General features: G+C 31.3%; 16 protein-coding genes and 1 long non-coding RNA gene across 35 annotated transcripts in view; 8 read left to right on the top strand and 9 right to left on the bottom strand.

Moving 5' to 3' along the window:
• Positions 1–2,404, top strand: part of LOC112719831 (pentatricopeptide repeat-containing protein At4g20770) — a 5,663-nt gene extending 3,259 nt beyond the window's left edge. For 3 of the 9 annotated variants that reach the window (XR_011867157.1, XR_003161911.3, XR_011867156.1), the window contains exons 2-3: positions 1–412; positions 1,528–2,404. The exon at positions 1–412 is cut by the window's left edge and continues 2,435 nt beyond it. The gene's annotated coding sequence lies outside the window, so the exon portion shown is untranslated. The other 6 variants (XM_025770543.3, XM_025770542.3, XM_025770541.3 and 3 more) reach the window with 4 other exon arrangements.
• Positions 2,405–2,924: 520 nt separating this feature from the next.
• On the bottom strand, positions 2,925–6,375 carry LOC112719832 (WAT1-related protein At3g02690, chloroplastic). 5 transcript variants are annotated; one of them, XM_072206279.1, is made up of 9 exons: positions 5,834–6,343; positions 5,407–5,669; positions 5,221–5,268; positions 4,986–5,108; positions 4,865–4,889; positions 4,647–4,821; positions 4,042–4,274; positions 3,796–3,856; positions 2,925–3,430 (listed from the first exon to the last, which is right to left on the bottom strand). In XM_072206279.1, the coding sequence occupies exons 1-9, from the start codon at positions 6,207–6,209 to the stop codon at positions 3,328–3,330; spliced, it is 1,407 nt and encodes a 468-aa protein (XP_072062380.1). In that variant the 5' UTR covers positions 6,210–6,343; the 3' UTR covers positions 2,925–3,327. The 5 variants fall into 5 exon arrangements, with proteins under 5 accessions (XP_072062380.1, XP_072062379.1, XP_025626330.1 ...); XM_072206278.1 differs by having other exon boundaries at positions 5,407–5,672; positions 5,834–6,342; XM_025770545.2 differs by lacking the exon at positions 4,865–4,889 and having other exon boundaries at positions 4,042–4,213; positions 4,647–4,796; positions 5,407–5,672; positions 5,834–6,375.
• A 3,348-nt stretch (positions 6,376–9,723) lies between these two features.
• Positions 9,724–10,931, top strand: LOC112719830 (NDR1/HIN1-like protein 6). Its single transcript, XM_025770540.3, has one exon. The coding sequence runs from the start codon at positions 9,888–9,890 to the stop codon at positions 10,650–10,652; it is 765 nt and encodes a 254-aa protein (XP_025626325.1). The 5' UTR covers positions 9,724–9,887; the 3' UTR covers positions 10,653–10,931.
• Positions 10,932–18,507: 7,576 nt separating this feature from the next.
• Positions 18,508–19,149, bottom strand: LOC112723727 (kunitz type trypsin inhibitor 104). The gene has a single exon (XM_025775176.3). The coding sequence runs from the start codon at positions 19,147–19,149 to the stop codon at positions 18,508–18,510; it is 642 nt and encodes a 213-aa protein (XP_025630961.1).
• Positions 19,150–22,211: 3,062 nt separating this feature from the next.
• LOC112719828 (kunitz type trypsin inhibitor 104) lies at positions 22,212–23,335 on the bottom strand. The gene has a single exon (XM_025770539.3). It carries the CDS (start codon positions 23,260–23,262, stop codon positions 22,615–22,617), a length of 648 nt encoding a protein of 215 aa, XP_025626324.1. The 5' UTR covers positions 23,263–23,335; the 3' UTR covers positions 22,212–22,614.
• A 3,109-nt stretch (positions 23,336–26,444) lies between these two features.
• Positions 26,445–28,954, top strand: LOC112719827 (protein ROOT PRIMORDIUM DEFECTIVE 1). Of its 2 annotated transcripts, XR_003161910.3 has the most exons (3): positions 26,445–28,186; positions 28,457–28,765; positions 28,850–28,954. XR_003161910.3 is itself a non-coding variant. In XM_025770538.3 (2 exons), exon 1 carries the CDS (start codon positions 26,951–26,953, stop codon positions 28,175–28,177), a length of 1,227 nt encoding a protein of 408 aa, XP_025626323.1. In that variant the 5' UTR covers positions 26,445–26,950; the 3' UTR covers positions 28,178–28,186; positions 28,457–28,825. The 2 variants fall into 2 exon arrangements, 1 of the variants encoding a protein (XP_025626323.1); XM_025770538.3 differs by lacking the exon at positions 28,850–28,954 and having other exon boundaries at positions 28,457–28,825.
• A 714-nt stretch (positions 28,955–29,668) lies between these two features.
• Positions 29,669–30,678, bottom strand: LOC112719826 (uncharacterized). The gene is made up of 2 exons (XR_011867155.1): positions 30,458–30,678; positions 29,669–30,252 (listed from the first exon to the last, which is right to left on the bottom strand). It is a non-coding gene; the product is annotated as an uncharacterized lncRNA (long non-coding RNA).
• A 20,060-nt stretch (positions 30,679–50,738) lies between these two features.
• Positions 50,739–56,213, bottom strand: LOC112719825 (probable metal-nicotianamine transporter YSL7). Its single transcript, XM_025770536.3, has 6 exons — positions 55,794–56,213; positions 53,306–53,469; positions 53,009–53,106; positions 52,788–52,922; positions 52,224–52,413; positions 50,739–51,973 (listed from the first exon to the last, which is right to left on the bottom strand). Exons 1-6 carry the CDS (start codon positions 56,182–56,184, stop codon positions 50,873–50,875), a joined length of 2,079 nt encoding a protein of 692 aa, XP_025626321.1. The 5' UTR covers positions 56,185–56,213; the 3' UTR covers positions 50,739–50,872.
• A 2,246-nt stretch (positions 56,214–58,459) lies between these two features.
• LOC112723946 (FLUCTUATING-LIGHT-ACCLIMATION protein 1, chloroplastic-like) lies at positions 58,460–73,711 on the bottom strand. Its single transcript, XM_025775288.3, has 7 exons — positions 73,361–73,711; positions 72,208–72,295; positions 61,524–61,579; positions 61,251–61,421; positions 60,385–60,456; positions 58,994–59,107; positions 58,460–58,755 (listed from the first exon to the last, which is right to left on the bottom strand). Exons 1-7 carry the CDS (start codon positions 73,709–73,711, stop codon positions 58,633–58,635), a joined length of 975 nt encoding a protein of 324 aa, XP_025631073.2. The 3' UTR covers positions 58,460–58,632.
• Positions 73,712–75,032: 1,321 nt separating this feature from the next.
• On the top strand, positions 75,033–77,300 carry LOC112719824 (uncharacterized). Of its 2 annotated transcripts, XR_003161908.3 has the most exons (3): positions 75,110–75,269; positions 75,540–75,594; positions 76,981–77,175. XR_003161908.3 is itself a non-coding variant. In XM_025770535.2 (2 exons), the coding sequence occupies exons 1-2, from the start codon at positions 75,129–75,131 to the stop codon at positions 77,047–77,049; spliced, it is 210 nt and encodes a 69-aa protein (XP_025626320.1). In that variant the 5' UTR covers positions 75,033–75,128; the 3' UTR covers positions 77,050–77,300. The 2 variants fall into 2 exon arrangements, 1 of the variants encoding a protein (XP_025626320.1); XM_025770535.2 differs by lacking the exon at positions 75,540–75,594 and having other exon boundaries at positions 75,033–75,269; positions 76,981–77,300.
• A 190-nt stretch (positions 77,301–77,490) lies between these two features.
• LOC112719823 (protein LEAD-SENSITIVE 1) lies at positions 77,491–78,894 on the bottom strand. The gene is made up of 2 exons (XM_025770534.2): positions 78,663–78,894; positions 77,491–78,434 (listed from the first exon to the last, which is right to left on the bottom strand). The coding sequence occupies exons 1-2, from the start codon at positions 78,754–78,756 to the stop codon at positions 77,767–77,769; spliced, it is 762 nt and encodes a 253-aa protein (XP_025626319.1). The 5' UTR covers positions 78,757–78,894; the 3' UTR covers positions 77,491–77,766.
• A 1,421-nt stretch (positions 78,895–80,315) lies between these two features.
• On the top strand, positions 80,316–81,247 carry LOC112719821 (uncharacterized). The gene has a single exon (XM_025770533.3). It carries the CDS (start codon positions 80,444–80,446, stop codon positions 81,026–81,028), a length of 585 nt encoding a protein of 194 aa, XP_025626318.1. The 5' UTR covers positions 80,316–80,443; the 3' UTR covers positions 81,029–81,247.
• A 2,216-nt stretch (positions 81,248–83,463) lies between these two features.
• On the top strand, positions 83,464–85,124 carry LOC112719820 (psbQ-like protein 3, chloroplastic). Its single transcript, XM_025770532.3, has 2 exons — positions 83,464–84,239; positions 84,853–85,124. The coding sequence occupies exons 1-2, from the start codon at positions 83,775–83,777 to the stop codon at positions 84,946–84,948; spliced, it is 561 nt and encodes a 186-aa protein (XP_025626317.1). The 5' UTR covers positions 83,464–83,774; the 3' UTR covers positions 84,949–85,124.
• Positions 85,125–90,021: 4,897 nt separating this feature from the next.
• On the top strand, positions 90,022–98,884 carry LOC112719815 (cysteine-rich receptor-like protein kinase 2). 2 transcript variants are annotated; one of them, XM_025770526.3, is made up of 8 exons: positions 90,022–90,521; positions 93,770–94,179; positions 94,872–95,006; positions 95,172–95,299; positions 95,403–95,616; positions 96,740–96,971; positions 97,399–97,549; positions 98,416–98,884. In XM_025770526.3, the coding sequence occupies exons 1-8, from the start codon at positions 90,130–90,132 to the stop codon at positions 98,746–98,748; spliced, it is 1,995 nt and encodes a 664-aa protein (XP_025626311.1). In that variant the 5' UTR covers positions 90,022–90,129; the 3' UTR covers positions 98,749–98,884. The 2 variants fall into 2 exon arrangements, with proteins under 2 accessions (XP_025626311.1, XP_025626312.1); XM_025770527.3 differs by having other exon boundaries at positions 90,026–90,521; positions 94,875–95,006.
• A 452-nt stretch (positions 98,885–99,336) lies between these two features.
• Positions 99,337–107,243, bottom strand: LOC112719818 (cold-responsive protein kinase 1). Of its 2 annotated transcripts, none has more exons than XM_025770529.2 (8): positions 106,676–107,243; positions 105,409–105,812; positions 104,209–104,331; positions 103,976–104,103; positions 103,186–103,399; positions 100,966–101,197; positions 100,151–100,304; positions 99,337–99,852 (listed from the first exon to the last, which is right to left on the bottom strand). In XM_025770529.2, exons 1-8 carry the CDS (start codon positions 107,056–107,058, stop codon positions 99,529–99,531), a joined length of 1,962 nt encoding a protein of 653 aa, XP_025626314.1. In that variant the 5' UTR covers positions 107,059–107,243; the 3' UTR covers positions 99,337–99,528. The 2 variants fall into 2 exon arrangements, with proteins under 2 accessions (XP_025626314.1, XP_025626315.1); XM_025770530.2 differs by having other exon boundaries at positions 105,409–105,741; positions 106,676–107,165.
• A 6,018-nt stretch (positions 107,244–113,261) lies between these two features.
• Positions 113,262–121,889, bottom strand: LOC112719817 (cysteine-rich receptor-like protein kinase 43). Of its 3 annotated transcripts, none has more exons than XM_072206274.1 (8): positions 121,375–121,889; positions 117,716–118,122; positions 116,035–116,163; positions 115,663–115,790; positions 114,780–114,993; positions 114,427–114,607; positions 113,974–114,130; positions 113,262–113,728 (listed from the first exon to the last, which is right to left on the bottom strand). In XM_072206274.1, exons 1-8 carry the CDS (start codon positions 121,773–121,775, stop codon positions 113,414–113,416), a joined length of 1,932 nt encoding a protein of 643 aa, XP_072062375.1. In that variant the 5' UTR covers positions 121,776–121,889; the 3' UTR covers positions 113,262–113,413. The 3 variants fall into 3 exon arrangements, with proteins under 3 accessions (XP_072062375.1, XP_072062376.1, XP_025626313.1); XM_072206275.1 differs by having other exon boundaries at positions 114,427–114,658; positions 117,812–118,122; XM_025770528.3 differs by having other exon boundaries at positions 114,427–114,658; positions 121,375–121,888.
• Positions 121,890–137,033: 15,144 nt separating this feature from the next.
• The window catches only part of LOC112723943 (cold-responsive protein kinase 1-like), an 11,694-nt gene continuing 4,973 nt past the window's right edge, over positions 137,034–143,754 (top strand). Inside the window, exons 1-3 of the mRNA XM_025775287.2 lie at positions 137,034–137,185; positions 138,542–138,930; positions 140,466–140,593. Coding sequence (XP_025631072.1) covers positions 137,034–137,185; positions 138,542–138,930; positions 140,466–140,593 — 669 coding nt within the window. The remainder of the gene's footprint in view (positions 137,186–138,541; positions 138,931–140,465; positions 140,594–143,754) is intronic.

The raw sequence follows: 143,754 nt of genomic DNA, 5'->3' as shown, positions 1-143,754 counted from the left end.
TCACTGTGATAGTGGATGAAAAATCAATGCCATCTTTACATTAGAAATCCTATTCATACATGTAAAGCTCACTCATTTTGTTGGCCTTGAAGTAGGAGGTGCCAGCACCTCACTTCATAATTGGGTGGTTCATCACTCCATGAGTTCTTCGCACTGCAAATTCTTCAGAGGGTGAAATTGGGTGCGGGCATGTGGTTTGTGGTGCAGTTCTTTCCCAATTTGGTGGCTTCTTTTTCAATTGATGCGTACAAACGGTGGGAGTGGAAGCAGTAAGCTTGCTTTGCAAGCTGCTTCTTGTCCTATTAATAGCAAAGTTCACTTATGGGGTTGGTAACCATAGTGAACCGAAACATGATAGAGACATTGATGGCAGCAAAGCGGCGTCTTTTCCATGGCGGAATGGGATTCAAAGGTATTCATGGCCGCCTTCTTCCATAATTGCTCCAACCACCTCCGCTTTGCTCCCCAATCTTAACAGTAGTGATTATATATACCGTTTACTAATTTGATGTGTCTATTTATAAAATATCGTCACGTAAATAATAACTTTTGGAGCGAAATTTCACCTGTTTTGATAGGATTCGTGGTAAATAGAGAGCAGTTGATGAAGGTTATATATAAACTCAAAAGATAATAAATGCTTTACTATCAAAAACTATATCATTTCCATGCTCATGTGGTTGCAACGGTACACGCACCATTGTAGATAACGAAATACATTGACAATTTCGTTTCATTTTGCACTATCTAATGACAAAAAGACATACATGTTCACCATTTACTATCGTAGAGGACCTAATTGATACTTTTTTTCCTTTAAGGACTAATTAGTCCGAGGTCGAAATCCTTATGGATCTAATTGTCACTTTACTCTATGAATAATATGTCGACAATGACTTGCTTTGGTTGTTTATTTGTATTTGAGATAGTTGTGTCATTTTATTTTAGTTTTTCGACAGAGATTTATGAACTTAGCTTTTAGTTTTTTATCCAAATTTAAGAGCTTAGTTTGTGCTCTCTGCTTTTCCTGTGAACATTATAACATCAGGAGTATCTTCCCATTTGGACTTTCCCTCATCTAGTTATAATTGGCATTATGGTTTGTGTTATTATGACCTGAAGTGTATGAATATAAAATTGATTGAATACAAAGCAAATTCCGAACACCCCTTTATGGGCCCTATATTTTGATGTGCATATCTATGTTTGTACTTTCCAACCTTTTGTGATCCAATCTCCCAAATAAGTTTTGTTATGCTATTATTATTTACTCTGTGATGTATACCCCATGATTTAAAGGAATGCATTTTTAAAAAACCAAGTGCAATGGATGTGGAACATAAGGGGAAAGCTAGACTGGTTGGAAAGCTATGATCATATATATGCTCATAAAGTGGGGTAATTTTTTTCCTATGAAGCAGGAGCAGACAGCATCCCCATGACTTGGTTTGGCCATGAGAATTTCAGACCATGGAATTGGGGTGACCGCTTCCTTCTCTTGGTAATTTTTTTTGGGCATAAATGCAGATTCGGGTGTGCTTCTGAAGGCTTGTTCTGCAGCAACTTGAGTCAGTCATAAGTTGTTTGAATCTCTGAAGTTGTGGTGGCTTCTTTTTCAATGGATGATTGGATTTGGTGGAAATTTAGGAGTTGGAAGCAGTGGAATTGATTGCTTGATTCAACCCTTCTTTTTTGCTGTTGAGACTAAGTGGAAATTCTAATTTTCCATTTTGATAATTATTGTGTTTTCAGTTCTTGATTATTGAATTTAACTACGAAAGTAGATACAAGAGTTTAATTTTTTGTTTATGTTTTCTGTTTTGCAGCAACTTCAGAAGATGAAACATACAAATTTTCATGTGTATGATGAGGTAAAAGGAACGGATTCATGGGATTTAAAGATCTGGGAAAAAGGGAACTAGTGACAACAATATTACTATGATATATGTATTTAAGTAGCTGGTTATCCGGTCACAATGTCATAGCTTGATTTTCATAGTTATCATAGTAATATTGTTGTCATAGTAATATTTTAAGATTGTTCTATAATTATTGTTTTCCCAGATAACACTTTAGACAACAAGCAAATAAATCTGGTCAGGGTGTTGTGTTTTTGCTAATTATGAATTATGAATTGGGTAAGGTATTTGTGGCTTTAGGACTTTTTGGTTTGGAATCAATGCAAGAGGGTACAACAAATGTTGTCTCAGCTTGGGAGTAAGGTGGGTGCACTACTATTTGCGTGTTGGGAGTATTTACCTTAAATTTTGTTTTCTTTCCAGTGATTCAGATTTTAGTCCCTTGAGGCTCCTAGTGTTTAGAGTTCAAGAAAGGTTTTATCCATTACTAAGTAACTTTTTGTAAACTCATGTATTTTTTTCTCTATAATATTTATTTCCTCAAACCACCTTATTCTATTGTTGCATGCTTTATAATCTATATCTATATATATGAAAAGAAAGAATACCATCATTCATGTTCACACAATTAATAGATTTGTTCAATGTACATACAAAAGTAGCATATGAAGTTTAAAAACGGCTGATATTGGATCCGATCTGATCAGATGATTTTAGTGCAGATCGGATTGAAATTTTGGTCATATCTGATCCGGATCCAATTCGCGTTCACCTCTAAACACAAAATCTAAATTCAATAGCATACTTAAATTGATATTTGGAATACAAAATCTAAATTTCAGCATTATTATTCCAAAGATCAATTTGTAGTCAACGTGTTTGTTTGTCAGTTTTTTTTTTATTGTTTCTCCAAAGGATTCAACAGAAGACATCATATTTGGAACATCACAACTTTAGCACTTCCCTGTTCCTAAATGGTTGATAAATACTAGTGTCGATAACCCACTACCAATATTATCCTTTCATGTGATTAACAAAACACAAACTTGTCACAACTCACAAGCAAGCCAAAATCTACGTTCTACACATTCTTCTTCAGCCATAATGTAACATACAAAGCCATCTTGTACAAGAAAGCAAATATTCATGGAAAAAGAAAAAAATTATTCCAGTATAGGGCCTGAATTCAACGCAGGTAGCTACCATGTTTTAGGCTTAGCTATATCAAGAGGCTCAAGCAGTTTGACCTGTACCGAGAACTAACCAAAATTGTATTTACAGGAGAAGAAAGCATGATGATCATGTGCTGGAGAACGTATCAATCATATTCGTGTTATATCCAAAATTCAAACCAGCTGCTAGTACCACTCCCCCTTTTGAGTTGATGACACAAATCTAGCCTCACGAGTAGTTTTTGTCCATTGTATTAGCAACTTGAAAGGAACAGTATGAAACTGACTACTTTAATTTATTCTGAAGTGTTTCTGAAGTTAACCATGTATATCGCAGCTATAGTAACGATGGCCCCGACTAGCTGTACAGGCGTGAAGGTCTCCCCGAGATACAGAAACCTGAAATACCAAAGCAAAATGTTTGAATCATAAAAGGTAAAACCCAGATACATTGACATGAATCTGAAAGTTCAAAAGAATAAGTGTGAATCCCTAGAGAAAATGTGAGTGGCACAATGTACAACAAAATGATAGGGCCAGGTCACACTTAGGAAGATTATGAACGATGCATCAAGGTGGTGGTTCTCTTCCAAAAATGTGTGCTTTTAGTTGTGAACTTGTAATAGGTACTTTCTTCTCTTTAATATTCTACTGTTAAAGAATAGCTATATCACCAGTCACTTGTTATTTATTTCTGATTTCATTCTCCCTACTACGTAACATAAAAAACCTGAAAATTCTGTTCCACAGTAAGGCAGCCTTACCCAAAAATTGAAGCAAACATTGGGGTCAAAAACGTAAGTGAACTGAGCTTGGTCAAGCTACCTGCAGCATATCACAAGTTGCAAAATCATTACACTGCATCTTTGAAAAACAAAAAGAATCTCATAGCTAAACAGGAGCCAATGAACTATTCTAACTTCATATTTATCGTGGAAGCTTGAAGGAATAATAAAATACTCATCTGCATAGAAAGAAAAGAGGAATATCATGACATCAGATATACAAACCTTTAGTTGCACTATAAAAGAACACACCATAGCTCACAGCACTTCCAAAAATGGATGTGTAGAGTAGTGCCAATATATCAGTTGAACTGTACTCTTGAAGACTCTGACTGAGAGCAGGATCATTGTTAAGAATGGAGAATGCCACTAGAGGGAGGCCACCAATAACCATATGCTGCAACAAATATGGCAGGGTAAACATTTGAGCTATGCTTCCACCTAAACAATGCTGCCATCTGCTAAATAGCTTCTTCCTATCACTTGCCCAATCCTCTTTTCTTAGACAGATATAGTTTTCTTTTAGATAAAATAATCAATAAGATACAAGCCTAAGATCTATATGATACATTTTCACTGGTTATAGAGAGTTTAGAGACAATTATCTTTATGATATATGATGATCCATAACACAAACTCCAACACATCCAAGGTCATATAGTTAGCAAAAATTGCCATCTTGTATTACCAAAAAAGTATTGCATTTTGTCTGATCATTCCTAGATTGAAAGAACAATACTAACCAAGCAATTTAGTTTCATAGTATCCAAATGTGGTAACCAACATGAAATCAACAAGCATTAGATTCTATAAATAGATTTGGAGCCTACCCATCCAGTTGCCATGACAGGATCAGAATACTTGGAGACCCATCGAACCATAACTGTGCCAACTGCCATACTCTGGGCTGCAAGAAGCATCCACCACTCCCCACTTCCCCATAGTGAGAAATTGCTTTCATCAAATGACAGCACCGGTAACTGCAACAAACACGGTGATCCTTCACTACCAAACAAACATATAGAAGGTAACTCATAGGTAGTTGTACCTTTTGGGCTGGTAACTGTTGCACCCTTCATATATTTATAAAACGGGTAATTTCAGGTTGTGTTTAATGAGTAGGATAAGTAATTTAGTGCCTTTGGTATAAATGCAGACTCGAAGTTTACCTCGAGTAATACAAGTCCAACTACACCAAGGACTAGACCAGCAGCACCAACAATCCCAATGGATTCACCAAATAACAAAGCTGCAAGCACAGCTACTGTCAAAGGTTGTGAATCAATTATAACCTGCATTAGAAAGCACCGATACTTATTTAACGTAATGTGATTAGTTGAAGTGCAGTTACACTAATAATAACAATAACAGTAGTCATAAATAAGAGATTAACTGCAAACATACGCTGCCCAAACCAGCCGAAGTCCTCTGCAACCCTTCTGCAAGAAAACCCTGTTTACATTAACATCACACCAATCAATTAGCATTGCTTTCAATTCCCCTTCATTCTAAACAAACAAACTAACGAAGTAACAAATATACTGCCATGGAAAATTTCATAACTTTTGAGAGCATAAGATATGAACAGACCTGAAAGCAAGCTGCATCAACTAATGCAAAGAGAGAGATTGAGAGCCAGGCATTGAGTCCCGAAGGGAATGGTCTTCCCCTTGAAGCAGCGAACCCGATGAGGAGGAACCCGGCAGGTATTAGCCGGAACGCCGACACAAAGAACGGGCCTGTCCTTGGAATCACCTCCTTCATAGCCACCATTGCAGTTCCCCAGAAGAAGAACGGTGATACCAGCACTGTCAATTCCCAAAGCCCTTCCGCAAGGCACTTCAATGATTCACCTTCTTCAATCCACACACAAGATAACTTTAGTTAAACAGATTTCTTTTGTTGCTGACAGTTATTAGTTAGTAGTGTGGTCCGTTACTGACAGTTACAGACTTAATGTTAGTTATTAGTTAGTTAGGGAAATTGTTACTAGTTCATTTTGGTTACAGACTGATACCTTGTTCCTTATTGTTCTCCGAAGATAACGATACGGTGCCGTTTTGTCCCTGTTCTTCATTGGCGAAGGGTGCAACGCACTCGACGTCTTGGCCGGTGCCGACGCAATCTACGGCGGAAGAAGGAGGGGGATCTTGGAAGTCAAGCTGTTGTTGTTCGGTGCCGGTGGGAGTGCAGGAGACGGTGAATGGTTTGTGTCTAAGTGAAGTGGTGCGCGGAACCCTAAATCGAATGGAACATGCAGCGGTAGAAGATGGAGAAGGAAGGAATGGGAAAGTGTTGATGCGAAATTGAGAAGTGTGAGAGTTGTGAATAGAGAAGTAGCGGCCGGCGGTGGCGGTGGCGGTGGCGGAGGGAGACGTGCAGCAGCGCGCCATGAGTGTTGTGTCGGAAAATATGTAGCGGGAAAAATGTGTGGTGGTTATAACCGCTAACTGCACCTGAAACACTTCATGGATGTATGATCTTTTTACAAAGCATGGGTCCCTAGCATCACACGTACTTCTTTATTCTTCTCCATAAACCTTTCTTATAATTGAACGCAAACTAATAAGAATTTTAGATTAACAAATATTAAGAGTTCAAATTATATATTTTTTTGTATATAATAGTTTATTGGCCATATTTTTAAATAATGTTTAAAGTTGTATCTCTGCGACAAATTAATTCAATACTAAATATGTATCTAATTATATAATATTATGTTAATAAAATAATTATTTTTTATATTAATATTATATATATAAATTAATTATTAAATCAATTATTTATATAAAGTATATAAAAATACAAAATATATAATTAAAATAAATTAAATAATATATTTATTTATATATAAATACATTATCATTAATTTGATAACTATTTTTATAATATTTTTTGCTTTCATATGGATATTGTTAATAATTATTTAAAAAAATAAATATAATTAAATGATTATATAAAATAGTTTACAATATTAATGTATTAAAATTAATCTAAAATATAATTAATTAATGTCAAAAATAATAATAATGTATTGAATTTTTTTTTTATAATTCTGATCAATATATTTTTTTTTAACCTCAACATGTTTACATTGAATTATCATCAAAGACAAAAGTAATCATATATCTAATATTAAGTCTTATGATCTAATAGAGATAAAGAAAAGAGAAATAATTTTGAAAGAAGAACAATACGAAAAAAATTTAAGAATTAAAATTTTAGCAATAAGTTTTAACTATAAAAAAGTTTAAAGATTATTTTAAATATTTAATTAAAATATTATGAATAAAAAATATTATTTTTTTAGTTTTTTACTGTATCTTTTAATTCGACAGGTTAATAACTAATCTGTCGCATATTTGAGCTCTATTTAAAGGTTTATCATTAGTCTTTGAACTCTATTTAAGAGTTTAACGATGACTAATGAATTAGATAAAAGAAAAAAAAAAGTCTAAAGAAAAAAAAAAACCCAGAAGTAGTCCAATAAGTTTGGTGCTGAGCCTAATCCATTTGGAGGGAAATAAAGGGCTTTCCCTAAGTTGAGTCCAAGTTAAATTTTGTATGATTCTTACATGTGTTAGCTATACATAACACTCAAGACCAAAAACAAAAAGTGTATTTCTTCAATTTTTGAAAGAAAAAAAAAATATTCCAAACCCATAAAAATAATAATAAAAAAAAGAAAGTGGATTATACTCTTAGAAGTTGGTAAGCTATAAAACAAAGAATAATTCAGAATTCTTTTTCTATTTACAGCTCTCTCTTTTTTTTTTCTTACAAATTTAAATGGTTCTATATCTTTTTAGTAATATCTGAAATCAATTTTCAATACATTTTTGGTTTAATATTTTCGTTTTTGACAAATTTTAATTATCAAATTTGTCTTTAATTTTTTATTTTGTTAGACGAATAAATTTTATTTCGAATTATGCTAAAATATTTAGATAAATTAGTTTCATTATTATTTAAGAAAGATATAAACATTTTAAAAACTATTAAATTCTTATATCAATCGTTTCACGTAGACAAATATTCATATGTAAGAATAATTTGTTTACAAAATAAAACTTTCTAAAACTAATTTACTAATAAAAATTATTAGAGAATGAAATGTAGAAAAAGAATTTCTTAGGTAGCGTTTGATGGAAAGACTGAGATTAAGAGACAGAGACTAAGAGACAGAAATTGAAATAAATGTCAATATTCTGTTTGGTGCAAAGTGAGAGACAGAAATTGAAACAAGAATGAAATTCTAATTTAATTTGCACAAGGGGTAAAATTGAAATTTATTAATTGAAATGAAGGTATTTTAGGTATAAAATGTTATTAAAGTTTCAGCCTCCATCTCTAAAAATTTTAGTCTTCTGTGTCCCTACTTTTTGGAGGTACTGAAATACTGAAATTTTAGAGACAGAGACAGAAATTTTAACACCAGTCTCTGAACCAACAAACATGATACTGAATTTCTGTCTTCAAGTCTCTGTCTCAGTACCTCAAAACAAACGCTACCTTAGAGATGATTTGGGTATATATTACTCATATTTTTCTATCTAGAGACATCAAACACTATTTAAAATTTAACTAACATAGTGGTTACTTACTATTCAAAATTTAACTAATACACGCATAACATAGTCTTTAATTTGGAGCAAACGCGTTGTACTATATGGTGTGATGCTGAAAAATTAACTAATATCAATGGAACATTCTAAAATATCGTTGTCTATTTACAAGATATTTATTATTTTATAAGGGTGACTTTACTCGTAAGCAATGCCATGATGATTGATATCTATATGGAGGAAATAATGAAATATAGATATTAACTAATTACAGTAGTTTAGTATAGTTGAAATACGAATTATTATTTATATTAGAAACAAAATAGAGCATGACACTTTGAAAGTTAGAAACGACGGTGCTTATTTTCTAGGCTCTAGCTGAATTTTTATGATTAGTTACTATTTTTGATAAGTGATATAGTAAAAAAAAAAAAAAAAAAAAAAAACAATATGACGCACAAATTATGACTATTTCATGTAACGGACAAGTAATAAAAGTAACATTAAAAAAAAAAAAGCATAATAAAAAACTAGAGGAAAAAAAAATAAATGGTGTGAATAAGTAAACGGTGACGTCGCTATTATATTCAGCTATCACACTTATATTATGTCAAAAATGTTGACTATTGTAATAACAATTGATGGAAATAATGAAAATGAGTATAAACACAACTAAAGCTTAAAAAGATTCCCACAAAAAACTTTATTATAAACACACAAAATTCAGAAACACTCAAGATCAGAGCTTTCGTGCTGCGTCAATAGAAGGCTCCTATAGTCCTATTTTCATGAATGAGAAAGCAAGAAAAGTTAGCAAGACGGCAAAAATAATATACTTATTAACATTAGTATAATAAATAAAATAAAAGAAAGCGAAAACGTTGAATATATGGCACATGTGATTGATGACCCTAATCATAATAACCAAATCATAATTTTATAATTTTTGTTGGAGTTTAATTTTAATACAGTGTAAAATATTTTATACAATCGCTATAATTATTTTATTTCTGTTTTTTATGACTATTCACGTTATGTGACATTACGTAATTAAATATATATATAAAATTATTTTACACGGATACTGCATCAATTTTTTTCTTTTTTGTGAAAACTCAGGTGCAGTTGACTTCACGTGAAGTTGATAGTTGAAAGCCGTTAGATGAAAATTTAGTCAAATCAGTCAAATCATCTAACGGCTCTGAACTATCAATTTCACGTGAAGTCGACCTGAGTTTACAAATTTAAAACCGAGTAGTGACGATTATGATGCAACTTTTGTGTTTTTATTAACCATTCAAGTCAAATATTGGAAGCTTCTTCAACCACTCTTACATACTATAACTTGGTCCTATATGCCTTCATTATCATTCATCAACCACTCTTTAATTCTTTCTATAAATCTCCCTTCATCTCTTCCTATATATTGATACATAGGAAGAGAAAAAAAAATAACATTGAAAGTTGTATTATTCGTCGTAAAAATCAGTCACTAAAATCAGTTACATGGCGGATAATCAAAGAATTCACCCGGATATTGAGGCTTCACCTAGACCGTCGGCGCCGTTAGTCCCCGGAAACATTGCGAAATCCGAGAACGGCGATCCGAATAATAGCCCTCTACCACCACCACTTCCTCAAAGAACCTTGCCAGTGATGCATTCAAAGCCACCAAGGAGAAGAAGAAGCTGTTGCTGTAGATTCTTATGTTGCACATTCACAACACTCCTGATTCTCATCATTGCCATAGCAATCACTGCTGGAATCTTGTTCCTAGCATTCAGGCCAAAGATTCCAAAGTACTCAGTTGACAAACTCAGAATCACAGAGTTCAATTTCTCTAGTGGCACTAACATTCTCTCTGTCACTTCCAATGTTAGAATCACTGCTAGAAATCCAAACAAGAAAATTGGGATCTATTATGAAGGTGGGAGCCACATAAGTGCATGGTATAGTGGTTCTCAACTTTGTGAAGGGTCTATGATAAAATTCTATCAAGGTCATAAGAATACTACTGTTCTTGATTTGCCACTCAGAGGCCAAATTCAAGATGCAAGTGGATTAGTTAGCAAGATTCAGCAGCAGATTCAAGATACCAATAATATCCCTCTAGATATTAAGGTCAAACAGCCAGTTAGGGTTAAATTTGGAAAATTGAAGCTTTTTAAGGTCAATTTCAGGGTTAGGTGCAAGCTTGTGGTGGATAGCCTTAGTGCTAACAATGATATTAAGATTTCAAGCAGCAGCTGTAAGTTCAGGTTTAGACTATGAATTTGGTGCAAAAGATTTGAAGTCTTTGGATTTGAGTTTTTTTATTATTAGTAGAATATGCTATAGTTATATATGTTACTATTTAAATTTGTTTATTTTTTTTATGGTATATGGTTTAGGATTTTTCATAAAGGATGGAGGATTAGATGTAGGTTTTATTTTTCTCCATCAGTCCTGGTACTTCTGATTCTGTATTTTTCAGCCACTTCTTACTCGCATGTATTTTTTGTATAGTATATAGTACTATATAATAAACATATGGATTTTCTTTTATTTCTATATATTCATTGTTGAATGCCAAATATGGGTGAGAGGCTTTTCTAAGAAGAATAGGATTGTAATGGAGATCTAAAAATATAATTGTCCGAACCACAATTTTAATATCAAATAAAATGTTAGGGACAATTTTAAATAAAAAATAAAGTTAGGGAAGATTTTGATTTTCATCCTAAATTTTAGAGATTAAAAAGTACTTATTCCCATGTTATAAGATACTTAAAATAAGAGGATGAAAATTTTTTATACAAAATTACTAATAAAAATACCTAAAAAATCAATTCACATTAAAAAACATTAGAAGTAGTTGATAATATAGATATATAAAGTTTTTATTTTTAAAATAGAAATTAATAAAGATACAACGATGTTACGTGTACCTACAAAAACGAGTTACTTGCATAAAATATATATTAAAGTAAAAATATATATTAAAAATGAAACAATACAAGTATTCACACAAATATATAATGGTTAATTTTTTTTATGTATATATAATATTTTTAGTAAAGATAATATTTGATATTATATAAATAATTATGAGTCTTAAAATTTTTATAAATTTACAATGTATATTTTATGCGATTAAATTTTTATTATTTCATAAAATATTTTTTGACTTGTAAATTATGTATTTAAAATTATTTTAAAATATTTATTAATTGTTATTATAATTTATTTGAGTCTGCTCTTATCCTAATTTTTTATAATGGTAAAGATGTAAATAGTGCAATTTGTAAATAAAAAATTAAATCGGTACAATTTATAAATTTTAAGGATCACTTTGAGAGATAATTTGTTATTGTTATTAATAGTGATATTAATTATTGTTCACCAAATCTATGTATTTGGTTTTAAATATACTCAGTGGATTTCCATTGTTTAATTTGTTTTCTACTTGATTTGGTTGTTGCTTATTTTTCACATTTTCTTCCAATTAGTTTTAACGTGGTATTTTTTAATATTAAGGAGAACATTGTTTATATTTTGTTTATATCAAAGAGTCCTTTGTCAAGCCCATTAAGCCTCACCCAATCTTTATACAGTTGTAGTTCCATCACATTACAAACTACCCTTCACACCTAAAACAGCTTCGACTCAGCTGCTCCTTTACAAGAAAAATAGTGCCATGTGTCATTTATCCATTAAAGAAACGAGAATCTCTTTATCTCTGGACCAAAATAACCTCTATGCACTTTCCAATGAGTTATGGCTCAAATGACATAGTCTCTCCATACTCAATTAAGAGGTTGCGAGTTCGAGTCTCCTATCTTTGTTAAAAAAAAAAATCTAACAAAAAGAAAGAAATCATATGGACATTAAAATTACAATTGAAATGCAACAAATGCCTCAAGAAATGCAAACAATATAATGAGAGAAAGAGGAATGCTAGGGGGCAGCAATTTTAGTGTTTTGTAACTATCAATTGGCTATCAATAGTGTTTTTAATGGTATGAGATTACATCTAATGATGGGAGATCACTCACTTTTATTTTGATGGTTAAGTGTTGGCCAAAAAACACAAAAGTTGCTGGCCCCTAGACTTTTCCATGAGAGAAAATCTATGAATCTGAATTTACTTGGTAAGTAAACATGCTTTCGATCAACTGACATAACTTGGCCAGAAAACATAAATATTTCTAAACATGCTTTGGGATCTGTTTCCCTGGTTCTTTAAAGCAAATCTTGTATTTTAGAAAACGCTTCCTCAACACCAACAGTTACTGATGTTTCACCAGCTTGTAGTGAAGGCTGCACAATGTGGTCTGAATGGTCACTGTGCTCATCATCAGCAGCATTGGATTCTAGGCATTCTTCCACCATAGTAGCTTCAGGTAGTTCATTACTGTGGTGTCGTGAAGCGATCTCAATGTTCACTACCGGAGACACCTCCTTTTCAATATATTCTGGCAGCTTGTCCATAAAGGTTCCCAGAACCCAGAGGAGATAACAGAAACTTATTCCCACAATACCCAAAAATAACTTTATCTCCATCAATTCTATTATCAGAGCTCCGGCAAAGAAATATACTATTATTGTCCCAAAAATAGAACAGGGAATCTGCCTTGAAAAGCTAAGCGACATCACGTGGAAGGCACCGCAGGAAATTATGTCATATGCATTCGATCTCATCCTCACCTTTGCATCACTATCGAAGAAGGAGTAGACACCAGGCAAGATCAAGGCCAACACCAAGAAAGTTGCCATATTTGCTCCCAACCTCAAGATCCTTAAGAAACTCCCTCCCTTAGCAAGGAAAGCAAGGAGAAAAATCATCAAACTGAATAAGGTGTAGATAATGATCTTGAAGGAGTTCCACTCTTGGAAAAGATACTTGGAAGTTGAGCCAAGAGCATAGCACAACAGTCCAACCACACTTGAAACAAGACCTATTAATCTCCACACCTCTATCTTAGTTGGTTGGATTACAAAAAAATACTTGATTGGTTTGGTTATATGATGATCTTCCGGCTTCACAATGGTGTAGTCAGCAACAATAATGAGGACATAACTGAATCCTAAACCAACAAGACCTAACAACACATTTATCTTCATCAATTGAGATATTAAAATCGCGGCGAAGAAATACAGGAATTCGATGAATCCGGAGGTAAAGGACATCGTGGCAAAGGCCACATAAGAGACCAAGCTGTATGCATCTGGTTTTCCTTTGGTAGCTTTGTCGAAAAAGAAGGAGTAGACTGTGGTGGAGGCAAAAACCAAGAATCCCACATGTGCTCTCACTGCCATGAACTTCTTCCGGATTATAATGAGATGCAGTTCCTTGGCATACAACACAAATAGTAAAACCGTCAAACCAACCACCGTGTAAACAACGATCTTCGGCGAGTTCCACTCCCCAAACAGGTCTTTGAAGGAGGAACTTAGGGCGAAACAGAGGAATCCAACCACAGTTGACGCAACACTCAGCGTAGTTCTCCACACTTGCTTCATCAATTGCTGCACCCAAACCAATAACAACCTCATTCTTCTGTGATTCGATAGCTCAATCAAAGAGGGAATCAAAATCCAATACAAGATCCTGTAATTCGTAATGATCGTATACTTTGACTGGTCTTCATGAATTCCGAGATGAGTTACACTAAAATTCGCCACTAGAAATTTAGAATAATACATGTTAAAATATAAAAATATATATTAAAAATAAAAAAAATCTAAGGGGCAATAACTTTTGTGTTTTCTGTCTACCATTTAACCATTAAAATAAAAGTGAGTGATTTCTTATGATTAGATATAATTTCACACCATTAAATGGCAACAAAACACCAAAATTACTGGCCCTAACATTCCTCTTAAAAATGAGTCAAATTACAACGTATATTTTAGTATGATTATATTACAGTGACTACACTAATTATATAAATGGTGTTAAAATTAAAATTATATTTTTTATATTTTAATAATATTTTTTAAGTTATACTTTTTAAAAAATCATAATAATTATAGTCACCGTCATATTAAAATAACTCATATATTTATACATAAATATATAATAATTAATTTTAAAATATAAATAATATTTTTATCTTTTGATAGTTAACATTAAGTCAATTTTAGAAGGTAGAATTTATAATTTAAAATATAAAATTAAAAATTTATAATTTAAAATAAGTAAAAGAATAAATGACCATTTGTACCCATAAGAGATGAAAAACGCTGACATTTGTACCCATGAAAGTTCGAAACTAATCTTGTACCCATGATAGATGTTGTCCGTGTGATAAAAGTGCCATGACTTGGATCTGAGCTTGGTTCGTAAGTTTCCGAACCTACGTGACACTCCCAACCTCTCCCCCCCCCCAAATCTGAGCCAACCATTCACCATCATCAACTTCATCTTCTTCACCATCACCATCACCTCAGCACCGCCACAGCCACCTCCCTTCACCACAACCTCCGGCGACAACCCACACCACTGCGCCCTTATCTTCTTCTTCCCCTCTTCTCACCTCCGCTGAGCCCAGAAACCACAGCGCCAGTAGGGGTGGCAATGGGTAGGGTAGGGTAGGGTTTGGAGCCAACCCTAACCCTATCCGCGAGTTGAGATTTTTATATAAACTCAACCCTATCCTACCTGCGGGTTGAGAATATCTCAACCCTAACCCTACCCGCTCTTAACCCGCGGGTACCCGACCCTACCCGCAGGTTACAAAAAAAAAGAAACAACATTATTATATAATTTGATGATAATTTAAAATAGAATTGACTTTTATGTAAAAAAAGTTTATTAAATTATCAATTAATGATCTTCTTTTTAATGACTAAGGATTTTTTGCATTTAATGAGAGGTCTTTGGTTCAACATCTACTTAAAACATATTTTTATATAAGTATATAACATATGCATATATAGAGTGCGGGTTGGTCGGGTAGGGTTGAGGCTCAACCTGCACCCTACCCGACCTGCACGAGAACCCTACCCACACCCTACCCTACCCGCTGCGGATCGGGTTGGCAACCCTACCCGACCGGGTGGGGTCGGGTTGGGTACCCACGGGTAGGGTACATGTTGCCACCCCTAAGCGCCAGCTCCTCCTCTCCACCAAAGCCCAGAGCGGCAGCGGCCATCTTCTCCATTCCTGGGTCTCCTCTCGTCTGCCACCAAACAGCCGCGACACCCAACCTTCTCCGCAGCGTCCTTACGGCGTTCCAACCCGTCACCACTCCCCTGTCCGAACCCTAGCTCCGCCAACCATCATCGTCGGCCTCTACGAGCCACCGCAACCCTCTTTCCTTTTCTCCCCTTTGCGTGTTCTCTGTCTTCCTCAGCCACACCAACGAACCGGCCACCTTCTCCTCCCTCTCTCTCACTGGCCGAACCGCCGCGCTGTCGACGAGCCACAGCGACACCGACGATGAGCCCCTTTCTCCCTTTCTTCTTTCTTCTCTGTCATCCCGTCTCACCATCGCGAATCAGCCTAGCACCGTCGCGATTCCAGCCCCGTTTTCCGTTCTCCCATGGAATGACCAGAACAGGGTGCAGCCCCTGTGTCTTCCATCCCCTCCGTTTTTTCCTGTGTCATGGCTGCGTTCACTCTCCGCTGCTGCAATTGAAGCAGTGCCACTACCAGGCCGCCGCTTTTGCCCCGGCCAATTCAGCCATCATCTTCCCTTTACCTGTTCATTCTCTGCTTCCCATGTTCCCATTTTCATTTGTTGAATTCTGTTTCTTTCATTGTATTGCTTTTAGTTCATTTTGCTTAATTTGGTTAGTTAGAAATGCATGTTAGTGGATTTAGGTTTGTTTTGATTCATGCTGGTGTTTGAAAATTTTGTTGTTTTGATTCATGCTGCTGTTTGAAAATTTTGGCTTGTCTGATGCTGCTGGGAGCTTTGGGGGAGGTAGGGTTCGGACAGGGGAGTGGTGACGGGTTGGAATGCCGTAAGGACGCTGCGGAGAAGGTTGGATGTCGCGGTTGTTTGGTTGAGAGGAGGAGCTGGCGCTGTGGTTTCTGGGCTCAGCGGAGGTGAGAAGAGAGGAAGAAGAAGAGAAAGGGGCGCGTCGGTGTGGGTTGTCGCCGGAGGTTGTGGTGAAGGGAGGTGGCTGTGGCGGTGCTGAGGTGATGGTGATGGAGGTTATGGAGGTTATGGTGATGGTGATGGTGAAGAAGATGAAGATGATGATGGTGAATGGTTGGCTCAGATTTTTTGGGGGGGGGGGGTTGGGAGTGCCACGTAAGTTCGGAAACCCACGAACCAAGCTTAGATCCAAGCCAGAGCACTTTTGTCACACGGACAGCATCTATCATGGGTACAAGATTAGTTTCGAGCTTTCATGAGTACAAATGTCAGCGTTTTCATCTCTCATGGGTACAAATTGTCATTTATTCATAAGTAAAATATAATATTGAAAAAATAAATTAAGATTGGCCGAAAAAAGTTGGTGGTGTTATAATATGCAACATAGCTATTTGGAAAAATCAAACAACCGCGTTTTCTTTTCGGGTGTTGCAAAGAAATTACTGCCTATAATGGAGGAGTTGAGTGAGTATGTTCTCGGACACTTCCGTTACTGTAAGGCACACTTTCATATGTTTCTTCAATCTTCACCCACTGTTATTATATTCGTAGTTTTTAATATTCTATGCATGAAATCCACTTGCCAAAGAATACTAGTCTTTGGTTGAGTGGTCAAATAAGAATATGAATCAAGAGGCTGAGTTTTCAGTCATTTACATAGTTTGGTGTTTTTTTTGGGACCATCATCGTACATTACGTAATAGTTTTCAGTATAAATTTAGGTAATTGTTCAATCACTAGTGCAAAGTTTTGTGATATCTTTTTTGGATTCTCTATTATTCGCCAAACCTCTTTGCAAGCCTCTCATGCATCCTTTTCACTAGTAACAATGATCTAGATCATGGTAACCATGGATTAAAATGTGACTCTTACTTATATTTTTAAGGAATAGCTAAACTTAGTTATCACAAAGTTCCTAATTTAATTATTTATTTATGATTTGTTTCTTAGCATTATTTAGCTTCAATTTTCTGTTGATATTAGAAGATCCTTTTTCTTAAAATAATTACTATGATCAGTGGCGGATTTAGAAATTTTATAAGAGGGGAGCCAAATTAAATATAAAATAAATTAAAATATAATCTAACAAAAAATCAACAACATATAATTTATAGTATATAGGTCAAAATTAATAATTATATTATATAGTAATTAATATTCAATTACATACTTTAGTATTTTGGTATTTTTAAATTTGTTCTACAATATTTTATATAACTAAAATTATCAATTTATCATCTGAAATAATTTTTGAAGTATTCTCTTTTTCAACATATACAATAATCATATAATCTACTAAAAATTCGTCTTCTATCTTATTTTAAAGTCTTATTTTAATAAATTTTATTGTTTAAAAAATCTATTTAATTGTTACTGTTGTCATAGAAAGAGTCAAAATAAGAATTTTTTTTTATAGTTGTTGCTTTTTTACATTAATCCAAACTTTTTTTTTCAATAATTTTTTAATTATTTATATATTTATACGTTTTTATTATTTTTTAAATCTATTTGTTAATTGTTACTAATATATTATAATACACATTATAATTTATACATATTAAGTTACTAATATGTAATTTTTTTAGTGTGTAATATATTAAAATATATTTAATCTATAATATAATATAATAATAAACTAATAGTACTAATTTTTTTTAAAAAAAATTGGAGAACTATGGCCACCTTAAACCTCTTAAATCCACCACTCTGTGTAATTTATTTTTTCAGACTTTTGCCTTGTTATTGATAAAAAAAATTACTTTGAATCTTTTTTGGTTATTATTTCATCGATAATGCTGAAAAACAAAAAAAAAACAACCAAAATTTATTATATTTAACATTTATTAATTATTATTAGAATTAATAAATATTAAATAATACAAGTTAGGACTATTTTTTATTAATTTTTTATTATTGAATATTTCTGTTATTTCATAACCTCTTAATGAGTGAAGATGATGAGATTCATAACCTCTCATTATTATTTCACATTTCTTTGCTGAAATTACAAATCAATCAAATCAAAAGCACATAAACACCTAGCTAGATAAATCATTAACCTTCTCAAAGATCAGAGGAAGAGTGCTATTAGCACCCAAAGCCAAGAACCTATTTCCATTCTCATCAATCCAAGAACCAACATATGAACAATTCAACCTACAATTAGGACACACTTCTAATGGACACCATACAAAATAGTAAATACCCAAATTACCCTTTTCAATTCTGAAGAAACCCTTTAATAATCCTTGATCATCATCACCATCACATGCCACAATCAACCTCTTCACACTCTCTTGATCCCCAACCTTCCATTCCGTTGACTGAACACATAAAGTCAACGCCTTGAAATCTCTGTTTTCTCTAACCATACTCTCCCCTTCAATGAAAGGTTTAAACTTTATAGAAAATCTTGAGGCCCCGACAACATTTTGTTGGCCAATACACAAAGGGCATGAACCATTATTACAAAATCTATCAATCAATGTGACATAGCCACCAACATCATCTGTGATTGCAGGCTTAACATAGTACTCAACACCACTTTGAATTTTGTTACCTTGTGTGTCAAGAACTGCAGAATTTGCATCACTACTACTTGATGATGGTTCAATCGATGAGAGAATAGTTATAAGTAGCCCTATGTAGATTGCAAGGCTTACAAATAACTTTATCAACATAATAGATCAAAATCAAATAGACCTGAACTTATTATGTTTAGCAAAAGTATATCTATAGATATCAATGTTTAAAGCTATAATATGCAATATCGATTTGTATTGTGAGAGAGATAGAGAGACAAGTGTTACTTAAACCACACAATATATAACTGAAAGGTATGATATTTGTTCTGTTTGAGAGTGATATATTTCATATACAGTGCTAGTTAAGTTCAATTTCTCACACGAAAAGTTTGTAAGACAAAGAGAATATTCGAATGGTATTATACTCAAGAAAAGAGAGAGAGAGAGAGAGGATAAGCATTGATGATTTACAAACTGTGGGCATTCAATTTAAACATCATATAGCTTTTTTTTTTCTTCGATCATATCTCTGTCTTCAAATAATTTATTTTAACCTGTAGTTTATAAACATTTCGATGAGTAGAATAATTGATCCAAAATTTAAAAAAAAATTTACTTTGAAAAAATTTATATGATAACCAGTTATTATATGCAATGCAATTGAGTTGCAAATTTGCAGCAATTACCGATGACAAGTCATTTTAGGCTAGTTTCACAAGCCTTTTTCCATTAGTTTTTATTTGATTTTCATGCATTTTTTTAGGCAATAAATAAATAATTGAATGAGAAATTAATGCATATCTTTATTCAATCAAACATGGTTAAATTGGTGCATTTTCATGAGATTTATGCAAGAATTGTTTGATGTTATGAATGATGCAAAATTTGGTGATTATGGCAAGGTTTTGATGCATTTGATTAGTTGATGATAGGTGGAAAGAAGCAGAAGAAGAGCAAGGAAGGGGAGAAGGAAGCAACGTCGGTGGCCAAAGTTGGCTCACCAACGTTGTATAAAAGTGGTGCCAACATTGGAGGGGACGTTGGTGAACCAACGTTACCTCCAACGTCTTCGATAAATTTTGATTTCTAGAATTGGAGAAATTTGTAACGACGCACACGCGTGACAAAGCCAACGTTGGAGGGAACATTGCCTCACCAACGCTACCTCCAACGCCTGCGAAAAAGATTTCAAAAATTGGAGTTGAAAAATTTGCAGTGATGCGTTGCATTTTTGCCAATCTTGCGAACGCGTGAGCAACGCATACGCGCAAAATTCTATTTTGACGCATACGCGTGAAAATGGAAAATGGCAAGTCACGCACACGCGTGGACGACACGTACGCGTGAAATGGCAAAAAACAGCTTTCACGCGCCACGCGCACGCGTGACTAAGCAAATGTTGGTGCACCAACGTTGAGTCAAACGTTGCTGGCAACGCCCAGAAGAGTTTTTTTTTTTTTTTTTTTTTGCAACGTTTGAGTCAATGTTTTTACACAAACGTTGCCCACCAACGTTGAGGCCAATTTCACTCCAAAAAGGCACTCATGCAAGTATGAACGTTGGTGAATTAATCCCATTGTCAACATCATCAAGAGTCATTCTTAACTGCTTTAATCAAGATCAAGGTCCACATCCAAGTACATGGAGATCCAATTGAAGAGTATAAATAGAAGAGGTTTTGAAGATTAAAGAGGGGTTCTGGTAGAAAGGTTCGAGTAGGAGTAGGAGTAGGAGTAGAGGCTGGAGGATTAGAGACTCCAGAGCTCTCTTAGAGGATTAGAGACTCCAGAGAGTTTAGTGTAGAATTTCTCTTTTGTACCAATTTTACTTTCTGCACTTTCTTCTTAGTTTGTACTGAGTTCAGTTTTACTTTTATGCAATTTTCAATTTCTTGCACTTCTACCTTTCTGTCAATCTTCAATTTTACGTCTGAGTTCAAGTTGATTTACTTTCATGCAATTTAAATTCCTGCAAGTGTTCTTAGAGCTATGATTCACTGAACTCCAAATCATTAGGGGTAGGAGCTCTATTTAATTCATATAAATTGAATGAAATTCTTCTTCTTCTCAACCCGCTTGGGTAGCTAAAGGATATCCTCTGTTTTGATTGAGATTAATTCACTCCGAAAGGGATTTGAATATGTTGAATGCTTGTGTGAGTCTCGGAAGGAGAATCATGAGCATTAGAATTGAGGCTCTATCTTTCACAACTCTTTTGATCAACACCATTTGGGAGGAATTGAGATCTTAAGAGTTAGTGTGGCTTATGGATGAGAGACATTGCATGTACTTAACCTCTTCTCATGACAATTGGATCAAGGAATTGGCAAGATTGATTGTGATTAGAGAGAATGGATTGTCAAGGAATTGAGATCCAATCAATTACAATCCGCCATAAATCTACTCATATGATTGAGAAGGGAGTTGAAATCCATTGATTCATGATGGATTATGATATCTCCAATCCCTAATGAATCTTTCCTTTTTGTTAATTGTCCTTGGGTTCATTTCAATTGCTTGATTTAATGCTCTCTTTAATTTTCCTGCACCCAAAGCCCCTTTATATTTGATGCAATTTACATTCTGTTGTCATTTACATTCAGCTCTTTTACTTTCTTGCTCTTTAAACTTCAAACTTCAGTCCTTTACTTTTCTTCCCATTTAAGTTTCTGTCAATTTATCTTCAGCACTTTAAATTCCTTGCCATTTACATTTTGTTAATCAAATTTCACTCAATTCATCAATATTCGCTTAACTAGACTCATCACCCAACTAAAATTGCTTAATCCATCAATCCCTGTGGGATCGACCTCACTCTTGTGAGTTTTACTACTTGATGCGACCCAGTATACTTGCCGATTAGTTTGAGCGGACGCGTTTTTCGCCATTACTAAGAGAACACATATTATAAAGGTGAAAACTCAGGTGCAATCAATTTTACGTGAAGTTGATAGTTAAAAATTGTTAAATAATTTGACTTATTTAACTAAATTTTCATCTAACGGCTTTAAAGTGAAGTTGACTGCACCTAAATTTTTATCAATATTTTTGCAATTTTTTTTACAGATACACCAATAAAGCTATCAATAATCTAAAATTTGTCGATAAAAGTAAATAATCCATCGATAAATTCCATCTATAGTGAACTGTTTTGTGGTATCAAAATTCTAAAATTAAAAAATATTATTTTATTATAATATAATTCAAAAAAAAAAGACATTCAGCAACACAAACACATGACATTTTTTCATTTATTTAATTTAAATAATATTATAAATTGTTAAATAATTCAGTTAAATATGTTTAATCAAACATATCAAACTATCTAACAATTCACACTATCATCTTCCTATAAAGATGTGTTATTTAGAATAAGACACATAAGATTTTATTACTATTTATTAGGATAAAAACTCAGGAGCAGTCGATTTCACATGAAGTTGATACCTGAAAACCGTTAAATAATTTGACTGACATCTAACGACTCTGAGATATCAACTTCACGTGAAGTCGACTTCACCTGAGTTTTCACCGTTTATTAGACCTTATTTACTAATAAACCTGAGTTTTCACCATTTACTAGACCTTATTTACTAATAAACCAAATTGGCACCTACTAGAACTAGATAGGAGACACATCATTAGCCTTCTCAAATTGCACAGGAAGAGTGTTACCATCCAAAGCCAACAACCTGTTCCTATTCTCATCAATAATGAAAGCACCCACAGGTGAACAATTCAACCTACAATTTGGACACACATCCAAGGGACACCAAGCAAAATTGTAAATACCCAAATTGCCCTTTTCAATTCTGAAGTAACCCCCAATCCCTTCATCATAACCAGCCACAATCAACCTTCTTCCACTCTCTTGGTCAACCTCTCCAACCGTCCATTGCGTTGACTGAACACATGTAGTGAATGCCTGAAAAACAGCCTTGAAATCCCTGTTCTCTCTTATCACAGTTTCCCCTTCAATGAAAGGTGTAAACTTTATGGAAATTTTATTGTCCACAATAACATTTGGTTGACCAACATATAAAGGGCATGACCCATTATCAAATCTATCAATCAATGTTAAATAGCCTCCAGCATCAGTGATTGCTGGCCTAACATAGTACTCAGCATCACTTTGAATTGGGTTACCATCTGTGTCAAGAACAGCAGGGTTTGAATCATCATTGGATGATGATGATTCAGTGATTGGTGACAATATAGCCAAGAGTAGCCATATGCAAATTACAATGCTTGCACCTAGCTTCATCACCATTTTGGTTAGGAAAATGTGAATATTGCAAGAGTAGGAAAATTAAAGTGTTGTTTCTTCATTTTGGGTGCAACATTCAGGTATATATTTATAGGGTAAAGTATATGCATGAGTTTGGACAAGTGTAGCTCTCTAAATTAACACCACATATTCAATGATTGGTGACGTTTGAGTGTGGTATAGTATTACTAGACCGTGTTTGTCTACAGAGATAGAATATTAAGACAAAAATATAAAGACATAAAATTATGTTTGATAGAGAAGGCATGAATAAAGATAATATATTTAGACACACTGAGTTAATATATTTTGTGTCTATCTTAATAAGAGATTTAATTTATTTTTTATTTTTTTATTATTTTTATTAATTTTTTATAATTATATTTTTTATTATTATATTTTTCGTCTCAAATTTTTTAAATGAAAACAATGAGAATAAATTAAATTTTTATAATTCATTCTAATTTACCACCAAATAGAATACAAAAATACAAAAATTTATATCTTTATCATTTATATTTTATTCTCAATATCTTATTTTATCCTATTCATAAAAACAAACACAACCAGGGACGGATCTACTGTTATAGTTGTGGAGGTAAGCGCCCCCACTACAATTTGAAATTTTACTAGGTAGTATATGATAATAATATTTATTTGCCCCCACTAAATTATTTAATTTGACTCCACAATAATTTTTTATTCAACTTTAGATACTTAATAGTCAATTTGAAAACTTCATATTAGATATCCATTATAATTATTAATTTTTAAATTTAAATAAGATTGGTGTTCTTTTTTAAAAATTACCTCGAAAGAATATTATCTATCCATTTGTGTTTTTTTTTTTTAATTAGCTTTAGTTTTTTTCATAACAGCTACACATGAATGAACTTTTTTAACTATGAATATCATCAAGAGCTAATTGTATGAAGGTTGAATTTTAAATAATTGTTTAACAACATATATATATAAAAAAAAAGATATTTTGATTATATTGTCAAGATTTTAAAATATGAAATATAAAAATTTAAATTTTAAATTCTATATTATTATTTAAATTATTATTTTAGTATTTTAATTTGTAATTAGATATTTTGAAACCTAATTATATTTTACAATAACAAATTATAATTATAACAACAATTATGCTACGTATACATAAAATAATTACTTGTACAGAATAAATCTTAAAATATAAATTTTAAAATATAAAATACACATTAAAAATAAGTTAAATAATATATGTATTTATACACAAATTTATAGTAGATAATTTGATAGTTAACTTTTTATGTAAACATAATATTTTTATTATAAAAATTATTATCATATTATATATATTTCGCTCTATTATTAAATTTTTCTGGATCCGTCACTGAATACGACCCTAATGATAATTATGGTAATTTTTTCAAAGGAGAAGTTTTGCAAGGTATCGAGAATATTCAAATGGTATGATCTGCACGTAAGGATGGGAGAGGATAAGCACGATAATGATCATAACAAAAAGTGTATTATAGCTTGAAATTTGTAGGTATAGAACAGATGAATATATGCGCACGAGGGCGGCTATTACTGAAAAGAGACAAAGGGCAAGTCATCGTATTCTTCATTTGTGAAGCAACGAATTTAATTTTGATACACTAATAACAGTATAACACAGTAGTCTAATTATTTTTTTTTCGAATAATTATTGACATAATTTTTTATTAATAATATAATGTTATATAATTAGATGTATTTGTAAAACACTTTGTGTTCAATCGATTTTTGCATATACTATAAGAAGATCAGATTACTCCAAAATTCTACTATAGATTAGAAGCTTGTAAGCGATTATTAAGCACGATGACTAAATTAGTAAATTATCATTGCGGTAATGCACATAAGTCTAATTTTAGCGGAAAAAAAGGGCAATTTAAAAACTTATCACTTATGAGTTATGAGTCCCTATCCCTCTGGAACCTTATTATCGCAGTCACAAACTTACAAAGATCACGTCACTTAGCTTCCAACCAAATTTCATTGGTTTGGTGAGTGTGTTGAAAAATCATGAGCATGAAACAAAACAGCCATGCACGTGGCTGAAAAAGAGGTTTACTTGAAATTTTCTTCGTACAGTTAAATGCGCAATAATTTGTAAATCTTGTGAAATAAGTTATACAGGATATTTTTTAATAAAATTAAACCTTTAAAAGTAGTTAAAGAACTGTCAATTTGATTATTTTATTTATAATAATAGATTCTTTCTCTAGTTTTTTCTATTATGAAGTTACAAATAAAATATAAAATATATTATATAGATGTTAATAAATATTAAATAACAAAATGTATCTTTGTAATATAAAAAATAAAATAGTTTCTAAAAAAACATAACGACTAAATTGCTCACATATAAAAAAATTAGAATCCTGTTAGGGACAATGGCTTATTTGTACAATGTATACAATGGGTTATATGAGTTACAAAATGAACACTCACCTCAAAAGCTTAACTCTTGACCTTTTAGATCTAAAATTTTAATACCATATCATGATACCACTCATTCTAAAAGCTTACGCTGATGGAAAGAGGTAATACTAATGGTTATATCTCTAATACTCCCTAAACCTTCATTGTATATATTGTACAAATATTTCATTGGCTCCCCATATTTTTTCAAAAAATTAAAGAAACTAAATTTAGTTAACACTGTGGTTTTAAAAACCAATGAAAAATCTAATTTATTCTTAGGGTCTAAGTAATTTTTTTAAATTTTAATTTATTAAAAATTATAATATTAATGTTTAGTATAATTTTTAAAATTAAATTATAATTTTTTAGAAAGCTATTTAAGTGTTTATAAAAAAGTTAAAAAAATAATTTTTTTTATCATAAAAAAAATTTATTATTTTTTTAAATAAGTATTTTTAGTACTAAAAAATCAAATACAAAATAATCTATTTATAAATATTTTTAATATAAATATTTATTATTTAATTTTCTTTAAAACAACTATTTTTTTTTACTAAAGATAGGAAATTCGAACACGCAATCTCTTAATTGAGTATGGAAAGACTATGTCATTTAAGTTATAACTCATTGGCTTTTTTAAAACAACTTAATTAAACTGGATTTTAGTTTATAATTAAAAATTTAATATACCCGTTCCATTGTTTTTTGGTTAGGGACCCGGGCTAAAACTGGCCCAGATCAAACTCCACGCCCCAACCCGACCCGGTTTGAAACTGCGTTCCCCTCTCCCGTTGATGGTGCTGCTTGTTCTCTTGGAGTCCAAGTTACACCCCTTTCAGGTACTTGTTCCAGAAGCAGCTGAATAATTGCCCATGCTTCTCCAACTGGAATTTTTTATTTGATAGCTTGTATTAATTTTAAATTGTCTGATTCAATAACAGTTTTTCCCATGTATAAATTGTTTGCAATGATTAGAGTTTGTTTAATGGCTAGAGCTTCTGCTACCGTGCTAGACTATATATAATAGTTCAAACTCGATGAGTTTCTGCTGTCAAATATATACATAAGAAATCCAATGGATTTACAGCACTTCAAGTCACTGTTGCCATCAACTTTATTTCCAATCAAGCTCTCTATGCTCATTTAAGTGGCACCTTGTTTTCTTCTTCTGGTAATTGACCACCAAGTGTTTGACGAAATGTCAAAAAGAATTTGCAAGCCATAGAGACAAAAAATGGGAATCCATATTATGAAGATTTTGATCAAACACAAACACTCATTTGGTTTCTCAATCTCCATTCGATCGAAAACTACGTCGGCTAAGTATGTCGCCTCGAGAGTTCGAGACCCTACATTTGAGAAGCTCATGGACAAGTACAAGAGCCTCTTCAAAGTCATTGCCATTCAAGATCTCATCCTCACAAATCCCAGGAATCCGTCCGTGTCCATTGACTTTCTCTCCAGGCTCTCCCAGAAACTCCATCTCAACCGCGGTGCCACTTCCTTCCTCCGCAAGTTTCCTCACATCTTCCAAATTTATTATGACCCCTCCAAATTGCTGCCTTTTTGCAGGCTCACAGATGCTGCTCTTGATGTTTCCAAGCAGGAAGAGAATGCCATTAATGCTTCTTTGCCAATGGTGGCTGATCGATTGGTCCGGATATTGTCCATGTCTGCGTCCAAAACAGTTCCCCTTCGAGCAATTTTCAAGGTCTGGAGGGAGCTTGGGCTGCCTGATAATTTCGAGGACTCAGTTATATCTGCAAATCCTAGTGTTTTCCAGCTGTGTGATGCCCATGAACCTAACACTCATTTGTTGAAGCTGGTTGAAGGTGTTCGTCGAAATGGTTTTAGAGCAGCCATTGAAGATTGGAGGGTTGTTGAGTGCTGCAAGGAGGATTGCAATGTCAGGACAGAATTGCAGTTCAGTTTTAAGCATGGGTATCCTCCAGGGATGAAACTTGGCAAGAACTTCAAGGCCAAGGTGAAAGAATGGCAGAGTTCACCGTACGTTGGGCCCTATGAGGTGGTTGTTGGGGAGAAAAAGAAGTCTAAGGCAGCATTGATGGCCATGGAGAAACGAGCAGTGTCGATTGTTCACGAGTTCCTGAGTTTAACCGTGGAGAAGATGGTAGAAGTTGAAAAGATCAGCCAATTCAGAAAATGGTTTGGGATTGACTTCAACATAAGAGACCTGTTCTTGGATCATCCAGGGATCTTCTATCTATCAACAAAGGGGAAACGCCACACTGTTTTCTTGAGGGAAGCATATGAACGAGGTTGTTTGATTGAACCAAATCCTGTATATGATGCAAGGAGAAGGCTTCTTGATCTTGTTGCTATGGGACGTCGTTGTCGTTCTGCTATTAATTCAAATTTGCAGGATGGAAGCAGCAGCAGCGACAATGATGGCATTGAAGCAGAAGAAACCCAACAAAGGCATGGCTCATTATCTTCTTGAGTGATCAAGGTTTGTTAAGATTTCTCGTTTATTTCATCGTCCATTTCCAACATAAATCCTAGAAATACAAAAGGGAAAAATTTTGATTGTTAACTTGATTAAACTAGTTAATGAGAAGCTATGCTCTACTATAGCAGAATAAATGGATGGAAGATAATGAGCATAAGTTAACTCCAACATGTTACCATGACAACATTTTAAAAATCTGAAGTTATAATATTTTGACAATGAAGAATGCAAAAGGCATTATGTTGATTTTGATCGATGCTTTCCACACAGGTTTCGCTGTAATTTTCACTTTTTGGTGACCTTGTTTTGTTTTCAAGATGATGGCTCCTGGAATTTACTTATGTGGGTAAGGCATGGAAGTATATGTATATGTGTCCCTGTGTTGAGCGACAAACATGAGTAGGTGTTGCTAATTAAAGAGATTGGAACACTGCTGCAGTTGTTTAAGAATTAGTTATCAATGGCCATAGGTTGCTCAAAAGCATTTCAAATGTGTTTGCAATGAATATAGTATTGCCTTTGTCGGCTTCTGTAGCATTATTCAAGAAATTTGGTGGCTTAGAAAGTGCATATTTAACGGTAAGAAACTAAACATATTGTGATTTGTGAATCTTGTATGTAGCACTTTTTTGTCTCTAATGGTTTGGCGCATTTGTTGTATAGACAAAAGGGACACTACTGGATTGGAGACAACACAGGTAAGGTCATAAATAAGAACATAAACAAGTCACAAGTGCACTATTTTTATTTTGCAAATGGGTTAGAACATTTTGTCATTTTCCCACATACATGTTCCCCACATCATTTAATTCCTGCAAACTATAAAAGCAATATTATTATTATTATTATTATTATTATTATTATTATTATTATTATTATTATTATTATTATTATTATTTTTAATTAAATACTCAATAAACCTAGCTAAGTGCCAATTATAAATGGGCAATACTATGTGAATAATGACTTTAAATGAGTGAAATAATTTTTTTATAAAAAAAAGTAAAAAAAAAAGACTATGTGCAATACACATTTATTAATTTAGTAAGAATCTTTACTCTACGATTTTCATTATAAATTACTATAGAGGTGCTCAGTCAATATTTTGAATACTATATTGATAGCTAATTTTGCCCTTTGATTATCATGGTCAAAATTGTTTGGCCAAAAAATAGAAGGAAAAAATTAGATCTTTTTCCATCAACTAGCACTTTAACATAGACATGGACCCTTTTGATCCCCCATCCAAAGATGTCACCTTTACTTTACTACTTGGAGTTTCTTCCCAAAATGCAAATACAGCTGGAAAATAATCTCTCTAACCAATGTCTTGTGTCTTGTGTAACAATGACTATCCTTCTATTTAGTATTTACACTCTCTCTCTATGAATAATTTATTACCTTTAAAATCTGATAAACAAAATTTACACCTAAATGTTATGGAATATCAATAGTATACCGAATCTTTAAAGCAACAAATAGTTTATCGGATAAGTAATTAACATAATATTCCATTCCATATATATCATATACACAGTATCATTTTTCTAAGCTAAATTTTGCTGACATTCGAAAGTTCCATGGAAACCATTGCAGAGCAAACTTTAGCTACTATGTTGTCAGACCCAAAATATAGCCAGTAATTAATCTAACAATACCAAAAAAACTACCACATGACACAATAGCAGTGACTAGTTGTAATTAACCATAACACGATGCAGTAAGTTAGTAACATAGATATATACTGCTAACTAGCATATTTTGTGACATTTAACTTGCAACTAAATGAGGCTAAGGAGATAAAAGTGAAGTCTTCAAATGCCTTAGTTTCTTTAAACAAGTTTGTGCCCTTTCAAGAACCAAATCGACCCTATCTAATTTCCTCTTATTGTTGCTGTGGTTGTTCCTGCTAGAGTGATGGTGATGCTTCACAATAACAGTCCTTGGTGATTCTACTAGTTCACACCCTTCATCAATCCTCTCCTCCATTATAGTCACTTTATCTGCTAAAGCAAGTCCTAAACCATAGCTTTTAATCCTCTTCATTTGCTCCAAGCTTGTGGATTCTGCTTTCAACGGAAACACCCTTTCTTAGCATAACCAAAATAAAATATTTTGTTAAAGAATATCCTAAAACTACTTTAAGAACTGAAAAGTAAAAAACTTTTTTAACCTTTTCATGCACCCCATGTTATTAAAAATATAAAAATCTTACCTTTTCAGCATAGAGAAAAGAAAGAAAAGAAGTTAGAGTGTAGAGAGTAAAGAAACCTTGTGTATCATAGTGAATATTGTTGATTTCTGGCTGAGGAGAATCTGTGTGTGTGTGGTGATTAGATTGGAGTTGAGTTATGAAGGACCTGAGTTCATTCTTGAGATGTTCAAACTGATTTGGATATTGAGCTTCAAGCTGCTTCAACTCTTCCAATGCTTCCTCTTCCATACTGATTATGATCTCTCTAGTCACTCTCTTCTGCTTTCTTTGTTTCTTTGTTTTTTTAAATCAGTGTGTGAAAATGACTCATAAAGAAAGAATGTCAATTAATACCAAATTAACTTTTGATGTTTCTGCCCGTTTTCCTGCCTTTTGTTGCCACTTCAATCACTTTTCTTCATTTGTTTATTTATTTTATTCAAGTGCCATTCAGATTTTGGAAGGTGGAAAGTTATGATGCTTCTTTGTGGTTTCCAAGGATTAATAGGGTTGAAGGTTATCCATTTATTTTTTTTTGTATGAAAAAGTGGGATTTTTTATTTTAATATGGAAGAGTGAAAAAAGTTTTACATTAATGTTACAAAAAATAGAATTTTATAATGTTTTAGGGGCGTTGTTCTGTGTAATACGCAGAATACGTATTGTACTGACAATAAGCAGTCTATGTATTTATAATTCTACGTATTGTAATTTAATATTAAAATAATACAACACGCAGTCTCTGTATTGTTTTTATAAATTAAAAAAAATTAATCTGATAATTTGTACTCTGCGAATTTTATAGCCCTCAAAATTTTGTAAAATACTATAACTTCCAATATTAAAGGATTACATTAATTTTTATCCGATATCTAAAAAAATTAACAGAAAAAGTGTGTATAAAGTTTAATTTTTTAATTTTTTTGTTATATAATTATTAAAATAAAAATTCAGGGATGATTTTAATATATTTATAATATTAGAGACGATTTTAAAAACAAAAAAAAAATTCAGAGATGATTTTGATTTTTGTCTAAAATTTTAGGAAGGAAAATCGTATTTAAACCTTAAAGAATCTTAACCTTTTTAAACATTTCAATATTTAGGAAAAAAATTATTTGAGAAATTTAAAGTATTTCAAACTTCAAAGTCAAAAATAAAATGAGAAATATTATAACTTTATTAGCTTTTTGTCTTTTATTTAGAAGTATCTTTAATTTTTTATTATTTTTTAACTATGAGAAAATTGAGAAGAAAATAAGAGAATAAAAAATAATAAAATCATAAAAACTACTAACTGAATCACAATAATGACTAATTTAAAGACTTCTAACCATTCACACTATATAATTACTATCATGTATTATTTTTTTTTAATAGTTTTTAATATATTACAAATTGACTAGCAGTTTTCATTGGATCATTATTATATGCTTTAATAGTCTTCTTTTAGTACTCTTCGTGAAAATAATATTACAAGAAAATGAAATTAATTATTATTAAAGCGAATTCTAAATTAAAATTATAATACATTTTTTATTTATAATTTTTTGTAATATTATTTGTTATATTTCATTGATATGTAACATATAACAAAATATAACAAATAATATTATAAGAAGATTATAAATCTAAAAAATAAAACAATTTTAATTTTTTGTTCTACTTATTTTTTAACTTCATGTTAAAATCTGCATTGATCGAAGAATTTTAAGCTTTATAATATTTTAATATCTAAAGAAAAAAATATGTGAGAAATTTTAAGTATTTCAAAGTAAAAAGACATATAATAAATATTATAGCTTTATTTGTTATTTGTCTTTTATTTAGTAGTATCTTCAAATTTTTAACACTTTTTCTATTATTAAATAAAATCACAAATTAAAGTTATAATACATTTTTTAGGTTTACAATTTCTTGTAATATTATTTGTTATACTTCATTGACATATAACATATAATGAAATAAAACAATTAATATTACAAAAAAATTACAAATCTAAAAAATGAAATAACTTTAATTTGTTGTTCTATTTATTTTTTAATTTCATGTTAAAATTTACATTGATTAAAAAATTTTAATCTTTATAACATTTTAATATCTAAAAAAAAAATATGTGAGAAATTTCAAGTACTTCAATGTCAGAAGTCACAAATATTATAACTTTATTTGTTATTTGTCTTTTATCTAGAAGTATCTTCAAACTTTCAACACTTTTTGTAATTATTAAAGAGAATCGAAAATAAAAGTTATAATACATTTTTTAGGTTTGCAATTTTTTATAATATTATTTGTTATACTTCATTGACATATAACATATAATGAAATAAAACAAATAATATTACAAGAAAATTGTAAATCTAAAAAATGAAACAACTTTAATTTTTTGTTCTATTTGTTTTTTAATTTCATGTTAAAATCTACACTGATTAAAGAATTCTAATCTTTATAACATTTTAACATCTAAAGAAAAAAATATGTGAGAAATTTCTAGTACTTCAAAATCAAAAGCGAAATCACAAATATTATAACTTTATTTGTTATTTGTCTTTCATTTAGAAATATCTTCAATTTTTCAATACTTTTTCTATTATTAAATAAAATCGCAAATTAAAGTTATAATAGATTTTCTAGGTTTATAATTTTTTGTAATATTATTTGTTATACTTCATTGACACATAACATATAATGAAATAAAATAATTAATATTACAAGAAAATTGTAAATCTAAAAAAGAAACAATTTTAATTTGTTGTTCTACTTGTTTTTTAATTTCATATTAAAATCTACATTGATTATAGAATTTTAGTCTTTATAACATTTTAGTATCTACAAAAAAATATTTAAAAAATTTCAAGTACTTCAAAGCCAAAAGCAAAATCACAAATATTATAATTTTATTTGTTATTTGCCTTTTATCTAAAAATATCTTTAAATTTTTAACATTTTTTTATTATTAAATAAAATCGTAAATTAAAGTTATAATACATTTTCTAGGTTTGCAATTTCTTGTAATATTATTTGTTATACTTCATTGACATAAAACAAATAATATTACAAGAAAATTGCAAATCTAAAAATTGAAACAACTTTAATTTTTTGTTCTACTTGTTTATTAATTCCATGTTAAAATTTATATTGATTATAGAATTTTAATCTTTATAACATTTTAATATATCTAAAGAAAAAAATATGTGAAAAATTTTAAGTACTTCAAAGTCAAAAGAAAAATCACAAATATTATAACTTTATTTGTTATTTGTCTTTCATCTAAAATTATCTTCAAACTTTCAACACTTTTTTATTACAAAAGAGAATCGCAAATTAAATTAAAGTTATAATACATTTTCTAAGTTTCAAATTTCTTGTAATATTACTTGTTATACTTCATTGACATATAATATATAATGAAATGAAACAAATAATATTACAAGAAAATTGCAAATCTAGAAAATGAAACAACTTTAATTTTTTGTTCTAATTATTTTTTAATTTCATGTTAAAAACCTATATTTATTAAAGAATTTTAATCTTCATAACATTTTAATATCTAAAGAAAACAATATGTGAAAAATTTTAAGTATATAACAACCCGAGTTTTTAAAATTTAATTTTAAGCTTTGAATTTAAAAATAAAATTTAATTTAATTATGACTTATTCTATTATTTTAAATTATCTATCAAAAACTATATTATAGTTACAGTCTAAATTGATTTTTATAATTATTATTATTATTATTATTATTATTATGAAAACAAAAAGTAAGAAAGAAAGAACTAAAGAAGGCTTTTATATATATATATATTGACCGAAGCTTAGAGGGATTGGAAGAAGTTAAAGCCAAACGTGGCTTGCTAATCATACATATATATATATATAATTACACATGTTTCCTTTCCATTCAATAACCATGACACCTAATTCTTTCCTATCACATTAATCATCATCATCTATCTTCTTTGGATTGCATTTTCTTGCATGGTGAGAAATAGTGACCGAGAGCAACAGAGAAAACCGTGGAACCCTTATGCCTTTCTATTTCAATTTTTTTAAATCCGTAACTCCAAAGAAAAATCTAATCCGGTAAAAGTGTTCGTATCTTCCTCCTCTACGCGTTGACGTTATTTTTGTTCGGTGGAAGCTGACGGTAACATAGCTCCCCTTCCTCTTGAGTTCGGCCAATTGGAGTTTTAAGAGGCACAGACGATTTCTGACGCTTTCCTCTTCAGTAGCTCGATCAAAAAGTTTCTCCAAAGTTTTTGTTGATTTTGATTTCGTATGAAGGTAGGGGATTTTATTTTGAAATTAACTGTTTTTAAACTATGAATGCCATGGAAGTCTAGTGGGTATTTGTAAATAATTTATGATTATTTGAAATGACTGAATGATGAGTTTGAGTTGTGTTTGTGACTGAATTTGATAAATATGTATTTGATTTCTTGATTGAAAAGAGGTTGAAAATGGTTCAGTTAGGACCCGAAAAAGGGTGGCTAACCCCGAATTTTAGAGAAAATGCCGCCGAAATTTTATAAAATCTGAGGTTTTATTTGAAAAGTTATTTTAAAAGATTTAGTTTTGGAAAATTAAATTATTTAAAATATATTTAGTTAAGAAAAGATTTATTCTATTTTAAAGTTTGATTTATTAAGGAAAATATAATGTTTTAAACCCAATCTTTTAAGGAGAGATTTTGTTTTAAGAAAAGATTTGAGCTCGGTTTATTAAAGAAAGGAACCTCTGCCACAGGAGAGCAGAGAACAAGGATTTAAAGAATATATTAATTAATGAAGTGTCTGCCACAGGAGAGCAGATGTGACATTGTTTGGGCCTTAGTGCCAAATGTAAAGTGGGGACGCCCACACACTGAGAACTGTTTTCCAGATGTACGCTTATTGATTTGGAAAGTCACACTGTATGCGGCCTGGCCGTACGACTTAAAGTCACACTGTATGCGGCCTGGCCGTACGACTTATAAGCACACTGTATGCATCTGGAAAACCATATCTGGGACTCGTGCCCGGGTAATGTCGGGAGCGGGTAGGCAACCGACACATGAGCTCATGGCCTGCATTAGGAATAGACATGCATCATGTTGTTTGCACATTTGTATTTGGTTGTGCTTGCTTGTATTACTTCTCTGTGATTGTACTATTTGACTTGTTTGTATGTTGGTTTGAATCTCTTGCTTGCACTATTTGTTTGTGAGGGTATTAAAGTGATTACGAGTTGACATTTGACTGAGGATTAACTATGTGGCTGAGAGACAGAAAATGTGACTAGTTTTATATTTAAAATTTGTTTTGAGTTTAGAAATTTAAGGAAAAGTAATTATTTATCTAAAGTAGAAATAAAAGTATTTTCAAAAGTTTAACAAAATAGTTTTACTAAGCAAGTTAATTATTTGCATTAAATTCATTACTTTTACGGTATTCCCATTCCCTACTGAGACAAGTGTGGTTTGTTCTCACCCCAAAATCTTCCACCCTTTCAGTGACACAGGTTCGGAGATTCAGTAAGAAGCTGCAGACGATTAGTAGATTTATTTGTGATTCCTGTTATTTTTATAGAGTTCCCTCGCCCTCGCCCTTGTTGCTTTAAGTTTTATTTTATCCAGAGGAATAGGTATTCTATTTGAGTTTTATATTGAATTCATTTGTATAGCATTTATTATTATTAATAATTGTGTGATTTTAATTACTACAAATAATTTTTCTGGTATTTTCTTATAAACTGAAATGCGATATCGACCTAAAGGCTCAATAGTAAATTTATAATAAAGGAAATAAGGTCTGTAACGCCTTACTTTTGGTACGATCATGACGTGCTAAAAGTTAGGGTGTTACAAAGTACTTCAAAGTCAAAAGTAAAATCACGAATATTATAACTTTATTTGTTATTTGCCTTTCATCTAAAAGTATTTTCAAACTTTTAACATTTTTTATTATTAAAGAGAATCGCAAATTAAAATTATAATACAGTTTTTAGATTTGCGATTTCTTGTAATATTATTTGTTATACTTCATTGACATATAACATACAATGAAATAAAACAAATAACACTACAAGAAAATTGAAATCTAAAAAAAGAAACTTTAATTTTTCGTTCTACTTGTTTATAATTTCATGTTAAAAATCAACATTTATTAAAAAATTTTAATCTTTATAACATTTTAATATCTAAAAAAAATATGTAAAAAAATTTCAAGTACTTTAAAGTTAAAAGCAAAATCACAAATATTATAACTTTATTTGTTATTTATCTTTTATTTAGTAGTATCTTCAAATTTTTAACACTTTTTCTATTATTAAATAAAATCACAAATTAAAGTTATAATACATTTTCTAGATTTGTAATTTCTTGTAATATTATTTTTTATACTTCATTGACATATAACATATAATGAAATAAAACAATTAATATTACAAAAAAATTGCAAATCTAAAAAATGAAACAACTTTAATTTGTTGTTCTACTTGTTTTTTAATTTCATGTTAAAATCTACATTGATTAAAGAATTTTAATCTTTATAATATTTTAATATCTAAAAAAAAGTATGTGATAAATTTTAAATACTTCAAAGTCAAAAGCAAAATCATAAATATTATAACTTTATTTGTTATTTGCCTTTCATCGAGAAATATCTTCAAATTTTTAACACTTTTTTTATTATTAAATAAAATCGAAAATTAAAGTTATAATAAATTTTCTAGGTTTGCAATTTCTCGTAATACTATTTGTTATACTTCATTGACATATAACATATAATGAAATAAAACAACTAATATTACAAGAAAATTGCAAATCTAAAGAATGAAATAACATTAATTTATTGTTCTATTTATTTTTTAATTTCATGTTAAAATCTACATTTATTAAAAAATTTTAATCTTTATAACATTTTAATATCTAAAAAAAAATATGTAAAAAAATTTCAAGTACTTTAAAGTTAAAAGCAAAATCACAAATATTATAACTTTATTTGTTATTTATCTTTTATTTAGTAGTATCTTCAAATTTTTAACACTTTTTCTATTATTAAATAAAATCACAAATTAAAGTTATAATACATTTTCTAGATTTTTAATTTCTTGTAATATTATTTTTTATACTTCATTGACATATAACATATAATGAAATAAAACAATTAATATTACAAAAAAATTGCAAATCTAAAAAATGAAACAACTTTAATCTGTTGTTCTACTTGTTTTTTAATTTCATGTTAAAATCTACATTGATTAAAGAATTTTAATCTTTATAATATTTTAATATCTAAAAAAAAGTATGTGATAAATTTTAAATACTTCAAAGTCAAAAGCAAAATCATAAATATTATAACTTTATTTGTTATTTGCCTTTCATCGAGAAATATCTTCAAATTTTTAACACTTTTTTTATTATTAAATAAAATCGAAAATTAAAGTTATAATAAATTTTCTAGGTTTGCAATTTCTCGTAATACTATTTGTTATACTTCATTGACATATAACATATAATGAAATAAAACAACTAATATTACAAGAAAATTGCAAATCTAAAGAATGAAATAACATTAATTTATTGTTCTATTTATTTTTTAATTTCATGTTAAAATCTACATTGATTAAAGAATTATAATCTTTGTTTCAAAAAAAAAAAGAATTATAATCTTTATAACATTTTAATATCTAAGAAAAATGTGTGAGAAATTTCAAGTACTTCAAAGTCAAAAGCAAAATCACAAATATTATAATTTTATTTGTTATTTGCCTTTAATCTAGAAATATCTTCAAATTTTCAACACTTTTTCTATTAGTAAATAAAATCGCAAATTAAAGTTATAATACATTTTCTAAGTTTGCAATTTCTTGTAATATTATTTGTTATACTTCATTGACATATAACATATAATGAAATAAAACAACTAATATTACAAAAAAATTGCAAATCTAAAAAATGAAACAAGTTTAATTTGTTGTTCTACTTGTTTTTTAATTTCAAGTTAAAATCTACTTTGATTAGAAAACTTTAATATTTATAACATTTTAATATCTACAAAAAAAATTGTGAGAAATTTCAAATATTTCAAAATCAAAAGCAAAATCACAAATATTATAACTTTATTTGTTATTTGTCTTTCTTCTAGAAATATCTTCAAATTTTCAACACATTTTTTATTATTAAATAAAATCACAAATTAAAGTTATAATACATTTTATAAGTTTACAATTTATTGTAATATTATTTGTTATACTTCATTGACATATAACATATAACGAAATAAAACAACTAATATTACAAGAAAATTGCAAATCTAAAGAATGAAACAACTTTAATTTGTTGTTCTACTTATTTTAGAATTTCATGTTAAAATCTACATTGATTAAAGAATTTTAATCTTTATAACATTTTAATATCTAAAAAAAATGTGTGAGAAATTTCAAATACTTCAAAAGTCAAAAGCAAAATCACAAATATTATAACTTTATTTGTTATTTGCCTTTAATCTAAAAATATCTTCAAATTTTTAACACTTTTTCTGTTATTAAATAAAATAGCAAATTAAAGGTATAATACATTTTCTAGGTTTGCAATTTCTTGTAATATTATTTGTTATATTTCATTGACATATAACATATAATGAAATAAAAAAATTAATATTACAAGAAATTGCAAATCTAAAAAATGAAACAACTTTAATTTGTTGTTCTACTTGTTTTTTAATTTCATGTTAAAATCTACATTGATTAAAAAATTTTAATCTTTATAACATTTTAATATCTAAAAAAAAATACGTGAGAAATTTCAAGTACTTAAAAGTCAAAAGCAAAATCACAAATATTATAACTTTATTTGTTATTTGCCTTTTATCTAGAAATATCTTCAAATTTTTAACATTTTTTTTATTATTAAATAAAATCACAAATTCAAGTTATAATACATTTTCTAGGTTTGCAACTTCTTATAATATTATTTGTTATACTTCATCGACATATAACATATAATTAAATAAAACAATTAATATTACAAGAAAATTACAAATCTAACAAATGAAACAACTTTAATTTTTTGTTCTACTTATTTTTTAATTTCCTGTTAAAATATACATTGATTAAAGAATTTTAATATTTATAATATTTTAATGTTTAAAGAAAAAAATATGTGAGAAATTTGAAGTATTTTAAAGTCAAAAGCGAAATTACAAATATTATAATTTTATTTGTTATTGTCTTTCATCTAGAAATATCTTTAAATTTTTAACATTTTTTCTATTATTAAATAAAATTGCAAATTAAAGTTATAATACATTTTCTAGGTTTGCAATTTCTTGTAATATTATTTGTTATACTTCATTGACAAATAAAATATAATGAAATAAAACAATTAATATTACAAGAAAATTGCAAATCAAAAAATAAAACAACTTTAATTTGTTGTTCTTCTTATTTTTTAATTTCATGTTAAAATCTACATTGATTAAAGATTTTTAATATTTATAATATTTTAATGTTTAAAGAAAAAAAATATGTGAAAAATTTCGAGTACTTTAAAATCAAAAGCGAAATTACAAATATTATAATTTTATTTGTTATTTGCCTTTTATCTAGAAGTATCTTCAAATTTTCAACAATTTTTCTATTATTAAATAAAATCGCAAATTAAAGTTATAATATATTTTCTAAGTTTGCAATTTCTTGTAATATTATTTATTATACTTCATTGACATATAACATATAATGAAATAAAACAATTAATATTACAAGAAAATTACAAATCTAAAAAATGAAAAAACTTTAATTTGTTGTTCTAAATTGTTTTTTAATTTCATGTTAAAATCTATATTGATTAAAAAAATTTCTTTATAACATTTTAATATCTAAAAAAAATATGTGAGAAATTTTAAGTACTTCAAAGTCAAAAGTAAAATCACAGATATTATAACTTTATTTGTTATTTATCTTTTATCTAAAAATATCTTCAAATTTTTAACACTTTTTCTATTATTAAATAAAATCACAAATTAAAGTTATAATACATTTTCTAGGTTTGCAATTTCTTGTAATATTATTTGTTATACTTCATTAACATATAATATATAATGAAATAAAACAATTAATATTACAAGAAAATTGTAAATCTAGAAAATGAAGCAACTTTAATTTGTTGTTCTACTTGTTTTTTAATTTTATGTTGAAATCTATATTGATTACAAAATTTTAATCTTTCTAAAATTTTAAAATCTAAAAAAAAAATATGTGCGAAATTTCAAGTACTTCAAAGTAAAAAGCAAAATCACAAATATTATAACTTTATTTGTTATTTGCATTTTACCTAGAAATATCTTCAAATTTTCAATATTTTTTCTATTATTAAATAAAATCGCAAATTAAAGTTATAATACATTTTCTAGGTTTGCAATTTCTTGTAATATTATTTGTTATGCTTCATTGACATATAACATACAATGAAATAAAACAATTAATATTACAAGAAGATTGCGAATCTAAAAAATGAAACAACTTTAATTTGTTGTTCTACTTGTTTTTTAATTTCATGTTGAAATCTATATTGATTAAAAAAATTTAATCTTTAAAATATTTTAATATATAAAAAAAATATGTGAGAAATTTCAAGTACTTCAAAGTCAAAAGCAAAATCATAAATATTATAACTTTATTTGTTATTTGCCTTTCATCTAGAAATATCTTCAAATTTTCAACATTTTTTTATTATTAAATAAAATCACAAATTAAAGTTATAATACATTTTCTAGGTTTGCAATTTCTTGTAATATTATTTGTTATACTTCATTGACATATAACATATAATAAAATAAAACAATTAATATTACAAGAAAATTGCAAATCTAAAAAATGAAACAACTTTAATTTGTTGTTCTACTTGTTTTTTAATTTCATGTTAAAATCTATATTGATTAAAAAAATTTCTTTATAACATTTTAATATCTAAAAAAAATATGTGAGAAATTTCAAGTACTTCAAAGTTAAAAAGCAAAATCACAAATATTATAACTTTATTTGTTATTTGTCTTTTATCTAGAAATATCTTCAAATTTTCAACACTTTTTCTATTATTAAATAAATTCGTAAATTAAAGTTATAATACATTTTCTAAGTTTGCGATTTCTTGTAATATTATTTGTCATACTTCATTGACATATAACATATAATGAAATAAAACAATTAATATTACAAGAAAATTGCAAATCTAGAAAATAAAGCAACTTTAATTTGTTGTTCTACTTGTTTTTTAATTTCATGTTAAAATCTATATTGATTACAAAATTTTAATCTTTCTAAAATTTTAAAATCTAAAAAAAAAAATATGTGCGAAATTTCAAGTACTTCAAAGTAAAAAGCAAAATCACAAATATTATAACTTTATTTGTTATTTGCATTTTACCTAGAAATATCTTCAAATTTTCAATATTTTTTCTATTATTAAATAAAATCACAAATTAAAGTTATAATACATTTTCTAGGTTTGCAATTTCTTGTAATATTATTTGTTATGCTTCATTGACATATAACATACAATGAAATAAAACAATTAATATTACAAAAAATTGCGAATCTAAAAAATGAAACAACTTTAATTTGTTGTTCTACTTGTTTTTTAATTTCATGTTGAAATATATATTGATTAAAAAAATTTAATCTTTAAAAAATATTTTAATATCTAAAAAAAATATGTGAGAAATTTCAAGTACTTCAAAGTCAAAAGCAAAATCACAAATATTATAACTTTATTTGTTATTTGCCTTTCATCCAGAAATATCTTCAAATTTTCAACACTTTTTTTTATTATTAAATAAAATCACAAATTAAAGTTATAATACATTTTCTAGGTTTGCAATTTCTTGTAATATTATTTGTTATACTTCATTGACATATAACATATAATAAAATAAAACAATTAATATTACAAGAAAATTACAAATCTAAAAAATGAAACAACTTTAATTTGTTGTTCTACTTGTTTTTTAATTTCATGTTGAAATCTATATTGATTACAAAATTTTAATCTTTCTAAAATTTTAAAATCTAAAAAAAAAATATGTGCGAAATTTCAAGTACTTCAAAGTAAAAAGCAAAATCACAAATATTATAACTTTATTTGTTATTTGCATTTTACCTAGAAATATCTTCAAATTTTCAATATTTTTTCTATTATTAAATAAAATCGCAAATTAAAGTTATAATACATTTTCTAGGTTTGCAATTTCTTGTAATATTATTTGTTATGCTTCATTGACATATAACATACAATGAAATAAAATAATTAATATTACAAGAAAATTGCGAATCTAAAAAATGAAACAACTTTAATTTGTTGTTCTACTTGTTTTTTAATTTCATGTTGAAATCTATATTGATTAAAAAAATTTAATCTTTAAAATATTTTAATATCTAAAAAAAAATATGTGAGAAATTTTAAATACTTCAAAGTCAAAAGCAAAATCACAAATATTATAACTTTATTTGTTATTTGCCTTTCATCTAGAAATATCTTCAAATTTTCAACACTTTTTTTATTATTAAATAAAATCACAAATTAAAGTTATAATACATTTTCTAGGTTTGCAATTTCTTGTAATATTATTTGTTATACTTCATTGACATATAACATATAATAAAATAAAACAATTAATATTACAAGAAAATTGCAAATCTAAAAAATGAAACAACTTTAATTTGTTGTTCTACTTGTTTTTTAATTTCATGTTAAAATCTATATTGATTAAAAAAATTTCTTTATAACATTTTAATATCTAAAAAAAATATGTGAGAAATTTCAAGTACTTCAAAGTCAAAAGCAAAATCACAAATATTATAACTTTATTTGTTATTTGTCTTTTATCTAGAAATATCTTCAAATTTTCAACACTTTTTCTATTATTAAATAAATTCGCAAATTAAAGTTATAATACCTTTTCTAGGTTTGCAATTTCTTGTAATATTATTTGTCATACTTCATTGACATATAACATATAATGAAATAAAACAATTAATATTACAAGAAAATTGCAAATCTAGAAAATGAAGCAACTTTAATTTGTTGTTCTACTTGTTTTTTAATTTCATGTTAAAATCTACATTGATTAGAAAAATTTAATCTTTATAACATTTTAATATCTAAAAAAAATATATGTGAGAAATTTCAAGTACTTCAAAGTCAAATGTAAAATCACAAATATTATAACTTTATTTGTTATTTGTCTTTTATCTAGAAATATCTTCAAATTTTCAACACTTTTTTTATTATTAAATAAAATCACAAATTAAAGTTATAATACATTTTCTAGGTTTCCAATTTCATCTAATATTATTTGTTATACTTCATTGACATATAACATATAATGAAATAAAACAATTAATATTACAAGAAAATTGCAAATCTAAAAAATGAAACAACTTTAATTTGTTGTTCTACTTATTTTTTAATTTCATGTTGAAATCTATATTGATTAACAAATTTTAATCTTTAAAACATTTTAATATCTAAAAAAAATATGTGAGAAATTTCAAGTACTTCAAAGTCAAAAGCAAAATCACAAATATTATAACTTTATTTGTTATTTTCCTTTCATCTAGAAATATCTTCAAATTTTTAACACTTTTTTTATTATTAAATAAAATCGCAAATTAAAGTTATAATACATTTTCTAGGTTTGCAATTTCTTGTAATATTATTTGTTATGCTTCATTGACATATAACATATAATGTAATAAAACAATTAATATTACAAGAAAATTGGAAATCTAAAAAATGAAATATCTTTAATTTGTTTTTCTACTTGTTTTTTAATTTCATGTTAAAATCTATATCGATTAAAAAATTTTAATCTTTATAACATTTTAATATCTAAAAAAAAAATATGTGAGAAATTTTAAGTACTTCAAAGTCAAAAGTAAAATCACAAATATTATAACTTTATTTGTTATTTATCTTTCATCTTGAAATATCTTCAAATTTTCAACAATTTTTCTATTATTAAATAAAATCACAAATTAAAGTTATAATACATTTTCTAGGTTTGCAATTTCTTGTAATATTATTTGTTATACTTCATTGACATATAACATATAATTAAATAAAACAATTAATATTACAAGAAAATTGCAAATCTAAAAAATGAAACAACTTTAATTTGTTGTTCTACATGTTTTTTAATTTCATGTTAAAATCTATATTGATTAAAAAATTTTAATCTTTATAACATTTTAATATCTAAAAAAAAATATGTGAGAAATTTCAAATACTTCAAAGTCAAAAGCAAAATCATAAATATTATAACTTTATTTGTTATTTATCTTTCATCTTGAAATATCTTCAAATTTTCAACACTTTTTCTATTATTAAATAAAATTGCAAATTAAAGTTATAATACATTTTCTAGGTTTGCAATTTCTTGTAATATTATTTGTTATACTTCATTGACATATAAGATATAATGAAATAAAACAACTAATATTACAAGAAAATTGCAAATCTAAAAAATGAAATAATTTTAATTTGTTGTTTTACTTATTTTTTAATTTCATGTTAAAATCTACATTGATTAAAGAATTTTAATCTTTATAACATTTTAATATCTAAAAAAAATATGTGAGAAATTTTAAGTACTTCAAAATCAAAAGCAAAATCACAAAGATTATAACTTTATTTGTTATTTGCCTTTCATCTAGAAATATTTTCAAATTTTTAACACTTTTTCTATTATTAAATAAAAGCGCAAATTAAAGTTATAATACATTTTATAGGTTTGCAATTTCTTATAATATTATTTTTTATACTTCATTGACATATAACATATAATAAAATAAAACAATTAATATTATAAAAAAATTGCAAATCTGCATTTTTTAGATTTGTAAGTTTTTTCTGATATTACTTATTATACTTCATTGATACATAGTATAAAATGAAATAAAACACATAATATTATAAAAAAATTACAAATTTTTAAAATAAACATTTTTTATTTTTTATTCTAGTTATTGTTTTAATTTCATGTTAAAATTTATATTGATTAAAGAATCCTAATCTTTATAATGTTTTAATATCTAATGAAAAAATTATGTGACAAATTTAAAATACTTCAAAATCAAAATCAAAATGACAAATATTATAACTTTATTTGTTATTTATTTTTGATTAAAAAATATTTCAATTTTTCAACACTTTTTCCATTATTGTTTAACTATGAGAAAGTTGAGAAAAAAAATTAAGAGAAAAAGACAATAATAAAGTCATGAAAATTACTAACCTAATCGCAATAATAAAGTCTCCATAAAAAATATCGATCTCAACTCAACTACTTAATATGTGTATCCATTCACTACTATTAAAGAATCTTAATCTCTTTAATATTTCAATAGGTAAAAAATAAAAATTATGAACGAAATTAAAATATTTTAAAGCCAAAAGTAAAATAAGAAATGTTAAAGAAGAAGAAAACCAAGAAAAGAGAAAGTCTATGTGTACATACCTTTGTCGCTTGAGAATTGAGATAGATGAGAACGGTGTAAAACTCAAATCTTAGATTTTTACTTAAAAATGAATTCAAGAAGTGGAAAAAGTTAATAACAATAATAATAATAATAATGAATCCACATACATTATAGATATTTTATCACGTATTTGGAGATTTTGTAACATGATGCAACTTCAAACAACGATAAATAAATAAATAAATATTTTTTCTTGGAAACATTAATTAGATAACAAAATTTGAAATATTGCAAAACTTTCACTTGACCGAGGGAAAGAATTAAACATTTTCTTTATATTATATATTTTTTATTTGGTAAATGAGATTAGACAGAAAACAGAAAGTAAAAAAAAAAAAAAATTAAAGAAGAAGAAAATCGAAAAAAGAGAAAGTTTGTGTGTGTACCTTAAAAACGAATTCAATAATAACAAGAACAATAATAATAATGAATCCACATGTGATATGTGATGCAGCTTTATTCTCACATCTAAAAAATGTTAATTTCCAGTATTTGAATTGAATCTATTGACCACTTATTTCAAAGGATCCTTATTCAGATATGTACACAAATTCTTGGATTATCCTTCAAGAATTGACAAATTCTTAGGTGATTATGTCATTTTTTTTAATAGTGGTATGCATAATATGTGTAAAGCTCAAAAGCACCTAAGAATTTCTCAAAAAAATTGGAAAAGAACCAAAACAGAATGGTTTCCATCAACATGAATAAAAGAATTGCTCCTCATGTCTAGTCCTTTTTCTTTACTTCTGTTAAGTTCTTGACACTTATTTTACTCAAATCACATGTGGATTTTAGTAATTTAAAGATCCATGATTTGGAAATGATTCTAAAGAACTTAATTTGACATTTTTTTCATATGTTATTTGTCCTTACTTATTGAGTCAAAGCATAGTTTATATGAAAAATGAAACCAATGTATGAATAATGTACACTGGATATCAAGTATCATATCAACATATATAACTGAAAAATCTCAGCTCCTTTTGTTTTTAACTTTTTTTATTTTGTGACATGATGGAAACTGCAAACAAGAATGAATAAATATTTCTTCTAGGAAACATTGATCAGATAACAAAATTTTAAATATTTCAAAACTTTCACTTTTGCAGACGGAAAGAATCAAACATTTTCTTTATTTATTTGGTAAATGAGATCAGACAAAGAAAACAAAAAGCATAATTGAGATACAAGTTAGAAAATGTGAACCATTATTTTTTGGATGAATAAGCGAAGAGAGTAAAATAAATGGAAGACTTGGGATTACTACAAAAAATGAAAACTTTCAAAGATCAAGAAAAGTACCTTAACACTTTTGAGAGAGATGAGAAGGATTAAACAGTGATGATAAGTGCAATCAAAAAATAAATATTTTTTTAGATCATTGACAGAGTAGTAAAATAGAAATCATACGTCAAAGTATTACAAAATAATGATGCTTAGTGGTAAATAAGAGAGTAGTCAATTAGAAATCATACGTTATTTGCCAAAAAAAAAAAAAGAGAAAGAAAGAAAGAAAGAAGAAGAAGAAGAAGAAGAAGAAGAAGAAACCTGATGTTTAACTGAAATCTTGGATGAGAAGGGTTGAGTAGCGGAAATAAATAAGTAAATAATGAATTCAAGAAGTGGAAAAAGTTAATAACAATAATAATAATGAATCCACATGATGGCAACTTCAAACAACCATAAATAAATAAATAAATATTTTTCTTGGAAATATTAATTAGATAACAAAATTTGAAATATTGCAAAACTTTCACTTTGACAAAGGGAAAGAATTAAACATTTTCTATCTGGTAAATGAGATTAGACGGAAAACAGAAAGTGTAATTGAGATAGAAGATTAAGAGAGTAAAAGATGGTTATATATATAGACTTATTCTTAATTGTTCTTTTATTAAGTATAAAGTGCTGTACACCTTTGTTAATTTATTAATTTTGAACCTTTTATTTATTATATTTTATTTAAATAATTTAAATTTAAAAAAGTAACTTGTTAATTAGGTTAACTATTTTTTTTATAAATTTTAAATATTTTTGTAACTTTTAAATATTAGACTGAAGTCTAAAACAAAAAAAAAATAATATACAAATATTAAAAACAACATGTCTTTACCAAAAAAAAAGTAATTGAACTTTAAAATTAAAATAAATAATACATAAAAAAAATTAAAAATTCATTCACCAAACCAAAAAAAAAGGATATGCATTTTGATTTTTTGGTGGGCTATGTGAGTGCGGGTCATGTGGCCAGATCTAACAAAAAATTAACCACCCATCAATATACCTTATAAAAAAAAGGACATAAAACCGCTAGTCCAACCAAAGTACCAAACTATCTATTATATCGGTTTGCAAATACATTAAATTATGGGTCAAATTTAATAATACCAACAATTTCTTGTTTGGAGCAATTTGGACCCTCCATCAAGAATCTTTTTCTTTGGTACTTGAAGTTTACCTCTTTATCTTATAATTCATCATATATATATATATATAAAATAATGTTTAATGTTGTTGGCAATAATAATAATAACAATAATAATAATAATAATAATAATAATAATATTATTATTATTATTTATTAATTCAGCTGTGAAGTATATTTAGAATTTAACATATGTTTAATTATTCATGTACTTAATTTAAATACATTTTTCTATTGATACTTTAAATATTTCTAATAATATGGTTGAGAAAGTACTAGAGACAAAATATTATAAAAAAAACAATAAAATTAATCATATGAACAATGAAGGACAAAATTGGTAAATAGAAAATAAATTTCAATTTAACGTCGCAAAAGTTATAATTTTTAGCTTTGACTAAACTTGGGTTGGAGAGCATAATCATGTTTATGTTCAGAAGAAGAAAAAATAGCCAACTAAAAAGTGAAGTTTTCAAAAAAACTAAGTACGTTTGATACTTCAAATACTAATACAAACACACCCTATATTGACTTAAGGCCATGTATATTTTTCATATTATGAGTAGGATGTGATTAGTGAAAGTATATATTATAACAGGATTGCTACACATTCAAGTATTTTTTTTATTTAAATAGGTCCAATACTAATAAAAATTAGGAAAAATATGAGAAGCCAATGGAATATTTGTACAATGTATACAATGGAGGATTAGTGAGTATTAGAGATATAATCATTAGTGTTACCTTTTGTCATCAACTAAATTTTTTGGGATGAGTGGTACATGATGTGGCACATGACATGGTATTAAAGTTTTGGATCCGAAAGGTCAAGAGTTCGATCCTTCATTATCGTCATCACCAACAACACCAACATTTTGCTAATGAATTATTTTTTCAATCGAATTGAATCGAATGCAATGGTTAAATTGAATTGAATTAAATGGACGCAGGTGGATAATGTTCCGCATTTAATATTATACAATTGTTTCACATTAATAACGTCTTCGGTTCATTATGCAAAAACCTGTTTTGAATTTGATTTTATATAATGAATAATATTCCGTTCATTTAGTACTATACAATTATTTCATCTTAATAATGTGTTCAGTTCATTATGCAAAAAACTGTTTTGAATTTGATTTTATATAATGGATAATGTTCTGTTCATTTAGTACTATACAATTGTTTCATCTTAATAACATGTTCGGTTCATTATGAATTGAATTGAATTGAATTGATTTGATTTTATATAATGGATAATGTTCCGTTCATTTAGTACTATACAATTGTTTCACCTTAATAATGTGTTCGGTTCATTATGCAGAAATCTGTTTTGAATTTAATTTTATATAATGGATAATGTTTCGTTCATTTATTACTATACAATTGTTTCACCTTAATAACATGTTCGATTTATTATGAATTAAATTGAATTATTTTGAATTGAATAGACGCATGTGTTCTGAATTGAATTGATAATTTCTGAGAAAAGGAGAAGAAAGAGGAAGAGAAAAAGGAAAGAAGAAAAACCCGCGTATATAAATTTGGAAGAAGAAGAAGGAGGAGGAGGAGAAGAAGAAGAACCTGCGTGAATTTAGAAGAAGAAAAAGAGATACGAGGAGGAGGAGGAAGAAAAGAAAAAAGAGAAAAGAAACGAAGAAGGAGAAGGAGAAAAAACGCGTCATTTAAAAGTTGTTACAATAATTTAGATAAAAAATTTGCTTGGATGTAGAACTTTATTCATAATATAAAGGAGATACTAGGATCAATGCTTATTATTAATATTAACTAACACTATTGATTAACACTCTATTTTTCTACTATTAAAAAGGTTTCATGTTTATTATTTAGAGTTTAGATTTGACTGAGTGATTTAAGTATATAATTTTCTGTGATTTACCCTGTATTTTTTTAATATGATTTTCCGATTCAATTATTTTTGCATTTTAATTTGGATTGACTTATTTAGTTTTTGAAAAAAGATTTTAAAGTTTTAAAGATTAAAAGATGAATGCAACTTACATAAAATAAATAATTAAATAACAAATCATTCCACATTCTTTTTAACTAAATAAATTAATAAAAAAATAATATATTAGCCAGTAAAATGTTCAATAAAAAAATATGATATTTATTATTTTAATATGTCATGTAATGTGGTTGGGAGTAAATTGGAGCAATCTATAGAATCTAATGCATGTAATTTACAAAATAAGGATCCAATCAGTTCCAAAGCTTCAGTTCATAAGGGTATGTTTGCAAAATAATGATCCAATCTTAACATTTGAGAACCAAATTTCATAATTTTTTTTAATGAAATTAAGCTATTTATTTATTTATTTATTTATTTTTTTGTGAAATAATCGTTAGTTCACTCTGATATATACTAATAAAGTTACTGTGATCTATAATATGTACTAGCTTTGAAATTGCATATAGGTTCATACACACAACAAACTAAATGGTATCTAACAAGTATACTAAAGATAATAAAACGAGGTCTAAGACTTAGGTGCTGAATTCCAAAGGAGAATCTTTATTTCGAATTTATCCTAAGAATGCATCCACCTTTGCATTTGTTGCTCTGGACAAAAACTTCATGCAAATTGGAGGCTTTACCCCTGCAAGAGCAATAATTGAGCTAGGTAGTGTCCAGATTCCATCACCACAGATCAAACCAGAAGCCACAGCTGATCCAAATGCCTCAGCATCTTCCTTGTTAACCTTCTCCCAAATAAATAAAATCAAGCTTCCAAGACACATGTCAATGGCGAAATAGCTCCCTATGTAAAAGGGTATTGCCATGGCCATTGGAACTGGAATGAACCTTGCATACTTGTTTCCTACCATGTCCCTAACAAGGTTGATAACAATGGCTCCAACAAAGAACGCACAGCAGAGAGTGAGGCAGTATCTTGGTAGAGCCGAGAAGCCGTCGACTCCCAATATCGCCATGTTCCGGTAAACAAGGGCATAAGGAGCAGGGTATTGTGAGTCAGGGCTCCCAAGATTACCAAAGGCCTTGTAGAAAAGCCAGAAGACACAAGGAGATATAATGCAACCCATGGCAGTTCCAACAACTTGGCTCACAAACATGGACCTTGGTGAGGCCAATGTCATGTATCCGGTTTTAAAGTCCTGCATAAGGTCAGAAGCTGTTGAAACAATGTTCATCATGACACCACATGCCGCCAAACCGGCTAGAACACCGCCACCATTAGACCCTGCCCATGCCCCAATACAGAAAATGGCTAATTTTCCATAAGTGGATGCAAGGGACCAATCAGTTAGTCCACAGCCAAAGGCATTGCAAAATGCTAGTGCTGGTGCAATGATGTAGATGACAATAATGTAGTACCACTTTAGCTGGTGGAAGATGAAGGGAAGAGTTATGGTTGAGATCGCTGCAATGATGACATATCCAGCAATAGAAAACCAGGTTGGGATTTGGTCCTTGAGGAAAAGCTCGGTTCTGCGCTTATCGTCGTATGAGATTGATGGAGGGTGGTCATGCGAGGAATCATCGGTTGGACCAACGTCCGAGTCCTTTTTGTAGCATTGCTTATATAAACCAGAAAGTGTGCGGGCAAGAACCTTCACGAAGTTGTATAGACCATCACCAAGAATCATTGCTATGGCAATGAAAACCTGAAGTATATAAAGAATACACCAAGTTAAAATCACAACTATTAGTTTAAAGGTGTGTATGGTTTCATCTAAACAGAAAAAAACTGAAAAATATAACTTTCATATACTCATAAAGTAATCAGAGTTTCACGAAAGAACAGACTTTATCCATGCACAAAAACTGTACACCAATCTTTCTTGTTCACTGCAATTCAACTATTCAATCACAAAAAGGAACATAGTGAAAATTGAGTGGTAAAGGATGACTTGCCTTGTAACCTTGAAGGCCCTCTAAGCTGCTTTGCTTAAGTTTTGCATCATACCAATCACCTTTTCTATTAGCAATGAGTGGCCACATGACACCCCATGAGAGAATTCCACCAATCAGCAGGGATACATTGATTATATATGGGCAAATCATCCCAACCCCAACATAAGTAGCGGAAAAATCAAAGAAGAACCTGTTATGCACAAGAAAATAACAAATAGATAAGCAAGTGGTTAAAGGAAATGAAAAATAAAGTACACATCTATTATTATATAACAATAAATAATTAATAAAAAAAATGGCATTATTTCATTCAGGATCAATAAGTGCTACCCCATCAAGCTAAGACTAACACTAGAAGGTGAAATGCTTCATCTTAGTTTTTCTTTTATTGGTTTATTATTATTACAATACAAAGTTGGCTAATATTTGACATTCAAGAAGCATATTTTTTAGAGGATAGAGGTTTTGCGAATATATTTACATGTCCTTTATTGAAATAAGTGTTTTAAACACTTCTTCTGTTTGATACTTTGATTCATCAACAAGATATAGTGAGTCACATACTTGTTCTTATAGGCCTGTAGACCAAATGTAGGGAAGCTTGAAAATCCGCAATCATCACCAGCAGTGAAAAACCATTGGAAGAAACTCCATAAGAAGCTAAAGGAGAAAAATCTTCCCAGCTTTGATACTTGCTTCCTAAAAATGAAAAGATCACGAAGAAGTTAGGAGAAAATATGCCAATAAAAGTGGAAACTCTGCTGTTCAAAGCCCTGAATGCTCACTTAGCTAGCTCTGCGCCCTCTGGAGTATGGAAACCATTGATAAGATTGGCTGTCGCAGTACCACTAGGATATGTCAATCTGAAGTCTACAATCATAATCTGTAAGAAGGAACATTAATGCAGAAAGGGTCAACTCAACATTCTGTAACGACTAACGAACCACCATAGAATCAACTGAAAACTCTATTTGCACCGCAGACGGATATTGCAAATTGAGCTTTAATTATAAACTTATTCTATATTGATGCAGTGGTGCTTGTTACAAGAAGTGGACACATGCACAACTAGTTTAGCTTACCTTCCGAAGAGGAAGCACAGAAAAGAGGCCAAGAAAGCTAACAACAAACAGAAAAGCAATCATCCATCCTAAACTCGGGTTCTTAATATCCGCACCAGCAGCAGCTTCTGGCGATTGATTTGCGATAGTTGAACTCATTCCAAACAGGTAGCTACCAAAACCACCTAGTCAAGCAATTTTTTCCATCATAAATTCAGTTGAATAGTCAAGCATTGACCGACTCTATGGCATAATATTCTTTTCAAATGAATGTAAACAATTGACACCATTTTTACCATAAGTTAAGGCAAAAAAAAAATTTCTGCATGCAAGTTTTCACCCTTATGTCCTACAAGACGCACTTCCTAAGTTATATAAACTTGGAACTTTCTTGAAACAATTAATTTTTAACCAAAAGTAGCTGTTTAAATTATCCCCTCTAAACTGTATAACTGGGACCTCTTCAAACAGTAGGTGGTATTGCATTAAAAAGACTAAATATTCATTGAGCAGTAAAAGATGGAAAATTAGAAATTTAGAATGTATGACAGTAAATATAAGCATAAACAAACACATATTAAACTTTGGCAGAAAATGCTCTGTTGGTTGTGTAGTAAAACTTCAAAAGATTCGAAATATGGACAATCTATTGTATTGAAAATGGGAAGTAAATCACATTTTTATCCAATTAAGATTTATAAGTTTCCAGTCATTGGAGTAAACAAATTGTAATGCCGACTCTTTGAAATATCACTTGCGCAGGAGCATATTATAATCTCTTGGAAACAACTCTCAGTCACAGAAGGTTAACACAGTGAAATACCATTAGAATATAAAACATAAGAAACTTCTAAACTCGTATGATGTACAAGTAAGCCAGATTTATTCTATATGCCAACTTTCTAGAACCAGAATCCAACACATGCATACTATTTGGAAAAGAAGAAGAGTTGGATAAGAATATAATAAAAAAATTCCCTGGATACCTTTATCCAAACAAAAAGAAGGGAAAAGGAAATTTTTTTTTTTTTGTTACTTTTAGCCATTAAATGACTAGCTGCGTAAAATTAGCTTTTCAGCCTTTTCTTCAACTGCACCTTATTGAAAGAGACATATTATTTATGCTCACTAATGATCCATACAAATTCCAGAATGGAAAGGTGTGTGACAGCTAGAGAAACATTCCATATATCCAAATGTAGTTGAATCACAGTTCTTGATTTTTCTGTCCCTTTCCTGGTTGTCATTATCATTATATGTATTCTTCTTAAACGTCATTATGTTAGGGAAATTCCAAAGACGAAAGATGGAGGGGAAAAGGTGAACATATGGACAAGCTAGTCAAACTAACAAGTACTCAATTGTCTTCATGGAAGGTCATAAATAACTTCATGTCACACTCGTTTAAAGAGCATTATAAGACACTTGAAAAAACAAATAAAATATTTAAGCATGATTAGGATATAAAGTGCTAATTCAACACAAATCTTAGTCACTAATCTCAAAAAAGAAAAAACACACTTCTCACCTTTCCACTTTACAAAAGGCAAAAATTTAATCAAGAGAACGTGTCCTCTCTATCTTCCTTGGTAGCTCCCACTTCCTACTTTCTACTTACGTTTCGTTCTCCAAAGGAAAATATGTAATGAACTAAATAATATTATTATGAATTTGATTTTATTATGTTAGTATATGACTAATAATTTATTAAAAATAAGCTTTTATATGATTCTAAAGTATTATTATTATATAAAAATAAAAACTAAACACCAGTGTGTATATAAAATAAAAAATTAGATAATTATGTATACTATTTTCACAAAACTTTAGTTTTTATTTAAACCTAACTTTCTCATTTTAACAATTTATTTACTTTAGAAAATCTTTTATTCCAACAAAGACCACTTTTTTATTTGCTGGGAATACACAAACACATTCTCATTCCGTCAGGACTACGTAAATCTGAAGTAAGCTATGTGATGCCGATATATAACAACAAATATTATTATTTTACAGAAATAAACAAACAACAAAGAGAGAAAAAGGATCACACTTTCTAAATGAACACACGAGATCCGCTGTAGGACCCACACACGCAAACAACACCCCCATGCAACAATCAAACGATGCCGTTTTGAACAAAACTACAATAAGCGTCTTCATATAGTTCAAATAACTTATTGCAAATTCATAATATAAAATTAATCTTAAATGTTTAAATTAATTGTTATTGAACTATGATTACTGAAATTTTCTGTAAATTAAACAGGCTTCCCCATTCACACTCTGTTCACTAAAATGTCTAAATTTGAACAAAAAATTACAAATTATTGCACTAAACAAAATCTCGTAGCTGAAATTTCAAATTTCAAAAGAAAAATTAAAAATAAAAATCAGGTCAATAATTGCAGAAGATGACAACAATAATGACCATGCACATTAAGTGAGCCATGTTCATGACGAAATTTTCCCGAGAAAGAAGAAAAAACGGAGAGAAGAAAATGTTTACCGCTGAAGGCGATTCCGCTGGCGGCGACGACGCAGGTCTGAATGACGGTGTTCTCTTGACGCGTGAACGGTGTCCTGAGAAGCCCCGTTTGAGCGAGAACCTTGGACCACGTCTTCACGAAGAAGAACCCTAACAATCCCGCAGAAACGTTCAAGGAAGGAATAATCCCAGTGGTGAGGTTGAGCTTCATTACGATGAACGTGAACGCGAATGAAAGCACGGCGCTAACGAAAATCGCTCGCACTGTGAGCTGTTTCGTCCATGGCGGCACCGATTTGGCCTCGAAGAGCTTCTCTACCGATGTGGTATCGTCCGGGGCCGCATTGTCCGCCGTGGATGGCGGCTCTCCAGCGAGGTTGTCGTCTTTGTAACGTGCTGTTCGCGAAGTCATTGGGTTGGCGCAGTGGCAGTAACGATTCTACGAAGAATGTGTTTGATGAGTTGTATGTCTGTATGTGGTGTTATATATATACGCTGCTCCATTGACTCGGTTCACCTTTTCTTTTTCTTTTTCTTTTTTTATTTTATAATTAAAAGTTTCATTTAAAATGGAAGATTAATAAATGTCAACTCAGTTGTTTTAATTTTATTTTAAATTTTAGTGAAAATTTACTTACAATTATCTTCATGTGAAGAGATTAATTGATTATTTGATAAATTTTCATTGTCTAATAATTTTTAGTTAGGAAAAGTCTATAGGCCAGCAATTTTATTACATTTTGGCCAGCATATAACCAGCAGAGAAATGTGAGTCATTCGATGAAATCTCATACCATCAAATCATCATTGATGGCTAGTTGATGGCTACCAATCACAAATGTTGCTGCCCCTAGCATTGCTCTTTTAGCTATTAACTTTTATAGAAAGACAACTACATACGAATCTTTATCTTAAATTTTTTATTATTTTATAAAGAGTAATGCTAGGGAGCTAATGGCCTAATCGTACAATGTGTACAATAGGCTAAATCTTTGGTCTATGAATAAAATGAACATCACCTATACTATCCAGAATAAACATCTCATGTCATAAAACCACTCATCCCAAAACCTTAAGCTGATTTTGGGGTTCACCAAAGATCGAACTCTTAACTTTTCGGATCTAGAACTCTAATACCATGTTATGAAACCACTCATCCCAAAAGCGTAACCTGACAGAACAATGTAACACTAATGATCATATCTCTAATACTTCCTAAACTTTCATTATACACATTGTACGCTTAGGCCATTTGACTCCTTATACTTTCTCTTTTGTAAAAGATAATATGAGTTTGTTTGAATTATTGGATATATTTTTAAAAGGAAAAGTATAGGTAGACAATGAAAATATTAAACAATGTGAACAATAAATGTATTGGATGTTCATCTTACTGGGTGTGTGGATGATTATTCTAATATTAAGATTTATGTAGATAATTTAGAGGTGTAGTGTGTTTTTATTTGATTGATGGTTGTTCATGTTGTTCAAAAAAATTATTAGTTACCTAGCATTGTCCTTTTTTAAAAGATATCTTTTTTTTTAAATTATTTTTTTATAAATAATTTTATTTTTTTATATTTTATATAAAAAAATTATTTTTATCTATTATTTTCTTTTTTGTTATCTCAAGCCGTTTGTCCGTTTCTATATTGTTTACGGTTTACCGGATGTCTTATTTTTAAATTAAGTTAAAAAAAAAAATCCTTAGCTTTTTATAAATAATTATCGTTTTGGGGTTTGTTTATGAGATTGAATTTTTGGACAGAAAGAGGAGGCTGTTAAATTTTTATGTTTTATACAACAAATCTTTTCTTCTCGCTCTATCTTTTTCTGTTTTTCAAACTTTCAACCATTAAAATTGAATTCTATTTTTAGTGCTTTGAACTTGGGGTTTAGTTAATTTGTCGTAGAAAGTTATTGTCATTTTCAAAGTAGGTTTCTGAGCCGCAATTCTAACTTTTGTTATTACCATCAGATTCGGAGTTAGTTTAGAAATGGCTGGAAAAATAAGTGCGATGAAAAGACTAGAAAGTAATTGTTGAATTATTCTGTAGTAGAATTCTCTTTTAAAATTAATTAATTAATTATGGAGACGATAAAAACTAAAAAGAGCCCATAAAAAATGGAAGAACAGATAAAGTGAGTTGAGAAGATGAAGACAGAGGAAAAAGAGGACACATGCAGAGGATATGAAAGTAATTAGTGGATGACGTGAAGAAAATAATGTAAGATAGAGGAAATAAAATAAAAAATTAAGATTGAAAAGAGATAAAATTAACTTAAATTAAAGCTTATCTTTCAATATTCTTTTATCAAGTGTTACATTTTTTATTAATGAAACAAATCTTAATTCTCTATTTTATTATGTTTTATCTACACTTTTTTATTTTATTAAGAGTACATACATTAGCATTTACCATTAATTAATATATCTATATATTATCAAAGATTATAATTAATTATTAACAATGAGATATGAAGAAATAACATATTCCTTAATAAGATTTCTTATAGCAGTTATTAATTCATAACTCATAAGTATAAGAAGTAATATATAACATTCATACTTAAAATTGGTTTTGGACCAAAATATATTGAGACATGAGAATATTAATTAAATCCCTCTTGCATGTGGAAAATTAATTAATGGGGAGAGTAAGAGTTGATTAAGTAATTAAGCATGCGGGTTCGAATCCCGCCTTGTGCATGCAGCAACCCATTGGCCAGCGGCAAACCCTTAAATGGAGCTCAGTACCGCGACGGATTAGTCCTTGACCTGCCGGGTTGGGGGATACCGTGGGAAACCAAAAAAAAAAAAAAAAGTAATTAAGCATGCATTCCTCATTTTGTATCATTATTATTCCTTTTTCTTGGCCAGAAAATTTCCCATGGACTTTGCTAATTTTGGGTAATCTTCAATTAGTTCCTCTTCAGAAAGTGTGTCATCATATTTTTGTGGAGTCCATAGCACCTCCCCAGCCTGTAACAAATTGAAGACTTAAAAGCAATTACTAAATTAATTATTTTTATACGAATATATTAAAATAAAATATATAAAATAATATTTATATTTATATAAAAATACACGATATTAATTTCGTAATTGATTTTTGATATACGAATAAAGTTTTTGTCTAATTATATATATAGTCATAGTGATGAAGAAATTAATAATTATTATTTAATTTAATTAATTGAATGTATGTGTTTGATCTTACTAGTAAGTGTTTTGATAGAAGGGATCTAAGCTTTTGTAATGTCTTCTTCAAATCTTCAGCTCCATTGATACTTGGAAGCTTATGTGTTCCTTTAGCAGCTACCAAAATTGTTATCTGATATATAATTATATTAAAGAATAATGCAAGAAGAAACCTAGTAAGAATGTTCTTTTAGCTAGTGTTTGTTTTGAGATACTGAGACAGAGACTGAAAGACTGAAACTTAGTATTATGTTTGTTGGTTCAGAGATTAGTACTAAAATTTCTGTCTCTTTCTTCTAAATTTCAATATTTCAGTACTTTCAAAAAGTGGAGACACATAGGACTGAAATTTTTAGAGACGAAAACTGAAACTTTAATAACATTTTATACCTAAAATACCCTCATTTTAATTAATTAATTCTAATTTTACCCTTTGTGTAAATTAAATTAGAGCTTCATTCTTGTTTCAATTTCTGTCTCCCACTTTACACCAAACAGAATACTAAAATTTATTTCAATCTCTATCTTTTAGTCTTTGTCTTTCAGTCTCAGTCTTTCAGTTTCTGTCTCTGCACCAAACGCTACCTCTAGATATAGGAAAATAAAGTGTTTCCCTAAAGTAAGCAATGAATTAACCTCCATGGTATCTGGACAAATTCTTAGGTATTTTTGGAGTGACACATGCATTTATTCTTGTATTGATTGGGATTTAGGGGGTAACATTCACATGATGTTCAAGAATGGAAGATAAAATTTTAACTAATTTATTTCCAAAAAATGTTACATAAACTTAATTAAGAGAAAAAAAAATAAATTTACATCTAAAAATTATGTCAAAATACAAAAATACATAAAGTTGTTGCTTTCTGTGTGAAAATTCTGATATCCCATTATATAAAAAAGAGTATATATCCAAATAGCTTTTTAAAGAATTTTGCGTCAAATATTTGTTTCTAAAAAAACTTATTATATTAAGATTTCTAAACTTTACAAAGATATAAGTCTTTATCTTAATTAAATCTGTTGTTTTCATTTTGATAAATAAATTCTCAAAAGTATAACGAAAAAATTTATATATTCTATTTTTATAAAGTAGAGGAATTTCAATGTAATAAAAAAATTAAAACAAAAATATTCGATGCAAAATTTTTTAATAATCTATTTGAATATATACTCTAAAAAAAACTAAGCTAACAAGCAATTAAGGAAGAAATATTGTTGCATTCAAAAGCTTACAAAATTTCACAAACCAAAGTAACACTAGACTTGAACATTTTAGATGGATTAATTAGATATATTTGGAGGGCAGTTAATTAACAAGCAGGAATAATACAATAATTGATAATACAAATCCAAGCAAATTTTATAAACCTATGAGCAATAAATAAAATTAAAGAAATCATACCATACCACTATAAACTCATTCCCAAACCCATTGAGAAGTAGTTTCTTCTCTTCTTCAGGTTTCTTTTCCTCATCCAACTGCAAGAGACTACCAATTGGTTAGTTAGTTATAGTTCTATATCAATTTAGATGACATGTTGCATTATGATACTATAGTGAATATACATGTTTGGGTCAAAGAACATCTGATTTAGTGCTTGTTTGGCCCATTATTTTGATTAAAAAAATCTATTTTCAATGAAAAAAATCTTTTTTTATTTTTTAGCGTGTTTGGCAAATTTCTAGTAGTAAAAGTAAAAGCATTAGAAAAAAAAAAAACATCTTTTTTGAGAAGTTGTAATTTACATTTTTTTTTAAAAGATCTTTTTTCCTTAAAAAAAAGATGCTTTTCAAGTAATAAATAAACAAAAAAGTACTTTTATATCGTTATATCCAAACATACTTGATAGATAAAAAGATTTTTTTGTATGAGATACCCAAACATAAAATTACTTTTACTTTTCCATAAGATCTTTTAAAAAAAGATGACTCGAAAAAAGATTTTTTTTTAGAAGCTCACCCAAACAAGTCCTTAAACTTGACTGTGCTTGATTAATTTAAAAAATTTTTAATTGAACTTATGTATAAGTTTTTATGGTGGTAAAATTTTGATTTCTTAAGCATTTTGAAACAATTAATTTGAAAAAGAAAAAAAATTCAAAAAAATAATTTATTTGTTTGTAAAATTTTGATTTCCTTAAGCATTTTTGAATAGTATCACATTACAAACCATAATGAAGGGTATTTTGTGAATATTTCTTAATTAACCTCAGGGTGTTCATTATAATTTTTAATGAAGCTATGAATATAATTAACTAATATATTATATATACCAATGTGTACTCATCATCATTGATGAACACATTAGCACTCTGGTTTCTTGTACTAATCTTCTCTTTGCCATTAAAGTTGACTAATGTCTCTTTGTCAAATTTGGCTCTCTCTTCATGTGATAATTGAGTGTAGCATTTCTCTCCATCTTCCCTACTCAGCTTAAGATCCACCTACAAAAGATATTGTTTGATATATACAATGATAATTGATATCTAGAAAATGATATTTTTTTACTTTGCCAATGAGAAGAAATTAAATGAATTATTTCTTACATATGAATATCCTGAAATACAGTAACCAGGATTCTGATGCAAAGCTAATATTGTCTCTGAAAGAGAAAATTAGTGTGATAAATTAATGCATCATAAATAAATGAAGCCTTGTGTGAACAATGTAATGATCTTAACAATGATTAGTTTCAATTCCTTGGCACATACTAGCTAGCTAGCATCACAAAATTAAAGAAACATATCCAAAACAAACATATTCATATCAAAGTGTCAAAAAGGGGTGTGCAAAAAAACTGGTTTCACTGAACTGAATTGAAACTGAACTGAAACTGTTTTAAATAAATCAGTTTTTTTAAATAAAAAATTGAACTGAAACCATAGTTTTTATGAAAACTAATTTATTAAAAACCAGTTTTTATACTTCAGTTTAGTTTTAAACCAAATTAAAACTGGTTTTATTTAAACTCTAAAATTAGTTTTTACATACTCTTTCTCTCTCTCTCTCCCTTCACTCTCTCTCCTCCTCTCTCCCTTCTCTCTCTCTTTTCCCTTTCTTCCTTCTCTCCCTCTCTCTCTCTGTCTCCCTCCTTCTCTCTCTCCCCCTTTTCTCCTCTCTCTCTCTCTCTCCTTTTCCTCTCTCCCCTTCTCTTCCTTTCCCTCTCTCTCCTCCTCTTTCTCCCTCTCCTCTCTCTCCCTCCTTTTCCTCTCTCTTCCCCTTTCTTTCTCTTTCTCTCCTCTCCCTCCTCTCTCTCCACCTCCCATCTATCTCTCTCTCTCTCTCTCTCTCTCTCTCTCTCTCTCTCTCTCTCTCTCTCCCTCCCCCTTCCTTCCTCTCTCTCTCCTCCCTTCTCTCTTCCTCTCTCTCTCTCTCTCTCCCCTTTTCTTTCTCTCTCCCTCCTCTCTCTCTCTCCCCTCTTTCTTCCTCTCTCTCTCTCTTTCTCCTCTTTCTTCCCCTCCTCTCTCTCTCTCTCTCTCTCCATTTCCTCTCCCTCTCTATCCTTTTTCTCCCCTTTCCCTCGCTCCCCTCCCTTCCCCCCTCTGTCTCTCTCTCTCTCCCTCTCTCTCCCCCTTCCTTCCTCTCTCTCTCTCTCTCCTCCATTCTCTATTCCTCTCTCTCTCCTTCATTTTTCTCGCTATCCCCTTTTCTTTCTCTCTCTCTCTCTCCTATCTCTCTCCCCTCTTTCTTCCCCCCCTCTCTCCTTCTCCTCTTTCTTCCCCTCCTCTCTCTCTCTCTCTCTCTCTCCATTTCTTCTGCCTCTCTTTCCTTTTTCTCCCCTTTCCCTCGCTCCCCCTCCCTTCTCCCTTCTCTCTCTCTCTCTCTCCTCTCCTTCTCTCTCTCTCTCTCTCTCTCTCTCTCTCCCTCCTTTTCCTCGCTCTCTCCTTTTCTTTCTCTCTCTCTCTCTCCCCTCTTTCTTCCTCTCTCTCTCTCTCCAATTTATCTCCCTCTCTCTGTAACAGCCCAGACCACCCGCTAGCACGATATTGTCCGCTTTGGCACACAAGGCCTCACGGTTTTGCCTTTGACGATAGGGATGCTAGCCGAAGCCCCCCACACTCACTCGTCAAAACGCGTCATGCTAGGGAGAGGTATCCACACCCTTATAAGGCATGCTTCGTTCCCCTCTCCAACCGATGTGGGCCTTACAATCCACCCCCCTAAGGGAGTCCAGCGCCCTCGCTGGCACATCGATCCGGGTTCTGGCTCTGATACCATCTGTAACAGCCCAGACCACCCGCTAGCACGATATTGTCCGCTTTGGCACACAAGGCCTCACGGTTTTGCCTTTGACGATAGGGATGCTAGCCGAAGCCCCCCACACTCACTCGTCAAAACGCGTCATGCTAGGGAGAGGTGTAAGGCCCACATCGGTTGGAGAGGGGAACGAAGCATGCCTTATAAGGGTGTGGATACCTCTCCCTAGCATGACGCGTTTTGACGAGTGAGTGTGGGGGGCTTCGGCTAGCATCCCTATCGTCAAAGGCAAAACCGTGAGGCCTTGTGTGCCAAAGCGGACAATATCGTGCTAGCGGGTGGTCTGGGCTGTTACAGATGGTATCAGAGCCAGAACCCGGATCGATGTGCCAGCGAGGGCGCTGGACTCCCTTAGGGGGGTGGATTGTAAGGCCCACATCGGTTGGAGAGGGGAACGAAGCATGCCTTATAAGGGTGTGGATACCTCTCCCTAGCATGACGCGTTTTGACGAGTGAGTGTGGGGGGCTTCGGCTAGCATCCCTATCGTCAAAGGCAAAACCGTGAGGCCTTGTGTGCCAAAGCGGACAATATCGTGCTAGCGGGTGGTCTGGGCTGTTACAGATGATATCAGAGCCAGAACCCGGATCGATGTGCCAGCGAGGGCGCTGGACTCCCTTAGGGGGTGGATTGTAAGGCCCACATCGGTTGGAGAGGGGAACGAAGCATGCCTTATAAGGGTGTGGATACCTCTCCCTAGCATGACGCGTTTTGACGAGTGAGTGTGGGGGGCTTCGGCTAGCATCCCTATCGTCAAAGGCAAAACCGTGAGGCCTTGTGTGCCAAAGCGGACAATATCGTGCTAGCGGGTGGTCTGGGCTGTTACAGATGGTATCAGAGCCAGAACCCGGATCGATGTGCCAGCGAGGGCGCTGGACTCCCTTAGGGGGGTGGATTGTAAGGCCCACATCGGTTGGAGAGGGGAACGAAGCATGCCTTATAAGGGTGTGGATACCTCTCCCTAGCATGACGCGTTTTGACGAGTGAGTGTGGGGGGCTTCGGCTAGCATCCCTATCGTCAAAGGCAAAACCGTGAGGCCTTGTGTGCCAAAGCGGACAATATCGTGCTAGCGGGTGGTCTGGGCTGTTACAGATGGTATCAGAGCCAGAACCCGGATCGATGTGCCAGCGAGGGCGCTGGACTCCCTTAGGGGGGTGGATTGTAAGGCCCACATCGGTTGGAGAGGGGAACGAAGCATGCCTTATAAGGGTGTGGATACCTCTCCCTAGCATGACGCGTTTTGACGAGTGAGTGTGGGGGGCTTCGGCTAGCATCCCTATCGTCAAAGGCAAAACCGTGAGGCCTTGTGTGCCAAAGCGGACAATATCGTGCTAGCGGGTGGTCTGGGCTGTTACAGATGGTATCAGAGCAGTTCGTTCCTATAGAGCCTGAGGGACGGACTGATTATGCCTCTGGGAATACTTTGGGTGTCTACACATGCTATTTAGGGTATCTAACTGATATATGAGGCATGAATGCTCATGAGCATGCATTTGGGACTGTGAAATACTAAACTAGAGATATTGAGACTGATCACCTTGATATCACTTGTTTGGAGTGAACAGGAACCAAATGGCATCTCGTAGGCGCCGTCGTGAGCGTAAGCAAGGTCGAGGACGGAGAGCTGATGAGGTGACTATACCGGTAGGTAATTTAACCGATATCGTGACCGCAATGACGAGTGTTGTTGCTGCCATTGGCGCTGTTGCTGCTGCGACCATCCGAGTGATGGATGGGATGGAATCACAAGCTGGAACTGGCAACGATGGTGATGGTGAACATGAAGGTGGACATAATGTTCCGAATACATGGGTGCCAGCGGGTTATCCGGAGCAAGTTAACACGGGTCAAACAACGGGAGAAAGCTCAAGGAGAACTGAGGTAGCAAGGAATAGTCGCCAGGAACCCTTCACAAAGAAAAAGGAAAAAATTACACCTAGGAGCCAAAATTTCAAGAAGAATCATTTTGTCGCTTCACATTCTCAGCGCGGGAACAATGACCGAAGGAACGATAATCGTTCGGACCCAAATCCAGAAGGGCAAACTAGTGCTCAACCGGGTGACTTAAGGTGCTCAAGTTGCAAGAGGTACCATCCAAACAGACCATGCAGGGCAGGATTAGGTGTATGTTATAAGTGCGGGAGGCCGGGGCATATGTCTTGGAATTGTTCGTACAGAGGAAGCCGGGATGCAACCGAACCCGATTTTCAAACCCGAGGTAATTATGAACCAACAGTTGAATTTTTTAATTTCCTTGCCTACCATTGATATGTAATGTTCCTTCGTGACGCGTGACGAGTTTCAGTAATCATGAGGTCCAAGTCGATGATTAGTCGAAAACTATTGGTTGTTGAGTCGAAGGGAGTACTAGAAGAGGGAATCACCTAACAAACTATTTCTTTGTGGGAAGCATCGGTTATGCTGGAGAAGAAAGAAGAGAACGGTAGGAAACCTTATGCAGAGAGAGTGTGCTAACGAATCTTCGCGACTCGATCTAATCCTTCTTTTGAAACCTACATTGACATTCGATCCGGAGCTTTTCCTAAATAGCTTGACTACCTTTCTAACTTTACTCCTTGTGCACATGAATATTGTTTCTTCCAGGATGAGTCTGAGCTTGTCTTGGTATAAACGCGTAATCCTTGAATCTTGTACCCTCGCTATGACTAGAGTTGCCTTGTTCGCAAACCATGTTCTTCAGAATCAGCAGAAATTTCTTTGACTCTATACGCTCTGTTCTCTCTACTAAGGGTCTTTAATTTGAACTCTTTTCTTGAGATGCACCTAGGTTCTTCTCCTTGTGCATTTCCTTATTTCGGTATAATCCTGATTAACCGTGTACAAGATTTTCTTTTTAATCCTTACGAACACCGTTTGTATTGCTCATTCATTTTTCGAGCTTAATGTCCTTTTGAAAATTAACTCGAGCCTATATTAGTATCATGTATAAAGTATAGCTGCAACTATTGAGATGTTGATTCCTTAAGAGCAAGACTTTTGGATACGAAAAATGAAGCAGGTAAGCATGCGCCGCCAAAAAGAGTTTTGAAGCATTAATTCTTGCAGACTACAAAGCCTATGATTAGTTTAATACGCTAGAACATACACCGGTTACATGGATACCCGAATATGAAGAGAGCTTCCAACCTCCAAGAGAAGGATTAACCCCAAATCCAGTAATCAGGATACCCGAACTTATTTAACAACTCGGAATTAGTGCGATACATTACCAGAGGGGTTTAGGATACGTGTAAATACAACATCGTAAAGTGGTAACAGATGCCCTAAGTAAGAAGTTTTTGGGAAAAATGCTTGGATATTAAGGGTATAGCTAAAGGAGTCAAACTAAATCTATTGCGATTTTAAAACATAGCAAAGACGAAATGCAGGAAGCGTGAGGGGACGATAAATACCTACCAAGGATGTCGAAGTCTGGCAAACGAAAGGGAACTAAGAAAGGATTTATATGTTTAATGTCGAAGTAGAGATCGTAGAGTCAAGGACTTAAGGAGTGCAATAACAGTGATAAGGAGCTACTAAGAGAACCAAAGCCGGCTGAATCAAGAAGACACCATGAGTGGGTTATGTGTCGAGATTAGGAGTTAGAGTGAGAAACTGTTGTCCGAAGAATACAAGAGAGGATTTTTGAAGTTACCTTGGGGTTCTAAGACGTATCGCGAATTTAAGAAGATATTTTGAACCGCCAGAAGTGAAGAACAAAGTGACGATCCATGGATGCTAGCCGAAGCCCCCCACACTCACTCGTCAAAACGCGTCATGCTAGGGAGAGGTATCCACACCCTTATAAGGCATGCTTCGTTCCCCTCTCCAACCGATGTGGGCCTTACAATCCACCCCCTAAGGGAGTCCAGCGCCCTCGCTGGCACATCGATCCGGGTTCTGGCTCTGATATCATCTGTAACAGCCCAGACCACCCGCTAGCACGATATTGTCCGCTTTGGCACACAAGGCCTCACGGTTTTGCCTTTGACGATAGGGATGCTAGCCGAAGCCCCCCACACTCACTCGTTAAAACGCGTCATGCTAGGGAGAGGTATCCACACCCTTATAAGGCATGCTTCGTTCCCCTCTCCAACCGATGTGGGCCTTACAATCCACCCCCCTAAGGGAGTCCAGCGCCCTCGCTGGCACATCGATCCGGGTTCTGGCTCTGATACCATCTGTAACAGCCCAGACCACCCGCTAGCACGATATTGTCCGCTTTGGCACACAAGGCCTCACGGTTTTGCCTTTGACGATAGGGATGCTAGCCGAAGCCCCCCACACTCACTCGTCAAAACGCGTCATGCTAGGGAGAGGTATCCACACCCTTATAAGGCATGCTTCGTTCCCCTCTCCAACCGATGTGGGCCTTACAATCCACCCCCTAAGGGAGTCCAGCGCCCTCGCTGGCACATCGATCCGGGTTCTGGCTCTGATACCATCTGTAACAGCCCAGACCACCCGCTAGCACGATATTGTCCGCTTTGGCACACAAGGCCTCACGGTTTTGCCTTTGACGATAGGGATGCTAGCCGAAGCCCCCCACACTCACTCGTCAAAACGCGTCATGCTAGGGAGAGGTATCCACACCCTTATAAGGCATGCTTCGTTCCCCTCTCCAACCGATGTGGGCCTTACAATCCACCCCCCTAAGGGAGTCCAGCGCCCTCGCTGGCACATCGATCCGGGTTCTGGCTCTGATACCATCTGTAACAGCCCAGACCACCCGCTAGCACGATATTGTCCGCTTTGGCACACAAGGCCTCACGGTTTTGCCTTTGACGATAGGGATGCTAGCCGAAGCCCCCCACACTCACTCGTCAAAACGCGTCATGCTAGGGAGAGGTATCCACACCCTTATAAGGCATGCTTCGTTCCCCTCTCCAACCGATGTGGGCCTTACAATAGATTGTAAGGCCCACATCGGTTGGAGAGGGGAACGAAGCATGCCTTATAAGGGTGTGGATACCTCTCCCTAGCATGACGCGTTTTGACGAGTGAGTGTGGGGGGGCTTCGGCTAGCATCCCTATCGTCAAAGGCAAAACCGTGAGGCCTTGTGTGCCAAAGCGGACAATATCGTGCTAGCGGGTGGTCTGGGCTGTTACAGATGATATCAGAGCCAGAACCCGGATCGATGTGCCAGCGAGGGCGCTGGACTCCCTTAGGGGGTGGATTGTAAGGCCCACATCGGTTGGAGAGGGGAACGAAGCATGCCTTATAAGGGTGTGGATACCTCTCCCTAGCATGACGCGTTTTGACGAGTGAGTGTGGGGGGCTTCGGCTAGCATCCCTATCGTCAAAGGCAAAACCGTGAGGCCTTGTGTGCCAAAGCGGACAATATCGTGCTAGCGGGTGGTCTGGGCTGTTACAGATGGTATCAGAGCCAGAACCCGGATCGATGTGCCAGCGAGGGCGCTGGACTCCCTTAGGGGGGTGGATTGTAAGGCCCACATCGGTTGGAGAGGGGAACGAAGCATGCCTTATAAGGGTGTGGATACCTCTCCCTAGCATGACGCGTTTTGACGAGTGAGTGTGGGGGGCTTCGGCTAGCATCCCTATCGTCAAAGGCAAAACCGTGAGGCCTTGTGTGCCAAAGCGGACAATATCGTGCTAGCGGGTGGTCTGGGCTGTTACAGATGATATCAGAGCCAGAACCCGGATCGATGTGCCAGCGAGGGCGCTGGACTCCTTTAGGGGGGTGGATTGTAAGGCCCACATCGGTTGGAGAGGGGAACGAAGCATGCCTTATAAGGGTGTGGATACCTCTCCCTAGCATGACGCGTTTTGACGAGTGAGTGTGGGGGGCTTCGGCTAGCATCCCTATCGTCAAAGGCAAAACCGTGAGGCCTTGTGTGCCAAAATGTAACAGCCCAGACCACCCGCTAGCACGATATTGTCCGCTTTGGCACACAAGGCCTCACGGTTTTGCCTTTGACGATAGGGATGCTAGCCGAAGCCCCCCACACTCACTCGTCAAAACGCGTCATGCTAGGGAGAGGTATCCACACCCTTATAAGGCATGCTTCGTTCCCCTCTCCAACCGATGTGGGCCTTACAATCCACCCCCCTAAGGGAGTCCAGCGCCCTCGCTGGCACATCGATCCGGGTTCTGGCTCTGATACCATCTGTAACAGCCCAGACCACCCGCTAGCACGATATTGTCCGCTTTGGCACACAAGGCCTCACGGTTTTGCCTTTGACGATAGGGATGCTAGCCGAAGCCCCCCACACTCACTCGTCAAAACGCGTCATGCTAGGGAGAGGTATCCACACCCTTATAAGGCATGCTTCGTTCCCCTCTCCAACCGATGTGGGCCTTACAATCCACCCCCCTAAGGGAGTCCAGCGCCCTCGCTGGCACATCGATCCGGGTTCTGGCTCTGATATCATCTGTAACAGCCCAGACCACCCGCTAGCACGATATTGTCCGCTTTGGCACACAAGGCCTCACGGTTTTGCCTTTGACGATAGGGATGCTAGCCGAAGCCCCCCACACTCACTCGTCAAAACGCGTCATGCTAGGGAGAGGTATCCACACCCTTATAAGGCATGCTTCGTTCCCCTCTCCAACCGATGTGGGCCTTACAATCCACCCCCTAAGGGAGTCCAGCGCCCTCGCTGGCACATCGATCCGGGTTCTGGCTCTGATATCATCTGTAACAGCCCAGACCACCCGCTAGCACGATATTGTCCGCTTTGGCACACAAGGCCTCACGGTTTTGCCTTTGACGATAGGGATGCTAGCCGAAGCCCCCCACACTCACTCGTCAAAACGCGTCATGCTAGGGAGAGGTATCCACACCCTTATAAGGCATGCTTCGTTCCCCTCTCCAACCGATGTGGGCCTTACAATCCACCCCCTAAGGGAGTCCAGCGCCCTCGCTGGCACATCGATCCGGGTTCTGGCTCTGATACCATCTGTAACAGCCCAGACCACCCGCTAGCACGATATTGTCCGCTTTGGCACACAAGGCCTCACGGTTTTGCCTTTGACGATAGGGATGCTAGCCGAAGCCCCCCACACTCACTCGTCAAAACGCGTCATGCTAGGGAGAGGTATCCACACCCTTATAAGGCATGCTTCGTTCCCCTCTCCAACCGATGTGGGCCTTACACTCTCTCTCCCTCTCTTTCCTTTTTATCCCCTCTCCCTCGCTCCCCCTCCCTTCCCCTTCTCTCTCTCTCTGTCTCTCTCTCTCCCTCCCTTCTCTCTTCCTCTTTCTCTCTCTCTTTTTTTTCTTTTTTCTCTTTTTCTCTCTTATTTCTCTCTCTCTCTCTCCCTTCCCTTCTTTCTTTCTCTTTCTTCTCCCTCCTCTCTCTTTCTCCTCTTTCTTCCCTTTCTTTCTCTCTTTTCTCTTTCTTTCTCAACCTTCTCTCACTCTATATCCTTCTTTTCTCTCTCCCCTTTTTTTCTTCAAAATAAGAGAGAGAAGGAGGGAGAGAGAAAAGAGAAAAAAGAGGGAAGAATGAGAGATAGAAAAAAGAGAGAGAGATGAGGAGGAGAGAGAAAGAGAGAGAAGGGAGGGGGAAAAAGAGCGCAAAAGAAAGAGAAAGGAAGAGAGAGAGGGAGAGAAAGTGAGAGAGACAGAGAGACAGAGAGAAAGAGAGAAAGAGAGAGGGAGAGAGAGGAGGGGGAGAGAGAGAGGGAGAGAAGGAGAGAGAGAGAGAGTGGGAGAGAGAGAAAAGATGGAGAGAGAGAGAGAATAGAAGGAGAGAGAGGGAGAGAGAGAGAGAGAGAGAGAGAGAGAGAGGGGGGGAGAGGGAGAGAGGGGGAGAGAAGGAGAGAGAGAGGAAGAGAGAGAAAGGAGGGGGAGAGAGGGAGAGAAGAAGACAGAGAGAGAATGGAAGGAGAGGGAGAGAAGGGAGAGAGAGAGAGATAGAGAGAGGGAGATGGGGAGAGAGATAGGGGGGAGAGGGAGAGAGAGAGAGGGGGAGAGAGGGAGAGAGGGAGAGAGAGAAAATGTAAAAACTAATTTTATATATGTTAAAAGTTAAAACTAGTTTTGACCTATAAACCAGTTTAAATTGGTTTTTTCTATTAAAACTGGTTTTATTTTTATGAACTGGTTTAAACTTGTGCACTGTATTGTAAACTGGTTTAAAACCAGTTTCTTATTTGACAAAATAGTTTAGTTCAGTTTCTAAACCATTTAAAATGGTTTAGTGTAGTTTCAGTTCAGTTTATGAAAAAACTGAACTATGAACACCCCTAGTGCTAGGAGATTCATTTTGTATTTGACTACGGTTTATTTGGATGAGCTTTTAAATAATTTTTTTTTAAGTTATCTTTTTTTAGAAGATAGAAAAATAAAAATAATTTTATACTTAGATATTTCATATATACAAAAAAATTTTTTTAGCTATCAATGTTTGGATATAACAATATAAAAGTATTATTTATTTATTTATTATGTGTAATCTTTTTTTTTAAAAAATCTTTTAAAATAAGACATAAATTGTAACTTCTCAAAAAAAATATATTTTTTATTTTTCTAGTACTTTTATTTTTACAATAGAAATTTACCAAAACGTTAATAAATAATTTTTTTTATCTTTTTTCACTAAAAAAATATTTTTCTATCAATTTAATGGTATCCAAATAAATCCTATATGTTTTAGATATCTCTTGAGTTAGAAATACAAAAACTGATGGATATAAAAATTAAAATATTTAATTATTCTATTAATTTTTATAATTTTATTAAATGTTAATTATATTTTATAATTTAAAAATTTATAATTAAATATTTATAATAAATTTTTATTTAGAGTATTCCTTTTTTTTTTTGTTAAAAAACACAAATTTTTTTAGAATATTCGTTTTCGAATTTGATGGAGCATACAATGCATTTCTATCATAGTTAAATTAAAGTTTTGCGATGTACAAACTACAAAGAAAGTGAATCATACTACAATAATTTACAGAAAATAAATATTAATGACATATACCTATTAATAAGTTGCTCACACCTTCTGGAGAAGATGTATCTGCAGCTTGGGCAATCCTACTTAGATCCCTTTGTATCGAGCTTCCCTTCTTCCCACCTAACATTGCAACCTTCAATTAAGGCATTCCAAGAAGATATCATTAACATTACAACATGATGCTAAGCAATTTTATTAATTGCTTTTAAAATAATGAATCCTATCTAATTACAACTCATACTAATCACTTAATTAATAGACTAAATACACTATCAACTTACTAACTTAAGCTTGTGTAATTTTGTTTTATGCTGAATTTTTTTTTTTTTGGAAAATAAGAATCGCTAAACTCACTTCTCATTCTTATATCTTGTCATAAAATTATTTATTTCAAAATAATTATGAGTTGATATATAAAATTAAGAAGATAATTTTTTAATAACCATTAAATGAAAATAGTAGACTTAGCCATATGACAAGACGTGTAAATTATTCAATGTTAATTAAGTTTATACACTTCTTCATTTTAGCAAATTTTCTCACTTAAATTTTATTTCAACATGTTTATATATTTTCATTATTTTTTGGAAAAGTCTAGGGGGTCAGCAACTTTTGTGTTTTCTGTTCAGCACTTAACTATCAAAACAAAAGCGAGTGATCTTCCACTATCAGATGTAATATCACACCATTAAAAACATTATTAATGGCTAATTAATAATTACAAAACACCAAAATTACTAGTCCCTAGCATTCCTCATATTTTTTTATTAGTTTAAGTAGCATTACTCTTTAATTTTTTTTATTGAATAAAATAAACCTAATTGATAAAATTAATAAAGTGACACATATATATTATGAACTACACCTTTTACTTTATTTTATTTTTGCACTACAGTCTCGATTGACACACAATATTATGTCTAAAATCCAACTTAATTCTATATATCATAGTCTATTATGGAATCAAGATAGATGTTACATATAGTTATTAAGAGGAAAGAAATAACAGGAGACATCAGAATTTTTGTTTTTGGTAATCGGTTAATTATTAATATTTAAAAATATAGATTAAAATATGGTATTTAATTATTAGACTAAAAAAATTAAATTAATAGCTAAAGGTAATACAAAAAACAATAAATTTTGATAACTCTATAACATTTCTCCTTACTTAAATTGAAAGCATGTTTTATCATACCTGAACCTTGATCACAGAAATTGCATTTCCATTTCTGTGTTTACATAATCCAACCAAAACCAAACCAAACATGAAGAATAGAAACACGCTTGGAACCCCTCCATCATCATTGTTACTTGGAGTGTTATCATCAACAAAAGGTTGAGAAGAATCATAATGTTGATAATGTGAATGATCATTCAAAGATGATTGCGAGGATGAAGAATCCGAATCGTCGAAGAAACTCCCTCCCATGACGCCTCCGGAAGGCGAGGCCAGAGCCAAGAAGTTATGGTTGTTGCAAGTTTTGATGAATACAAGACTAAGAAGCAACAAAACCATATTAGCATTAGGCCTTCTCAACAAATTCATTTGCGCGCAAAAATTCAAAATTTTTTTTTGTTAGGTTTCGATTTTCTCACTTTAAAAGAATTAAATTCTATGGAACGAATTATACTTTCTGTTCTAACTCAATATACGCTCTGTTTCTTGCGTCATAAGAAATGTTTTACATTATTGTATTTGAATGTTTAGGGTTTTCTCATTGTGCATATAAAATTTGCACTAAAGTCATGGTGAGAGTTTAGATTATTGGTGCAAAGAGTAGGGAACAGGAGAGTTGTAAGGATTGATGATAGAAAATTGGCATGCAATTTCTCAAGTTTATTTTTGTGAAGGAGAATGTTTGGGATTTCATAGAGATCTAGAAATGTGTCATCGAAGAGATTTAGGATCACAAACTCTTTTTCTTACCACCATAATTGCGGAAAGTTGGAAACTTTGCTAACCATATATTATATGTAATTAAAGAATATTCATATAATATAGGTATTTATTTTTCCATGATAACATATATATGATTAGTTAAAATAGTATATGCAATATGCCACTCTCAAGAAACCCACTTGTTAAGAGGGAAGAGTTGTGAGAATAATGTTGTCCATTAAGGTTTCAAGAGGAGTATTATAAATGTTAAGAATACATGAGAATTTTGAAATATATTAACTACAAACTCAAAACTAGTTGTTTTACTTCTTAGGCAAAATTATAATGCATAGGGTTAAGTTATGATATTAAAGTTTTTGGTTACCAAGTATTTTCCCCTTTTTTTTCAAGTATATATAATCAAGTGAATAACTATTAATGATAATAGTGACTAATCTTTTTGTCAAAGAAGTTTAAAAAAATTAAACACAATTAACTATGCAATATATACACTCCATCCCCATGAAAGCATATTGAATCCTTGATTATATATGGTTGAGTAATAAAGAGTCAGTTAAGATTGCATTTGACAAAATTAAAGTACTTTTTTTTTATTTTCTATAAAAAAAATTCTTATTAAAAAGGTAATTATGTGTAGATAAAAAGTATTAAAAAAGTTAGAAAAAATTATTTAAAAATTTTGCTTAAAATTTTACTTTATAAAAAAAGTAACATATTACTTGCTTAAAATAAACCCTTTTTATGTTTTATAATGAAAATATATTTTTTTAACAAAAATACTATGTATACACTGAAATCAACAACTATTCTTTAAAAAAAAAAATTCAAAACATGCACAGTCTTTTTTTTTCCTTTTCAAGTTTTTATGTTTTTATTTTCATATTTTGGGCCGCATAGTACTATTGGGCCTGGCCCAGTTGGCAATTATTCTTAAATCTTAATTTCTTATCCATTTTCTCTTCTCTCACGTTCTTTTCGTTTTTGGCGTCGCTGTGGTCGTTTCATCTTTCTTCTGTCTTCGCTGTGCTTTCAGAGAGAGAGAGAGAGAGAGAGTAATTGAGAGATGGCGAGGCGAGTTGAGACTCGGAACGATTCGGCGCTGACTCGGGCGGTTGGAAAGGTGTTTGCGTTCGTGAGATACGCGGAGTTTGAGATCCTCTTCTTCCTCTTCTTCATCATTGCTTATATCGTCTTCAAAGACATTGTAACTCTCTCTCTCTCTTCAAATCTTTTTTTTTTGTGCCGTGTTAGTATAATAATTCGATAATTTGATTCATGAAATATTTGGAACCTCTTGTTGTATTAATATCAAGTAAATTATAGTTTTTGTGAATTAGGAGCTTAAGTTGTAGTTTTGTGGATAAAAACAGAAAGTAGGTGCCAATTTTGTTCTGTGTGGGTGCTTTCTTTTTTGGCTTAATCTTTGACTTGCATGATTTCATAAAGGACTGAAAAAAGAGTCCGAATTGGCCAGGTTTCAACTGGTTTCAGGGGCTTCATCAATCAATACCTGATTTGGAATTGAGAGGGTAAGTTTAGCTGATTTGGGAGGCGAGAAATGTTATTTGAACCTGAAAATGTTGATATCATAGAGGGAGAAATGCAAAATTCTAAGTGATGATGGATATTTACAGAGAAAGGGCATTAAGTCAACACTTTTGTGGATCTCTCTTACCATGTTTGATGTTCAGATAACATGCAAATAACATTTCTCTTCACGGGTTGAATGGTTTCTGAATCATGCCTTACTTGGAAAGATTGAAAAAGATTTGAAAAAGAGATGTGAACTTTAAATACTAGACTGAATTAGGAACTGTGCTACTTATGTTAGGAGGATTAGTTTATGAATTCAGCATAAGTAGAGCATAAATTTAATCTAGATTAGGCCAAACAAGTGGTGTTGAAGGCGATCATCATTCCGCCAGTTCTCCATCCTCCCTAGTATCCACATCAATATTTAGGGTCAGTCATGAAAGTTTTCTTGTTGGGTGAACATCAAAAGGTGAGGATCAACAACCGGTGTTGCAGCCTCTGTGTCTGTGCCTCAGAAGAGTGTTTCTGGGTTTTGTTTTGGAGAGAATGGTTACTGAGATCTACCCAAACTCTGGAAGTTTGTGTATTTCTTGTCTCAGGTGGATGCTGACCATTAACGTTCTGACCAATATGACATGAACTAAGTTTTCACTACCTCTTCTTTGTCTATGGGTGCAAAAATGAATACATGGGACCCCAATGTTGGCAATGTGCTTCCATGTTGTCAATGCCTCATTCAGAGCATGCCAAATAAGTTTGTAAAATGTTGTCCACTTCAGAGGCATCATTAGGCTTGGGAATAGGATGATATTCAGACTTAACTTTCAAGGTTCCATTCCTTTCTAGTCATCCTTCAGTCCTGATAGGCATCACTAGGCTTGGGAATAGGATGATATTCAGATTTAACTTTCAAAGATCCATTCCTTTCTAGTCATCCTTTTCAGTCCTGATTTTCTCTAGGGAGTTTGTGTATAATAATTCTCTGACTGAACAGCACAAATAGAAGGAAAATTTTGGATTCCATGTCTATTATGTCAACTTGAATTTGAATCAATTATCTTGGAAACAGTGCCCTATTTTGCAGTGTTGTTGGCTTAATAGTTGATACACACTTATTTTTTCTCGGTACCCCTCTTATTCTCATCATAAGGTGTTAAGAAAGTTATATGTGGGATATATTATAGCCTATGTTCTTTGTAAATATGTATCTGCTTTTGGTATCTCATGTTCAACCAACATTTGATCTTAATATATTGATATACATTCATGGTAACAAGAGTTGAAGAGACTAGTTCCCTGTCTAAAAACTAAAAATCCTGCTTCATTCATTAGATAGTTTTCTTTATTAGCGTGTACTAACAAACTATTTGCATAAATTGCAGACATCAAGACCCGAATACAATCAAATCCTTGTAAAGAAGCCCGGTGGATCAGAGTTTTGGCCTTACTAGAAGATTGGACACTCTGCTTGGTACTGTTGGATGTATTCATTATTATTTATTTAATAGGTATGCTTAGCATGAACGCTGGTGACTTTGGAGTTTGGATATTTCCCTTTTGTATTATATCTTAATGTATTTTTATAGGTAAAATAGGTGAAACTGCTACAAATTCGTGTAATGTTCCACTCCAGTTAATAGCAAAATCTTGTAAAAGATTCAACACCTTTTTGTTTAATATTATTCTCTTGTAGTTCTCTCTATTTTCATTTCATTTTGGTGGGGATTTTTCCACATTTATTGACTATTTTGCCGGGACAATTATCTTAGACACCCCAATTTTACATGGTGCTTACGATTTACAAATTTATATTATGCTTTACGCATTAATCTCTATTCTTGTTAGTTGAGCTGATATACACCTGGTGAAAGGCAGCATAAAACTTTGATCAATTTGTGAGATGCAAGATATTTGTTTTCCATAATAAACATGAACATAGTAAAATATAAAGAAATACAACTCCTATGTTGGCAAGAGTAAATAAATATGTTAACTACTGCTAAACAATGATAATCATTTGAGAGAATCTTAAGTAGTTTTAAACTGCACAGTTGAAAATTGCAGATACCACAACAAACTTCATCTGTTAAGTGTTTGACAAATTAGGCAGTTTTAGAACACTGATCATACTTGACATTATTTTCTGACATACTTATGTGCAACCATCTTTAGTCTAACTTGGCCATTTCAGTTATCTTAGCCGGTGAATCCAATGAATCTACAAGCTTCTCCACCGGAACTTTAGTTACGTCTCGGCGAACTCCAATATCCGAAACCAATCGGCTAACACAGTACATGCCACAACCAACCAACGATAGACCGCCGATACCCGTGGTCATGAACCGAAGTGGTGAAGAAACTAAGGCACTAGCAGCAGCAAAACAAGATGCTGCTTGACCACTTCTCCCAACACTCATGTTTGTGAATACAAGCAGGCCAGTTTTGCAGTAGATTGCAAAGTCCTCACAGTTGTTCTTAAAGACATGGTAGCCACCGAACCCGTTCTCAAGGAGGAAGAAAGCACGGTGAAGCACTTGCTCGGTTGGATTGGAAGTTGCAAGGGTGCAGGTACCACCTCTAGCTTTGGCTAGAAAGAATGCTGGTGAGACACCATATTCAAAGAGGTAAAGGTCACCACCAGAGAGAAAACAGTCCAAGCAAGAAGAGATGACACCATCTTTTCTTGTCTGGTCGCCGCCACATCTTTGGCATGGTGTGTCTGTAGGATGGGAGGGAGGTAAACTGAATAGAAGACGGTCTAAGACAGTTCCTGCTCCTATTTCTTGGTCTGCACCCCTTGTGAAGTGGATCACCATTCCATCACCTATATAAATTCCTGCAATCTTATGCAAAAGTAGTTGCCACAAGAAAAATGAAAATTTTCAGTATCATTCACAGATAAACTCTTTTTGATAGAATTACTTGGGACTTCTGATATGTCACCAAACATGTTCCAAATTTGAAACAAAAATGAAAGAGGCCTCTTATAACAAGTAAAATAATATAGAACAAATATAACAAGTGTAGAACATCAATGTGAATATAGAAGAGAGAAAGAGATGACCGTGATGTGCATAGATGTAAGCCTGTCTCCAAGAGTAAATATGATCACCAGGATTAAGGTTTGAAGGATCAACCTTATTGGAAAGCACCCCCATTTTCCCTCATCAATGTTGGAGGAAGTAAGGAATGAATATGAATTATAAATAAAAGTTATAGGGTTCTTGGATTCCAACCCAAGGGAACAAAAAAATAAGGAAGACTTTTCTTGGCTTTCACGGTTCTAGTTTCATCAGTGTTCAGGTAATCAAAGATGAAATCCTTTCAGGAATAGTGAGAATACAAATTATTAAATTCTTGTGTTATTTTTATTTGTTATTTTATTTTTTTCTTTTAAAAAAAAATTGTTATGTTTTTTTTTTTTTAACAGAATCATCTAGAGATTCTGATTGTTTTATCTTATTTTAAAATTTAGAATACTATTATTTTAATTTTAGATTCTTAGTATTCTACATTTAAAAAGTAAAAATTCATATGCAGTTATCTTTACATAAAGTTAATAACTAAGAATTATTAGATTACAATTTAGTAAAATATATCAAATTATTTAATATTTTTTAATTATTAATTTTATATAAAAATAACTGTATGTGAATTTCTATTTTAAAAAAATTATTAGAACTAAATTGAGTTTTTTCACTGAACTTTTGTCCCATGTGCATATATTCTTTGAGAGGGTGACACAAGGAAAAAAGACTAAGTATTGGCTTTTAGTTAGATATTCGAAATGAAATCTATTTTCTCGTAAAAATATAAAATCAATTTTATTAGAGTTTAAAAATGATAAATTCGAATCTTTTTGATAAATTTGCTATTCCCTATTAATGGTGAATGCTACTGTGCCTATCACATTGTACCTAAGTTATTAAAAAGAATAAATAAATAATATTTAATAAATTTTATATAATTTATTTTTTACTTTAAATATTTTATTTTTTATTTTAAAAAATAAGTTAGGCAATTTAGGCACCATAAAAAAGCACATAGAACTCACCATTCAAATTATACCGAATATTGGCTATATTCTGTATAACTTTTATACCGTAGAATAATTTTTTTCTGTGTTTGTTTCGGTAGGTTGATATATTTATATGTATCGATATATTTAAAATATAAACAAATAATAATTAGTTATATGAAATTTATTTTTCACATCAACATTTATTTATTCAATAGTAGAAAAGAATATTTATTTTTATATTTGGAAAGAAAATTTTATCCTTCATATTTTTTGTTAGAGCAAAATTGGAGATATACATTTTTATTTTTGTCTTTAGTTGGAATATACTTGAAAGATTCTTATTAAGAACATAATTTCTATATAATAATTATTATTAATATCTAATTAAATATTATCACATAAATAATAATGCAACAATAATCTTTTCTAAAATGCTAAGTGTAGTGACATTTGTATCTTTCACAATATTTTATTCTTTTATAGTATGTTTAGTCTGGAATAACGTTTTTTATTTTTATTTTCAATAGTAAAATAAATATTTGAAAAAATATTTTTTAAATAATGATTCATTTTCAATAATTTTTTATTTTTATTTTTTGTTTTTAATTTTCTTTTTACAACTGTTATAAAAAAACATAGAGTAAAAATTCTTTTTTACGATAAAATGTTTTTTAAGAACTTTTAAATAAACTCTTTTTAACGAATTAAACGCACTTCACAAGATCCTCAAAAAAGAAAGTTGAAGAAACGTTGATTTCATTTTTTCTTTGTTCATCTCTTTCCAAAAAGACATTACTTTCTTTCAATCTTTCTCTCTCTTCGCCATGGCCTCAATCCTCCGCCGTTTACCGATCGCCGCCGTAATCTTTTTGGCGGTGGCCCTCTCCGCCACCACAACCGCCACCGCACGACCCTGCAGATCCTTCCTCATCTCTTCCTACTCCATCCGCAACCCTTCCACCAACAACTTCGCCACCGTCACCGTTACCGAGATCCAATCCCTCACTATCAACACCAACAATCACTTCTTCAAAATCCCCTTCAACCAAAACGGCGTCGTTTTCCCCTTGCACCGTCGCAACCATCACCGCGATCTTTCACGCGCGTCGCTACCACGCGCCTCCTCAGGGATTTACGGTTACGACTTCGCTTCACTCCGCGACCGCACCAAGGACATCCTCAGCGTCGTCCTCGCCTTGCTCTTTGGATTCGGTTGCGGTTCCCTCGTCGCCGCCACTATGTACCTCCTCTGGTTCGTCCTCTCCGGCCGCCGCTTCGACGATCTCTCCGATGACGATAGCCATGGCGCGGAGATCGAGAGTTTCAAGAAACTCGGGTACGTGAAGATTCCGGCGGCGGAGAAGACCGCTGCTCCACCGGCGGCGGCGAAGGATTCTTCTTCGGTATGAGATTTGAGAAATAGGTTTCTTGTTATATAGTGTAAACCCTAACCTCACGCGGGTTATTAATGATCATAGTGGAATACCATTAGAACCTTCTTATTAGTGTTTTTCTTTTTGTGCATTGCATGTTTACTTTTGAAAGTTGATGTATTTGCTTGCAGAGTTTTATTACTGTTGTTGATAGTGTATTTAGTTTCAATGCAAATGGTTGTGGCTCTTTCTGAATTGTGTATTTATATGAATATGGATATAGATGTGTGTAGACACATTAGACACGAAGTGAAACTAGGATTCAAGTGTTGGGGACTTTGGGGTTGCTTTCTGTGGATAGTGTAGTAGAATTCTGTATTAGGTGGCTTGCAGTTTGTTCATGAGGTTAGGAGACCTTTATATTAGGGTGTTTGGTTTGCAGAATGTTTTCACATTCTTGGGAATTTTAGCTAGAAATCTTACATTGGAATGTTTCAATGTAAAATTTCCAAGAATATTCCACGAATCATGAGTCCATGTATGGTGGATTTCACACTTGAATCCCTTTCCTCTCCTGTCATTCCCTCTAAGACCCCAATTCATGAACATACCCTTAAGTAGTTTGATCATTGAGGGCAGCTCAATAGGAGGACAAAGAAAGAAACCAAGTAAAACTAGACATTGATTATGAAGTTAGGTCACTTTGGCTTCGTTTGATACATGTAGCTAACTCCATCTCGTCGAATTAGGTTTAGTTGTTGTTTGTACGCTTTAGACATTGATTATGATAAGACAAAGTGAAGGCATTGGTTGTTTGATTCAGGTAGTCGACTTTGCTTAGTATGAGAAGGCTTCATTTGTTGTGGTTGTCCTTCTTGTAGTAGTATTTTTATATTTGGTTTGAACAAGGTACCTAGGAATCGTTTGATTCCTATAGCTTGTGAGTCAAGTATTGTTTGATACTTTAATTTGTCTATAGATGAACCCTCCTAGTGAGAAAAAAAAACTTCATTGTTGTTCTTCTTGTAATTGACTTTGGGGTCTAACATGTGGAGTTTTGAACTTATGGAATTTCCAATATGAATTTGCTATGTTGATTTGCTGAGTGTCTCTATGTTGCTTAAGTTAACCTTTAGGGTAGTTGTAGACATCTTAAACAATCAGGTTTTTAGATACAAGTGATGGGATAGAATCAACAAGGAGAAGAGTTGCAGATGCAGTCTTAAGACTCTTATTTAAGTGTTGTAGACTTATAGGTATTAATTTCTTATATTTTTCCATATATATGATGTGGAAATGCATTGAAGGCTTAAAATATATTCGTTTGTGAAGTGGCATTACAACATGTATACTTGGTTGTTAAAGTTTTCATATGAGAGCGTATATTCTGAATTTTCTATTGGCTCATTGGACGGCAAGTAATATCGTTGACTGGGTTGAGGCTTAATGGCAATGTCATGGATTGTGGCTACAAGCCTATAAATAATGTTGAAGAAACTTCAAGCCCCGTTTACATTCTCAGTTATTGTACACTGTAATCGAATTGTATATTATGGTTACTTAATAGTTAATAATAAGTAGGTTTCAATTAGTGATATAATTAATTTGTTTTGATGGCTAGGTTAAGGGTTGTATGGATGAGGTTTTAAGAAAGTTTTTTTTTTTTTTTCGAATTTTTTTTTTAAATTTTATAAAAAAATAAAAGTAATTTTATATTTGGGTATTTCATGTAAAAAAAAAATTTATTTATTAATTATGTTTGGATATAATAATATAAAAAATTTTTAATTTATTTATTATATGAATAATATTTTTTTAAAAAAAATATATTTTTTAGTGTTTTTATAATTTTATTTTTACTATTAAAAATTTATTAAATACACACAAAAAATTATTAAAAATTTTTTTTATCAACTTTAACAGTATCCAAATAAGTACTAAATGTTCCCCGTTTTACTTAACGGCAAGTCCAAAGCTATTGCATGAGCTATACGCCTATACCACTGTCACTTTCCAAAAGCAAAAACATTTCCCATATATATTTTTTTTTATCTGAAATTATAAATTTATTCATTACAAAACATCAAAAGCCTACTGCAGTACATAATCACGAGCTCCCAATGTTCTAAAACTCGAAATTCGGAGAGTAATAGAATTTGATACATCTATCCGGTGCGTCTGTAATACAGTAGTAGTCCATTAAACCACACATTTTTATTTTTAAAATTAAGAGAAAGTAATGTGTACTTCTCATACAGACCAGTGACCTTAATATACATTTTTATTTTTAAAGTGTTTTGCAACATTATCTAATTCTATATCATTTTTATATATGTAGTTTTAAGTTTTGAGAAAACTATAGTATCTTTTTAATAATAATAAAAAAAATTATGCTAACAAGTAACGATCAATTAAATCAAAGTTCTTTTGGATAATGAAATATAAGCAACACCTATGCTGACTCCATAAGCTTTTGTCGTTTTTGTTGTAACAAAAGTGACCTGAACTTCACACAAGTTTGGCCTTCACTCATTCCTAGCGTGTCATCTTTAGCAGATAAGGGTAAGATGATGAGTCTTCTTTTACTCTAGCTTATAAGCTTCAACTCTCTAATTTCTCGCTCTAATTTCTCTTACTTTCTTGTTGATTTTCATATTCTAGTAATCTCTTGTAGATTTTCAAACTTCTCTTCCAAAAAAGTATCCAACTTTACCTTTAATTTGTTTTGGGTCGACTCCATATTTCTCCTTCTTCTTTTGGTAATTGCCCTGAAAAACAAACAATGGAGTTTATGAGAACATTCATATTGAAACCAAACATGACAACACAATTATACTTTCCACCATTCACATCATCATGCTGTGTCAACAAAGTGAACAAACCTTATTCCTATCAAAATCCCAACAAGGATGATCTCTCATTGAAAATGAGCAAAAGGGTTGGTGTTTTTTTATCTGTAGCATCATTGATTCTGAGGACACAAAGCACAAGCGCGTTTGAGTTCAAGTTTGTGGCACCTGATCAAACAATTGAAGAAGCTGAGAGTGGTGTTAGAGGGCATGCACAGAATTTGTTACAAGTTAAGGATCTTTTGGAGTTAGAGTCATGGAAAGCAGCACAGAAGGAATTGAGAATGAGCTCAGCACTTTTGAAAAAGGATATATACACCATCATACAAAACAAGCCTGGAATTGAGAGGCCACCATTGAGGAAGCTCTACACTACTCTATTCAACAATGTTACTAGAGTAAGTCATGCTGAGATTAGGCAAATTCTTTAAGGTGTATTTTCAGTTTCATAGCTATCATGAATGAATGCTTGTATATGCATTCATTACCTAGTGGTCTTTTAATATAACTTTCTTTAAAAATTGAATTACACTACCTAAAGTGGTCTGAGCCCCTTCAACTAACTGCTTAATGCATAGTAGATTTTACAGATTCATCTTTCATATACATGGGTCAGAACAGAGAATTTTATTTTGATTAGAATGTCAAATTGATATTTTTGAAAGAAAAATTATGACCCATCTACTAGATGTTGCCTTTTTTATTTGGGGAATTGACTTGTGCATTATGTATTCAAGATTTAGAACAATGGCAAATGCCTTGTTAGGATCAATTTGACAAATCTGAGGTGATCTTTAAGCTGGATTTCTGATGAGCTTGCTTGAAAATTTTGTTGGAGAACTTTTTCATTAAGGGTATATTTCGTCGAGAGTAAAACTCAGGTGGAAATTTTACAAATCAAACTCATTCGTGAAATTTCTACCTGATTTTTATCCTGAACCGAACATACCCTTTTGTTGTGTAATTGTTTATCAATTGACTGTTATTAGTGTATGTTGATCGTTAATGCAGCTGGATTATGCAGCAAGGGATAAAGATATACCGGAAATTTGGCGGCGTTACGAGAACATTGTGGTGGCTGTGAATGACATTCTATCCAGAATATGATGATATCCTAGGATAATGGTAGATTGATTGTTCTAAGATATAAAGTAGTCAAAAAAATGGACTCAAATCTAGCTAAACAAAACAGGATCCTCTTAAATATTAAGGCGTTATTGGTTTTGATCATGTAAAGTTAGCTATGATTGTTGAAATTTGAATAGAATGTGATATCATCAGAATCATGGGTTTCAGTATGATTAGAAGCCATAAAAAGGGAAGAATACAGATATCAGTAATGTCAATTTTGGTATAGATGAATCTAAATATATCAGAAAAGGTAATGGCTGTGATAATTGAGGTTTTGATTAATATATCTATTGGTTACCTAAATATGTCTGAATATTTGTAATGGACAGTTGAATGATTGTATTTACTAGGGATGTGCATGGGTCGGGTGAATCTGGGTTTGATGTGACCCAGACTCGACCCGAAATATATATATCGGGCTTATTTATTAGACCCGAACCCGGTCCTAGACCCGATGAAATCTATACACTTTCGGGTCACGATTATACCGGGTGAAAACCGGACCGTTAACATTACATTACATTGATACCTTCTTATAAGTTAGCATGTGCCAATGAGTAATAGCTCAAATGACATAGTCTTTCCATACTCAATTAAGAGGTTGCGGGTTCGAGTCTCCTATCTTTGGTAAAAAAAAAAAAGTTAGCATGTGAAAATATTCAAATTTTCAAGACTCCAACCATTATTTGACATGGTAAAATTCACTTAGAAAAATATAACAAGAACCAACTCTTCTCTAAAATTAAAGCATAACCATAATCAATACTAATATTGTCTAATAATACCAAATTTTAAATTAATATAAATAACACAATATTATGCATTAGTTTAAAATTTTATACATTTTAAACATAAAACATTAACTTATAGTCTTATAATAACTAATAACACAAAATATTAAGGTTTACAATACTTAAATTCCACATAAGAATAGTCATTATCCATCACTAATAACACAAAATATTAATTGTGTATGATGACCGGGTCACCGGGTCAATTTCGGGTGACCCGAGCCATGGCCCGGACCCGACCCGAAATAATGACCGGGTCTATTTTTGAGACTCTTACCCAACCCTAGACCTAGTGAAATCACACCAAAATAGCCTCTAAAATGTTCGGAGCCGGGCCAGATCTTCGGGCCGGGCCAGGCCATGCACACCCCTAGTATTTACTTGTAAATTTCTCACCTCCAAGTCTCATTTTGATACATTATACCTAAATCAATCACATTTCAAAGTTATTTTTTGTCTATTTTACTCTTAAAACTTTTTCTTTTCAAAAGCTTAACTCAAACCCTCCCAATATATCATATGGATATACATGTATATGTGGGATGGATATATTCATTATATTGTATAGTCTATGTTCAAAGAGTGTAGCATTCTGTGTCTGAATTTGATGTTCAAATAATAATAGGAACATAAAAGAAAAGAGCATAGAATCTGTTTGAGCTTTAGTTGAATTGTGTTAGTATTTGATCTTCAAAAAGGCATGGCTTGGCAATAGCTTAATTTTTTGTTTTTTTGTTTTTTTATTTTTTCACAGAATAATTAATTTTCCTTCTAACAGTGTTAAATGAAATTTTGTACTAGCTTAATTCATGGGTCATGGCCAAACCAAAATCCAACAATATTATAAATTCTATTGAGAATTAGATGGCGACTTTTTTATTTAGGTCTTAGTTTATTTTTTCCTTTGCATTGATTCGATTCTGTCTTAACCGTTGACCTTGAAGTCGTTGATGTCATGGTTTGTGTAAATAGACTTTACCTGAACGAAACTTAAATATTGTTTTTTCTTTAGTAATACTTAAGTTTTATATCCTATTCGTCAGATTCTTTTCAGGAAATATTAATAGTATGTCATTGAAAATACAGATTTTATTGTATTTTATTTCATTAGAAATTTCTAGAATTTAATTTATTACGTTTCTTCTATAATCTGCTAATTATTTTTCTTTTTTAATTTCACAGTAAATACATGTGATATATGATTTTCTGTTTAATTTCGCAGTCTATGACAACGTAATTGAAAAAAGTACACATAAATATAAATAATTTATTTTTAATACAAATAAAAAAATTTCATTTAAATAAAAAACCCTATGAAATATAATTATCTCAGGAATAAACATTTATAGTTGACTTTATTCCTATTATAGAAGTTGACTTATTTTGAGATTAAATATATTTTTTTTCTTAAAATTTGTTAATTTTAAAAACTCATAAGCTTTATTTTATTTTAATTTTATGTAAAAAAATTTTAAATTACATTAAATATATCTCTTGTAGCTAACTTCTAAAGAAATTTAAGACCGTTTCAACAATCGTTTTTAAACCTTTTGAAAATTTATCTATCAAAGATATATTTGATACAAATCGAAAATTTTTTAGACAAAATTTAAACAAAATAAAACTTAGAGATATATTTAAAATTTTTAACAATTTTTAAGAATAAAAAATATACTTTCACCTCTTTTTTTTCTAGTATTATATAAGAATTGAAGTTGAAATAAATAACTAATTAATCTGAGTTAGTTACCGAGTAAATAAGTCACCCTGCTACCACAAATTCTAACAGCTGTGGAAACATGGAGCATTATATTTCTGCATTTGGAACTTAGTGGAAGACCAAGACTTAATTAATGGCAAGTTGCAAGGGCAATGCATTCATCATCTTTTATCTTCTTTTGTCTTTGCATCATATAGGAATTGAAGTTGAAATAAATAACCAATTAATCTGGAATATGGACTCTGTTATAATAATAAGGTAGTGTTTATTTTTAAATATTAGAACTAAGATTGGAACTGAGTAGAGGACAATATTAGGTCTAATTGGATTGAGAAGGTTGGTATTATAAATGAGGAGTTGTCAAGCGGGTCATGTCCCTATTCTTTTGGTTATGGGCCACGCACTTCAACAAACCATGTTCATCATATGGTTTTTGGAAAATATGTGGAAATTTGATGATCTTGAAGTGAAAGGGAGTGTTAAGTGTAGAAATGTGACCAAAGTGATGAATGCTATATAGACTGAAAGTTGGTGGTGTTTTTTGTTATTTTATCTATCAATCCTGCCAACAACATTTTTATCAACTTCTGCCAACTCTTATTTATAACTGTATTTAATGGAAGTGTCTTTGTGAATGTGTCTAATAAAAATGTCTTTTTTATGACTGTGTTTAATAGAAGTGTCTTTATAAATATATTTTCTAGATGTGTCTCTTTATATATGTATTTAAAATATAATAACTAATTATTGTTGACAATAAGTTGGCAGATAATATGTCGGTACGCTATATTTTTTTTTTATCTTTTGATGTTGTCTTGATATATTGTTATGATATGTCATGTTAGTTTTAAAGTTGTTGGAATTGTTAGGGACGTCTGCAACTGTTGTAAGCTCTCAAATTTCTCTTTGGGAGTTTTGTGAGTTGTAAAATTAACAAAAAAAAAAATATTGTGTTTGGTGGTTAGATAAATTTCAAACATGAGTTTCAGTCGAGATACAAAATTTTAATCCTTGAGTATTTTTAAAAAGGGTTATGCTACGTGTACACTAAAATCAGCCATCAAAATTAGCTACCATTATAAAATACATGTTAAAATACAAATACGCATTGAAAATAAATTAAACCACACATATATTTATACACAAATACATTAATAGCTGATTTTAGTGTACAAATAACATTTCTCTTTCAAAAAATAAGGATACAAGAGATTTAAATTTCTGAAATTTTAATAATATTTTTTCTAAAATATTCTCATTTAATTTTTTAAATTCTAAATCTACTACTCAATTTTTATATTTATCTTAAACTAAACAATAAACATAATATTTAAACATAATTTAGTACAATATATTTTATATCAAACACAATACAAATATTTAATTTAATCTCAATATCTTAATTTTTGTCTCTCAATCACTGTCTTTTAATCTCAATCTCTTTTCTAAAAACAATCTAAAAGATCTCTATGGAACATGGAGCATTATGCCTGCAACTAGAACTTAGTTGAAGACCAAGACTTATTAATTGCAAGTTGCAGGGCCATGCCATTCATCATCTTTTATGTTCTTGTCTTTGCATTGTTGTCATGCTCTGTTGACCTTCAATTCCTTTGATGTCATGGTGCGTGTGGACCTGCCTACCCACGATTTCAGCTTTCTTTTTTGGATTCTAAACTTTTCATTATACTGAATTAATATAATCTTTTTTATTGGCCTAGTAATTAGTTTATTAGTCCACTTAAACAAGTGGACAGAGTTTAAATCCTTAACATGACCACTGTATATAATATTGTCGATTCATTGAAATTTTTAAATCCTTCAAGGAAGAAGAGGATTTGTTCTTTGCAAAGTGATTTCTACAATTCTACATAAAAATACGAATTACAATAAAAATACGATTGCTATTGTCAACATATATAAGATACAAATAATTTAAATATTACGAATTTAATTTCATATACTATTAATATAAAAGAATTTTATACAAATATTAAATTGAGTATGATCACATAATTAAAATTATTTTTCTAAAATTTATTATTTAAAAAATTGTTTGAAACATATGAACTTAATTAGAACACTCTGTATGAAACTAAGAAAATTTTTCAGAATACTTAAAAGGTGTTATCTATTTTAGTATATAAAATATGAGTCTCGCTAGGAAGACAATGAACTATTTGTACAATGTGTACAATAGGCTATTGAGTTACAAAATGAACATCCTCCATACTATCTAGAATAATCATCCGAGTACTAGAGATAATAAACATCTTCCCAAAAGTTTAAACTGATTTTGGAGTTCACCAAAGATCGAACTCTTGACTTTCAAACTCTTGCCTTTTCGGATCTAACACTCTAATACCATATCATATACCACTCATCCCAAAAATTTCAGCGGATGAAAAAAGGTAACACTAATAGTTATATCTCTAATACTCCTTAAATCTCCATTGTACACATTGTACAAATATTTCATTGGTTCCTCGTACTTTTCCATAAAATATCTATATATATAGTCCATACATCATTAATGAGATCTCTCTACGTTCACATATACATGCATAACACCCAACCAAACCCATAGATAATAATATCCCAACTTCTATAACCAAAACCATCAATAATTTTTTTCTCATCATCTTGATGATGTTTAATAAACCACTCAAACTCTTGGCCTTGACCTTAATCATATTATGGTCATGGTGGACTTCATTCCATTTCCATGGAGCATTAGGAGACCCCCAAACCCTTTTGCTCAACAAAGGTTGCAGCCAATACAACGCAACCAACTTGTCAAATTTCAACCAAAACCTAAACTCAACTTTGAGAGATCTTAGAAATCAAAGTAAGAGTATGGATTTTGGTACATCACACCATGCCGTAGGAGCGGATCCTGTCTACGGCATGTTTCAATGCAGGGACTACTTATCAAAGGCTGATTGTGCCACGTGTTTCTCTGTCGCGGCCGCCCAAATTCGCAATTGCTCCGCCGGAGCTAATGGTGCCCGGGTGATATATGATGGATGTTTCATCAGGTAATTCATACAAACTCCATCAACTATATGTTACAAAATAAATTCTTTAATGACGTCTAGAGTAAGAAAATTTAGATTTTCACAACTTTTTCTTTTGTCCACACCGTATATATGAGTTTACTACAGTTACAGTCCAATTATTTTTGTTCCTTTTTTTTTTTGTTTGTCAACATCACAAAACTCTTGAAATATTATGCATTTTCTTCTTTTATTTTTCTTCTAATTTTTCATCAAATTTAGAATTTACAAAGGAAGTAATATTTTACTTATAAAATTAAAATTAATGTTTAATTATTCTGTTTGTCTCTATAATTTTATCGAATTTGGAATTAAGTTTCTATATTTTTTTTAATGGGATCTCTATACTGCTTTTAATTTTGTAATTAGGTATTAGGTATTTTTTATGTCAAAAATATTAAAATTAACAACATATTTCTCCTAAAAATATGCGATCAAAGATCTAATTAAATTTTTAATTATAAATACTTTTAATTTATAAAAAAAATATTCAGTTAACTCTAATATTTTTATACTAAAAATATATAATTATAAAATCAAAAGTAGTATAAAAACTCAAATAAAAATAAAAATATAAGGATCTAATTAAAAATTTAATAAAATTATATGAATTAATAGAATAATTAGACCTAAAACTAATGGTAATAATAAAATGTATAACCAGTGTATTAATGTCTAAATATTAAGAAAGAAGAAAAAAATGTTTCAGAAATGAATCATTAACAGGCGATGATATAATAATGCATGATTATTTTTTTAGTTGAATTTTTTTTTTTTTTTTGAAATTTCTCATATAATATTATACTAATTTTTAGTATAACATGTTAGAGGATAACGAAATAAGATAATATATAGTTGATTTAATGGATTCTGTGTGCAACTTGCATGTTATTCCTATCGTATCATTAGGAATTTGATGAGATACCATTATCAATATTTTTATGTCATGCTTTATACACGTTACCAACATAATAATACATAGGTTTAATTATTCCGTTGGTCTCTATAGTTTTATAAAATTTTTAATTAGGTTCATATACTATTTTTTTTTTAATTGAATCCTTATACTAAATTTTTTTTTCAATTAAATCTTTCTTAGTAGTAATTAGCTTAATTTTATAGGGACCCAATTAAAAAAAAATTGGTATAGGACCTAAATAAAAGGAAAAAAAAAAGTATAGGGATCCAATTAAAAAAAAATTTGGTGCAAAGACTCAACTAAAAGAAAAAAAAGTATAAGAACCTAATTGAAAATTTCGCAAAACTATAGAGACCAACAGAGTAATTAAACCTAATACATAATACATTATTCTATATTTTATAGCCGTCTATACAGTATATATCGTCCAACAATATATTATTAATTATATTTGTCTATGTTGATGGCGCATAAATAAATTTATATGTGCAAGTTCAGACTTTGTTGCCATTGGTTATCCAAATGCGTTGACAAAAAATAGTAGTATATAGGAATATGATTAATAACTTACTTTTATATGATTAGATATAATAAAATGGAATGAGAGACAGAGTGAGGCAGAGTTTGGAACAATTATAGAAAGAAATTAAAGGAGGAGGGAAAGTGAAACTGTGGTGGGAGACAAGAGTTTTCTACCTAAAAAAAAATTTAAAATTTTTTTTCATGGCAATATTTATCCTTATCAATACATACGAAATATGAGTTTTTTTTGATAAATTATTTTGCAACTACTCTTTTCATAAGTGATTAACATATTTTTTTCCTAATAATATATCTAATTTTTAATAATATACTAATAGTATAAAATTATTTTATACTATAAAATAATAACACAAGTGTAATAGCACGGGTTATTACACGGGTCAAAAATAGAAAAAAAATGACCAGTACATTATGATTGATCTTCATGATTTGTAATATGTAAAATTTTAATAATATAAATATTTCTTTTGGTAATAATTATGTGTTGTGGTGCAAATTTTTTTTTATGTATTACTATTTATTCTTTTAATTCTCGCTTTCATTCAAAAATGAAAAAAAAATAAGATGTACATTATGAGATCAATTTACAATCCAATTACTTGATCATCTATATGGTCACCAAACAACCGAATACATAATTTATTCTCTAATTTATAAAATTTAACAAAGATATTGGTAAACATATTGGTTTTGCATTTATTTATATATTTTATTTATTTATGTTATATTTGTAATTATATTATATCTATTATTATCAATATATTTTTTTAAAAAATACCGTTAGTGTTAACACATGATGTATTAAATAAAGTAAATGATAGAAACACGTAACTATTTTCTTTTTCAGTCAAGATTCAGTAAAATACTGTAATTTAGACTTGCAATATCAATATATTAATAGTAAAGTAGAGAAAAAAATGTAATATTATATCAAAAAAAATTTAAATCATAATTGTAATTTATGATTGAAATAATAATTTAAATATTTTAAACGGAATAATTTTATTTAGAGAATTCATAATTCAAACATAATTTTTACACACTTAATAGCTACATTTGAGTTAATACATTTAATACTATATTTAAAAAAACACGAACAATCTACATCAAATTATTTATTTATTAATTAAATTTTTATAATTTAAATTAATTTTAATAAAATAATTTAAAATTATAATTTCAATCTTATCACGTGCGAGTAATTTAACAGATAAACACACTACTTTATTACTCATATTTTATTAAAATATAAAATTTTGAAAATTAAATCGATCATAAACTAGTCAAGTTATAGATTTAAACATTCAATCGAAATTTAATTGAAATTGAACTAAATATAATAAAATAATATTTTTATATATAAAATATATAATTTTTTTAAAAAAATATATTTTTTATTATTATTTTAAATTAATTAATCATTAAAAAACTACACCAGTTAACTGGTTTTTAACCCATTTTTCTAGTTCTTTGATCGATTTATTGCCAACGGATTAAACCGTTTGGTTCAGTTCAATTCTCAGGTAAAATTTTTATACAGTTGTCAAATCGCATGCATCGTTAGTATAAAAGATAGTTACTTTTGCTAACATAATATTATTATGTAACTGGATGTATATACAAAATTATATTAAATTCATAATGTATCAAAATTAAGTTCATTTTTAATAAATATAAAATTAGTTTACATTTTTCATAATTGGAATTTCCAACATCACACTTAAATATTTTATGATCAAAATAATAATTCTTCTTTTAATGTATTTAGGTACGAAAGCAATGAATTCTTCAACCAAACAACTCTACCGGGTAACAGCATGATTTGTGGTAACAAAACTGCAAGTGGAGGATCAAATGCTTTCAATGGAGTTGCACAAAAAGTGCTACAAGATTTGCAAACAGCAACACCAAGAATTCCCGGTTACTTTGCAGCTACCAAGACACAAGTAGCCGGTGGCGGCGGCGGCGGCGCAATCTATGCCGTCGCACAATGTGCTCAATCCGTGTCTGAGGGAGGTTGTTCGGAATGCTTGAATGTTGGCGTAACCAACATTCAAAGTTGTCTTCCTAATACAGATGGTAGAGCATACGATGCTGGTTGTTTTATGAGATATTCTATGACACCATTCTTTGCTGATAACAAAGTTGTTGATGTCACACCATATTTGAAACAACAAGGTATATATACATTATAGAATTAGGAAAAATATAGGTAAATAATGAAAATATTAAACAATGTGAACAATGAATATATCGGATGTTCAATTCACTAGGTATGCGGATGGTTATTCTAATATTAAGATTTAGGTGAATAATTTGGAGTGTAGTGTGTTTTACTTGAATTGAGACAATTTTAAAACCCGTTATTCATGTTGTTCAAGAAAATCATTGGTTACCTAGCATAACCCATAGAATCATAATTTTTAGTAAAATTACAAAATTGTCCTTGAAAGATTTCGGTCGCAACAAAATTATATTAAAAAAGTTTTAGTTCTTCTATGAACAATTTTTCTTTAAACTATCGAAAATTGACAACTAAATCACTATGTATACATAATTATTTAGTAGTTGCTTTTAAGTTGTTTAGAAATATATTTTTTTAGTGATTTTTGGTAGATAATTTTATCATTTTACTCTTCTTTTAAATTTTCTTTGTATGCATAAATGTATATTTACAAACCATTATGCATCTAAAATACTAGATTTCTTGGAACTAATAAGGCAAATGTATGAAAATGAGTTATTTATTAAATATTTACTTATTTAGTAGTGGTGAAAATTTGTTTTTTTTCTTGATGTTATATTAATTACTTGGAAATGAGGTCAATGCAAAATTATATATATAATTATTTTTTCCCCTTTTTTCTTAGAAGGAGGAAATTCAAGCAACAACAAAGGGGCTATTATTGGTGGTGTTATTGGAGGTGTAGTACTTTTTATGATTCTCTTTGCATTGTTTGTGTGGCTTAGAAGAAACAAGAAATTACCAACAAGAGGTCCTAGAGGTGAGGCACTAATTATTGTGAAGTCTAATAATATATTTTGATGGTTCTTACTAAAAAAAAAATACAATGCCACATCATTTAATGTTTGGAAAATATAAATTATGCATGTAGAATAATTCATTTATTTAAGAGATTCAAAATTATTTACATGTTTTTTTTTATCAGGTGACATATTGGGAGCAACTGAGTTGAAAGGCCCAGTTACTTATAGGTATAAAGATTTAAAAAGTGCAACAAAAAATTTTAGTGATGAAAATAAACTAGGAGAAGGAGGTTTTGGAGATGTATACAAGGTAATTAATAACCATGTGTTTTTTAAGTATGATCTTTTGAGTAATTATTATGTTTATGGTATGTAGAGGTCATTATTATAATAATTTAAATTTATGTTTGCAGGGTACTCTGAAAAATGGAAAAATAGTTGCTGTGAAGAAATTGGCTTTAGGGCAATCAAGAAAAATTGATGAAAGTTTTGAAAGTGAAGTGAAGCTTATAAGTAATGTTCACCATAGGAATCTGGTTAGACTTCTTGGATGTTGTAGTAAGGGCCCAGAAAGAATCCTTGTTTATGAGTACATGGCAAATAGCAGCCTTGACAGATATTTATTTGGTAACTTATTTCTTTTTTCAATCTAAGTATTTTCTTAACTAAAATGTTGCATAAATAATTAATTTTAATAATTATAGATAATTAATTATATACAAATAAGTAACAGATTATAACCAAATCATATTGGTTTATTGATTAACTCACTAGCCCGCTTAAGTAAGTGTTGAGGGTTTGAATCCCGCCTTATGCATGCAGCAACTAGGGCTGGAAGTGAGTCAAGCCAGCTCGAGCTCGGCTCGTTAATAGCTCGATAAGCTAAGCTCGTGAGCTGGTGAGTCAAGCTTGAGCCTGAAATTGAGCTCATAAATTAAATGAGCCGAGTTTGAGCTTGGATAAGCTCGGCTCATTAGCTCGTGAGCTGACTCGATTATATATATAATTATTAATACACATATCCTATATGCATCTAGTCTATACTTTTAATATTATATATATACATATGAAATAGTAATATATAATTATATATATTAATGATCTTAATTATTTAAAATTTTATATTTATTTATTACATATAATTTTGATGTAAGACATAAATAAAAAAATTATATTTATTGATAGATAACCAATAATTGTTCTTTTCAAATATTTTTTTAAAATATATAAGTTATAATTTATTGATATAAAATTATAGATTATGTATTTATGTTTCTATTATTTGAGCCAGCTCGTGAGTTTGAGTCAGCTCGTGAGCTTTTGGTGAGCCGAGCTTGAGATTAAGAAATAGACTCGATTGTTAATGAGTCAAGCCGTGAGCTAAGCTCAATTTTGGTGAGACGAGCTTGAGCTTGGTCTAGCTCGGCTCAGCTCGGCTCATTTCCAGCCCTAGCAACAACCCATTGGCCAGCGATAAACTCTTAAATAGAGCTCAGAACTATGGCAAATTAGTCTTTGACCTGTCAAGTTGAAAGATACTGTGAAAAAAAAAAAAACAAAAAAAGTAACAGATTATGAGTTTCTCATAATATTATTTATCTAACATTTTTTTTTTGTTGTTTTTAAATTTTGATCATTATACATAAAAAAAGAAATATGTATTATAAGGCTCACATAACAAGCTCAAACTAATATGCCTTTATAGTTTTCCTTTTTATTGACCATTTATTTATTTATTTTTTAAAATTAGGTGAGAAGAAGGGTAATCTGAATTGGAAACAAAGGTATGATATAATTGTAGGCACAGCAAGAGGTCTTGCATATCTACATGAGGATTTCCATGTTTGTATCATACACAGAGATATAAAAACTAGCAACATACTATTGGATGATGATCTTCAACCTAGAATTGCTGATTTTGGTTTAGCAAGGCTTCTACCTGAGGACAAATCTCACCTTAGCACAAAATTTGCAGGAACTTTGTAAGTCAAAACTCAAAACAAATGCAATAACCACACAAATAATTTCAAGGTTTAATTATTCTGTCGGTCTCTATAATTTTATCGAATTTTTAATTAGGTTTCTACATTTTTTTTTCTTCTCAATTAAGTTCCTAAGACCCTACAATGACAAAAACGTTGAAATTAATGGAATATTTTGTTAAATTATACAGAATATTCAGTCAAGTGATAGGTATATTCATTTTGTTTAATAGAATATTCCGTTAATTCAACATTTTTTGTTACGACAGGAACTTAATTACAAAATCTGATATAATATAAAGATTCAATAAAAAAAATATAGAAATCGACAGAATAATTAAACCTAATTTCAAAGACATTTATTTTTTAGTGTGATAAGATATATTCATTTATCAATTATATATAAAATTGTGTAATTAATTGACAGAGGATATACAGCACCTGAATATGCAATTCATGGTCAATTATCAGAGAAAGCTGATGCTTATAGCTATGGTGTTGTGGTCCTGGAAATTATAAGTGGTCAAAAGAGTAGTGAATTGAGAGATGATGCCGACGGTGAATTTCTCCTTCAAAGGGTATGCAATTTCAAAGAATTAAACCCAACTTGGATATTAAGGATTATTTGATTTGTGAAAAAAAAAAATAATTGTTAGTTTTTTTTTTCTAAGACTTTGTAGAAAAAGAAAAATAAAACTAAAAAAATTAAAACAACTTCATTTGTTTACAAATTTTTTTAAACAGCTAAAACTAAAATAAATTGTTAAAAATAAAAATAAAAATTTTTTTACAAATCAAACAATTCTAAAAATTTTCTAAACAATTTAAAGCACTCTTTCATAATAAATTTTTTATTATTTAAGTAATTAGTCTAAACAGTTACTATTATTAGTTTAAATAGTCTATAATACATTAGCAAATCACCTTTTATAAAAATCATGTAGGCTAATTATTTAAATAGTTAGACAGCAATTAAAAATTTTTAATGGTAGCATTTGTTTTGAGGTACTGAGATAGAGATTGAGAGACTGAGATTCAGTATCATGTTTGTTGGTTCAGAGACTGGTACTAAAATTTCTGTCTCTGTCTTCAAAATTTCAATATTTCAGTACCTCCAAAAAGTAAGAACACAGGGGACTAAAATTTTTAGAGATAGAGACCGAAACTTTAATAACATTTTATACCTAAAATACCCTCATTTTAATTAATTAATTCTAATTTTATCCTTTATACAAATTAAATTAGAGTTTCATTCTTGTTTCAATTTCTGTCTCCTATTTTGTACCAAATAGAATATTGAGATTTATTCCAATCTCTGTCTCTTAGTCTCTGTCTCTCAGTCTCACAGTCTTTCCGTCTCTATCTCTCCATCGAACGCTAAGGGACAAAAGCAACATTTACTGTAACTATTATAACTTTGGTTGTAACAATAATTACTGAACAGGCATGGAAACTGTATGAGAAAGACATGCACTTGGAGCTAGTGGACCCCACATTGGACCCTGAAGACTATAGTTCAGAAGAAGTAAAGAGAATCATAGAAATTGCTTTGTTGTGCACTCAAGCATCACCTTCCACAAGACCAACAATGTCCGAGGTGGTTCTCTTACTCAAGAGTAAGAACTTATTGATGGAGAATATGATGAGACCTACTATGCCTGTCTTTGTTCATTCTAGTAATGTTAGGTCTCAACATGACACATCTACTTCAACTGCTTCATCATCTGTGTCTGCATCCAAAGCTACAGTTTCCACTTCAGTACTATCTGCTCGTTGAATAACTGAATATATGCATGTGTCAAAAGAAGAAAAAGGATGAAGGTTTTTAATTTCTTTCTTTAGTGTTCTTAGGATTGTACATTAAAATATTAAGTAATAAATACTGATATGTTATATAGTGTTTGTTTTGTTCATAGTATGATATATTAATGATATATAAATTTTAAAAATATATAAAATATACCTATTTAATGTCTTATAAAAAATAAAGAGTTAAGGCACAAATATTAGATTTGAGATTTAGATTTTTAATACAATTTTGTATTTTTTAAAATTTTTTACATTTTATTTTGGACCTTCATCATTTTTATCATTAATAACAATCGAGATAAAATTAATTTTTAATGACAAATATATCTATATTTTTGTCTTTCTATTAGTATCTTAACAATTAAACAGATTATATATATTTGTGTACATTTATTATATATGGTATATCTGTCTTTATCACTTGATATATTTGATTATCATCAAGCATTGTGATCTAAAGCCAACAAGTTATAACTCAAATGACAGAGACTCTTCATACTCACTTAAGAAGTTGCGGGTTCGAGTCTCACTCCTAACTTTGAAAAAAAAAAATACGTGCATCCAATTACCTAATATCATATTAGTAAAAGTAACTACATTTTACATTGTGCATCAAAATTAAACTCTTGATATATATACCCTAATAAACTCTAAAATATGAAGCACAAATAGCAACGGTTTTGAGGCCAAATTGCGACAATTTTAAAGAACCATTGTCATTATCTGCCGTTTTTTTAGTGAATCATAATCATCTTGCTGATACTATAGAAGTGGAGACAGTAGCATTGGAAGTGGTTGTAGAGGAACCACCGGTTGAAGCAGAAATATCTCCTCTGGCTTTCATATTTGACTCAACAAACACCGGCATTGAAGGTTGCATATTCTCAAATAAGCCTTTGCTTTTTAGTAACATAACTACTTCAGACATTGTTGGCCTCATTGATGCTGATGCTTGAGTGCACATCAATGCAATTTCCATTATTTTCTTCACTTCCCCTGTTTCATATTCACTAGCTTCTATGCTTTTGTCCACTAACTCCATGTGCATTCCTTCCTCATGCAGTTTCCATGCCTATTAAATTTGAAAATGCAAACATAAGCCAAAATGTTTTGAAGGAATACAAGGTTTAAATAAGTTAAACTTTTCAAGAACCGAATCCAATATATATTAGCAAAGGTGAAAACTCAGGTGCAGTCGACTTCACGTGAAGTTGATAATTGAGAGTCGTTAGATGATTTGACTGATTTGACTAAATTTTTATCTAACGACTCTCAACTATCAACTTTACGTAAAGTCGATTGTACCTGAGTTTTCACCATTAGCAAAATCTTATTTAAATTAAAAGAAAATATATGAAAAATTTTCTTACTCGTTGAAGAAGATATTCATGTCCATTATCATCAACCTTCATTTCAGTACTCTTTGGACCACTTATAATTTCTAGGACTACAATGCCATAACTATAAGTGTCTGCTTTTTCTGATAATTGGCCATGAATTGCATATTCAGGTGCTGTGTATCCTCTGACAAATTCATAAAAATTATATCATAGTTAAATAAAGTATAAACTCTTCTTGCAAAATAAATGTATCTTTGATAATGAGAATAATGATTTATTTACATTCAAATTATTTAGTAGAACCTAACATTTAATTTTCTTGATATAAGATTTTTTTTTTTCACTTTCTCAATTAAAGAAATAATGCTCTTTTTAATTAGATGAGTCTCTTTTTCCTTCTAAAATAAAGATTCATGGAAACAAATTAAAGGATATTTTTTTTTTCTTTTTTCACATACATATAAGGTTACTAAACAAATATAATAAATAGGACAAACATTTACAATAAACAAGCTTATTAAAATATTTTCAAGCATGATAATTTTGGGTATATCCCCAAATAAGTCCTTGAAAATTTTAGCATCGAATATTTTTGTTTTTAAAAAAATTTTATTATATTGAGATCATTAAACTTTACAAAAATAAAATATATAGATCTTTTCGTCACATTTTTAAGGATTTATTTGTCCATATAAAGATAACAGATTTCACTAATAAGAATTTATATATGTTATTTTTGTAAAGTTTAAAAATTTCAATGTAATAATTTTTTTTTAAAAATAAAAACATTAATTACGAAATTCTTTAAGAATCTATTTTAAGATATACTCTATTAATCAACTTACAATGTTCCTGCAAATCTTGTGCTAAGATGAGATTGATCCCCTGGAAGAAGTCTAGCCAAACCAAAATCAGCAATTTTAGGTTGAAGATCATCATCCAATAGAATATTTCCACTCTTTATATCTCTGTGAATAATAGAAACATGGAATTCCTCATGAAGATAGGCCAATCCCCTTGCTGTCCCTAAAATTATGTCACAACGTTGTCTCCAATTCAGGGAGCCTTTCTTGTTACCTGCCTCACAAGTGCAAAAACAGAGTATACGTTTAGAGAATGTAAGGCTCTTTAAAAAATAAGTTTAATTATTTAGTTGGTTTCTATAATTTTGTTAAATTTATAATTAAGTTTTTATATTTTTTTATTTAGATTTTTACATTATTTTTAATTTAGTAATTAGGTCATTTTCATATTAAAAACGTTAAAATTAATATTTCTATAAAAAAAATATGTAGTCAAAGATTTAATTAAGTTTTTAATTGTAGATACCTTCAATTTGTAGTTAATTCCAACATTTTTTATACTAGGAAGGATTTAATTATAAAATTAAAAATAGTGTAAAAACTCAATTGAAAAGAAAAAAAAAAGTATAAAAACCTAATTATAAATTTAGTAAAATTATAGAAATTAATAGAGTAATTAAACGTTAAAAAAAAAGGGTTATGCTAGGTAACTAATAAACAACATCAACAATGGACTCTAAAATTGGCCCAATTCAAGTAAAACACACTACACTCCAAATTACTCATATAAATCTTAATATTAGAATAACCATTCGCACACCTAGTGAATTGAATATCTGATATATCTATTATTCACATTATTTAATATTTTTATTGTCTATCTATACTTTTTCAAAAAAATAACAATTAAATAGTTAGCATGATTAGTAAGTTATTATCTTTAAATTTTAATTATTTATCAAAGATATAATAAAACAGAGCATTAAAATTTATCTAATTAATAAACAATACAATACTCCTTATGTTGTAAGTAAGTGTTTAAGGAAAGTAGTTTAGTTTAGTTTAGAGCCCTGTTAGAGAGTAGGAGAAGCTTTTTTTTTTTTTCATGAAAAGTCATTCCATTTTAAAGAAAAAGTTTTTAACTTTTTCAAAGGTTAATTCACAGTTTTTTAAAAAAGTAGAAATATATGACTTCTCTCCTTTTTTATAAGTTATTCTATCACGTCTTAAAAAAATTAACTTCAAAACAAAAAAGATCTATTTTCATTTTTTGCTCTGTGAAAACTTTTCTGTTTCTGCCACCACCATTTTTACACAAGGTTCCATATGCTAGAAGTACTAGCATTCTACTATCATTTTCAAGCAATGTTCCATCTGCTAGAGGTACTGATCCTCCACCACCATTTTCATATAATGTTCCATCTAAACCACCTACTGCATATATTCTTAGATTTTTTATCATTTTACCACTCTATTTTTATTATTAAATTTGTATTTAACATTATGTGCAGTATGAAATCCCAGTTTTAATTTTATTTTTTATCACACGTGATTTTATTCTTATATAACTTGTTATTATTTATAGTTTGTTATAGCAAGTACTTGACCCAAATAAAGGAGGAGGGAGTTTTAATAGGAGTAAAAAAAAGCAATAAAATATACATTGACACACATTTTATATTTGTTTTTTATTTTCACCTACCATATCATACACAATAAAACAGCAAACACTAACTACACAATAATTTTTTTGGCATTGCCATCAAGATTATTGTAAATTAGAATTTTATTACTATTCATCACATACAAAAACACCGTTATTAGATTATGTAAAATCAATATTTAATATTAAAAAGAATTTGTTATTTTAATATTTATTCTCTTGTATAAAAAAAATTATAATTTTTGAGTTATTTATCCAAACTTATAACTTTAAAACAAGTACTTTTATAATTAAAAATTCAAATACAAAATAACCTATTTATAAGTTACTATTAATAAAAGTCCCTATACAGTTATACTTGAAGCGACAGTGTTAATTTAATTCAATTAATTTAGTTACTAAAATTACTAAATATAATAAAACGACGTTGTTTCATTCATCCATACAAATTTAAGTTACTAGGTTTAGTAATATAAAAAATTAAATTAAGTATTTTCTAGTATAGTCCTAACTCCTTAAAGATTAAAGTAACCATTTACTCAAAAAATAAATTATGGAGTAATAAAATGCATAAATGAGAGATGGATGTAGGTTATTACCAAATAAGAATCTGTCAAGGCTACTATTTGCCATGTATTCATAAACAAGGATTCTCTCTTGGCCTTTACTACAACAACCAAGAAGCCTCACCAGATTCCTATGGTGCACATTACTAATCAGCTTTACTTCACTCTCAAAATGATCTTCCATTTTGTCAGTTTGCCCCAAAATCAATTTCTTCACTGCAACAACTTTCCCATTTTTAAGAGTACCCTGCTTAATAAATATGAATATTATCAAAGTTTAAAAATGAAAATGGTTTATTTTAAAAAGATTTAATTATTCCGTTGATCCCTATAATTTCATCGAATTTTTAATTAGGCTCTTTTTTTCTTTTTAATTGAATCTCTATATTATATCAGATTTTATAATTAAGTTCCTGTTGTCACAAAAATATTGAAATCAACTGAATATTCTATTAAACAAAATAGAATACAGTTAAGTGTTAGGCATATTCATTTTGTTTAATAGAATATTATGCTAATTTTAACGTTTTGTCACAACAGAGACTTACTTACAAAATTTAATATAGTATAGTGATTCAATTAAAAAGAAAAAAAATATATAAAGACCTAATTAAGAACGGAATAATACTATGGGGACGATAAAGTAATTAAACCTTTTAAAAATTATCTTATTTTTCTTTTAGATTCTTTGAGCATGATCTTAATTGAGTAAACTTTTTTTTTCCAATTTGGGTACTCTTGTATTAATAATCTCTAGAAGATGTGATTAATTTTCTAGAATCCTTAATAATTAAAAAAATATAAAAAAGAAACTTAAGTTTACCTTGTACACATTACCAAAACCTCCTTCTCCTAATTTATTTTCTTCACTGAAATTTTTTGTTGCAGCTTTCAAATCATTATACTTGTAATTAACTGGACCTTTCAACTCGGTTGCTCCCAATATATCCCCTGCCAATATGTGAAAGCATGAATTGCTTAACAAAATAAAAATAAAAATAAAAATAAAAATAAAAACATTAAATTAAAAAATTCTTGATTTTCTAATTGTTTTACCTCTAGGAACCCTTTTGGGTTTTTTGGAATGTCTATACCATGCAAATAATGCAAGAAGGATCACAACAAGAACTACACCTCCACCAACACCACCTATAATGGCCCACTTCTTGCTTGAACCTCCTACATTCAAAAGGGGGAAAATTAATAGTGTCAAAAGTTATTAGTTTAACTTAATTAATTAGAGGTTAAAATCTTTCAAAAATATATTTCTAATCATAATTCATATATATAAATAACAAAAAATGTTGATTTCTTTAGTGATGATTTAAGATATTAAATATATTTAAATATTTTTGTGTAGAGGCTAAAATAATACCTACAAAGACGTTTACATCAACATTTATATAATTACTCGACAACTAAAATATAAACAAATGATTGTGATTGTACAATATATTTTTTCCTTTAATTTAAGTTAATTACATATAGAGACGAATTCATGTATAATATTGTGGGATAAATATCCCGTTAGAATTTAGAATTTTTTTTATATAATAATAATATTTATTTGTTCTAATTATGTTATGAAATTTAATACTATTAGTTTAAATTATTATAAAAATTATTTTCTTATTATACTTTATCATTACTATTAGGGCTGTCAAATGGGCTATCCCGACTCATTTATGTGGGTTAAATGGACTAGACTGTTTAAGTCTACTTTATTTGTGGGCCATGATTTTTCAATCCGAACTGTTTATGGTCAATCTAATGGGTTAAACGGACTAGCCCGTTTATCCTTTTATTTTATTTTTTGAAAAATATTTTAATAAAAAATATCATTTTCAAAAACCTTTAAAAAATAATATTTTTTTAGTTGATTGGTTGGATTTTCGGGTCGAATATGGAGAAATATCGGCTAAAAGTGCTACTTTTTTTAAAAAACGTAAAAAAAAAATTAAACGAGCCACCCATTTAGCCTGCAGATTAGCCCATTTAACCGTCATCTTTTTCGGGTTAATCGGACTCAGCCCGTTTAGTCCAAAATTTAAACGGGCTTAATTTTAGAGGCAAAACTCGTCCATTTAAATAGATGTTTAGCCCATTTTAACGGCCTAATTACTATCAAATTTTTTAATATTTATGACCATATTATTAGGGGTGGAAATAGGCGTAACTTGTTATAGGCTATTTATTATAAAATAAAATTAAAGATATTAAATATATTTAAAAAATTGTATAAAAAAGCATATATACCTTGTGTCAAGTATGGAGTGATATCAATGGTTTGATTATCAGCAAAAAAAGGAGTCTGTGAATATCTCATAAAACAACCAGCATCATAAGCCCTACCATCAGAATTAGGAAGACATGTTTGCAAATTGTTGTATCCAACATTCATGCATGCCAAACAATCACTTTGAGTGGCAGTTTCAACACACTGTGCAACAGCATAGATTGCACCACCATTATTATTATTAGGCAATTGTGTCTTTGTGGCAGCATAAAATCCTTTGATTTTTGGTGTTGCTGTTTGGAGATTCATTAGAGCTTCTTTTCCAGCTGAACCAAAATCATTGCCTCCTTTTCCTGTTTTGTTCCCACATTTTACACCATTCCCAGGTTCAGTTGTTTGGCTGAAGAAGATATTGCTCTCATACCTTATATATACATCATGTTAAATCACAATCATAATTATTAGTATTAACTTTCCTTTTATTTGCATATATCTTTTTTCTATTTTTATTTTATTTATCTTATATTAATTTTTTTTTTAGAATTTAATAAAGATAGAAAAAGACACATAAATAATTTGTAAATTACAAAAAATAATTCGATTATAACATGTGTATATAGATGTATTAATTTTGAAACTCATAACTAATTTATAAACAAAATGAAAATATTTGGTAACTAAAGAAAATTAGCCAAAAACAGCCATAACTTATCTTATTTAGCATTTGTTGCGACAATTAATGAATATTAAATAAGGTAAATTCTGGCTGCTTTTTTTTTTGTCTCCCTAGCATTACCCCAAGCAAAATTACTATAACATAAAGAAAAACGTTTTCCTAACATGATATGTAGTAGGTTAAATAGGAGAAAATAAAAGAATAAACAAATTAAAGTAACTTTTAAGAAATCATTAAAAGTAAAAACCTTATTTTCATTAGATAAAATTATTTCTCATCACCATGAAAATAAAAAAGAAAGACACATTATTTTTATTTAAATTAAAATTAAACAGGCCTAATTTAAATCTAAAAATTAATCAAAAGGATAAAAAATATCTTATATTTATCAATCATATCAAAATTATATTATTAAAAAAAATAAAATTTATAATAATCTTCTTTTAAATAAGATGGAAATTCAGGTACAGACATGCAGTCAACTTCATATAAAGTTAATAACAAAAAATCGTTAAATGATTAATAAATTTAATGATTTTTATCTATTAACTTCGCATGAAATTAATTGCACATGAGTTTTTACGTTCAAATAGCATATCAGAGACATATACCTGAGGAAGCAACCATCATAGATGACTCTGGCACCATTACCATTTGAACAATTCCGAATTTGAATGGTAGCGTTGTTGAAGCAACTAAGACAATCCCTTTGGGAAAGATAGTTTCTGCACTGAAACATTGTGTATGTGATAACCTCTCCCCTCGCTTCTTGTGCAGTTCCAAAGTGCTTGCTTTGATTCACTATATCACTTCTAAGCTCCGAAAACGTTCCATTGATGTTGGCAAAGAAGCTTCTCAAGTTGGTTTCGTTGTATGAACTGCACCCTTGGTTTATTAGATTCACTTGAGGATCTGCAACAACAACTGCACCGTGAAGATGCCATGTCCACCACCACCATATTAGGGTTATGGCCACTACCTTAAGTTGCAACATCTTTACTTTTTTTTTTTTTTTTCAGTTCTAATATATGAGAGAGAATATACTGTTATATATCAAGAAATTAAACTGGGCTTAGCTTGTATTTTTGGCTTTGCCTTCTTATATGTATATGTGTGGTGGTCTATATTTGTATATAATTATATCTTCAAAAATGTTTTTATATGTGTGGTCGGTGGTATATAATTTTTGGCTTTGCCTTCTTATATATATGTGTGTGGTGGTATATATTTGTATATAATAACTTTGTATTTTGTCTCTCTTACCACTTTTGAGAAAGTTGTAATAATCATTAATCAAAGTTAAAATAAATTTCGGTAATATAACTATGGAGATGTTTGATAATAAAAAAAATAGTCAAAATTTATCTTATTTATAATATTTATTAATTATTGTTAAAATTAATAAATATTAAATAAAAAATTTAATTTTTTTTTTGTGTTTTCTTAATATTATTATATCACTATATATATACCGTTATTATCAGTATAAAATGTTAGTTTTTTCGGGAGAAATATCAAATATCAGTCAAAAATTATAGTGTAAAAATATAATGTTTTATTTTTTATTTATCAAATGTAGAGATAATAATTAATTTAGTCTTGAATTTTTATCGGATAATCAAATTGGTTCATGAGTTTTAAAACTGATAAACAATTTAGAGACCAATTCAATTAATTATCGGGTGAAAATTTAGATACCAAAATGATTGTAATCTCTCAAATATATGGCATAGTTATGACTTATGTATCTTGGTTATACCAATGCATGCAACTTAATATTTTATATATATATATATATATATATTAAAATTAACTGTTAAAATTATTAGAATATTGTTATTCTACATGATAGAAACAAGAGACTGAGAGAATAATATGAAAAGTGTATTATTGAGTTGTGTATGAGGTACAATATACAAGGAGTATTTATAGGTGCTAAATGAATCAAAGTAATAAAGACATAGAATCCTACAATTAATGTACAAATATGCTATATAAATATAGACGATGCTAATTGATCTAAATTGATTCTAATGATTCTCTAACATTCCCCCCTCAAACTCAAGTGGGAGCTAAGGATATCAACTTGAGTTTGGATAACAAAATCCGAAAGCGAGTCGGGTGATGAGCTTCCGTGAAAATATCAGCAGTCTGATCCAATGTCCCAACAGCAATGAGACGAACAGCATCAATAAGGATTCATTGCCGAACAAAATGACAATCAATCTCAACGTGTTTGGTGCGTTCATGAAACACATCATTATGGGCAATCTGAATAGCACTGCGGTTATCACAAAAAACATCAGTAGGGGACAACTGAGGAGCACCCAGATCTTCGAGAAGCCAACGAACCGAGATAACCTCAGCAGTGGTGTCAGCAAGGGCACGGTACTCAGCTTCTGTGCTTGAGCGAGCAGTGAACGTTTGCTTTTTAGCACGCCAAGAGATGAGAGCGTCGCCAAGAAACAAACAATAACCAGTAGTAGAACGACGATCAGTGGGATCACCAGCCCAATCAGCATCAGAATATGCCTGAAGGGTCAAAGAGGAATGGGCAGAAAAATAAAGGCCATGAAAAAGAGTGCCTTTGACATATCGAAGAATGCGAAGAACTGCCGCATAGTGAGTAGTACGAGGAGCAGACAAGAACTGGCTGAGGACATGAACTGGATAGGCAATGTCTGGTCGGGTGACAGTCAAGTAGACGAGACCGCCAACTAACTGGCGTTGTGACACGTGGACGCTCCAGGGACGTCCGATCTGCACGAAGATCCAACGGCTGCTGAACCTCTGGATGAGAAAAGAATGGTGGTGGACAGCAACGTTCTGACGGCGCGTGGAGGCGCGTGCGGTGGTCTCTGGAGGCGATCTTGGCGGCGTTGGAAAGCTGACGGAGAGAAGAACACGATGATGCCGGAGGTGACGAACCAAAGCATCGGAAACAGCTCGAAAATTGCGAGCAAAGAGGCACGGGTGGAATCTAGAAGGAAGATCAACCTGGTCGTGGCAGCGTCTTTCAGCGGCGCGTGGAGGCGCGTTCGGCGGCGGATGGCGACGGTTCTGGTTGCGTTGGAATCACGGCGACAAGACGAACAAGGTGGTTATGGGGGTGACGAACCAAAGCGTCAAAAAGAGAACGAAAAAGGAGGCCAAAGAACACTGCCGACAAGGAAAAACAAAGGGGCTATGAACTAATATTCATTGAAAAAAAAAGACCTAAGCTCTTGATACCATGATAGAAACAAGAGACTGAGAGAATAATATGAAAAGTGTATTATTATTGAGTTGTGTATGAGGTACAACATACAAGGGGTATTTATAGGTGCTAAATGAATCAAAGTAATAAAGACATAGAATCCTACAATTAATGTACAGATATGCTATATAAATATAGACGATGCTAATTGATCTAAATTGATTATAATGATTCTCTAACACTACATATATTTAAAAATTTTTCAACTTATGATCAAGATAAATTTTAAACTTTTTCTATCAAAATACTTTCATTTAATTTAAGAAGTTATTACTTACTTACATATGTTATTTTCGCATCGGAATAAGTTATATAAAGATAATTATATAATAGTATTATGCGAATATGCATGATAATTGAAATATGTTAAATAGTTAACATATTCGATCGATGAACTTAATTAACCTAACACATTTCAAAGATTACCCCAAACATCTCTACATGTGAGTAAATTAATTGTCAACAAGTTAACAATGTGCTTTTTGTTTTTCTTTTTAACTTCTTAACATCAACTTCTATTATATATATAATCACTTTTTTCATATGTGAAAATTCATTCTATATATATTTATATATATATTACAAGATCAGAGTATTAGAAAGAGGAGAAGAGACGGTGGTGGGCGCGGCCGGGGCAAGTCAAGTGCCGCCATTGCCCCCACTTTGAATATTTCAATGGTGGGAATCTGAGTCCCACTCACTAATTAAAAATATTTCTTTATCACAATAATATATATAATAATTATCATTCACGGGTATGACAATTCTAATAAAGTAATAATTCATCACTTATTATATATAATAAAGTAGGTAAGCTACTTTAATTTCATGCATTTTAAATATCAAATATGTACCAAATCATTTCTGGTATTTAAAATATAAGTTATTGCTTATATATTACACCACAAAAAATTACTAAAATAGCAATCGATTTTAACAATTAATAAAATTAGTTGTTAATAGTAATTAATTTAGTGATCAATATAAATTTTTATGGAACAAAATAAAATTAATAGCTAAATTAGTCGCTAAAATTATAACTGCATATTAAAATTATTTATTTTAAAAACTTAAATAGTTACATTTTTTTATATGAGATCATAGAAATCTATATAAATTGCGATTTGCAACAGATTAAATTAATTAGGTTATTTTTATTACTAGTATTAAATCTAAATTTTTCCACAAATGATTGGAAAATATCTATATCAACCATATGAATAATGGAGGAGAAAAAAAAAATAGAACGACACTATTTTCAATATTGTAGACAAAACTACAAAAACCATTAATGAATAATAATGAAAATGAATTTTTGACCAGAGATTATTTATATATTAATTATGACAATGGATATATGTTAATGTGCGTGGATTAGGACCAATGACACAAAGGTAGCGGAGTCAATACGGATCATGTTATTTACCAAGAAAAGATTAGCCACCATGCATTATATATACTTCCAAAATATCTTCTATTATTATTATACATTTATTATATTCATTTTTCAATTTACTTTCAAATTGAGCCAATGGTTTCTCTAAGATGTGTTAAACTAACCGCCTCTCACTAGTAATAACATAATCATGATATTTTGAAAATTCGTCAGCTCCAACCCTAACGGTATATGTGGGGAAAATTTTGAATATATACAAGAAGTCTTATCAATAATACAACAACAACACAACAACACAAAGCCTTGTCTCACTAAATGAGGTCGACTACATGAATCAAACAATGTTATTGTGCTCTGTCATGTATTATGTCTACAGAGAGATCGTTTATATGTAGATCTCGTTTGACCACTTCATGGATGATCTTCTTAGGTCTTCCTCTGTCTTCCACCCCTTGTCCATCTTCCATCTCATCCACCTTCTTGACTGGATGTTCTATCGGTCTTCTTCTCACATATCCAAACCACCTGAGACGCGATTCAACCATCTTTTTCACAATGGGTACTACTCCAACTCTCTCCCTTATATCTTCGTTCCTTATTTTATTCAATTGTGTATGACCACTCATCCATCTCAACATCTTCATCTCTGTCACACTCAGCTTATGTTCGTGCTATCCTTTAGCCGCCCAACACTCCGTACCATAAAAGCATAGCCGGTCTTATAGCAGTGCGATAGAATTTACCTTTAAGTTTTAAAGGCACTTTTTTGTCACATATAAAGTCAGATGCACCCCGCTATTTTGACCAAACTGCTTGGATCCTACGATTTACATCATGTTCAATCTCTCCATTATCCTGTATGATGCACCTAAGATACTTAAAACTTTTAACTTTTTGTAGGATGTTTTTTTCAATTTTCACCTCTATATTAGGGTTTTCTCTTATCGGACTAAACTTACATTTCATATATTCCGTCTTGCTACGGCTTATGTGCGTAGATCATATACTTTTAGAGCTTCTCTCCATAACTCCAACTAGGGGTGCACAGACCCGGCCCGGCCCGAAGGTCCGGCCCGGTCCCGAACACTTTTGGGGCTAATTTGGTGTGATTTCATCGGGTTTATGGCCGGGTAAGGGTCTCAAAAATAGACCCGGTCATTATTTCGGGTCGGTCTGGGCCATAGCTCGGGTCACCCGAAGTCGGCCCGGTGACCTGATCATCATACACAATTAATATTTTGTGTTATTAGTGATAGATCATGACTATTCTTATGTGGAATTTAAGTATTGTAAATCTTAATATTTTGTGTTATTAGTCATTATAAGACTATAAGTTAATGTTTTATGTTTAGAATGCATAAGACTTTAAACTAATGCATAATATTGTGTTATTTGTATTGATTTAAATATTTGGTATTATTAGACAATATTAGTATTGATTGTGGTTATACTTTAGTATTGATTGTGGTTATGCTTTAGTTTTGAAGAAGGGTTGGTTCTTGTTATATTTTTCTAAGTGAATTTTACCATGTTAAATAATGGTTGGAGTCTTGAAAATTTGGATATTTTTACATGCTAGCTTACAAGAAGGTATCAACGTAATGTAATGTTAATGGCCCGGTTTTCACCCGGTATAATGGTGGCCCGAAAGTGTATTGGTTTCATCGGGTCTAGGGCTGGGTTCGGGTCTAATAAATAGACCCGGTGTATATTTCGGGTCGGGTCTGGATCACATCAAACCCGGCTTCACCCGGCCCATGTGCACCCCTAACTCCAACTTCTTATTGATAAGAAGTCTTATCAATAATAATCAATAATATAATTAATAAAATGATAACAAATTACATTATTTGCCGCCTCTAAAATAATAATAAATTACATATAATCACTTTCTTGATTTAATTTGTCATTTCTATTATTTTTCCTAACGGAACATTGATTGAGATAATTTCTAGAATTTTATATGGGAAAAATATTATGATTATTGATGTTAATTTATTGTAATTAAAATACAATCCATATATGTCAGTCTCTTTTATCCAAATAAAAAATAAAACATTCTATATGTCTCACACTCTAATTTAAACTAAACAAGGCATATATAAATTATAAACTAAGATATGGATGGAAAAGCATATACTATAAAGTTTAATTTCTTAATTGTGCAGTATGAACAGGATATACGTATAAGTTACTACATAAAATCCAAAACTTAAAGAGATATAATAAATAGACCAATATTCTTTTTTTTTGGGCCCAATAATATTGATAATTATATTTAAAAGTAAAATATATTTTTTATCTTTAAAATTTATATATATATATTTTTTAAATATTTCTAACATTTAATTTTATTTAATTTTGTCTCTAATATTTTTTATTCATTCAATTGTGTACTTAACGTTTTTTGTTTGTATCAAAATTATTCCAAAATATTTTAAAAGGAAATAACTTAACTTTTAGGAACAATTTTGATATAAATAAAAAATATTTTAAGACAAAATTAAATACAATTAAATATTAAAAATATTTTTAAAAAAATTACAAATATTAGAGATAAAAAATATGTTTTATTCTATATTTAATAATCATCTACCTGCCAATGAGTTATAGTTCAAATGGCATAGTCTTCCCATACTCAATTAAGAGGTTGCGGGTTCGAGTCTCCTATCTTTGGTAAAAAAAAAAAAAAAAAAATCATCTACCTGATACTGTAGAATTAGTTGGTGTAGAGGAATTATTATTTGTGGCAAAGATATCATCTTCCGGGGCCTTTAAAGTTGACTCAATAAAAGTAGGCATTGAAGGTTGAATATTCTCAAATAAGCCCTTATTATTGCTACTAAGTAAGATTACTACTTTAGACATTGCTGGTCTCATTGTGGCTGATGCTTGAGTGCACAACAAAGCAATTTCTATTATTTTCTTTACTTCTTCTTTATCATACTCATTAGGGTTTATGCTTTCATCCACTAACTCAATGTGCCTGCCTTGTTCATATAGTTTCCATGCCTGTTGAAAATAAATTAAAGAACAAAAGTTAAATGGTAAAATGTTTTTATTAATAAAAAAAAAATTGATACCAAATTATAGGTGGAAACTCAGTTGCAGTCGACTTCACGTGAAGTTAATAGCTGAAGCCGTTAGATGAAAATTCAGTCAAATCAGTCAAACCATCTAACTGCACTCAACTATCAACTTCACGTGAAGTCCACCGTAGCTGAGTTTTCACCCAAATTATATGATAAAATTCTTACTTGTTGAAGAAGGTATTCTTGGCCATTGTCAATACCAATCTTCACTTCGGTACATTTTTTACCACTTATAATTTCTAGAACCACAATTCCATAGCTATAAACATCGGTTTTTTCTGATAATTGACCATGAATAGCATATTCAGGTGCAGTGTATCCCCTAATAAATCCATTTTATATATATCAAAATAAAAATAATATTCTTTGAATAAAAAGGTGAAAACTCAGGTGCAGTTGACTTCACGTAAAGTTGATAACTGAGAGCCGTGAGATGGAAATTTAGTCAAATCAGTCAAATCATCTAACGACTCTCAGTTATCAATTTTACGTGAAGTCGACTGCACTTAAATTTTCACCGAATAAAAATATGTAACAAGTTTATGCATCTAAAAATTTGTAAATTACACATTTAAATATTCTTTAAATGACAAAACTATTCAATTTATTTTGACTTACATTGTTCCAGCAAATCTTGTGCTAAGATGAGATTGATCTCTAGGTAAAAGTCTGGCTAATCCGAAATCAGCAATTTTGGGTTGAAATTCATCGTCCAAAAGAATATTACTAGTTTTTATATCTCGATGTATAATAGAAACATGAAATTCTTCGTGTAAGTATGTCAAGCCCCTAGCTGTACCTATAATTATATCGAAACGTTGCCTCCAATTAAGGAAACCTTTTTTGTCACCTATAAACCATAGTTTATATTAATTAAGATATGATAAAGATTAAAGAAGTAAAATAAAAGAGAGATTGAAGAAGTAATTAAGTAATAGTGGTTGTATAATTAAGAGATTGATACTACTAACCAAATAAGAATTTATCAAGGCTCTTATTTGCCATATACTCATAAACAAGGATTCTCTCTTGGCCTTTATTGCAACATCCAAGAAGTCTAAGAAGGTTTCGATGATGCACATTGCTTATAAGTTTTACTTCAGTTTCAAAATCATCCTTCATCTTCTTGGATTGGCTTAGAATCAATTTCTTGACTGCCACAACTTTTCCATTTTCCAGAATTCCCTGCCCAGTTAATTTAATTTAAACATGAAATGATTTAAAAAACAAAAAAAAAATATTTTGGAGAGGTGGCATATATATAGCATTAGTCTTAATCTTAATCTTAATCCTAAAAAAAAAATTTGTTTACTCATTTTTCTTTTTATCAATTAGTTTTTGTGGGCTTTGTTGTACCTTTTGCATGGGCTTCCCCTGTTTTTTGGAACCCAATATTAATTTATCAAAAACACTAATGAATATTGCTGCTTTGTAATTTGTAATGTCACATTTTTTAGAAAATAGATATTGACATTTTATTTTAATAATATTTTTTTTATAAATTCATACAAATATACAATACAAAAAGATCATATGCAAAGTGATATTATAAAATATAGAAATGAATTTTTTTTTTAATTATATGTCATTTTCAAATTATCTTGATAATAAAAATTTTATCTTATTAGTCATTAACACGGGCAACAAAATAATAAGGATGAAAAGTAATTTAGAAAAGTCTCAAAAAAAGTGACAATATCAAATTTGATAATAACAAATCACAACCAAAATTAAATTAATTTATGCTCTAAAAAAATGATTTACCAATAATAATATTATTATTTGGGCTTCAAGGGCCCTTGTTAATAATATGTGATTTATTCTATAAATATATTCAGTAATGTTATGGTTTACCTTGTATACATCGCCAAAGCCTCCTTCTCCAAGTTTATTATTTTCACTGAAATTTTCTGTTGCAGCTTTCAAATCATTATAGCTGTAATTAATTGGACCTTTCAATTCAGTTGCCCCCAATATATCACCTGATAATAATTAATAAGTAAAAGTTAATTATTTAAGTTATAATTTCTTTGTAAATTAAATGTAATGTATTTGAAGGTTTTATAATAGAATTCTTAAACATGTAAAGTGTACTGTTGTCTAATATCAAGCATGAAATCGTGAACCTTTTTATAACGGTTAATTATAATTAATTAAGGAATTAAACCAGTCCCAATCACCATGTCAAATTATTAAAAAAAAAAAATCAAGTTGATTTACTTGTACCTCTATGAACCTCTTCCTTTTTGTTGTTGGATCGTTTATACCAGACAAATAATGCAATGGAGATGATCACAAAAAGAGCAATGCCTCCCCCAACACCACCAATAATGCCCCATTTATTGCTTGAACCTCCTATAATATAAAGCAAAAAAAAAAAAAAAATATTCAACAACATCAACAAAACATTGTCCCATTAAGTGGGATCGGCTATATAAATTAAATTGGTCCATGTCATAAAGATTTAACTAAATTTTTATGTTGGCTGTCGAAAACCTAATACAACCCTCCTCTTTTATCCGAATTTGAGACCGACTATAATTTTGTCCTAATTAAGACAAAAAAAATGTTATGTATATATTAAAAATTAGTCATTATAATAGTTATTATGTATTTATATATAAATATATATATTATGTTATTCAATTCATTTTCAATAGATATTTTATATTTTAATATTTATTTTATATAAATAATTAATTTAATAGTTAATTTAATAAGCGAGCATGGTAGAAACAAATAAGATTATAAGTATATAATAAAAAAAATTAAAGCATACTTAATTAATCTGTTAAACAATCAAAGAACTTCAAATAATTTGTAAAGAGAGAGGATATGGTCACTCTAAAATGGATAATGTTACTTCAATTTAGTAAGATTATATTATAGATATATTTTGTATATATTAAGAAGAAGCTTTTTAAATGAAAATGACCATCAGAATGACAATATCTATCCTTTAGCTTATATTATTGCTAAACAAAATCTTGGACAATATTTAAAGTGTGTATTTTTTTATTCAATCGTATGTGTACATAAAAAATTAGATACTAAATTAATTATTAGCATAAAATATATATCAAAATATAAAATATGTATTAAAAATAAATTAAATAATATATTTATATATAAATATATAATAATTGGTTTATTGTCTAATTTTTAATATGTAAATAGTATTTTTGTTTTTCATTATATGTGTATAAGTGTGAGTTTGTGTAAAGAAAATTAGGAGTACTTAGGTTCAGTTAGGGTAAATAGCTTAATTAAATTTTTTTTAACAAAATAACTTAAACAATAAATAGCTGTATTAAAAATAGCTTATAAATAAGTTATTTTGTATTTGGATTTTTAGCTCTAAAAGTATTTATTTTATAAAAATGTAATAAAAAGTAGTAGTATTATGAGAAAAGTCATTTTTTTTAACTTCTCTATAAGTTCCTAAATAGTTTCTTAGAAAGTTGCAATTTTGTTTTAAAAATTGCACCAGACATTAATACTACTACTTTTCATAAGTCAAAATCTCAAAAAGGTGGATACTACAATGAAGATTTTATAATTGTCTTCATGTGAATATATTTCTTTTTGACTCTTGGATGATGAATTATATAGTTAAATTTTGATATTTATAAAATTGTTGTTTTTGTTTAAAGTGTGGCTAAATAAATAAACCACACTTTTAACTAAAGCATCTTTATGAGAAGATATTTTTGCCATCGTCATTATAATAACTACCTCTCAAAAAAGTTACTTTTGAATTTTCCCAAACGGGCGTTAGTTGTCTTTTTAATTTAGTTTCTTACTCATGTTTTAGTATCTCTTATTTTGGTCTTGATTAAAGTAAAACAGAGCATCATAGTACCTATTAATAATCAATTAGTTACTACTATAATAATAAATTGTTTACCTTGTTTTAAATAGGGAGTGATGTCAATGGTTTGGTTATCAGAAAAGAAGGGTAAATTTGAATATCTCATAAAGCACCCTGCATTATAAGCCCTACCATCAATGTTGGGAATGCAATTACTCTTCAAGTTAACAAATCCAAAAGTCAAGCAATCCAAGCAAGAGCTTTCAGTGGCGGTTTCAACACATTGCGCGACAGCATACACCGAACCGCCGCCACTAGCTACTAGTGTTTTAGTGGCAGCAAAGAAGCCTTTGATTCTTGGTGTTGCTAATTGGAGATTCTTCAGAGCCTGAGTTACAGTTGCACCAAAAGTAGTAGCTGTTTCCGATGTTGGCATGCTCCCACATAATACACCATCGTTCCCAGGTTCTGTGGTCTTGTCGTAGAACATATCACTGTCATATCTGATGAATATATTTTCAAAACATCATCCAAATTGTTAATAATCAAACAATAACCAATAATGGTGTTTGAAAAGTTTTGAATCAATTGTATGATTCTAAATTCATTTCATACCGAACTAAACCGAATAGGGTGACATACATTCTCGTAATAAAAAAGGTAATGCTAGGTAGACAAAAAAAAAGTCAGAATTTGTCTTATTTAGTATTAATTAATTGTCGCAATAATTAATAAATGCTAAATAAGACAAATTATGGCTTTTTTGCCTGATTTTCTTTAGTTACCAAACATTTTCGTAATGAAAATATATTTTCTCATGATGAAAAAAAGGGATAATCTGAGCATATCTAAATAGATATTCTGTTTATATATAATAGATCCTTGTATTGTTCTGTTTCATTTAGGATTAAAAATAAATGTAATTACATCCGTTTTTTACTTATGTATCATTACTTTAGACACTATTCACTTTTTTGGGCTACTAAATTTATCATTAGATCGATAAAATTAGAAATTTGTAAGCGTAAAAATTCAATTAAAATAAAAATTATATAAAATAAAATAATATATTTTTTTAAAAAAATTAATTTTTAATCGATTTATTGTTAAAAATCAAACCAATTTAATTCATCCACAATTTTTTGACGAATTTTGTTGTTTTCTTTAAAATTTGTTGTATCTAATTTTTTTGTTACGAACCAGATCAATTTAATAATTGTTACGGACTTCGCTTATCGGGTTTCATGGGCCCTCAACAAACTGGCCCATTCAAGGCATATCCAAATCTTAATAATCCGCTAAATTCGGAGACAGTAAATTTTATATTTTATATGTATACGTATTTCCGTATCTTATAAAATTTTAAAATTCTTGTGTCAGGCGTATCCTATGCGGTATGCCGTTCTACCTCTCTAACTCTTTTCCGTCGGATCAACGGACACCTAATTCTTCTTCACTTAAGCAAATACTCTTTAACCTTTTAGATACAGCCTTTTACAATAACCAATTTTTAACTAATCTAATTGAACCAACGATCAGTTCAGTTCGATTCTCATGTCCATGGATATTAGTTAGGGAGGGGTTGGAGTCCTCCACCTTTTCCACGATCTGAATTCGTCTCTTACTTTTTTAAGTTTTCAAAATACTACTTATTAATAGTTCACATGTTGGGGTGATAAAGTCAATTTTTTTAGCGTTTTTCTGTTTAATGAATTGATTCAACTTGATTGTTCAATGAATCCAACTGTACCTTGGGCAACTAATAATAATTACACTAACATAACAATTCGAATGTATTATTCAATTAATTTTCTATTTCTGTTCGGTAATAGAGTTTTAGAGTAATAATTGAATTGTGTTTGTATACTTAAAAGATTTTGAATTCAAATACCAAATTAGACCCTCTACATTATATTCTTTAATAATTTAGTCAACAAAATAATAGTGATTGCCAAGATGGAAAAATGAAAAATCATACATCTTTGTAGTAAGACAAGAATGATATCATCACCCAACTAATAAATTAAAATGGTGTACCAAAACTAACTCAATAATAAATTTTTTTTTTTATAAATTTGGATTTTCTAAATTTTAAATTTATACTTTAAAGGGTAAAGTGTGATCTTCTATCATTAAATAGTTTCTTTCTCATATTTATTCCTAGTCCCACTTATAAAATAAATAGTAAAAAATCACACTTTATTCTCTAAAATTAAATTCAAATTTTAGAAAATTCAAATTTTTTTTTTATTATTTAAAAAATGGTCTAGTTGTACTCGGCAAGCCTAGGGAAGGCGATGGCCACCCTCCACCAATTTCAAAGTCAACAGAAACTTACGTGTGGCTCAACACATTCATTCTTTTTTCAATTATTATATATATACACAGTAAAAACTCACCACTAATTAATTATTTATATAAAATATATATTAAAATATAAAATATATATTAAAAAATAAATTATATGATATATATTTATACATTAGTTTAATAGTTAACTTGTTATATATACAAAATATTTTTTATATTTTATTGTGTTTGTCTATTCATAAGATGAGAGTTATTAAATATTCATGTTCAACATATTAGAAACTTATTAATTCTTTTATTAAAAATTAATTTTCTCCATATATATATATATATATATATATATATATATATACAAAAATGTTTGGAACCAAAGTTTAAAAGAGCAAAGGCAGCAATTTATCTTTTGTGTTCTTTTAATGCTCTCACAAACTTTGGTTGACTATTTTTTTTAGAAATGAAAAAAAGAAAAAAGTGTTGCTAGATAGACAATAACTTTTATAAACAATGTAAATAATGAGCTTTAAAATTGGTCTAATAAAATAAAAAATATACTACATCCCTACCAAAATCATGGAAATCACAAGTAGAGAAGGGAGGTTACCATATACATAACTGCTTTATTCACTAAACTTATTATCTACCTATACTTTTCTAAAAAAAAATATGTGTAATCTAGTAGTATCATAATTAATTGGTGCGTTTTTCTTTGATATAAATTTAAAATTTTTTATTTTAATTTAAATAACAAATCAAACCCTCATATTTGACAAATCAGAGGATAAAATTTTCATAGTGCACAAATAAGAGGATTCGATTTGCAGTGAGATAAATTTTATTTCGTTTTCAAACAAATCGGAGAATCTGATTTAAAAGTTTAAAATTTTTTTAACACTAACTTACAAATTTAACCCTCATATTTAAATTTTAAAAAAATAAATAAAAATCACAAATCTAAGAGTCATATTTGTGGCATCAAAATAAAAATTAAAAACCATCATATTTATGATATCTATACAAAAAAAATACACAAACTCTCTACATTATTTAAAAATACCACAAAAATCTCAATAATAAAAATAAAAAAGTAACTTTTTTGGTTACAATAATTGTATAATTACAATTATAAATATTAAATATATAAAATTATAGATGATAAATTAAATAAGATAATTTTAGTTTTCTTTGTTATATTTAATTATTCTATCATGACATAATATAAAAATTTAAGAAAAAAAATTTACATATATAAAAAAATTATATTTTAAATATAGTGAAAATTTAGGTGCATTAACATCATGTATAAAATTAATAACTAAAATTTTTTAAATAATTTAATAAATTTAACTAATTTATTATTTAACAATTTTTATCTATTAATTTTATATAAAATTAACTACAGTTAAATTTTCCTTTCAAATAAAAAGTTCTTGCAGAAAAAAAAATACCTTAGAAAACATCCGTCAAAGGTGACTCTGGCGCCATTACTACCATCGGAACAGTTGCGGTTCTGCACGGCGGCGGCGTCGAAGCAAGCGACGCAATCGCTCTGAGAGAGGTAATCTCTGCACTGAAAGAGAGCATAAGTTGCTACCTCTCCCCTTGTTTCTTGTGATGTTCCAAAATACTTTCCACTTCCCGTTATCTCTCCCCTCATCGTTGAAACAGTTCCGTTCACATTGGCATGTAAATTCTTCAAGTCTGTTCCGTTTAGCGAGTATGAACTGCACCCTTTGTTTATTAGATTTGTTTGTGGATCTGCAACAACAACAACTGCACCGTGAAGATCATCATGCCATGTGCACCACCACCAGATCGCGGTTATGGTCACTATCTTGAGTTGTAGCATCGTATGTGTGACTTTGAGAGAGAACTGAGTCAACTATCAATGTAAGTTTGATTTAGCTTTATACTCATTTCTGTGATATTTTGGGATTATATGATGGGGACAAAAGCTGAAGACTTGAGAGTGATTTATCGGATAGAGAAGAGTAATGTCACACGCATCATAGCCATTGATTTAATCTAATGGTTTAGAATTTTCCTTTCTGAAAAACGACCACCATGTCAAATTCTCGTATCGTTAAATTACACGGATAGTCCTACACTTTCAGTAAAATTGCAAATTAGTCTCTACATTTTAAAAGTTTAAATTAAGTCCCTAAAGAGAATTAAAATTTATAATTTAGTCCCGCTGTTCAAAAAGTGTTTGATTTAACAAAATATTCTCAGGATATTCTCTATTTTAAACATGTGAGCTGCACATGTTTGACAATAGAGACCAATTTGTAATTTTAGTGAAAGTATGGGAATCAACTGTGTAATTTAATCATTTGAAGTTACCAAAATCTCTCTAGGCTATCTGAACCTACCCTGTCCCTCCCCAACTCTCTCACTCTCACTTTCTCACTTTCTAAAACGACACCCGAACTCCACCGCTCTCTATCTCTCACCTCGGTTCACCGTCGCTACGCCGGATCCACCGCATTTGTGCTCACGAGTCGGGTCTCGCCTCTCTCTTCCGACAACTTTTTCTTCTCTTCCAATCCCAATACTGAACACCGGCGATAAATGAAAGAGAACAATTCCAATCCCAAGCATGCTCAAAGAGAACAATTTAATGTCTAAGAAAAAAATAGCAACAAATCAACACAAAAATAGCAACTCAATTTATTATTGAATCCGGCGCGATGACGGAGGCGAGAGGCACGACAATGGTGAGCCGAGGTGAGAGACAGAGAGCGTTGGGGTTGGGGTGCCATTTTGGAAAGTGAGAAAGTGAGAGTGGGAGAGCTAGGGAGGGGTAGGGTGGATTCAGATAGTTTAGGGCGTTTTTGGTCATTTTCAAATGGTTAAATTACATTGTTGGTCCCCATACTTTTCACTAAAGTTGCAAAGTGGTCCCTATTGCAAACATGTGCAGCTCACATGTTTAAAATAGAGAAGATGCTGAGAATATTCTGTTAAATCAAACACTTTTTGAATGGCAGGGACTAAATTATAAATTTTAATTATCTTTAGGGACCCAATTACAAATTTTTAAAGTCTAAAAACCAATTTACAATTTCACTAAAAATATAGGGACCAACTGTGTAATTTAACCTTCTCATATTGACCATTTCCATGCTCCATTAATAGCATCTCAAATATTGAGTTCAATTTTATTTTAGATTTTATAAAATATTATATTAAAGTAATTTTAATAGAATATTTTTAAAATTTATAAGAAATAAATTTATTTAGGATTAAGATTTGTATTAAAATTAATAGATAAAATAAAATTAATTTTACTTAAAAAAAAGTCTCACATTAACTGAAATATTAAAATAGACTAGGGGGAAGTGATTTTGGCAATGTATGCGAGGTAAACTTAATTTTGGAAATAAAAAATAAATAAATAAAATTATTATTTTTTGTCAATATAAATTAAAAATATATTATTAAATTGTCAAAATAAAAATATTAGACTGATAATTAAAAATATTGACAAAAAATAATAAATTCTGTTGTTTTCTATTATCTATTCATGAACAAATTGAATATTCAAACTCATGGATCTAAATAGAAAAGTTGAAGCCATACTAAACTTTTAAGATATAAATTTTAAATCATTGTCACATAACTTAAACTTTGCAATTTACATGTTATTGAGCAGGGAACTTTGAAAATGGTAAAGTTATTGCGGCGGTGAAGAAATTGTTCTCAGGTCAATCCAAGAAGTTGGAGGATGACTTTGAAAGTGAAATGAAGTTTCTTGGAGGATGACTTCGAAAGTGAAATGAAGTTTCTAAGTAATGTTCATCATCGAAACCTTGTTAGACTCCTTGGATTCTGCAACGAAGGCCAAGAGAGAATAATAGTTTATGAATTATATGACAAATGGCAGTCTTGATAAATTGTTATTTGGTAAGTTCCATTATTGATCTTGAGCACTTTTCTTCTATGTACTCTACTTCAGTTTTTGGGTATGGATATTTTATTTACTCTTCCATTTTTAAAATATAAGTATTTTTTAGTTTTAAATTTATTAAAAAATTAATTTATTTAAACAATTATTTTTAAATAAACTTAATAAATAAAAGAACAATTATTATTCTTATTATTTCCATTGTCTTATAAGTTAAAGAAATTTAGGGCAAAAAACTAGAATAAACCAAGGGAAGTTGCAAATTACCTAAATAAGCCAAAGTGAAATTCGTTTCTGCAATAAGCCAAACCCTATATTTATATAATTCGAACCAGTGTGGTTCGAACTCTATTCATAAGTAATTCGAACCAGAGTGGTTCGAATTATGAAGAGAGAAATTCATTCAAGTAAATCGAACCAGGGTGGTTCGAATTACTTGGGAGGAAAACGTAGCACATAATTCGAACCACCCTGGTTCGAATTATATAGGGAGGAGCTGCACCAAGTAATTCGAACCAGGCTGGTTCGAATTACACAAAATGAATTCGAACCAGTCCGGTTCGAATTAGTGGTAGACAGTGCAGTATATATATGGTTCTAGACGTGAGTTGCTCTCATAGAGGGTGTAATATGGCTAGTGAGGAGAGTTTCGGGGTTTTGGTTCACCATAGAGGATCCATTAAGAGAAAAACTCGCTCCGGTGTGAAGTTCACAGATAAGGATCCTCTCTGTATCGTCGTGAAACCAACGACTAGCTATGATGATCTTGTTAGATCTGTGCTGATGAAACTCGGTCTGGAAGGTGCGAAGCGAGTGAAGAAGTTTTTCTATCGCATTCCAATCACTGTCTTGCAGGATACGGTGAAGTATGATTGCTTCACGATTGGTAGTGATGAGGACCTGCAAGTCATGTTTCTATGTCGGAGGCAGTTTCCCGAGGTTAGGACACCAGAGTTGTTGGCAAAGTTGGTTGATGTGGTATCCAGCTCAGGGGGTTCGAACCGGAATGCCACCACTGAAGCAGCGGCAGCCGGTTCGAGTTCCAGGCCGGCCGTTGCTTCTTCGTCTGTCCCTGTGTATGAGCCAGCGGTCGAACCAGTCGCCTCCCCGTCTTTTGCAGTTGATCTGAATGATGGAGTAGGCGACGTGGTAGGATCAGTTGATATTCTGCCGAACGCTTTACAGGGAGTTTCACCGGTTGGCGTCGGTGACGGAGTGTTGGGTGATGTAGAGGAGGACGACGTCGAGCCGGATATGATTGAGGATGACAGCGGCGACGAGGTTGGAGCGACTGAGGCTGCATTGGTAGTCGGTGGTTCTAGTTCTGGCACACAGCAGTATCCACCACATTTTTCCTCTTTGGACCTAGATGCCATGAGGCAAGAGGGTGTTTCAGGGCACTCTGTTGGATTCGGAGCTAGAGATGCTGAAGGGACTGCTGGTTTGACAGAGTTCCAGGTTGGTCAGCAGTTTCAGGATAAAGACGAGGCCCTGTTAAGTGTGAAGACTTACAGCATCCGGCGAGGGGTACAGTACAAGGTTGTGGAGTCTGATCATCGCCGTTATGTGGGCAAGTGTTCTGAGTTTGGGAATGGGTGCACATGGTTGATTCGACTGAGTCTGCGGAAGCGCAAGGGCATTTGGGAGGTCAAGCGGTACAATGGACCTCACACTTGTCTTGCGACCTCCATCTCGAGTGACCACAGGAGCTTGGATTATCATGTGATTTCCGCGTTCGTTATGCCAATGGTTAGGGCTGATGCATCCGTCAGCATCAAGGTGCTCCTAAATGCCACGGCAACACACTTCGGGTTTAGGCCGACTTACAGGAGGGTCTGGATGGCGAAGCAGAAGGCAATTGCCCTCGTATACGGTGACTGGGATGAGTCATACAACGAGCTCCCCAGGTGGGTTTTGGGAGTCCAGTTGACGATGCCCGGTACTGTTGCAATCCTACGGACGAGCCCCGTTCGAGTTAGTGGACAAGTAGACAAGTCTCAAGCTTTTTTCCACAGACTTTTCTGGACGTTTCCACCGCTCATCCAGGCATTTCGCCATTGCAAGCCTTTAGTTAGCATTGATGGGACCCATCTGTATGGGAAGTACGGGGGTACTTTGCTCATCGCGATTGCACAGGACGGAAACTCCAACATTCTACCCGTTGCATTCGCACTAGTAGAAGGTGAGAATGCAGAGTCTTGGTCATTCTTTCTCTCCCACCTTAGACAGCACGTGACACCGCAGCCCGGTCTTCTGGTTATATCGGACAGGCATAACGGCATAAAGGCGGCGCTTGAGGCTCCGGACGGAGGTTGGTTACCTCCATCTGCATACCGTGCATTCTGCATTCGACACGTAGCGGCTAATTTTGCCCTTACCTTCAAGGGCAAGGATGCACGTAGGCTTCTAGTGAATGCCGCATATGCCAAGACCGAGGTTGAGTTTGATTACTGGTTTGATATTCTTCGGTCTGAAGACCCGGCGATGTGTGAGTGGGCAAACCGGATTGATTATTCCTTATGGACTCAGCATCGTGACGAGGGACGGAGATTCGGTCACATGACGACGAATATCTCGGAGTGTGTGAACTCAATCCTAAAGGGTGTCAGAAACCTCCCTGTTTGCTCTTTGGTGAAGGCAACATATGGAAGGCTCGCGGAACTCTTTGTTCGCAAGGGTAGAGAGGCTGAGGCCCAGATGGGAACCGGACAGCAATTTAGTCAGTACTTGGTGAAGTGTATAGAGGCCAACTTGAAGAATTCGAGGTGCTTCACGGTGACTTTGTATGACCGGGATAACTCCGAGTTCACCGTAGCCGAGACCACTCCGACGGGCTCTTTCTCATTAGGTACCTACAGAGTATCGCTTGCATCCCGGACCTGTGACTGCGGGTACTTCCAGGCACTTCATTTCCCGTGCCAGCACGCACTTGCATGCTGCGCCTACTCACGGGTTACCTGGTCCTCTTATGTTCACAGCGTGTATCAGATTAGTTCAGTGTTCCGTGTGTACCAGATGGGATTCACACCGCCGATATCGGAGGGATTCTGGCCACCTTACGACGGGCCAACCGTGATCCTGGACCCTGCCAAGAGGCGTGCGAGAGAGGGTCGTCCGAGATCCACAAAGATACGGACGAACATGGACGAGGCAGATCCGAATCGGCCAAAGAGGTGTGGCCTTTGTCGCCAACCCGGACACACCCGCAGGAGTTGCCCACAGCTTGGAGGACCGTCTCACACGGGGGGGCAGTAGTAGCGATCTTGTTATTGTTAGTGTTCATTGATTTTATTTTTCCTGTTACTTGTTATTTAAGATGATTTGTGTTATCTGTTTATCCTTTTACCTTCTAGTAATGAAAAAGTTGCATCTGAATTTGAATATGGTTAGAAATCCCATGACTGCAAAAGTTGATAACTACAGTGTTATATGATTCAATGATAATACATAGTCACTAATCCACTAGGTAAATAACAGATTTTTAAGTACAATAAGATGAGGAAACAACAAGGAAAAATAGCTCTAAAGTAAATCATCTAAAATACATGAGTGAACCCTAACCTCCAAAATACATGAAAATGTAAATCATCTAAACAAGTGGGACCCTGTCCCACAACGACGGGGAACCCGTGGCCTCTGACCTCTGCGGATAAACGGCTCCTCATCCTCTATCTCATCTGCGTCTTCATGCGGGGCAGGCTGTGCGGGCGGCGTAAAATGGAGTGGTGCGGCAGACGGCCCGGCGACAGACTGTGATGCAGCGGTGTAAGCGGAATGTGGGGTACCTCTCAAAGCAAACTGGTCACCAACAGGTGTCGTAGCAGGCTCGTTCAGATCAACATCTAAGGGTGCCTGCGTGCCAGGGGTCTGAGGACGCCTCCTGCCCGGCTCGTCCTCCTGCATGATAGCCGAAATCTCCACTAGAAACCGTGGACTGCCGAAGTCCGCATCAAGCGTATCTGCCCCAAGGAAGTCCTGCCACTGTGATCCGGGAATAACCCTTGGAGTACCGTCCTGCTGAGGCTGGTCGTCGGTGGGTACTCCAACAAAGTAATGTCCAAAAGGACCGGACCCAAGTCCAGCGTCACTAGGCTCAGCCCCGTCACCCATCCCGGAGCCATACCACTCACCTCCGTGAACCCCATCCTGGGTACTACCACCAGCAACTGAAGCCGCCCCTGCACCATCCCCGCCCTCAGGCCCATGCTGATCATCGTCGTCGTCCCCAGGGTCAGGTGCAGCGGCATGAACCGCAGCACGCCCTCTACCTCTGCCAGGATGATGTCGTTGTCGACCCCTAGCGGGGCCGGCCTCGTCGCCAGCCTCCACAGCACGCTCAAGCCACCCCCAGTCACGCTGGCTGCGACGTGTGCCCACGCGTGCTCTCCTATCAACCCGCCTCCTATCCGGCACGTCATCAGGCCGATCCATCTCAGGTACTTGCCCAGCTCCCCGCTGTGTGGCCTCAACAGGAATAGCAACGGCTCTCGGATCACCCAACTGCGGATCCGGAGACAAAAACCTCTTCCCGTGCTGACTCCACCAATCCAAGAACTGATGCGACGGACCAGGGTCAGCAACAACATCGAATCTCAGCACGCTCTCCGTACGGTCGTCCCAATACTGATGCCACTTCTGCAAATGGGACGGGAACCATCGATCGCCGCCTCTGCCGTCCTTCGACATCAGAAAGTCGATGTTCAGGGCGGCCTGTGGACGGGGCTGCACCCCTCCAAACTGCGGAAGAATCCTGTCTACCTGATGCCACTCTATGACGGCAAAGTAGATAAGCGATGTAACAGACCGCCACAACACCATATGCCGAGGCTCCAAAACCTCGGGATGCACGATCTGAAGTACGTCAGGGCTACTGTACGGCATCCAGATAAACTGCACCCAGAACGATACAATGTCAGGGCAACTCGTGATCCTAACTCGTAAATCGTGGTTAAATAAAAAAACTTATTAAGTAACATACTGACCTCTCTATCCTGCAACCGGTCTATCCAGAGCCTCCACGTCTGAACTCTAGGACCCTTCTCGCTACTGGAAGGGATGTAACCTGACCACCTGCAACATGCACATGTGTTACCGCTACTTAAATGTGTGCTTAGGGTATCCAATACATTATGAATGAACACGCGGTTATGTGTAGTAAATTGAAATAGACAAAGATTAGTAAAGTACCTCGAGGCCAATGGCCAGCTGAACGTCTCAAATCCTGCAGGCCTAAACCGAGGAAATCGCCAGAAAATCCATGACTGAAGTAGCTGAAGTGGGCCCGCTAGCTTGATAACATTTCTGTTCGCCACACGGCACATGCACCGGTACAACCATGCCAGTGCTGCAGAACCCCAGCTGTAGGTCCCCATGTCCTCCAGCCTAGCTACAAACGGAAGCCATCTGATGTGAACCCGGTTGCCCGACTTGTCCGCAAAAAGCTGCGTGCCCAACAACATCATGATGTACGCACGGGCATAACGACGCACAGTATCCTCATCAGCTCCCTCCGGGCACTCACCAAACGTCTCCTGAAACCAGCTGCAGTTGACCGCGTACTTCTGAACCTGGCTAGGAGGAGGTACCACTCTAAACAACTCCTCGAACCAAACCCAGGCTGGACGGCCACCCTCGATGTATATATGGAACTCTGATAGGCAGCCGCTGACGTAACGCCCGTCCACTGGCAAACCCAGTTGGTATGCCACGTCCTGCAGTGTGATAGTGCACTCTCCGAACGGCATATGAAACGTGTGAGTCTCCGGACGCCATCGCTCAACAAACGCACTGACAAGGGCCTCGTCCAACCGGAACCATCTATCGTTCAGCCTTGCAAGATGGTAAAGACCAGCCATCTGCAGGTACGGAACGTATCTGTCATCCAGGACCATGCCCTGCTGCCGCCGCATGCTCCTGATGCATCGCTGAGGCTGCGGAAGAAATGAACCGCATTCTTAGAACCAGCTTAATTACCGGTGACAAACATAATCAACACGATAATTAATAAACCAAAAAATCTTACTATGTATAGCCGCTTAAAAATACCAAGAACGAGAACCATTTGCATAAGAAACTTAAATTAGAAACCACCATAGGCTACTGACATGAAAGATCTAACATTATAAAACCACAACTAAACCGCTTACATAAACCACTACTAGAAACCACTAACGTAAACCGTTAACGTAAACCGCTTACATAAACCACATACATAAACCAGTAACATAAACCACTAACATAAACCACTAAGATAAACCACTAAGATAAACCACCAACATAAACCACTAACAAAAACCACTAACGTAAACCGTTAACGTAAACCGCTTACATAAACCACATACATAAACCACTAACATAAACCACTAAGATAAACCACTAACATAAACCACCAACATAAACCGCTAACAAAAACCACAAACGTAAACCGTTAACGTAAACCGCTTACATAAACCACATACCTAAACCACTACGATAAACCACTAACATAAACCACTGAGATAAACCACTAAGATAAACCACCAACATAAATCACTAACAAAAACCACTAACATAAACCATTTACAGAAATCACTAACATAAACCACTAAAATAAACCACCAACTAAACCAATATCTTACTCGCATGCCAAACCACAAACTCACATGTACCGGTAAAACAAAGTTATTTTCGTACTAACCTCTTCGTTGATGACCCCAGCTATATGGGCGACTCCGTCCAAGCGATATAACCGCGCCGGATCGTCCCCCATGAGCAGAGTATTGCGTTCAGGTCTTTCGCGGAGAGAATCTGGGTCGTTTTCTCTGAGATTTGGTGGGGCAGGGGAAGGTGAGAATGGTTCGAATGAGGCTGATTCGAACTCCTTATATAGCCCATTCCCTAGTAATTCGAACCAGGGTGGTTCGAATTACTAACAACCTAGCTTAAGCGTAATTCGAACCAGGGTGGTTCGAATTACATGAAGAACTCATTTCCCCATAATTCGAACTGGAGTGGTTCGAATTACTTGCATAGGTAGTTCGAACCAGTCTGGTTCGATTTACATTCAATTTTTTCTTTGAAATTCGAACTGCTCTGGTTCGAATTATTTGAGGATGAAGTTCGAACTAGCCTGGTTCGAATTACATAAAAATATGATTTGGCTCATTGCTGTATCGATTTTCATTTTGGCTCATATAGGTAAATTTGGATTCATGTTGGCTTATTATAGTGTTTTGCCCAGAAATTTATCTATGGTCTCAAACAAGCTTTCCGTCAATAGTATCACAAGTTTCATCAAGTCACTACCTCATATGATTTTGAGGTAAATATCATAGATGAGTGTATACTGCAAGTTCAGTGGGAGTAAATACATCTTTTTAGTTTTATATGTTGATGACATTCTACTTATTGCCAGTAACGATATAGACTTGTTGCATGAAACTAAAAAATTTCTATCAAACAAATTCGAAATAAAAGATCTTGGTGATGCCTCTTTTGTATTAGGAATCGAGATACTAAGAGATCGCTCTCAAGGTATTCTTGGATTATCACAAAAGAATTATATCGAAAAGATTTTAAGTAGATATGGTATGGAAAGTTATAGACTAATGGACACACCCGTAGCTAAAGGAGACAAGTTCAGTCTCAAGCAGTGTCTTAAAAATGATCTTGAAAGGACAGCAATGCATGATAAACCTTATGCATCAGTACTAGAGAGCTTAATGTATGCTCAAGTCTGCACACGTCCTAATATATCATTTATAGTGGGAGTGTTGGGTAGATACTTGAGCAATCCGGACATGGATCATTGTATAGCTGTTAAACGCGTAATGCGTTATCTGAAGAGAACAAATGATTACATGCTTACTTATCGGAGTTCAGAAAATTTGGAAATCATTAAGTGCTCTGATTCCGATTTTGCGAGATGCCAAGATAATAGACGCTCTACTTCAGGCTGTATCTTCATTTTGGCTGGAGGAGCTATTGCATGGAAGTCTAACAAACAGACTCTTGTAGCTTCCTCAACAATGGAGGCAGAATACGTTACTTGCTTTGAGGCATCCAAACATGGCATATGGTTTCGAAACTTTGTCGCTGAGCTTCGTATAGTAGACATTAAAGATATTTTGTGATAACAAGTCACCAGTATTATACTCCAATAACAATAAGAGCTTGACAAAATCAAAGCATATAGACATCAAGTTCTTAGTTGTCAAGGAGAAAATTCAAGAAAAACAGATTTTCATAGAACATATAGAAACAAAATATATGCTAGCAGACCAATTAACCAAGAGATTGATCCCTAAAGTCTTTCATGAGCACACTGCTCGGATGGGTGTCAATATTTGTGATGCCTTGATTTAGTGGGAATTTATTTTATGCTATATGTCCTATGACAAATATTGAGTTATTTTTTCAGCAGAATTAAGTTGATAGTTTATTTCATGTTATGTGAAATGTTCATTTTACAATAGTTGTTTTGTGTTTGATCTCAATAAAGTTTTAAAGTTGGACTAGTTGGAAATAGACATGTATGAGATCACTTGTAATGTAATTTTCATATTACTCATCCAAATTTGATCTATGTCGTTAAGTATATTAGGATAGTGATTGTCGTAGTTTAGTCACGATATTTAATGTGATAAAAGTTGCGGTAATTCCATATCTAATGTATGAGACGGACCAGATTGTTAAAGTAATAAGGAAAATAGCATTCAGATGCAGGCATAAAGTTTATAAGATGTGATTATATCAAGAAAGAATATATGTAAGAGTCACAATTCAGCCGCCTAGGGATACAGAAGACTTTGATTGAGGAAGATTGAAAGAACCACAAGACTGAGACAATCCTTCCGTCTAATTTCTAATTTCTATTAGTAAAGATACGCTTCCGCATTATGATATATTTTTTGATGATTCAATATGGATGATCTAGGTTATTGAAATTAATTTATTCCAACACTAATTCGTAATGAATTAGAGCTCCATTTAAAAATTTGTCGCTACCTAACGGACGTTGCATGCAAGGAGTAAATTTCACTATTATGCCATTTTAACCTAATAATATATATAAAAAAAATGAATTCATATGAGAAATTTTTATAATTTCACAAAGTTTTCAATTACATATCAAAATCATGATTGTTCATAATTAAATCAAACTTGGTTTCTTCATTGGTAAGAATTTGAATATAATCAGAGTTTGCTATTACTTAAATAAGTGTATGTAACTAAGCATTGTTTAAAGAATCCCGCTAGGGAGACAATGGACTATTTGTACAATGTGTATAATGGGCTATTGAGTTACAAAATGAACATCCCCTATATTATCTAGAATAACCATTCGAGTACTAGTGATAATAGACATCTTCTCAAAAGCTTAAACTGATTTTGAGGTTCACCAAAGATTAAACTCTTGACCTTTCGGATCTAGTGTTCTAATACCATGTCATGATACCACTCATCCTAAAAACTTCAGCGGATGGAAAAAAGTAACACTAATGATTATATTTTTAATACTCCCTTAACTTCCATTGTACATATTGTATAAATATTCTATTAGCTCCTCATACTTTCCCTTGTTTAAATAACTGCATGAATAAATTAAAGGACAATATGCCAAAAAACGAATATTGTCAATACATATTTGAAGTGTCATAATTATAAACAAATTTACGAGGTCACCTCTAAGTTTTTGCCGTAACGTCAACATAAGAGTTTCTAGAGAACGCAAGAATGAGAGTGAATGGAAAACTAAACTGAATATCATTGAACGAGTAACGTGTTGCATGCGCTCATATTATACATGTATGTATGTGTATCAGTGTATATAACTATATATATATATCAACAACTAACTAATATAGACTCTAGCATAATTAACCAAGCAATAATCTTATTTTAACTAACTTTGCATAACAGCCACATACACATATGTACTCTTTGACTGCGTTTAGAAAGGAGATTGAGAAATAAAAAATGAGATATAAAAATTAGGAGACAAAAATTAAATTAAATTTTTATATTATATTTGATATAAAATATATATAATTGAGTTATGTTTCAGTATCATATTTAGTTAAAGATAAATATAAAAATTTAAAAATAAATTTAAAATTTAAAAAATTAAATAAAAATATTTATTTAAAAAAATATATTATTAAAATTATAATTTTCGTCCTTACAAATTTTAATTTTATGTGTCCTTATTTTCTAAAAATACTGAATAGACTAAAATTTTGTATTTTAAAACTGAAATTTTAGTTTTTAATTTATATTTATCAAACACAATACTCAATTAGTCACCAAAAAAAAAAAAAACACAATACTCAATTTTAAAAAACAAACGCAACCTTACATCTCGCTACAAATTCAGAATGGCTTTAAGGACGGCCCGAGTTTATTTTTAAACTTCTCAAACAATATAGATGATAAGAGTTTAGTTAGGATATTAGCTATTTGTTCTGTAGAAGGTATGTGAGTGACGCCATATTAAAGGAAACAATTATAAGAGGATATTTGTTTAAATTATTCAAATTCATAATATTTAACTAAATTTATTATCCAAATAATAATAAGAAGATAAAGGTGACTATGATCAAAATAAAGTAGTAGGGGGAAGAAATTGGCCGGCCGAGCCGGATTATTTTGGCTAAAGATTATTAAACAATGTATGGTATGCATATTTATTTATAGTATGTATTGTATCTCACTATTGCATGCTTTAATTATTAGGTGAATTCTATGATGCTTTTTATTATAATGTTTAAATTGTCTAATTTATTTTTAAAAATAAATAATAAAATATTTAAAATAAAAATAAAATATTTAAAATTTATTAAATATTATTTATTTATTTTTTTAATAAATTAAGCACAATATAATAGAGATCATAGCATTCACTTCATTATTGTCTTCTTATGTTTGGTTTTTACATGCTCTTAGCTATGCTTCCATGGAGATTCTTGTTGCACCTTGAAATTTCATCCACAGTCGAATGGCGAGGGACAATATATAAAATTTATAGATAAGATGATGAGTGATAATGATGATAAGATTGTAAACGAACTATAACTCAAATGGCATAATTTTTTTATACTTATTTAAAGATTGTGGGATCAAACTTTTTTATCTTTGATAAAAAAAAAATGATAACTAAATCCCCGACCATATATATCATCAATGTATAATCATTTGTTGAAAATATTATTTTATAATCATTCCTAATTTTTCTAAACCTAATTTTTTTTTTACAAAAGATAGGAGACTCGAACCCGCAACCTCTTAATTGAGTATGAGGAGACTATACCATTTGAGCTATTACTCATTAGCTTTAAATTTGGAAAGATATGTGACTCGAACCCGCAACCTCTTAATACATATAATTTTAATCTAAAAGTTATCTATTCTATTTCTATTGTCGATAATACTAAAAAGATAAAAAAAAATAAAATTTATGTTATTTAATATCATTAATTATTACAACAATTAATAAATATTAAATAAAGCAAGTTCTGATTATTTTTTATTATTTTTTTTATCATCAAACATTTCCATTATTGTATTGTGTATATAGTAGAAATATAGAGAAGTGTTGGTATTTCTTTTTTAAAATATTAAAAATGATTATACTACTTGTACACTAAAATTAGTCACTAGTATAAAATATATATTAGAATATAAATATATATTAAAAATAAATTAAATCACAGATGTATTTATATACAATACATTAGTAAATAATTTTAATGTACGAATAATATTTTTATATTTAAAATTATACTAAAACTTAAACATTTTTATTTATATAAAATACTTAGCATCTCAACTAATTTTATATGTGTTACTATTTATTAATACACACATTTAATTTATGAAAAGATAAATGCCTATAAATATATAATTATGCTATATATATGTAAAAAAATAAATCAATTACCATTTACCAAATCAACTATTCGAACAATACAACATATATATGTTAATTAACAACTACTATAACATAATTTAATGTGAAGTACTTAATTAATAACATTATCCGATCCCTGCCGTCGGGAACCTCGGAGGAAAGTTGACTATTTGAGAGCCAACGTTTCTCCACAATTTATACTAGCATTATTGTTCCAAATAAAAAGCTAGAGGTTGAAAAAAGAGGTATTGGAAGTTGGTAAAGGCTATGGTGTCTTTGAGATTGTGCTTTAACTTACTAAAAAAGACAAATAGATAATATTTAATAAATTTTAAATATTTTACTTTTTACTTTAAATATTTTATTTTTTACCTTTAAAAGTAAATTAGGCAATTTAAGTACCATAATAAAAGACATCATAGAACTCCCCTTGCAAGTTTCACCCCCAACATACCTGGCTTTTTTGTCTTCTCCATTTGTTAATTGTTAGGACAATGAAATAATGGATCCGCTAATGTGTATTATCAATTTTATTTTTAATAATCATTATTTAAGTTTTCATTTTATATATATAATAACTTCTTTAATCTTAATTTTCACAAATTATATATACAGACTTTTCTAAGATTGTATTTATTGACCAAATCCAATTCTCAATATTACTTTTAGGTTATTTTTTCTTATATTATTATTGTATCATTAATTATTTTTATATATTTTAATATTTATTTAATTTTATATAAATAATTAATTTAATGACTAATTTTTTACGTACACATATATACATAACATCATTATTTTTTTAACATTACTCAACATATTTATCAAAAAAAAAAAGACATTCTTCTAACAATTTAATTATATTTTTATAAAAGATTATTATAATTATGACCTAATTAAATACACATATAAAATTATTTTACACTCACAATCTATCAAAATTATATATATATATGTTCACATACACATACAAATAGAAACAACCATGAAACCATATTCCATATCCCACTCAAATTCTAAGTACTCTTATTGCATAAACATTAAAAAAAAAAATAGTAATAATGTTGAAATCATCACCATTATCACTACTCAAGGTCCTGGCCTTGATCTTCAAATTTTGGTCATGGTGGACCTTATTATTATTAATGTTCGAAGGAGCCCTAGGAGACCCTCAAATCAATTCACTAATCAAGGCTTGCGGAAAGCTGGGCCCAACCAGGTCGATCAACTTCAAGAAGATTCTAAATGCAACATTGGAAGACCTCAGAAACCAAAGCACAAGAAAGAACTACTTTGGCACTTCACATAATGTTATGGGAGATGACACTATATATGGCATGTTCCAATGTAGAAGATACCTTTCTAACACCGATTGCGCCGCCTGCGTCGCCGCTGCCACTGCAGATATCCTTAGTTGCTCCGGTGGGATTAGTTCCCATCTAGTATACGATGGGTGCTCCCTCAGGTATTCGTATATATATACCACCCCACGTACACATCCATTTTATCATTCTTCTACAAAACTCGTATTATAAACAACAAATAAGAAATATTAGTTATATGCGATGTTAGACATATAATTATTTATATTGTCTTCGATTCTATCAGTTTAAACTTTTAAAAAGAATAGTATCATAATATGATATCATTCTAATTCTAAAAGATATAGAATTCAATTCTTAGTGAATTCTAAAAAAAAAAAAAATAGTATAAGACAAATAAAAAAATATTATAAAAAAAATTAAGTAAACAAAAAAAAATTATTACTTAAAAATTATTAAAAATATAACCATTCATATTTTTTCTTCTTATCAATTTAAACATTTAGAAAAAATAATATCTATTATTGCTCTTTTCATTTTCTATTATCCTTTCCATTTATTATATCTATTTTTCTGGTTATTTTTATACTAACAGAAGAGTTGGATAACAAATTTGTTTAACAAAATGTCCTTATTTAATAACTAGTTCATTGAATTGATTATATCAAAATTTTATTGTTTAGTATACTTAAAATTATTCTGTTAAATAAAAAAAATATTATATAAATAAATTATTTTTATAATTAATTTTTTTATGCATTTTTAAATTAATTTTTACTGTATCAATATATTATTATACCAACTTGATTGAATTTAATTATCAAAATAACTTGGCCATATAATTTTACTATTATTTATATATGTATAATTTATCTAAAAATTTATATATATTTTGTAATTAATGGTTTTATAATATGGCATTAGAATATAATTATGATTTAAACATATAAAATTTGATATAATATTTATTACTTATATTTTTCCTAAAGATAGAAAAGTTTGAATAAAAGACAAAAACATTCATATGCATAATAATTTATTGAGTAATATTACATAACTAATAAATATTAATATTTTTTAGTATTTAGTCAGTAATAATTTATATTTATATTTACATACGTTTTACACATAAAAAATATATAATTTGTATTTATATTTATTATATTTTTATACACATAAATCAATATAATTTATACCCATATATTTTAAAATTTTTACATTCATATTTAATCTTTGTACTGATAAAATAATGTCCAAAAATACTAACTAAAAATTATTGGTTCAAAGAGTTTTTCTAATTTACTGTTGATTACTAAGTTGGTTGATCAATCAAATTTAAAAATAAGAGGAGTTAATAATTGAAAAACAAGCCCATCAAGTCTTTTATTAATAATACCAATCATGTCATGTATATACATTCCGAAACTTTCTGCCGACAATAGTTAAATTAAGGTCAGATTAAGATGAATTATTTAATATAGAGTTGAAATTGTTTTTAGATATGGACCATTCAGCTTCTTCACTGAGGCCATTCGTGGTGTCAATGGTATTCTTTGTGGAAATCAAACTTCAAAGGGAGAAACCAATAAGGATGATTTTAGTGAGGAAGTAAAACAAGTGCTAAACAAGCTACAAATAGCAACACCCAAAATCCCTAATTACTATGCAGCAACAAAGACACAATCAATCTATGCTATTGCACAATGTGTTGAAACTGTTTCAGCAAATAGTTGTCATGATTGCCTCAACCGTGGATTCAACAGCATACAAGGTTGTCTTCCCTACACAGATGGTAGGGAATATGATGCTGGCTGTTTTATGAGATACTCTCACAAACCTTTCTTTGCTGATAACCAAATCATTGATATCACACCCTTCTTAGACAAAGGTATATTCTTTTGGAAGAATTTCAAGTGTATTAGGTATATTGGTATTTTAACCATTTTAACTATTAATATCAATTATAAAAAAAAAAAAAATTATATTAATTAAAATTTACTGTTAAGATTACTGGAATATCGGTATTTTGAATATATTTAAAAAAATTTTATATTTTTTATGAAAAAATAAATATGGAAAATTAAATTTTAGTTAATCAATACTAATTAATTTTAGAATTTATTATTTATAATTCAAGGTGTAGAATTAATAGTTTATAATTTAGGATTTAAATTTTAAAAAAATAATTTTAAAAATGCCGATTAATATTGAATGAAAAAAAATTGGTTATTACCTGTATTACTTTTTTTTATATATATACTTTCAATCCGAATTTGAGTCCATCAAAGTCTATTAATTATATGTATACTGGGATTGCCACTTCAATTAGTTTAGAATAATTATCACGTCATTATTTTTGTTAACTGTGTCAAAAATATAATTAAATAGTGATGTCATATGGCTAAGTTATTTTGATATAATAAAAATTAGTTAAAAAAAAAAGAGAAGACGCATAATTAGAAGAAGAAAAAAGATTTGATTAAATTTAATTACAAAAATAGTTTACCCACCCAATATTTTTCATAATCAAAACATGTTTAAAATGATAGAAATAAATCGAAATAAATTGAACGTTATTCAGTTTTTTATTTTATTTTTTTAAATATTTAAAAAAAATAGACTTTACTATTATTATTATTATTATTATTATTATTATTATTATTATTATTATTATTAATTTTTAATTCATGAAAACTTCTCTACTCTCTCTACAGGTGATTCACGCAAGAAGTTGTATATAATATTTGGTGTTTTGGGAGGTGTAGCTCTTATTATTATGGTCTTCTTTGGATTGTGTCGTCGTTTATGTGCCGGACTTAGTTTCAATAAAACCATGAGAGTTCCTAAAGGTAAAACTAACTTGAAAAATCTTTGGTTATATATATATATATATATATATATATATATATATATATATATATATATATATATATATATATATATATATATATATATATATATATATATATGGTGTTTTTATAAATATCTATCATTGTATATATGGTTATTAATTTGTTTTTTAAAAGGTACAATCATAAGTCCGTAAATTAAATATTAGTTAGACAATGACGTGTTACGTGACATAATGATATAATAGATTAATGTTATATATCACAAAATTTAAGATGATACTTTAATTAATTATTTTATAGTATGCGATATTAATCTATTATATCATCATATCACATAAAATTAAAATCCTAAATTATAAATCCTAAAATTTAACGTCATGCGATATTATCTAAATATGAAAAGACTAATTTGACTAACAAAATCTTTTAAAAACTGATTTAAAAAAAAATTAACTTTCAAAAATGAATTTCAACATTAGCATCTCTTGTATAGATAAGCACCTCGACCATTTATTCGTTAAGAAGCTTAAACTTGATTTTATAGTTTCTTTATTATTTAACTTATTTGCAGGTGAAGTACCAGGAGCAACCAAGTTGAAAGCGCCAATTAACTATAAATACAATGATTTAAAAGCTGCAACAAACAATTTTAATGAAGAAAATAGACTAGGAGGAGGTGGCTTTGGCAATGTATACAAGGTAATAAAGGAATGCTAAATGACAAGAAGCATTTACTGTTTTTAGTCGGTACAAATTAAAAATATATCATTAGATTATTAGAATAAATATATTAGATTGATAATAAAAAATATTGGTAAAAAATAATAAATTATGTGAGTCTCTACTATCTGTTCATGAACAAATTAAACATTCAAATTCATATATCTAAATAGAAAAGTTGAAGGAATACTAGACTTTTAAGATGTTAGAGTATAATTAAAATCAATTAAAATTAATTAGTATCATTTATATTTATATAATATATCTGTATATTTATTATAAGATTTTATTCTTTTATTACTTTGATTTTTCTAGCACCTATATATATCCTTGTACATTGTACCTTTACATACACATTTACTAATATACTCTTCAGATTACTCTCTTATTTCTAACATCTTATCAAGAGCATAAGATTTTTTTCTATAAAAATTGGTTCATAGCTCCTTGTTTTCTTCTTCTGTCAATGTTCTTTACCCTTGTTTTTTCGATCTTTTTCCGACGCTTTGGTTCATCACCACCCTTACCACTGTCTTCATCTCCTCGTTGCAAGTTCAACGAGTTTGAAATCGTCACCGGAAACCACTGAATGCGTCGCCTAAAGCTTGTTGTCCGCTTCAGGTTCTCCATCCTTACAGACGCCTCTAGCACCGTTGGATCCATTCCCAGGATCAACGGCACCGCATCGCACCATGTGTCACGCCAGGTAGAACCCATGGATCCGCTTTGACTCGCGCCATGCCCGACCAGACTCGCGCCATGCCCGACCATACTCGCTTCCCAATCCGCGTGCCACCTCTTTGCCGTATCAGCGCTGATGAGTTTTGCTCCTCTTCTCACGTGTTGCCACGTGTCCTTCTCCTGCTGACATGGCGACTAAAGTGGCAGACAGTAGGACCCTCCCTAAGATTTTTTTTATGTGACCTTTTTTCGATTCTGCCTCCGTTTTTTCATTTTTTTTTCTTTCGAATTTGCAGTTTTTTCTCTTTTTCGTATTTGTTTCTGCTATTATGGAAAAACCAGATATTTTTCAGCCTATTTCTGTTATCCTTGATGGCTCCAACTATGCTCATTAGGTTGAAGCTATGCGAGGAGTTTTTAAAGAGCAAAAGTTATGGCGTTACGTAACTAGTGATGTTGTTTGTCCTATTAAGCCTACTGTGACTGAAAAATCAAAAGATAGGACCTCCAAATCCAAGGAAGATGTTAAAAAAGAATTTGCGAAAAAATTGAAAGATTGTGATAGTAAAAGTCATCATATTATCACTTGATTTTGCAACACTTCTACTCCAGGCATTCATTTACGATTCAGGCATTTTGAAACTGCTAAAGAGGTATGGGATCATTTGGCAAAATATTGCACTATTTCTGATCTCTCACATGAGCCAGTTAGAGCTTCTCTTCTTCATCAGAATTCCTTGCCCAGTCTTGAAGATGCTTTTCCTTATCTTAAGTCTGAAGCTACGAATGAAACTGTCTTTGCTGCCACAGACAGAAAGGGTAAATTTTGTCGAAATTGTAATCGTTCTGGGCATTTTTTCTCAGACTATCCTTTTATTGAATTTCGTAAATACAAACAGAAAGGTCACATTGGCTCAAATTGCTCGAAACTATTCTGCCATTATTGTAAGCTCTCTGGACACTTGATTACTAACTGTCCTGATCGACCACCACGTTTGGATTAGAACAAGTATCATTCTCGTCCCACCAATGTGCTTGCTTCTACTGCTGTTGCTGCTACTGAATCCACCAACTCTACCTCTCTCAACATACCTTCTGTCTCTCCATCCGACATTAAATCTCTTTTTAAGCAACTTCTCTCCTTTTCTGGTAATACCTTTGCTGCTTTCCACTCCTCCAGGTAATTTAAAATGGTATTTTGATTCTGATTATTTTAATCACATGTCTCCTTTGCGTCATTTTTTCGCATCGTTATCTACCACTACTATTGCACCTTCTGTCAACGCTGTTAATGGTTCCCTCTTGCATGCGACACATACGAGTTTTATTTCACAGTCAAATATTAATCTCTCTAATACTTATTTTATTCTAAAAATTAAACTTTAATCTTATCTTTGTCAGTCAAGTTGTTGAACTCAGTTTTGATGTCAATTTCTCTTTTTCTGATTGTCGTGTGCAAGATCATCGGACGAAAAAGATTATCGGGACTGGATGTAAAGTCAGAAGATTGTTTGAGCTCGAGAACCTTCATGTTTCTTCTTTATCAAATCTCTATGCTGTTTCCTCTCCATCTACTTTTCACTTGTGGCACCGTCGTCTTGCTCACAACTCCTTAGAAAAATTGTGTCCTCTTATATCTACAGGTGTTTTAGGTCAAGTTAATAATGAGACTTTTGATTGAATTTCTTATTAAACTGTAAAACAAACTACTTTATCTTTTCTATAATAATTCTTCTCTTGCTTGCTCTCCTTTTGATGTTATTCATTCTGATGTTTGGGGCCTCGCTTCTACCGCTTCTATGGGAGGGGCTCGATACTTTGTAGTCTTTATTGATGATTATTCATGTCTTACTTGGGTTTATTTGATGACTAATCGTTATGAGCTGCCTCAGATTTATATTAACTTTGCCACTATGATTTGAACTTAGTTTTCAAAGTCATTAAAATCTTCCGACGCGATAATGCTATGGAATATCGTGACTCCAAACTTTTAAATTTTCTCACTGAACAGGGTACTTTGTCTGAGTTTTCTTGTTCTGGTACCTCTCAACAAAATGGCATAGCTGAACACAAACACCGTCACATTCTTGACTCTATTCGTGCAATACTTATTTCTTCTTCCTGTCCTGAGCGTACTTGGGGTGAAGCTATTCTCACTGCTGTTCATGTTATCAATAGACTCCCTTCTTCTATTCTTGGTAATACTACTCCCTTTGAGCGTCTTTATCATATTTCTCCCGATTATAACTCTCTTCGTATTTTTGGTTGTGTCTGTTTTGTCCTTCTTTAGTCTCATGAACATAATAAATTTGAACCTCGGGTTCGTGCGTATTGTTTTCTTGGTTATGGTACTGAAAACAAGGGTTATCGTTGTTAGGATCCTATCTCTCGATGTATTCGTGTATCTCGTCATATTGTATTCTAGGAGCATCACATGTTCTCTAGTTTTTCCTCTTTTG

The sequence above is a fragment of the Arachis hypogaea genome, chromosome 11, assembly GCF_003086295.3.
Source record: "Arachis hypogaea cultivar Tifrunner chromosome 11, arahy.Tifrunner.gnm2.J5K5, whole genome shotgun sequence".
Classification (NCBI taxonomy): Eukaryota; Viridiplantae; Streptophyta; class Magnoliopsida; order Fabales; family Fabaceae; genus Arachis; species Arachis hypogaea.
This window is presented reverse-complemented; position numbering and strand designations above follow the sequence as displayed.

Excerpts from the sequence above, each read along its gene's own strand:
- LOC112719832 (XM_072206278.1), bottom strand. The coding sequence starts at position 6,209 with ATGGCGCGCTGCTGCACGTCTCCCTCCGCCACCGCCACCGCCACCGCC. Across the intron at positions 5,269-5,406 it reads TTGATGCAGCTTGCTTTCAG|GGTTTTCTTGCAGAAGGGTT; the intron begins GTCTGTTCATAT and ends TAATGTAAACAG. Across the intron at positions 5,109-5,220 it reads CTTCGGCTGGTTTGGGCAGC|GTTATAATTGATTCACAACC; the intron begins GTATGTTTGCAG and ends TTTCTAATGCAG.
- LOC112719830 (XM_025770540.3), top strand. The coding sequence starts at position 9,888 with ATGGCGGATAATCAAAGAATTCACCCGGATATTGAGGCTTCACCTAGA.
- LOC112723727 (XM_025775176.3), bottom strand. The coding sequence starts at position 19,149 with ATGTTGATAAAGTTATTTGTAAGCCTTGCAATCTACATAGGGCTACTT.
- LOC112719828 (XM_025770539.3), bottom strand. The coding sequence starts at position 23,262 with ATGGTGATGAAGCTAGGTGCAAGCATTGTAATTTGCATATGGCTACTC.
- LOC112719827 (XM_025770538.3), top strand. The coding sequence starts at position 26,951 with ATGGGAATCCATATTATGAAGATTTTGATCAAACACAAACACTCATTT.
- LOC112719825 (XM_025770536.3), bottom strand. The coding sequence starts at position 56,184 with ATGACTTCGCGAACAGCACGTTACAAAGACGACAACCTCGCTGGAGAG. Across the intron at positions 52,923-53,008 it reads GAGGGCGCAGAGCTAGCTAA|GAAGCAAGTATCAAAGCTGG; the intron begins GTGAGCATTCAG and ends TTTCATTTTTAG. Across the intron at positions 51,974-52,223 it reads AGGGCCTTCAAGGTTACAAG|GTTTTCATTGCCATAGCAAT; the intron begins GCAAGTCATCCT and ends TATATACTTCAG.
- LOC112723946 (XM_025775288.3), bottom strand. The coding sequence starts at position 73,711 with ATGAATTTGTTGAGAAGGCCTAATGCTAATATGGTTTTGTTGCTTCTT. Across the intron at positions 61,580-72,207 it reads AGATACATCTTCTCCAGAAG|AGACAATATTAGCTTTGCAT; the intron begins GTGTGAGCAACT and ends TTTCTCTTTCAG. Across the intron at positions 58,756-58,993 it reads TTCTATCAAAACACTTACTA|GCTGGGGAGGTGCTATGGAC; the intron begins GTAAGATCAAAC and ends AATTTGTTACAG.
- LOC112719824 (XM_025770535.2), top strand. The coding sequence starts at position 75,129 with ATGGCGAGGCGAGTTGAGACTCGGAACGATTCGGCGCTGACTCGGGCG. Across the intron at positions 75,270-76,980 it reads ATATCGTCTTCAAAGACATT|ACATCAAGACCCGAATACAA; the intron begins GTAACTCTCTCT and ends CATAAATTGCAG.
- LOC112719823 (XM_025770534.2), bottom strand. The coding sequence starts at position 78,756 with ATGGGGGTGCTTTCCAATAAGGTTGATCCTTCAAACCTTAATCCTGGT. Across the intron at positions 78,435-78,662 it reads TTACATCTATGCACATCACG|GAATTTATATAGGTGATGGA; the intron begins GTCATCTCTTTC and ends ATAAGATTGCAG.
- LOC112719821 (XM_025770533.3), top strand. The coding sequence starts at position 80,444 with ATGGCCTCAATCCTCCGCCGTTTACCGATCGCCGCCGTAATCTTTTTG.
- LOC112719820 (XM_025770532.3), top strand. The coding sequence starts at position 83,775 with ATGGAGTTTATGAGAACATTCATATTGAAACCAAACATGACAACACAA. Across the intron at positions 84,240-84,852 it reads TATTCAACAATGTTACTAGA|CTGGATTATGCAGCAAGGGA; the intron begins GTAAGTCATGCT and ends TCGTTAATGCAG.
- LOC112719815 (XM_025770526.3), top strand. The coding sequence starts at position 90,130 with ATGATGTTTAATAAACCACTCAAACTCTTGGCCTTGACCTTAATCATA. Across the intron at positions 95,617-96,739 it reads CCTTGACAGATATTTATTTG|GTGAGAAGAAGGGTAATCTG; the intron begins GTAACTTATTTC and ends TTTTAAAATTAG. Across the intron at positions 96,972-97,398 it reads ACAAAATTTGCAGGAACTTT|AGGATATACAGCACCTGAAT; the intron begins GTAAGTCAAAAC and ends ATTAATTGACAG.
- LOC112719818 (XM_025770529.2), bottom strand. The coding sequence starts at position 107,058 with ATGTTGCAACTTAAGGTAGTGGCCATAACCCTAATATGGTGGTGGTGG. Across the intron at positions 104,104-104,208 it reads ACCCAAAAGGGTTCCTAGAG|GGGATATATTGGGAGCAACC; the intron begins GTAAAACAATTA and ends ACATATTGGCAG. Across the intron at positions 99,853-100,150 it reads ATGAATATCTTCTTCAACGA|GCATGGAAACTGCATGAGGA; the intron begins GTAAGAAAATTT and ends CAAATTTAATAG.
- LOC112719817 (XM_025770528.3), bottom strand. The coding sequence starts at position 121,775 with ATGCTACAACTCAAGATAGTGACCATAACCGCGATCTGGTGGTGGTGC. Across the intron at positions 114,994-115,662 it reads GCTTTGGCGATGTATACAAG|GGAATTCTGGAAAATGGAAA; the intron begins GTAAACCATAAC and ends TTAACTGGGCAG. Across the intron at positions 114,131-114,426 it reads ACAAGATTTGCTGGAACAAT|GGGATACACTGCACCTGAAT; the intron begins GTAAGTCAAAAT and ends TGGATTTATTAG.